Below are 144,179 nucleotides of genomic sequence, written 5' to 3'. Positions count from 1 at the left end.
CACTTCCATAATGCCTGAGGCTTTGTCGACTCTTGTTGCAGTTGGATCAAACCAATGACACTTGAATAAAGTTACCCTATTATTTATGCCTAAGTAAGTCAACTCCATTATTTCCTCTATAACACCGTAGTAATCATGTTCATTTTCACTGTAGCTGCTACCCTTGACACACACACCACTATTCATCATTGATTTGTTTATACCGTAGTCTTTTATATGAAATCGATTACTATTTACGATGTACTCGTTGTAACATTGCACAACTTTGGTTGGACCATTTTGTAAATCACATATTCCTTGATCTTTAACATCACCATGGCGGACCTATACACAAACATAAACAATGATTGTGATCACGACCTATTAAGTAACTTAGTATTGTTTACAAGTACACAATTTATGTGAGCGTCCTTACCAACTCTTTCAACCACCCCACAAACTTAGTTTCACATTCTTTTTTGTACTTCTGCATCAGTGAGATGTGAAACTTCTCTTCGCAACTCTATATCAAATCGTATGCAAACCACAAATACTTATATTACCGAACTATGTATGCACGTATAGCACATAAAAGGATTTAGAATTGTATTGCGTCTACATATACTTACTCGATGTATGGGTCAATCGCTGAGCAATTAAAAAGAATATAGATGTGTGTTGTGTCTTGCTCTCGATCTGTCAAGAGTCTTGATCGGCAACTACCAAATGCATGCCCAAGTGGTTGAAATATCGACAGTTTGTCAGCTACAGTTACTTATTCTCCATCATCGTTACGAGGCGGGCATGTATAACGTGTTGGAATGTGAGGTTCAAAGTACATAGATAAGAAATTTGAAATCTCTTCTAAAGTGTACGCCTCACAAATAGAGTCTTTTACTCTTGCTTTATTACGAACCTTTTTTTTTTAGGTCAAACATGCATCTGTTAAAAATATACATTTCAAATTTGAAATATCTCTCATTGAAGAGACAAATATAAGAAAGCATATACCTTTCAAATGGGTACATCCACTAATATTGCACAGGACCACCAACCCTTAGTTCATATGGCAAATGTATGATCAAATATTCCATAACATCAAAAAATGCTGGCGGAAAAATCTTTTCTAGCAGACAAACAGTAGTGATGACAGAGTCCTCGAGATTCTTTACATTAGATACTACAACTTCCGATGCACACAATGTTCTAAAAAATCTGCTCAACTCAGACAATACCCCCCATATAGGTTTGTCTAACATATCATGGAATGTTAGGGGTATCAATCGTTGCATAAAGATATGACAATCATGGCTCTTCAACCCATATAATTGTCTATCGTCAATCTTCACAGCACGAGCAATGTTAGAGACATATCCATCTAGAAATCTCAAATGCATCAACCATTGACATACCTGCTTTATTTGATTAGGTCCAAGCACGTACCTTGCCCTTGGTTTCAGTACTTTGCCATTATATTCTTTGAGTTCCAATTCTGGTCTTTTACATATTACTTTTAAATTCATACGAGCCTTCGGATTATCCTTTGTTTTCCCTTTAACATTCATTACTGTATTGAACACATTATCAAACACATTTTTCTCCACATGCATCACATCCAAATTATGTCGTATCAATAGGGTCGGCCAATATGGTAGTTCCCAAAAAATAGATTTTTTTGTCCAATTGTGATCCTTCCTAAATCCAAGGAAAGGCGTCAGACTACGGGCATCTGTTAATACATCTGGAAAGTATCGCAATCTTCTTAAAATCTCTATGCCAGACAATCTTGTGGCTAGACCTTCCATTTCAGTTGTGCCTGCTCGAAACACATTTCTTTATTATCGTAACAGATGGTCGCTGAGTAGAAATCGATGATGACACTCAAACCAACAAGGCTTCCTTCCATGTGTCAATCTAAAAGTTTTTGTATCCTCTATGCAGTATGGGCATGCCAACCTCCCATGTGTGCTCCAACCAGATAACATACCATATGCAGGAAAGTCACTGATTGTCTATAGAACAACGGCCTTCATATTGAAATTTTGTTTTTTGTGGGCATCATATGTGGTAACACAGTCATCCCACAGTACTTTTAGTTCATCACTCAATGACCTTAAATATACATCAAGATTTTGGCCAGGTGAGGTCGAACCAGGGATCAATAGAGACAAGAAAAGATTTGGATGCTTCATACACAAGCTTGGTGGAAGGTTGTATGGAGTTACAAATACTGGCCAGCATGAGTATGAAGTTGATCTACTCCCAAATAGATTAAATCCATCTGTACATAGACCGAGTCTAACATTTCTCACCTTCATTGTGAAGTTCTGATGAGTACGATCAAAGTGCTTCCAAGCTTCGGCATCAACATGATGCGTGATCTTGTCTTCATCATGTCGAACTTTATTTGCATGACATATCATGTGTTTAACTGCCCTTAAAGACATATATATATGTTGCAATCTAGGAGTGATAGGAAAGTAGCAGAGCGACTTGTATGCAACTTTTTCTGATCTCGTGCTATCATTGCCTCTTGTCTTTGGCTTAAACTGAGGATGCCCACATGACGGGCATGATATGTTGTTTTATTGATCCTTGAAATACAACATGCAGTGATTTAGACAAGCATCTATCTTTTTATACCTCATACCTAGAGCGTTAACCATAACTTTTGCACGATAGAAATTTTGTGACAATTTCTCATCTTTGGGCAACATACTCTTCACAATCATGCACAAACGGTCAAAACATGATTAACTCAAATTATACCCGGACTTCAAATTCATTAGTTGAAGAACTGCAAACAAGATAGTGTGACTCTTGCAACCGTTGCAAAGTGGTTCATCAGCATCTCTAAGTAAATCATAAAATCTACTAGCTGTATTGTTTGGTGATTCTTCATCTACTGCACTTCTTACATCACTAGAACTCATAGCAGAACTGAGTTCTGTTCCTGCAGCATCAAATATCAAATCCATATATGGATTATCGTGCACCACATTCACCCGTGCATCAAAATTATTTCTAAATTCTTCTCCATGAAACGTCCAATTCTGATAATCACTCACAAAACCCTTCTTGTATAGGTGATGTCTAACGCCATGAGGTTCTACAAATCGATTATTCTTACAAATCTTGCAGGGACAACTAATGCGACCTGTGGGATCCACTGTATTGACACTTGCAGTTGCAAATTCAATAAAACTTTCAACACCATCCATATATTCATGCGATAACTCATTGTTAACTACCCTACGGTACATTCATTCACGGTTTGCAGTCATTTTGTCGTATGATGTTACGAAATATATCCTAACCAGTTAAAAGAGAACTATCAGAATACTATGATAAAGAAAATATCAAATTTATCATGCAATATATGATGTCATACAATCACAAGAATTATGATGCATGCATTGATAACTTAATATTTTCATGTGCAAAACTATTCATAACACGATGCATTAATTTCAAACATACTATCATTATACAATTTCACATGGAAGTCATAATTAAATTGAAATTAACTACATGCAAGCATGGATATAATCACATCAAATATTGCAATACATGTAAATCATTCATATAAAAAAAATGTCAAACATGTACCTGCAACAAACACACTTCAATATCTCGCTAACTACTACCATGCCTAACATGAAATTTGTACTCCAAAAATAAGAACACTTCTATTCTCGTACATTAAAATCATGCTCAGCATGATCTCCAAACTTCAACAAAGCAGTCTTAGATATCAACAACTAAGTGAGTGTGTGAACAGTAAAGTGTTTCATCCAATAAATTAAATAACATGTGAAGTGCTTGCATCACTTACTCACCACGAGTATTTACCCGATTTGTATTATTTTTTTCAATTACTTACCACGGATGGCAGAGCACAAGCGGGATACGTTGAGAAATCTGCAAGAGATACTGTGTTAAAATGAAATCACACTGTGTTAAAATGAAGACACTCCAGAGGCAGTGATCGTCTCCCGAAGCGGCAGGCACAAGGTCATGACGTGGTTTAGGAACCCGACGAACATCGGGTTCTTGAACCACGACTCGTCGCCCCCTGCCAAAAAAAAATAGAGGCCAGAGGGGCGACCACCTGCCGCAAAAAAAAAAGAGGCAAGGTCGCCCCCCTCCCCCCTACCAGAGGATCATGGGGGCGACCCCCTGCCCGAATAAAAAAAATGAGGCAGGGGGCGACCTCCTGGCGGAAAAAACAAACGAGGCAGGGGTCGCCCCACTACAAAAAAAAAAGAGGCACGGGGGTGGCCCCTTGCACAAATAAAAAAATGAGGCAGGGGGCGACCCCCTGCCGCATTTTTTGTTTTTCGACAGGGGGTGTGCCCCCTGCCGCATTTTTTTGTTTTCCGGCAGGGGGCGCCCCCTGCCGAAAAAAATAATCGAGGCAAGGGGGCGACCCCCTCCCCTTTTTACAACGAGGCAAGGGGGTCGCCCCCCTGCCAGAAAACAGAAAATGCGGCAGGGGGTCGCCCCCTGCCTCGGTTATTTTTTTCGACAGGGGGGTGCCCCCCTGCCGGAAAACAAAACACGCGGCAGGGGGTCGCCCCCTGCCGAAAAACACAACACGTGGGAGGGGGTCGCCCCCCTGCCGGAAAATACAACACGCGACAGAGGGTCGGCCCCTCTGTCGAAAAATACTAACGAGGCAGGGGGCCGACCCTCTGCCGGAAAACAAAAAACGCGACAGGGGGGTCGCCCCCTGCCGGAAAACACAACACGTGACAGGGGGTCGCCCCCCTTGTCGAAAAACACAACACGCGACAGGGGTCGGCCCCCCATGTCGAAAAATACTAACGAGGCAGGGAGGGCGACCCTCTGCCAAAAAAACTAAAAGGGACATCTGCCCCTTTTATAAAAAAAATGTGTCTTTTATCGGAAAAACCTGGGAAACGTCGGTCGGGGGGCGGCGGACCGAGGGCAACGAGCAGGGCGGCAGGAGGGAGAGGGCAGCCGGCGGGAACAACGGAACAGAAAAGAGAAAGAGGGTTATGATTAGGGATTTACGCGACATTTAGCGACAGATTTTGCGACGGCCTAAATCCATCGCAAAGCCATCGTAAATTAATATAACTACGTAGCGACGAAACTATTCTGTCGCTAAATCCATCGCGAGATAGCGACGACACACTTTCCCTCGCCAAATCTGCCGCTAAAATACGTGGTTATTATGACCAAACATTTCATCGCTAAGACGTCGCTAATTGGCGACAGATTGTGCGACGGAAGCTATTCTGTCAATATTTTCATAAATATTATGGTTTTTAGCGACATATTTGTTTCTCTTGTTAATTCGTCGATAATTAGCGACAAAAAAATTCTGTCGCTAATATCCGTCGCTAATCCTTTATTTTCTTGTAGTGGTAGGTATTCTGGTTATCACACTCAATAGAATAATAAACGTCGGTGGTATTTTTTACAGATGCGAGGTTTTCCTTCGTGTACCCGAAGGAGTAATCAAGACAAAACAATTAAATTAACTTGCTCACTACTGGCTTATTGATGGAATAGTTATTGTATTTAGTTCATTGCTTAACTTCTTAACTACACTGATTATGATTTTAAGAGCATGCTAGTTACGTAATGTTATCACTCACTGCTTACATTTATTTATGCTGCAAATAATACTCTTTCTGCTTATAGTCATAATGCTTAATGTTAATTGCTGCAAAAGAATAATGTTCATAATTGCCTATGCATGCTAGATGTACTCATATTTTTTATTAGTTGTAAATATGCTTACCCATGATCACAGTTGTATTAAATTTCATGTAAATATTTTTAACTATTCCATCATGCTAGCTTTGCTTATGTTTTTCATAAAATGGTTAGTTATAGTTTTATCTAACCAGCTCGCAAGAGCTCTGACTCCATTTCATGAGGCACAGGTGATGATTGACAGGTGGTGCAATGGGGGTAGGTGTGTTGCGGGGATTGGACCCACACTTCTAAACTTTTGTGATTTTGGCATTCATTTTGGAAAAAATGTCCCAGTGTGAGAGATTTTTTGTAAAAACTGTAAATCATATTGTTTTCACTTTTGCAATAGAGATTTTACCTCTCATTTTGTAACAAAAATATCATATTGCATTTTGCTAAACTCTTGGTTTGTAACCCGCTCAAGATTTCCAACTTTTTTCCCTTTAGATTTTTTCGCTTTGCAGAACCTTGCAAAAAAATCCTAAAAATCCATGATTTCTAAGTTGGTATTTTGGGGCCTTACAATTCTGACTCTTAATACCTCAAGTGTCATCCATCTAGATGATGGATGGCACCCAAAAAACAAGTGGGGCCTATCCAACTGATAAGCATTCCATATGTAGTGTTTCAGATGTCATTTGTAGAGATGAAACGTAGACGAGCACACTATGATACGGATTACACAAACAAAAACCCGCAATAACACACAATTTTACATGGTTTGAATCTGAATAATCCTACGTCCACGGTACGCCTCACCACAATACTCACTCATTGAGTACAACGATTGTCATGAATAATGGCTCTTAAGATTAATGATTGTGAACAATTTCAATGGCTATCAACACACACAAACTATCAAAAATTTACTTTGGGTAAAAGGTTTAATGATCTCCAACACTGCTGCGAGTTTTTAAAAGATCATGTGATTATGAATAACTATAAAACAAAATTTTTAAAGAGATGCAATAACAAAGTCATTGTCGTATGCACGAGGAAGAACACTCATGTGATAGTTGATTGCTCCTTAAAGATCCATTGCACAAAAGTATGCAGAGCAAATTTCTTTTAAGTGAAGAGGTATGATAGCGAACATATATGTGGTGGATTACTAGATAACCTTGTAGTAGAGAAAGTGTCTTTCAAGTTGATTTCAAGTGTTATTTACAAACACATGCACGATAATTAAAAAATAACTCTAAGAAAAATCATAAATGACATCAGTCATGAGAAAGGTATAAAGGTTACTTACAAATAAGCATAGTATGAAAGGGAACACACTAAGGCTGCATTATATGGTTCATTTGAATAGTCCTTCAAGATGCTTATCACCTATTTAGATCATCTGATGAATGTTAATCAAGGATAGTTAGGGTATATTACGACCGAAGAGAAAGATCAATTTAAGTACATGTTCTTAGAAAGAGAGATAGGGGTTGTTGCATCGATTGTAAGGTTATACCGGGAGAAAGTGTAGCTACACAACATAGAGTCTTAATTTTAGATCTTAGAATTAGACAATACCGCAAAAGGGATAGACATATGATAGATCCTAGAATTAAGTGGTGGGCACTGAAAGAAGCTAAACAAGGAATGTTTGTAGAGCAGGTAGTTAAGGAAGTTGATTGGTGTCTCGAAGAGGATTCAGAATCTATGTGGAATAAGATAGCGGGTGGCATGAGAAAGGTGGCTAAGAAGGTATTGGGTGAGTCTAAAGGCGGTGCACCGCTAGGTAAGGATACATCGTGGTGGAACGAGGATGTCAAATTAGCTATTAAGGTTAAAAGAGAGTGTTATAGAAATCTAAGTAAAAATCATGATAATGAGAATTTGAAGAAGTATATGATAGCAAAGAAGGAAGCTAAAAAAGTAGTTCGGAACTCGAGGGATAAGCTATATAAGGAGGTTTATGACAAATTGGATACCAAAGAGGGTGAGAAGGATATTTATAGGCTTGCAAAGATGAGAGATAGAAAATCGAGGGATCTGGGTATGGTTAGATGTATCAAAGATGAAACGCAAAGGGTTTTAGTCAAAGATGAGGAGATAAAGGAGAGATGGAAAGATTATTTTGATAAGCTATTTAATGAAAGTCATGCTCAGGATCTTGGAGACTTTTCAATTCCTTTTCATGAGATGAATCGTGACTTCATGCGCAAGATTCAAAAGAAAGAAATTGCAGAGGCTTTGAAGAAAATGAAATCAAGAAAGGCAGTTGGCCCAGATGGTATACCTATCGAGGCTTGGAAATGCTTGGGAGAGAAAGGTTTAGAATGGTTGACAAATCTTTTTAACAAGATTTGGCGGACAAATAAGATGCCTAATAAGTGGAGGAAGAGTACTTTGGTGCCTCTATATAAGAATAAGGGTGATATACAAGATTGCACAAACTATCGTGGTATAAAACTCATGAGTCATACTATGAAACTTTGGGAGAGGGTGATTGAGTCTAGGTTGAGGAAGATTGTCATGATATCGGAGAATCAATTTTGTTTTATGCCTGGAAGATCAACTATGGAAGCTATACATCTTCTTAGACAACTTATTGAGAGAAATAGAGAGAGGAACAAAGATTTGCATATGGTTTTTATTGATTTGGAGAAGGCTTACGATAGAGTACCTAGGGACGTTCTCTGGTGGACAATGATGAAGAAAGGTGTTTCTCTCAAGTACATTAGTATAATTAAAGATATGTATGAAGGAGTAGTAACCAATGTCCGCACTTGTGGAGGGGTGACAACCAATTTTCCTATAACGGTTGGGTTACATCAAGGATCTGCTTTAAGCCCTTTCCTATTTGCTATAGTGATGGATGAGCTTACGAGATCAATTCAATAAAATGTGCCGTGGTGTATGTTGTTTGCTAATGATATTGTTTTGATTGATGAGTCTAGAGCTGGGGTTAATGCTAAGTTAGAATTATGGAGACAGACATTGGAAGCAAGAGGTTTTAAGTTGAGTAAGAGTAAGACAGAATACATGAAATGTCGTTTTAGTAAGCAACGAAGTAGTGATGGGAGTGTAGTGAAGCTTGGTGAGCACGAAATATCAGTGGATGATTCTTTCAAATATTTGGGATCTATCATTCAAAAGTATGGAAAAATTGATGGAGATGTAAATCATAGGATAAAGGTTGGGTGGATGAAATGGAAGAGTGCAACTGGAGTGTTGTGCGATCGTAGAATGCCATTGCGGTTGAAGGGAAAGTTTTATAGGACGACTATTAGGCCCGCTTTACTATATAGTACGGAATGTTGGGCTGCCAAGAGACATCATATTCAAAAAATGAGTGTAGCGGAGATGCGTACGCTGAGATGGATGTGTGGAAATACAATAAAAGATAAGATTCAGTACGAGGAGATACGTAAGAAGGTAGGCGTTGCACCCATTGAAAATAAGATGAGAGAGAATCGTTTACGGTGGTTTGGACATATTCGACGAAGGCCTAATGATGCTCCAATTAGAAGGATGGAGAAATAAGAAAATATATTAGTTAAAAGAGGTCGGGGTAGGCCTAGGAAGACATGGATGGAGGTGATAAGAAAGGATATGAATGCTTTGAACCTCACCGAAGACATGGCATTGGATAGAAATGAATGGAGGAGAAGGATTCATGTGGAAGACCCATAATGATTTTCTTTGTTGGTTCATATCGCCGACCCCAATTGTTTTGGGATGAAGGCGTAGTTGTTGTTGTTGTTATTGTTTGTTGTTCTTATCCTTTCAGTCAAGCATCGATAGGTTTTTGAAAGGATGTCCTCTAGTTCTTATAGTAGATCACATTCCTAAAAAAAATATACATGAGTATATTGTTGTCGACCCATAGTATTGATATTTATAGTGAGATATTTTTTGTAGCAATTACATTTGTTGATAAAGAATCCAAAGATTCGTCAACATGGTTTTTAGAGGTATTAAATCATGAATTCATACACTTCGATGAGTTTAGAGAGAGAGAGGAGTATTGATAGTTATCTCATATACGCATTCAGGTTTAAAGTGTGTTGTCTCCCATACATGTCATGTTGAATTTTAAATAAAACATTTGACGAAGAACTTTTCAAATAAGTTTGGTTCACCACTCAATACACTTTAGTGAAGTGCAGCTCGAGCAGTCACAAGTTAAAGAACAAAGCACACACACACATACAATTATATTGCCATTGACTAGCGAAAATATATGGTTGCTTAACATCTAATGTAGCGAACAACTTCAATTCATGGATTCTCACCATACACAATAAGCCCTTAATTTTACTTATTAAAAAGCTTTATTTCATGCTGATGAATATGTTTGAGGAAAATAAAAGATTCTGGGGTAACATATGATATTGTGGTGGCGAAGGTAAAAAAACTATAGAAACTTAAAAAAAGATACAACAAATGCGTGTGCAAGTAATGCATTGCCTCTAACAATGGCACAAAGCCCGCAACCAATTTCAGGGTTACTGTGTTGATCTTTAGAGGTGTTTGTGCTCTTGTAAAGAGTGGCAGGTTAGCGAGATTTCTTGCGAACATATGATATCATGCATTTTGTATAAGGGAAACCTACTAAAAGATTACTGCGACAAATTATTCACAGTTGAATCTTATTGAGCTGCATATATTCAATATCCATTTTTTCTGATAAAGATAATGTTTCATACATCGCTCCACCTACTCTTAGAGTTGTCTATCCGACAAAAGTGATTCACAAAACAGGGTAAACTAGGGTTAATAGACGAAGAATAGAACACAAGGATGTTGTGTCATACAAATGCAATGTATGTGGTGAGGTTGGCCACAATAGTCGGTACCATGAATAACAATATGTATAAATATATCTAGTGTTGTTTAATGAATTTCTTCTTTGTGTGTATATTAAGTGTTGTTTAATGAATTTCTTCTTTGTGTGTATATTCAATGTTGTTTAATGAATTGCTTCTTTGTGTATAGACAATGTTTTTCAATGAATTGCTTCTTTATGTGTATATCTAAGTAGTTCGAGATGTATAGTCATATATGTTCTTAAAAAAAAGGTGACTTAAGGGGTCTCTAGTTTCAAAGCGCAAGGAACAACTGGATATACATGAGGTATACACAATATCCTAAATCATATGTGTATATTTGATATTAATCGTATACAATTTATTTTGTTGTTAAGAAAATGTCAAAGAAAAAGTTATAGAAGAGAACACCTTAGAGCCGAAATAGTATGAGTTTGACAAAGAAACTCTCTTGACAAGTGACATAAGTGTTAGTTTTGCACATTAATTTATTTATTTTTTGTTATCTTTGTACATAATTTTGTTTGTTCTTTTGCTACTACATTGAATCTACTATTTAGCATCTAGCAAGATTCGTAGAAAGACTCCAACTGGTTCACAATGAGGATAAGAAAAAAGATAACTTGTCGAAGACCCTTTACCTTACATCGTATTTCTCTGAGTTATAAAAGTGATGTTTATATTGTTTTACTATCGATTAATAAAAACTAACTGGTAAACATTGTTTGTTCACAAAAAATGGTCGCAATTTGGGTTCGATTGTTACAAATATTGAACGATGCAGAGGATAGAGAAAATTCCTCAATAAGATAATGAGTAATTACTTTGCATTTGTATGTTAACTCATTTTGTACGTCTACATATTTTTCACTTGGTATTTTCTCATTTTACAAATATAATTGTGGTATATTTATCATACAATATATGCAATACTTAGGCATAAACTAGAGATTGAACTTCAAGAAGGTATGTATTTATATGTCAATTGTTCACTAGTTTGAGATGTTCGTTCTAGTTAGTTGTTTGCTAATAAATGATTATTTTCAACAAGATGTCACAGATATAAGAAATTGTATGATCAAATTCTACAATCAAACGAAGAAAAATGCTTTTAAGGGTGCAAAAGACAATGAAAATGCAGAGACATCAGTTAGAGAGATGCCAAAAAAGTCTCTCCAACTAACTGAGTTATGAACAATTATGCATCTTTGTAATAGATTGAGTTAAACTTACATTATAATTTGATCGATCAAGTTAAACTTTGTAATTGAATTGATCAAGTTAAATTTTGACTATAACTTTATAATGAAGCTCATGTATTGAATGTAACTTTATAATTATTATATTTAGTTCTATGTTAATCATATTGATTTATCTAGACATAGATTAACAGTTTGGCAAAACTGTCCAATTTTTTACTGATCAAGAAGAATTTCCTAAATATATTTAACCTGATTTCAGAATGTACATTGCTTGTGACTTATTCCAAAAGGTTCAAACAAAAGCAAGCTTGGATGGAAGTGAACAACATTTTGGCCAACATGAAACAACCTCTTTATTAAGCTTACTACTGTGACGTGTCGCACCAACTCCTGAAATCTTTTGTTGATCGCTACATGTGTGTGTGCGGGCCCCATCATTCGTTCTCATTAATCGTCCATGACTTGCCTTTTTCTTTTTTGAAAGGCAAGCTGGGGTTTGGCAGACCCCCACCTTTGATTATTCAAAGTACCACTGAATTTTGAACCTGCTACGTTCCACCACAAGGAGACTTGCACTGACAGCTCATACCAACCACGCGGAACCTCAGTTAGTGTTTTTTTCTTAGTATACCATTCCTACATAATTTGCTTGTTAAAATGCCGCACTCTTATGCTTTGTTTGCTCGTTTTGATGTTTTCAGTTCCGGTTGCAAACATATGTTTTAACGGTCGCAGTGAAATTTGGATCACTATTTTTTTTTTTTTGAAAGGCAAGCTGGGGTTAGGCAGACCCCTACCAGATGTCTCTTAAGCCCCATGTGGCAGAGGGATTCGAACCTGGGCCTTCAGCTTGGTCCAGGACCCCGCTTACCACATGGGATACCACCTCGGTGGTTGGATCACTATCTTGCTGAACATTGATTCTGAATTTTTCTCTGCATAGCATCTCAATATTGCTGTGATTCTTGCGGCATATTTTACTTTTTCAGGGAACATTCCCTTTGTTCTTCCTTTTTTAAGTCTCTTATTAAATCTTCCTGATAGATCAAACTTGACAGATGTAAGACGTATCTTTAATTTCGTAGCTGTCTTCTGATCTGCAAAAAAAAAAAACTGATTTTCTTCAGTCCAACTTTAATATTTATCAGCAGCAGCAGCAGCCTGTTTGAGAAAGGAAAGCCCTTTTCTTATAATGTGTTTTCTTGAAAATCGTGCCATCTTTCTTGAAAATTTCTGAAATCTAACATCACTCTTCTCCCTTGGTTTTCAATGGATTCTTCTTCTGGCCCTTAGGGAAACACAGATGATAATGAGTTTCATGGAGGCAAGGGCCCGAGAGAGAGAGAGAGAGTTCAGCGACAAATAACGGGCCTATATGTAAGAAACTCTAGCTGACACAAACTTACCTCTAACATATAGCGTAAAGAAATAAGTAAATAATTAAAAAAAGTAAAAGAATCAGTTGAGCTTTATTCCACAAACCCAAAACATTAAAATCCCATGAAGCTGGAAGCCAGTAATCCTGGCAACGCCAGGTACAACTCTTCAAGCCAAATCGACTAAGAAAACGTACATATGTATACTTAAAGTACAAGAGGAAAGACAGACAGTAGATGAACCAAAGAATACAATCAAGCAGAAACACAGCTAGCAACATTCTGTACATAGAAGAAGAATCCCTCCCCCATCTCACACTATATAGATATAACCCAGTCAGATCAAATCTATCCCCCTGAGTCACTGAACCAGAAACAGCTGCCTGATGGCAACCAGAGACTTGTGGCAATGTGGATGAATGTCACCGTCGCCACTCTCTCTCTGGAATAAGATAAACGAGGAAGAAATGAGATTGTTGATACAATTATACAAGTGCAACTATTGATTAGCAGGAGATAAAAATGATGTTTAACAAACCCACTGGATATTTTTTCAGTGAGATTGCAATATGGCGCACACTAGGATACTACAAACATGCATAACGATACAAAGATTGAATGTTTTGTGAGTTACAAGAATTACCTTGGGGTGAATGACCACTGCTTCCCTTTGCAGCAGGTTGTGCTTGTGACAAGGATCGATGAATACGCGGAGAATCCTGCTTTCCATTTCCAACCGGAAGAGAATGCCTCTTCTTAAGGTAATCATCCTTATCATGAACATCTGGGCTCAACTTAGGCGAGTGGCTTGCAAATGCTTTCGCCCTAGCAGATTCTGTGGCTTGCATATAGTTAGGGATGAAGTTGCTCCTCAGTTCGCGGTTGGCATGGTCAGACTTGGATGACCCAAATGAGTTTCGGTGTCTCCCACTTTTCGAGTCCTTATGCTCCACAGTGCTTCTTTCTGGTGAATCATGGTTCAGACTTGATGGTGATCCCTTGCTCGCAGAGGACGAGATTCGACTGCGGATTGCCTTGTTGCTGTCTGCCTTGATCTTCTGAGATACTGAAGATACCTGACTTGATGGTGTTCCATGGGACTCCAGAACAGTAGCGCGGCTAGTTGGTGATCCCTCCTGTGAAGAATCATAAGTCCGTTTACCTGCCCCAGCGTCCAATTCAATCTGCAAGTCCGGTTTAACATGTTTTGAAGAGTCCACATTTGTGGTAACCATGGTCGAATCTGCAGAACTCATGACACTGTCCTCGGGTTTATTTGGCAGACAGGGTACGGAGTTGGAAGTGGAGAGGGAGTCTGAGATTGGACAAGGGTTCTTGAATTCATCTTCAGCTGTTTCATGTTCTTCACAGTCTCCATTATTTACAGTTCTAACTTCGCGTTCCAATTCACTCCCTTCAGGCTCAAACCTATCGGGAGAATCAAGGGTTGAAGATATAGAAATTTCAGTGCCGCATTCTGAAGTCCCCATTTGAAACCTCTGACTTCCAGATGCCATGTCATTTGCTTGGCTAACCTCCATAATCCTGACATCTGAATTCGGTGGAGAAACAGAACCCAATCTAGACTCTCCTGGAATGCCACAACTGTTTGAAGCTGCGTTCATCCTACCCGAAGCCAGTGGCGAGCTCAGTTCTTCAAATTTAGACTGTACGGCTACAAATGCTGGATTGCAGGATTTCCTGGATACAAATGCAGATTTCTTGCCCTCAGTCTCTTGCTGTTCAGAGACTGTCCCATTCAAGGAACTCTGTAGGGTACTAACTTCTGTCTTGGATGAGCTGGGGATAGAATCAGCCACTGCATTATCTGAAACCAGCCCAGACTGACTAGATAGAGAATCCAGCGTAGCCTGAAGGGCATTTCTTATGGATGAAAAATCAGAAATTTTAGCTGCAAGTTGTGGTTGTTCCAGATTGACCCTTGTGTTGGTGCTCTCATTCGAGACCTGAACAGAATGGCAAGAATGAAAGTTGAAGCCATTTGCATCAATTGTAATCAGATCATCATCTCCCTCAATCTGTGATGCGGAAGAGTAAGCAGCATCTTCATCTGTCTTTTCATCCTTAGCCATCAAAGATTCCAGACCATGGCTTCTTGCAGTTTTATCACTGGTTTCTACTTCATTGCCTGCCAAATGAACCTTTTCAGCTGACTCCTGATGGTCCAACAAAAAATGTGCATTCCTTGAACGAGGATGTTCCTTTGCAGACAATGACATCCACCTCTCCAACCAACTCCAGCCCGAGCTTGGCTTTGTTGGATCACAGATTATGTGTATAGGTTTCATCTTCTCCGTTGATTCCAAAAGCTTTCAAAGAAGATGAGTTACCAATCAAATCTCAAAAATCCCACGGAAGAAAAAATCAGAGTTCAGGAAAGCATATATATCTCATTACCTGACGTGCAAACCCACTTCCCAACAATTTATCAGATGAAGTATATAGATTAGTAGGTTCCACATCAGGTTCTTGCGTTTCCTGAAACAAAAATAAATGTGATCAAAATCTTTCTGGGCTAAGAGAATAACCGTGTAAGCATTGGATAAAGGTAGTGTGCCCAATCCGCTAACAAATTAGGCATAGACAAGTAATTTAAACAACCATGGTAACACTTATTGATTTGCATCAATGTAGACATGGATGAAATGCCTCTAGCGTACAGTATATGCCTTACAATCGGTGTATACATTAATCCAGCACAAGAAGTAGGCATGAAAGACGATATATACTGCTGTAATCGTGCTACACCAGCCACACCCTAAGGAGCATACCTTGTAAAAGATGATTAATTTTCAGTGATAGATTTTGAATTTAGTTGGATATGCTAGGATTACCAGGTTGTTGGCTTTTCCGCTAGTTGTTTTGCGCATCTCATCTAATTTTTGCTGAATAGCTAAACCTTCCTCAGACAAACGCACACGTCGGGCGCGCACAAGTGCTTGCATCTTAACAATAGACTGAACACATCGCAGGGTCCCCACAGCTTGTCTGCGAACTAGATGCCCACGAACAGCTGCCTGCAGCTTAATAACATTCTTCAGCTTGGCTACTTCCCTTTGAGCCTGGAAGAGTGAATATGGCAAGCTTTCAATAATAAAATCCATGTCCAAAAGATAATAAAACGTTGCTAACACTATTATTAACACTCTAAACGGACCATACCAAGTATCCCCTGGCAGCAGACTGTATAACAATGACTACAGATTCTGGTGGGCTGCTGTAACTATTACTACCACTCTCAATGGAATCAAAAGAGTCTGCAGCTTTTGAACTCAAAGCAACTGGTGACAAGGGGAAGACATCATCAGCCTTCCGAGGTACAGCGAGCTTTCCTAAAACAGGCGGATGGGTCTGTTCTGCAAAATCATTAGCATTAGACTCTGGAGTCTCCTTGTTGCCATAAGAGGGTGGTAGTTCTGAGGGTACGGTATTACTCAGCACCCTATGTCTTGTAGATCTCTTCCTGAAACTCCAACCACGCTTATCCGAAGGAGTTCTCCTCTGTAATACAGAACAGCCCTTGTTCATATAAGCAGTCCTTGCAAATGCGAAAACCATTTGTCTCATGAAAAGAGAGAAAAAAAATTATAACCTTTTCAAAGTCAAACAAGAACTTGCAAGATAAAGCAAGACCACCACCAGTAAAGAAAGAGAAATTTCAGTTAGGTCCAGGTGTTACAGGTTTTATTTCTTTAAAACAAATGGCAAATAACAGTAACAGCAAAAATGAACAAGCACAACCCTTCATCGACTGTCATGTTGCATCCAGAAGAACGTATTCACAGCAGAGGGCCTCAGTTATTACTGCAGTAGCTGTTGTATTTTCTGCCAGGTCCTAAAGCATTTTTTTTCAGAAATTTCACATTTGACATAAAAAAAATGCAAGAGAGCAATCAAATCCAGAGGCAACATAAAGTGAGGAGAAGTGTGCAAATTGCAGCTAAAAAAGATGGAAGGATTTGATGCTGCTTAAGCATCTGACATCTTTCTGATTCTTTCGTCCTTGTTTGATCTTCTCTTATTAGAGAGGAGACACTTTAAAACAGATAATGGAGATTAAAGAAATGTCCAGGCATTGAACTTCATGGAGATACATCCCACTGTGTGATGATTGTCATATCTTCAATGTATTAATTTTCATCCTAATATAGTGAACTCTAGTTCACCACCACACAAACATAGTCTAAGCTTCAACAAAAGTTTTTGGTTAAGCGACTCGTACATTCCCATCTTTATTTGTTCTTTTTGTTTTTCCTCCTATGTAAAGGAAAAGTCTGATGATAACAAACAATGAAGAAAAGCATGCACAAGAAAGACCAATAAAGAAGAACAGAGAGCCTTCCACCACTATACCTCAGCAATAGAAAGTCATCTCCATAGGGGACTGATATGAGCTAGTATGTCTTATTAGACTAGAATTTATTGGGATCAAAGCAAATTCTCTAATAGAAGCATGCAATCCAAAGTGCTCAAATGCACAGAGCATAATTTAGAGCTTCTGGAAAAAAGGCCCTCATACATGAGTAACATGCACATCCATGTGCCCCAGTTCCATAGGATCACAAGAAAGAAAAGCTTCATTAATCACTCAATCGCTTAGTTAGCTATGTCACAGGAATAGGGTCCTGTGTAACATGTGGGCACACCCTCCACCCTGGCACCATTGGAACGAACCATCTGAAGATCAAGACCAAGTAGGCTCAAAAGCAACAGCATGGACAGGAAGAGCGGAAGCCATGGTTACAAAGAGAGATTGATACCCACTCTAGTTCGAGTTCAATGACCAATAATGGTGTCACTTTCTCCCACACCGGGTCGACTTTATTAATTCCATCCCAGAAGGGAGCTTGCGAATGACAGGTTCACTTACCATATCAAAACGCAATAGGAACTAGTCCAACCGGATTTCCATTTATTGACACTGGTAACTATAGACCCAAGTAGTAGCAATTCTATCTAGTCATTGACAAAAGGCTGAAAAGATGAAGGTTAATTGCTTGCTTTTCATCCGACGAAGAAAATCATTGTAGCTTTCTGGTAGTCGTAGTCTGATTCTTCCTTCTTTCTCAGGCTTCAACCCAAGGTTAGATTCCGAAAGAAAGGACACCTTAGGGTCATGTGATGATGCAAGTGTATAGTAGGAGTAGGAGTTGGGTGAAGTGGTAGCGAAGAAAAGGTGGTGAAGCAAGTGTGCAGTACAGAATATTATATTATTTTTAATCATTTGTAATAGTTTTAAAAATATTTTATGAATTAAAATATAGAAAGGCACTTTTAATCAATTAAAAAAAAAACATGTCAAAAATGTGCAAAGTTGTATCTCGTACTTGCGTTTGAGTCATAGTTCGTGTCCGTGTCTTTGTGACACAGGTAGTCAGGTTAAAAGAAAAGTCAAGCAAGACACACTCCACATCATAACTTATCAGTCCTTTCAGAATGACACAGAAGAAGACAAGCATCGTATAATAAAAAGCTGCCCATCCACCCACACATATGATAATCATAAGTTCACTGCTAACCATCACTATAATCCCTTAATAAATGGGAAACATCAAATCAAATGCTAATCCTTGGTTTAAATCAAACAATAAAAGTCTATACATAAACATGGGATTAATTTGTTGATGACTGATCTTAGTGTCAACTGTCAAATATGTTGAGAAGAATGCAACAAATTTTTCTAAAATAGTTTGGATTGGCGCACAATAGCAATCCTTCTCCTCCCCAAATTCTTCCTTACGCTTGTTTTCACCCCCTCTGCAACTACCAATTACATGGTTTATACTTATTGTTTGCAATTTCTTTGGTAAAATAAAATGAGATTTTTTTAATTATTCCTTGGGATATAAATTTTTTAAGAGCTACAATTGCTACTCAATGTTACTTGGATAGAGTTAGATTATTAAAAATAATAAGTTATTACATTGTTATGATTATCCATGAGAATTTGAAGAATTCACTATCATCTTGCTCTTTGGCAGAATAATCACCAACAAATGATTCTAAGGTTATGTATGCTTGTGGGGCAACCAATATAAATAACTTCTTTTTCTCTTTCTAACAGATTAAAAACAGAAGAAAACATGTTCATAGTTGTAACATATGCAACGATGCACTGGAATACTATTGAACCCTACCTCTACTCATAACCATCAAATAGCTGGATTGGTTATTGATTGTTTCATCTTAACAAATCACCAATTTGCAAAAGTGAAATGGCAGTATGACTTCCTAAGATGCATAATAAGCCGCAGCAATAAGTCCAACTAACACCACTAAAGTTCGAAACCAGGCACCCACAAATAATCCAGGAAAATACTGATTAATAGTAGGGGTGTCAACGGGTCGGGTTTGGTTCAGACCCAGGTGGAATTGGACCCAGACATGATTTGAGATACTGGTACCGGGTCCGGACCCAGGTCCAATCAGACCCACCATAAGAGAAACCATACCCAAATTCTATAAGGATTACATGAACCATACCCACTAAAATAATATTTTTTATCCTTTTTACATTGAAAAATTCTGGATCTTAGTCGGAACTCGGGTCTGGTATGAAATTTCACAAACATACCTGGCTCCATATATTAATCGGACCCTTCAGGTCCGACCTGGACTGTAATCGGACCTTCTTATTTATCATCAAACCCTGACCCTATTGGGTTTGCTAGGGTCAGGTCTGGGTCAAACCCAACCCATTGACACCCCTTAATTAATAGGGATATAAACAGTCAGAGTTGGTTTGAATCTAGGCATTACTGAATCCAACTTATCTGATCTAGCATAATCAGATTGGGAGTCGGACAGGCAAAAGGAAACTCCGAATCCCATTAGTCAATCAGATAAGATTATCCGTTGGATTAAGATTTGGACTCAAGCAAATCTGCACACTGAATCTGAATCCGATTACTAATGGATGATGTTTCTTTTACCAAATCCAACTAATTGAATTCGGATTTGGTCGGATATCTGACCTGAATACATCCTTAGCTATTAACCAACTGAAACACAAATAGAGACAATAAGAAATGTTTTAGCACCCTTATCATGATCACTCTGCATAACTGCAAACACTAACTTTAAACCTTCAAACCACATTAAGAAACATACACACACATACATAAACATATAAACAGTGTTGGGAGGATACCTTCACAAGAGTTAGGTTACGCAATTATCCAGAAAACTAGATAAGTTGGAGGATTCGCTCATGCTCCATGATATAATATCACAACCTACCCCACTTTCCTGGACAAGGACACCCTAAATGCCCCCTAAGCAAGCAACACTAACCATGAACCAGCAATGGATAAAAAAAACATCCACCCACATGACCCAGAACTAATTCAAAATAGGCTACACCAAATCTTAATTGATACAAAATTTGCACGTCAGCAATTATCATAAAGATTAGATGTGAGAATAGAGACATATGGAAACACATACCATGTCGTACTCATACAATAACTCAACCGATTCAGAGACAAAGAAAGCAAGAAGGGACCAAAAAAAAAGCTCTCCTTAACTTCCAACTAAATTACGAAACTTTTCCTTTTTTTGATGCCGATCTCATACTTTTCTGCTCAGGGGCATTTCCGTCATTCAAAAACCAACGGAATGTCGCTCAGTTCTCCAGATTTTCTCATGAGTCCAGAAATGGAGATTCCGATAACTCAAAATGTCGATTAATCTGGATTCAATTTTTCTCTCTTTTTTTTTGATAGGGTGTTCGGATGCACCCACCTATTCAGAAAATCGGGATAATTCAGGATATTTCCCGGTGCTCCATAATGCAATATCCTTACTTATCCCGCTTTTCTGGATAAGTAGGTTGATCCAGACACAAGTTAAGAAGAAGGCGAAGGAAAGTGAGGAGAATAAAAGTGAACAAGCAAAAAAAACACTGAATTCATCCACTTATCTACAGTACCGAGACAAGTTGGGAAAATATGGTGCCCTAGATTACAATATCCCAACTTATCTCAGTCGTCTGGATAAATGGGATGTTCCCAGCACCCCCTGAAATCCTGAAAATCGGGATAATTCAGGATATTGCACCGTGTTTCATAATGCAATATCCCAACTTATCCCACTTTTCCGCATAAGTGGGTGGATCCAAACACCACCTAAGAAGAGGTAAAAAAGGAGGAGGAGGGTGAAGAGAAGAAAACTGGAAAATAAAGGAACTAAAAAGAGTTGTTCAGATGCATCCATTTATCTACAAAGCCGAGAAAAGTTAGGATAACATATGGTGCTGTAGATTGCAATATCCAAACTTATCCGAGTTATCCGGATAAATGCTGTACGGTTACATCCCTTTAAAGAAACAAACAAACCAACACCGATTCACCCGAATCAAAGCAACAACGAACACAGCATCAAAACTAACCCAAACAAACACGCCCTCCAAACAAAAAGCGGGAAAAAAAAGAGAAAACAATCAACAAAGCAAGGGAGATCGAGAGAAGCAGAAAGAAGAGGAGAGAGAGGGAAAGACGAAAAGGAGACCTCCGCAGCGTCATCGATCTCATCGTTGTCTGTCGATTTCCTCCCGCAAGACACGATGTTCAAACACGACGAGCCACTCGATCTCCCCATCTCTCAATCTCTCTAAATCTCTCTCTCTATATATATTTTTTTCTTCCTTTTTGTCCTTGTTTTTGCAGAGAAACCCTAGCTCATTTAACAACTCTCTCTCTCTCTCTCTCTCTCTGACTCTCTGTGCTGCTGAGAAAAACGGAAGCTCGGAACTCGAGCTGCCGATTTACTCGAGCGAAATCCGTCATTTGGCGTCCTGCGCCGACCCGTCTTTCCCGTCCCCGCTCGGCTCTGCGGCTTCTTCGTCTTCGAAATGACGAAACTACCCCTAACATTGTCATGATTTACAAAAAGGGTCTTCTTTGAGAGGCATTGACCGCCGTGATCGTTGCGCCATGTAACATAAGCCAATCACATGGCAGCATTCTTAGTAGGGATGTCACTGGATCGGTAGAAAGCCAAGCCTCACCCCCCCCACTCGTCCCGTTTGGATCAGGAACGAAGGATATGAAATTGTGATAAAAACGGGGATGAAGGCGCTTTCTCTCGCTCCACTCCATCCCGTTTTTGATCTCCGTTAGTAAAATAACTAAAATATCTTTAAGAATGACAGTAAATCGGAGAGAAACTGAACTCCGCCCCACCTCGCCTTAGTTTGAACCGAAGATGGAGGACAGGAAACAGAGATAGAGATAGAGATCAAGGTTAAAATCAAAACCCATGCAGGGATGAAGGTAAGGATGAAATGCCAAATTTTGAGAGAGGGCGAGGGTGAAAACCTTGTCCCTTTTAAGAGTGAAACAAACGTGTCCTTAGTTAAATTTAAAAAACTGAATTTAACCAACATAAAGAAAAGTTCGTTGCCTTCTTAAAATCTTGCAAAGGTTTAGGGAATATTTGATTTATCCCAATAAACTAGTTGTATTTATTTTTCTTTTTCTTTTTTTGAAACCTTTCAATCATAATTAATATAACAAAATCAGGATAAAATTCAATTTGACGGAGAGCGTAGGGACATTTTGGTCATTTAACTGTTGCCCGTACCCCGAGGTAACAAAGCTGCCCTGTCACTTGTCAAGCTGACACACTCTAGGACTTTTGTGGGTTGCTGACGTTGCATCTTGACGTGACGTGTCGACGAGACATTAGATGGGCGGTACTGTTCCGTAACCTCCTGTGTCATCCGTTATCTGATTCCCCGTTTAGAAAACGAAACCCCTTTTCGTGGGTCCCACTCCCGGGTATGCCTGAAGCCCTCCTTCCCAATCCCGTGCTTTGCACGTGCTTGCGAATGTGGGTACAGTATAAGTTTTCAGTAGCGATGTAAACGGGTCAGATATAGTTATTACTGGGTCTGATAATTTCGGATCGGATCTGGAGCCGGATGGGGAAAAAGGTAATATCTAAATCTGAATCCAATTAGTCAACTGGACATATTTTATATGTAATCGGTTTGGATAAGCTGTCAGATTTGGATTCTGATGCAAAATCTGCATACTGAATCAGAATCTGATTATTAACCAGATCCTGTTTGGTTTGCCGGATTCGACATCTATCCTTTTCTGTCACTGATTAAGACGAGGTGGTTATGGTTCGGATCCGATCCAGTCATGCATCAGATATCCGACTGATTAGCAACATCAGTTTTGGTTAGAGCGTTTCAATGGACAGCGTCTCATTTCAATTGGATCCAAACTCGTTTTTCCTAGATCCATGCGTATAATTTTGTTGAGGATGTACCAAAAAATTAAGACAGTGTGGCTCCACTAGAGCCCTGCTCCTCCCCAGTACATGTTCTAAATAATGAAATCCGAACCCTAAGTGGATCCGAGAAAATAGATCCAATTAAGTTCAGATCTAGTTTTCTGATCAAAACACGTGGTTCAATCAGTATTATTCCACTTCAACGCAATAAACGCACATTGATGGCCTTTTTTGAGGCCAAGATCGACAAAAAAAAAAATAGAGAGAAGAAGAAGATAAAGTGAACCCATGCTGGTTTTCAGTGGTGCTAGATCAATGATTCTGCACCGTTCATTTAATGGATCTATCTTTTTGGATCCTAATCCAACACATTCAAACAGTAGTCTAGTTTTCGCATGCATGCGCGCACACACACACACCAGTAGATGTGGCATTGAAAAAAATGGAAGCCCAAACCCGGTCCATATAATTTAAAGAGTTTAATATTTGCCATTTTTACTTAAAATTACATATAAAATACTTAAGTAGGCCTTAAGGGCTATGCACACCTGGCTGGGTAGGTCACCGAAGGTTTTCAAGTTGAAGGAGGTTGAGAGTTCAATACTTGGGGCGTGCATCCCTTATCGCAACGCCTAAGCTAAATGAAAAACTATCCTTAGTGAGCATGGGAAAATACTCGTCGAGTTTTACACTGTGAACGCCAACTCCAGGTCATGATCAACGTGACACCTCTCAACATGTAACAGGACATCCAAATTAACCTTAAGAGCGCTTCGTGCTAAAAAAAAAAATCAAGGCCCCCAAGGGGGGTTGGCGTAGTGGGGTGGGTCTTGACTGATAGATGGGCAGTCAAAGTTCGATTCTCATGGGTGTCACCCTTCTGTGAAAGCCAGCGCGTAGCATAGGCTTTGGGATATAGGTCCTAACCTTGAAGTTTTACGCTGCCAGCATGATGAACGTAGGTATGGCAGGTTGAGCCAGTGCGGCCAGGTCTTTGTGCCGGGGGCAGTTTTTTCGGGTTAAAAAAATCAAGTAGGCTTAAGCCGGGTTGGATACTATAAAAAATTGTGGCTCAGTTTTGACTTGGATACTATTCGGGTGGGGTTCAAGTCGACACTTAGTATACACGCCTGAAAGTTCAGGTTGAGTCGGGTGAGATACCCAACACATATCCAACCCATTGACAGACCTACTAATAGGGTCAGCTAACCATATTTTTTCGATTTATTACATGGAGAAACCACCCCGATGGCCGGAGACCTAAACACATTGGCTCAGCCTTTTACAATAGCTGTCCAGGTAGTGTAAAACTCTGTGGGCTTACCCCCTCTCCCACAGGGAGTTGTCTTGCTTCAGCTTGCATAAGGGATTTGAACCTACCTAGCAGCATAGAACCCATCCCAGTAGGTCAAACCCCTTGGAGCTGACCCCGTTAACTCTTGAGGGAAGCCAAAAATGAAGCCTTGAAGAAACTTTTTTTTTTTTATAAATACCATGTGTTATGTACATAAGGCCCTGTTTGGGAGAAGGGTATCAGAAGAGTTGGGAAGGTGTCGAAAGACAGTTACTTGACATAGCAAGGTCTAAATGGATTTGAAGTAGGTTTGGAAGAGAAAACCAATTCTAAATACTAAAAATTTCAAATTTCAAATTTCAAATTTCAACTCCTCTAATAAAGAGGAGGTATTTATAACTTGAATTACAAGGATTACGGTGAGTTCCTAAATATGTGATGGTTTAAATTTTTTACCCCATTTTTTCAAAGTAAATCTTATATTCATCTATTTTATTTCATTATTAATTGCAATAATGATGTAATTAAAAGGATAACAACTAGGGGTGGGCAACGGGCCGACCCAATCCTCTAATGGACTAGGCCAACCAGGCAGTTGATCCAACTGACCCAGTCAATGTCCAGCCCATTGACCCAACCAACTCGATCAAAGCCCGGCCCATAAATTGATGGCTTGTGCCAACAACCCGGTGCAGGATAACCCATTGGGAAAACCTCGTCCCACAGTTATACCAGTGGACCTAATCCAGCTTATTATATTATTTATAATATATTTTATATATGTAATATATATGGGTTAAGCCGGGCCGCGACACTCACCTACAACCAAACATAATGAGGAATCAGGAGTTAAATGTGAATCCTTGAAAAGGTTATGCTTCCAAACAATAGACATGGAATCCACTTATTTAAAGCCCTGTTTGGAATCTAGGAACTGGGTTAGGAGTTAATGCATTTGGGATAAAAAACTGGTATTTACACCAAAGCATAGAATTGATAGTGGTACCACCTTTAAGAGGTGGGTAGCTGGGAAATCCAAAGATTTGGCAGCTGCCACTTCCTAAAATGTCACTTCCCATCACAACTACTAGTTTTTAAACAGGGCTTAAAATCCATTTTTTTTGAAGTCCAATTTTTTGTATTTAATCAGACTCCTTGCAAATCCCTCCAACACTGGTTCCCGAAAAAAGCCTAAAAGTTCTTGGCGAAATTGCCTCCACTTTTTAGAGACGACTTCAATATTTTCACTGTTTTTTTAACAAATGGTTGGATGAAATGATGGGGAATTGAGGACTGGATTTTATCTGCGGTCACCTTATCAACTATTCAAATTAAAGTTTGTCCCTTAACAAAAAATCAGGCACAGATCATGATATAAACTTGGAAAAACTGGATTATATAGAAAAATACCAGCCATAATTTTAAAATACCCTGAAAAAATGTGATAGTTTCGGTCATCATTTTAAACGGCTAAAATGTTGCATTATTTAAAAAAATGCAAATATTGTGATTTTATCACGATATTTGTGCATTTATCATTTTTTGTGACAAAGGGAAATCTTTTATATATATATATATATATATATATATATATATATATATATATATATATATATATATATATATATATATATATATATATATATATATATATATATATATATATATATATATATATATATATATATATATAGTGTGTGTGTGTGTGTGTGTGTGTGTGTGTCACCTTTTACATATTTTTGCTTATTTATTCATTCTTTAGATGAAAATGTAAGCAAAACAAAAATTTTGAATTTCTCACGAGGATTTTGCTGGCAGTTATTTTCCGGTTTTAAACCTTTCCCACTATATGCTGAGACATTTGTATGAAGTCCCCAGAATATTGCATTATCCCGGTTTATCTAGATTTGTCTGGATAAGTAGGCATGTCCAAAAAAGTGGTGGTCTTTTTTTTCGCATAATGGCATGGCATGTGTGGCTGAAGACTGGTAGGATGTGGGATAGGATATATGAACTGTCCACATCCATCTCCCAACATAGAAAATTAGATAATGGCCAATCCCAACCTGAATCCGTATCAGACCATTTTCAGCTCACATATCCATATATAATAACTGCACATTTTAAACATTATAATATGGATATGAATATGGATCAAACATGATTCATTATCAACCCGATCCATTCGCACCCTACTTCATTCTACAAGTTGTACAAAACCAGGGATGTATGCTATGCAAACAGAATTAAAGCAAAAGAAATTTTGAAGAGAAAAAAATTGTTGACTTTTTAAATAGCATCAGATTGATATGAGGACAAATATCACTGATTTTTTAAAAATATCCTGAAAACGCAATATTTTGTGTACCCATTTTAACGTTCGATATATTGCAACATTTTCAAATATATCTTGACATTTTCGTGATGTTTGCATTTTTAAAAGCAAAATATTGAAAAACAATTTTTTTGTATACATTTATTATATATTCGTGTTTCCTTTAGTGGCCTCTGAGGCATATAGGGATGTCCCTAGGATCCACATTCTGATCCGGGCATTTCTAACTTGGGTCCACGTCAAAACAGAAACATAGCTCATTCAGATTTGAGGGGATGGGATCTTACTTTTTTGTGGTTGGATCGGATCATCGTGATTAGATCCATATCTAAAGCCTGAATCTAGTATATGTTTGGCCTTCTTCCTATTTGCATGACTAATTTAATTGAGATCTTTTTTCATGTAAGTAGATAGCAGACAGTTCATACATTTCCATGTCTCAAAATGAATTAAAGTGGATTAGATGCCAAATTAGCCAGACACTATTCCCACTGTTTGATAACAAAACTATAAGCTAAAAAAGAAAACAAAGACATTTGCCATGGATCCCCATGAGTAAAGGCTCAATCATCACTAATCAATTCCAAAATGGACGGTTGAGATTTGGTGTCCGGATTTATTTTGCCAAAAAAAGTGTAAAGAAGGAAAATACGGCCCTACAGAAATGAACTGTTTGCTTGAAACGGACAAAACTGACTTAGGGCATGTTTGGATCCAATTATTGGATTTTGGAATTTCCTGACAGTAGGAAGAAGGTTACAAGTTCCAAACTGTGGCTAGTAAACTAAAAGGTTAGGTCATTCTAGAGAGCAGATCCTGTATTCAGACCTAGGGCTGATCTACGAGCCGAGCTTGGGCTGTTCGGGGTTGGCTCGTTAAGGGTACATTCCAGATCGAGCTTGGCTCATCACAAGCCGAGCCAAACCCGAGTTTGACGAGCCGATAGCTGGCTCATTTTCTTTAAAAAATCTTATTGTAAGTGTTTTTATGCTAGATAATATATAAAACATATGCAATAAATGTATAAAACACATATTGTATATAATATATGTATAATATTATGTATAAGTGTATTATATGTAAAACAACCCTATATGAGCCGAGCTTGCCATGTTCATACTCTGCTCGTTTACCTAAACGAGCTGGCTCATAGATTGGCGAGCTCAATTTCCTAGCTGAGTCGAGCTTCTCCCAAGCTGAGCTGAGCCGAGCTGAGCTGAGCCAAGCCAAATGGCGAGCTGCTCTGTCTTGTTTCCCAGCCCTACTCAGACCGGATACTTAGGACGGTGGTCAGCTCAGCCTGAGCCCACCATCCACCAAGACAGTGGAACCCAGGACACATGGCAGCACCAACTGGGTCGATTACTTTGCTAAGTACTCGGCACGATGACTGGATTTGCTCTCCTAATTCTAGATTTTGGTGGTTCTCAGAGGTGTGATTATGAGCTTAATCACATCAACTTAAGCATTAAAATGAAATTTTAAAGTGGGAGAGTGATTTTACCAAAATTAATTGTGATTTGTTGGCTAATGACAAGACATACCTTGTAACAATCATGCTTAAACTTTTAATGAACTAAAAAAAGTTTATAATTCTTAACCACTCTTTTTGTTCTTAATATTTATTACGGAAACCCTGTTTCAGGTGGTGGGGCTCAAGCGAGAATAATACCCTGCCGTATAGCTCACTCTCAAGAAGTTAAAACGACTCGGCCTACAGGTAGGGATGGTAAGCGAGCTGAAAATGAGCTGAGCTTGAAGTGTTCAAGCTTGGCTCATTCTTGTGGCGAGCCAAGCCGAGTTTGAGCTTATACTGTCTGGTTTATAGAAAAAATATATTATTTAAGAGCTGAAAGAAATAAGATTGCAAAAAAACAAATGTAACATATTTCTTACTATCTAACAAGCTTAATTATGAGAGTTGAGTTGAGTTGAGTACAGTACGTATTGTTCATATTCAGCTTGCCAAGCCTAGCTATTTTACGAGTTCGAACAAGCTCTTTAGGAAGCGAACATAAGCCGAGCCACCAACGGCTCGGCTTGTTTCTCGGCCCTCCTAACAGGGAGACCGCTGCCTCAGCCTTGCAGCAAGGGTCATCTGATTGTAGAATAGATCACAATGACAGTTGGGCTAGAATGCTGATAAATAAGTTCAATTGTATAACAGCTCAACAATGTGCCCCACCGTGCCAAATAAAGGGCAACAAAGAAGGCAAAGATGCCCTCACCTAAAAAAAATCAACAATTGGCCCACACATCTCATGGGGTCTTTCAAATTGGCCTCATTGAAATTCGGCATCTTTCTTCTTCTCTTTTTGTTTAATCTTTCGCCAACAATATACCAACCAAACAAGACCTAACCCTAGTGCCAAGCATTTGGTATCCCAATTAACCTTATCCCACTTACTGTTATTTTTATGCTGTAACCTCTTGGGAGTATACCTTCTAGATGTGGGATCCACCTCTGATCATGATCTCCCAACTTTTGCAACTAGTAAGAGCCATGAGTGCCCTTGTGGTGCTCTTTAAAAGCTGCTATATGTACTGAGACTCTTTTCTTCTTCCTTTAGTTCTTTTCTCTTTTCCTCTCTTTTGTTTTGATCCCCATTCATCTGATGCCTTGCTTTTGTACCAACCAACAACTTTATCATGATCTACTTCCACCGCACACAAGCAGTGAATCAACCAAGATGAATCCAAACTCAGTTAGACCCTTTCAAATTGATATGGACGCAGCTTAGTTTCACCATTATCTGACCAGAATTATATAACTGGATCCCACAGTTTTTGCATTACAATATTAAGTATGGCAATTAAGGGGGTTGGATCAGATCCAACTATTTGCTCATGGGATAAGTTCAATCGGATATGGTTCAGAGGCTCCTGATCCACCCCCATCCATTTGGTCTCTTTACAGCTTATTCACCAATTATGGCCCAAAGACTTTCACCTTCTCCATACAGTGGTTAATATTGCTTGCTACATTCTCAGAACTGCCACCTGCAACTATAAAAGCATACTTAATGAATTCATTATTAAAACTGTATCGCTATGTCATATATTATCACAGTAAATGTCCATAGAAAGTTTCACATCAACCCCAACTTCCATCACTAGGGGTTTTCGCGGAGTCATTCAATTTTTTACCACATGAAAAAACCAAAAGCTCTACAACTACAAAAACATACATAATGAATTCATTCTTAAAGCTGTATGCATCATGATTATCAATTGATCATATATAGTGCATGTCCATAAAAAGCTTTACATCAAATCCCTGCCTCCATCAGGAAGGGGTTTTCAGTAAGATATTATTCCTTACAACATGAAGAAACCAAAAGAACTGTAGTACATTGCTATCTATCCAAGGGATGAAAGACCAGAGATAGGCTCCCTTTGATGTCCCTTACTAGCCAAGACTGTCGGCTATACAATCACTAGTTAATATAATAATGCTTTTCTCTCATGCCTTTTCTTCATTTATTATTTAATATTTTGTTGCCCTATAGGCATAGGGAAACCACACCAATGCATCTGAAACTTGGTGTAGTTCACATGATATATGCACCATAGGTCAAGATGGGATACATTTACGCTTTCATATGAAGCAAGAGTGCACAATGAGGTTCATGAACTCTTTATGAACTTGGTCTATCACCTTTCAAATGATGCCAAGCTTGTGAAAGCATTGGGAATTTGTGAATATGTTCAATAAAATTTGGCCTTTTTTGCTTACATTTTATCGGGTCAAGCACAAGCATTAGCATTTTGTCACACACTCTTTTCCCAGTCACAGTTGTAGGACAAGGCAAACAATTGAAGGGTCATATGCTTATTTAAGATATTTTTATAAGGTTAATTCAGAGTTGTTAATTATTTTTTTACCTCATCTTTTACAAAATTAAGTTAGCATTTATCGTTAAGTAGGTGTTCTAATTATCATAATAAAAGTAATTTAGATAAGTTTTATTTCAAGCAGGACTTGAGAATAAAATACGCTTTCAAGTTATTCTGCAAGATGGAATTGAGTTACCAAGTCGATTTATTTTCCTCCTTATGGATTCAAAAACTCTCCAGTCTTTGTGAATTTAAGAACACTTCAAAAATAAGAAGATGCACTTCTTCTTCCTAAGCCACAAACGTAAGAATGACAGTTCAAAGCCTCATGTTTCTTTGGTTTAATGGCCAACAATAATGCACTTTGAGATATACATGTGGCTGTAATAGATTTCAGTAACTTTCAGTGTGGGCAATTATAACACAGAAGATGAGAAGATCATGAATATTTCAATATTAAAATTAGGTGCAGACATCAGGCTGGCCCGGCCGGACTCTGGCTCGCATGGGCCCCACAGGGTCAACCTGCAGACCCAAGCCACGGCTGAAAGCCTGACTGGATTGTTTTCTGGCTGGACTCAGTTTAGGTTGTTGGTCTAGACCATTCAAGCCCAACCAAGTAAGCTGAGCTCCATTGAGTTAGCAGTCTATCCAAGGCTGAAACCCAGCCCGTTTACTGGTCGAGCCCACCTGGGCCCATCGGTTGCCCTGCTTGAAGTCCACCTCTAATTACAATCATCAAAGGGCCTCACGATCAACCTGTTTGTAGGCATGCATCTACACCATTGCTTGAACTTCCAAATTTACTGTGACCATTAATTTCATGAAGAACTTAAGGAATTGAATGTTAGTGTTAAAGATGATACTAGTATTACTCAAGTGGAGGGGTCTGATTAGGACAAGTCAAACAACCTAATTAAAGAATTATTTAGGGTATTGTTTCAAGGTTGTTTTAAAATTTAACGAAGTTTTTTTGTTTAAATTTTTAGATAAACTAAGAATAAATTTTCATTTTCGTTTAAAAAAATTTAATAAATCTTCATTTAGGTTATTTTTCCACATGGTATCCTGTGTATAAAACGTTATAGCCCATGAACCTGGACATGTTTCATCATACTTTAATTTAATTATTTTTCTCAGCATACAATGATTGGATCTTTCTTCAACCCTTTCCCTATATCATGTACCATATAAAATTGGCATAGTTGGCAAAGCACAGAGAAACCCTCTGCTATATCGATTGTTATAATATATATATGTGGAAAACTCGAATATGTAAACCAGCAAAATATTTAAACTAGTATGAACCAAGATTTTCATAGGGTTTTTTGCAAATCTAACCCTGCAGATGCAAATCTAACCATGTGGATGTGCTCAGGGCGGTCAAAATAATAAGAATCAACCCTTTCATTGTACTTTTAAAAAAAAATAACAGTACATTCATTTTCCTAGGGTTGAAATACAGCAAACTGCTTGCTTTTGACTTTTCAATCCTCAGAAAATCCAACATATACATCAGAAAAACATGATCCAAGGATTAGTTTCTACAAATCTAAAACATGTAGATCACATCAGATGTGTGAAAAGAAAAAAACTTTGAATAGAGGGTTTGGAACACACGATGGCATCCAACATTTTCCCATTAGAACCTACATATTGCAATCAAACCGATCGAGTAGAGTCAAATGACACACGAATTGGATTTGTTGACCTGGGTAGATTGGTTCTTAATTAGGTTGTAGGTGGCTGAACTTTTTCATGGACTTAGTCAACTCATTTCAGATCAGGTCAAGCAAAGCATATTTTGTTCATGGCAAGACCTGAGGGTCATTTTGAGAAATACACTATGAAGTTAAAAATTCATGGAACGATTAGGAGAAAAAAAGAGGCCTCTGAAAAGATGAAGAAGAAGTTGTTTGGCGGTATTAACAAGCTGGCAATCCTTGGTTAGTACCATAATTGTGGCCACCACCAAGAAATGGGAGGTCAATAATGGCCATGGTACACAGTATGATGCCCACCTAAGGCTTTGGATGCCCTTCGGATATGTCCAACCTGCCCATGAATCTATCCTTAGAACATCTTATCAAGCAAAGAATATATCCCTAGAAGCAACCGACCCCTCAAGTATGTTTTCAAGGAGAAAAAATTTCACCTGATAAGTTGCCCAGCCATCACAAAATCTCGTTCACAGGATTTTCTTGGCAAGATAAAATCTGGAGAAATTTGAAGAATCTCTCTCTCTCTCTCTCTCTCTCTCTCTCTCTCTCTCTCTATATATATATATATATATATATATATATATATATATATATATATATATATATATATATATATATATATATATATATATATATATATATATATATATATTGGTACCTAGCAAATGGGTGGAAACCCCTTTTTGTTTTTTCCGCACATCAATACCATAGATGTGATCTACATGTTTTAATTAGTGGGAACTGGTGGCCTTTGGATCGCCGGATCTGACCTGTATACAGGTTTTTTCAGTAGTCCAAAAATCAATGACTATGAAGTTATCACATTTTTTTACTCATGAAAACATATTTTTTCATAGAAAAAACATATTCCAAGAGTCAATTCCTACTAAATCGAGTCCATGAGGTTAGATTGTGTCAAAAAAAAGTCGCATCATGAAATTCAAACTCGATTATAGCATATATATATAACTGCAGAGATACCATCACAAGATTTTAACTGCCTATTCTGATGCACCAAACCCCCACTCAGTTTATATGTGAAGTTTGTGTGAACAATGACCCAGTGTGCCACAAGGTGCGTGGCTAGGGATGTAACCGGTTCCGGTTTGGGTTGGATATCCGACCAACCCGAATCTGTTTCCTCGGGTTTGGTAAATCATTGCATCCGAATATAATAATCGGGTTGGGTTTCGGTATTAGGCCATCGGATTCAGTTTTGGATTTGGTTTAATAAGGAAACCCGATCAGAGGCTTGTATGTTTAAAAAGCCTGGTTAGTAGGGTAAAGCTATTTTTCAAAAATATCCCATTGGTAAATGTGTGAAGTCTTTAGATCCAAGTGGGATGAGGCCAGACTGTTTGACGGGTAGCCTAGGTTCCAATCCCATGGGCCCAAACTTGACAACTCCCTGGGATCGAGTTTTACACCGACGACAGGACAGCGACCCCAAGTACGGCAGGCTGAGCCAGTGCGACTAGGTTCCTGCCCCTGGGGTGGCTTCTCCGAGTAAAATATCACACAAAAAAATGTGTGAAGTCTGCAGTCATTTTTTTTTCCTTTATGGGTGTTATACCGATTTGTAATAACTGCAAAAACCCAAAACTATAAGGGGCCATGATAATTTGGCAAACAAAAAGCTGATGCTTGCATTTAACCAAATGCAAACAATTGGATTTGGGTTTTTTTTTTCCTCAAATCGGATGCGGGCTTGGTTTGAGTGTTTTAGCATTCGACTCCGAACTCGATTAATGATAATCCAATGAACCGGATTTGGCATAAGTTGCATCATAACCGAATCTGACCTGTTTACATCCCTATGTGTGGCCTTGGCTGCTCTTCCACTGGACCAACCATGGGACACATGACAAAGCCACCAACGATAATGTCATCTGACAGGTGCTGCTAGAAGGCTGACGTCCACTACAGATCCAAACATGGACCCAGGAAACTGGGGTCCAGCTCAGTAAAGGTGGGTCCTACCAATGTGTCCCCTATAGATGTATTGGCAGGCAAACCCACCTGCACTGGCACAAAGCATGGATTTTGCTAGTGCTTAAAAAGGGTAAAGCCCAGTGCTGTCTGTACTGCGAGCTACACCCATATTTTCATGCCGACAAACAGGGCACTTTTTTTTTTTCCTTTTTGATAACAGAAGAGAAACTGCCACATTCACCAAGTTCATTGGCGTAAAAACCTTAGGTGTCCCTTGCCTATCCTGAAGCACACTCAGCTTCGCCCTTGCAGCAAAAGATGTGCAACATGGGTTCCAAACTCGGGGAGTCACCCCTACCAGATGAACCCTTGTGGGCGGCGACAAACGGAGCACTTTAACACTGCACTAAGCATGGATTCGCTAGTCCATACAATAGCGCAATTGCGAGGCAAAATTTGAGAGCAGAAGATGATGAGGTGACATACATGATGGATCCTGCACCGTTTGTGGAGATTAAGCTATATCTTGTGATGAAAAACCCAATCCAACCATCACCCAGTATGTTAATAAATCGATTTTGATATAGATCCACCTTATGTGACGAGTTGACTGCAGGAACATAACACCTTGGCCAGTCCAGATGCAAAAGTTTCACATGTAAAATTGACCTGAACTAAGGGCCCATTTGTTAGTGAACACTCATCACCCATTAATAAAGTTTTCACCATGTCCTCGAAGAGAAGAAAGGCCTTTCATACGAAGGGTGCTTTTTACCGAATGATGGTGGAGAGGGAAAACACTTCCTGAGGTGGGGGAGGGGGTGTACTGAAGCATTTTATTAGGAAGAATGTCGTTTATTGAAAAAAAAAAAAAGAAGAAACAGGGGCAGCGTCACGCGTGAGGTGTTTGTTTCATGCAAGGTACAAAATTGTATATGAAAATGGGCCATTTTCCCACTGTTTCAGGTGAAACAAAAGAGTGCCAAAGGTTCACAATGAGAGTAGCTGCTGTTCGAGCTCATCTCATGCAATAGCATGTTGTATTTAAGCTGACAAGCTGAGCCAAACTTGATAAAATAAGCAAAGGACAAGCTTGATTGGCCAGACCCAATATTGAAACAACAAACCATAGGTAAGTCTGAACCGCAGTTATTTTTTCCTTCATTGGACCTAGTCCTTGCAGAATCAGATTTGGATCAAACCTTGACCCACATCAGATCTTGATGCTGGACCCGGACCAAATCCATTACATCCAACCTTCTATTAAAGTTGCAGACGCTGTAATATTAGGTTCCAAAAGTTAATTGGAACAATGACTGAATTCCTACAGTAAACTTCACACAATAAGTTCCAGGGTTCAGTTGGATTGTGAGGATCAAAATTATAGCGTGTTTACAGTCTCAACTGTCAGGTCCTCCATTGGAAGGTGAAACTCCCTGAACCAAGGCGAGCATATCATAGCACAAAAGAGCAAGCATAACATAAGCCAATTCAGATGTGATAATGGGAAAAAGGAAGAAATCAATTTGAAACACAATGGAATAAATAACATTAAACCTATTCCAATAAATGATTGAAGTGCACTTGATTCTTGATGCTGAAACTGACCCTAAATAAGAACATTGGCAAGGTGAGGGACAAAAAAAGGCTATTCCAGGGGGTTGAAATCACAACAAAAATTACTACACTGGGTTAATAAGGTCATCACTTTCTGGCTCTACCTCTCTTGGCAGCTTTGCCACGTCCACCACTTTGCCCTGAACTTTTCTTCTTCTCTTCTGAAGGCTTGGATGCAGCCTTAAGACGACCTCTAGTTGAGCTCTTGCGCCCTCGTTGTGACTTCTTTGTCTTACTGACTGAGCCATTCTCATCATCACTTCCATCACCATCTTTGCTCTCACCTTCAGAATCTGATTCATCCTTGGGCTTCTTCCTTTTCTTAGACTTTGCAGTAGTGTTAGCATCAGCTTTTTTCAAAGACTTTTTGGTCGGTGGCTCTTTGCTCTCAGGTACTTCACCTCCAGATGTAAACAAGATTGAAATTAAAAAACAGAACTAAGAGTTGATCGATCAATTTAATGCCCAGCAGGATGAAATGTTAGTGGATTTCTTTTCCAAACAGCAGTAAATTCTACAACAGGTCAAAACCGTCTAATGCAAATGTTTTACGTTCCTGCAGTCGAACTTGGCCCAGCAAGCCCATTTTTGATATTCCAAATGTGCTATTTTGGCTTGCCACCCTTGAACAGATTTGCGCATAAATTCTTTCCCAAATTTTCAAGACACTCAGTGATATTGCCCACATCAATAAAACTAAGTCCAGTTAAAACCAATATTACATGGTATGTTACCTTCATCGGGTATCTCGCCATCATAAACTTCCAGCTGAACATAGAAAAGGGAAGATGTATAAGTTCAGGCTCCAAGGATTACAAAATAATTGTTATAACAGAATCAGAAACTTCAAAGATGAAACGTTGGAAAGAATCAAATGCAAAAGCTCAACAGATTTGCAAAGCTATGTCAAACAGACACGGGTACAACAAAAACTTGCAACACGAATTTGACATGCAAGTTAAGAATTTTTTTTGAAAAGTAGAACATGAGGAGACATTTTTTTTGTAATTTTTTAATCAATGAAAAGCAGTTTTTTGATATGTTATTATCATAAAAATTTATTTTTTTGTTGAAATATTATTAAAATTATTAAAAAAACAAAATATTAAAATAATGTCCTTACATGGCTGGGTCATGTCAGCATGTCTGACTTTTGTTACGAGGGGTACACGGCCAAAATGGTGTCCATGTGACAGTTGCTATGTGAACTAGCTGAATTGCTACAAACCCAGTTTGTATATAATAAAAACCAATGTTGTAAGTATCGTACAATACGGTACGGTACGTATTGTTACTATGGGGAATAAAGATACGATACACACTTGTATCGCGATACGAGTGCGAATTGTATCTATATCGTATGTATTGTACGATACAACCCCATATTGTATGATACAGTACGATACAGGGTCAGCACTTAAAAAAATGTTTAATCGTAATTTTTCAGTTTTGGGTTTTAAAGACCTCTTGAGGGTTGACTCCTTCATTTGTTTAGAAGCTAATAGAGAGGTATCTACGTACCCTAGGACTCGTGAGAGCGATTAAATGGTTAATTTGTGCGCAAGGAAGAGGGCTTTTGTGTTTGGTTCAAGTAAGAGTATATTTTCACCATTTTTTCACTCAAGTGGGTTAAGGTAAAAAAAACTCTATTTTTTTCTTCTTATTGAGTTTTTTTGAAAAAAAATGACATTAAATTATCAGACATGGCAATGGAGCAATCAAGTAATGAGTGGAAAACGATTGAAAATCGAACGCAATTATTGTCATTGTTTTTTCGGGTATCTCTTGGTTGAAACATCATTTAGCTATGACACATCTCAATGTTATGGCCTGCATGTCAAAAAGTCTATTAGATGTCGTGAAATGTAAGTGTTAGCAATTACTCATCGGTTTGAGATAAAAAAACAAGAAAAATAGATGAGTGAGACAAAAATGAGGTATGAGCAACCCTGAGAGGACGAATATGAGCTCTCTGACATTCGTACTACTATGACTCCCAAACATTTAGTCAAGCAGGGCGAGTGTCACGGTTGAAAAATGGTTCTATGATGTCAGCAAATTCTTTTCATTTTCGGGTCATGGCAGATGTCATAACCAGTATCGTGCCTGGATATAAAATGTCACCATATCATGGTTTGAAAGGAAAAATTTTAGATTCTAATGTAAATGAAGTGAATGCATATTGTAATGAGATGAGGTAAGCATGGAGAGAAAATGGGTGTAGCAACATGGCAATAGGCGGATAGATAGAAAGTCAAAGACTTGATAAATTTTCTTGCTTATTGCCAAAAATATATATATATATATATATATATATATATATATATATATTTTTGAAGTCAATTGATCTGTTTGATACACCCAAGACAATAAATGCATTGCTCAGGGTATTTAATTAATTTTGTGAAAGAGGTTCAACCTCAAAATATTGTTCAATTCATTAATGATAATGCAACAAATTATAGGGCAGCAGATAAAGAATTGGCATAAAATTATAGGTCATTCTTTTGGGCACCATGTGTTAGCCATTGCATAGACCTTATACTTAAAGGCAACGTTATTAAAAATGTGCCTCAAGGCACAAAAAGCGTGTCTCGCCTCAAGGCGAGGGGCTTTATGCCTTGAGGCGCATGTGTAAAGCGCAAAAGCCTTGAGGTGTGCGCCTCATAGGCCTTGAGGCGCATGCCTCCAGGCGAGGTGCGCCTCAGGATGAAGCGTATACGCCTCGATGCATTTGGTCAAATGACCAAAAGTTAGGGCTTAAACAAAGCGCCCCCGACCCTAATTAAGTTCGGGGGCCCTTTATTTTTCTCTCATTTTTTTCTCACGCCTCTCTCTCTGGTTTTTTTTCTCACAGGAGTCTCTCTCTCTCGGATCTCACAACATTCTCTCTCTCAGGGTGGAGCCCAGAAACAGGTACGCTCTCTCTCGTCCCTGGTTTTTTCTCTCTCATTTTTTCTCACGCGGCCACCCTCATTTTTTCTCACGCGGCCACCCTCATTTTTTCTCACGCAGCCTCTCTCACTAGTTTTTTTCTCACACAAGAGCTGGATTCATCAGCCATCAGGTATGCCAAGTCTCTTTCTTCATTATTTTCCTTTGCCAATCTAATTTTCCTTTTATTTTTTTATTAGAATTAGTTAGTTGTGGTATTTTTTTCTCTTTATCTTGCTTTGTATACATCCTTTTACTTGGGGGTGGGGGTTCCTTTGATTGATTTAAATGAAAATTTCTTGCATCTCTCCTTAATATTTCTTCACGTAACACCAATGTATGATTCTCTTAGTCTTTTTTTTGGAATCAGGGTGACAGATTTTTTGCGTTGAAATTGGTTTGTTTGCTGCCTAATTGCCAATATTATCTTTTGTTTGCTTCTTTGGGTGGGGAGCAGAGTGGGTGAGTTGTTGCGAATGAGGGGTAAGGAAAATCCTTTTTTTCCTATGATAGGGTTTTTGTTTTAGTGAAGGTCGATTGGTAGGCAGAATGTTATCATCGAATGAGGCAACTTAACCCTTCACTTATCTATGATTTAGTTCCTGTAAGTAGTGGTGAGTCGTAATCTGCATCAGCTTCAGTCCTATATTATTAGAAGAATTGACGAGTTTTTTTTATCTATTTTGTTGCCACCATATTCATCTGATATTTTCACAATATTATAGCTTTATTAAGACAGAAGGTAATAAGTAGCAGTGCAGCCTTGCATTTTTTTTTTAAAAAAGAAAGAAACTTGTAATTAGACAAACCCTTACAGTTATACAATCATATTCCATTGGGATCGAACTTGCAACATTTCAACAGAAGGTGACTTGCCCTAACTATTTGATGCAGATCATTTTATATTTATTTTAGAGTTTTTACATCTTTGTATTAGGATATTGGATCTATCCAAATTAAAAAATAAGCTTAAGGTTTTATTTTTGTATAAATATTTGTTATACAGGGAGGGAGTTTGTTGATGAATAAAAATTATTATTTTTCTTAAATTTATGCACTATTTTTCTTGAGTTTTGATTGTTCGAGCTTTCATAGCATAATTTCGGTTATATAATTAGTTTTCATGTTATTTAATTAGTTTTTAAGTTATATATGTTGATTCTTATTGAATATTAATATATATTTTCTTATATGCATTTTTGCAGTTGAACAATGGGAAAAGATGGATGGGATCATGGAGTTAAAGTTTCAAATCTCACTAAAGATCTCAAACTTGTAGGACATGTAATTTGTATTTTCTGTCATAAAGACACTACAGGAGGCATCAGAGGCATCTATAGGTTAAAGCATCACTTAGTTGGCACAAAACATGGTGTAAGCATGTGCGAAGCGGTTCCACCTGATGTGAAAAGATTTTTTCAGAATTATCTAAGGGATCGGAAGGAAAAGAAACAAGAGGAAGAACAAAACAAATTAGAAATCGAGAGAAGTATTTATTTTGGATCATCAACAGGCGATAATGTTAACAAAGAAACCACTGGATCACGTAGTGATGAAAAAACAAGCACAGGTGGTCCCATGAACCTCTTTGTAAACAAAGAAACACGACAAACTATAATAAACACTGCTTTCAAAAGGGATGAACAAAAAAATGTATGTCGTGCCATTGGTAGATTTTTTTATTCAAATGCTCTATCATTTAATCTTTGCAACCGTCTATATTTTGATGCAATGGTAGAAGCTATTGCAAATTGTGGCTGAGGGTTCAAACTGTCTCTTATCACGAGATCAGAACATGAATTTTGAAGGACGAGATAAATTGTAATCATGAAATTTTAAAATAGTTCAAAAAAGAATGGCTAAAGGTTGGTTGCAACATTATGGCAGATGGTTGGACAGATGAAAAAGAAAAAAACTTAATTAATTTTCTTGTGAACAGCTCATCTGGGACAGTATTTTTGAATTCCGTTGACATCAACGACATAAAAAAAACTGGTGCAAATTTGTGTAAATTATTTAAAGAAGTTGTTAAAGACGGTGAAAGTAATGCGGTGCAATTCATTACAGATAATGCACCAAATTATGTGGCAACTGAGAATATGTTAACAGCAGTAAAACATATTTTTAGACACCATGTGTGGCCCATTGATTAGATCATGTGTTAGAAAATATTGGAAAGATATCAATTTTTAAAGATACAGTGAAAAAAGCAAAAAAATTTACAAGATATATCTATAGTTATGCATGGGTATTAAATTTTATGAGAAAGTTCACAAAGAAGAAAGAACTTCTATGTTCAACCGTCACTCGTTTTGCCACAACATATCTCACGCTTCATAATATTGGATGTTATAAGAAAGAGTTGAAGTCGATGTTCTTGTCTTCAAATTTTAGAACATCTAATTACTATAAGAAATCTGATGCTAAGAACATTTCTTATATTGTTCTTAATGATCATAAGTTTTGGGTTGTCAGATCATATGCAATTAAAGCTACACTGTCTCTCGTGAAAGTGATGTGATTAGTAAATGCAGATAAGCCTGTTATGTGATTTTTTTACGAGGCAATGGATAGAACAAAAGAAGAAATTGCTTCAAACCTTGATAAGGTTGAAAAAAATATAAACCTATTTGGGATATCATTGATAGACGATTGGACTTACAACTTCATGAGCCTTTGCATGCAGCTGCCTATTATTTAAATCCTCATTTTCATTATGTTGACAACTTCAACCCTTGTGGAGAAGTTATGAGTGGCTTTTATGATTGTGTTGAAAAATTGGTTTTTGATGCAAATATTTGGTTGAAAATTACCACACAAATCAATGCATTTAAAAAGGCAAAGGGGTTGTTTGGTAGAGAGGTAGTTATTACAACAAGAAAATTAAAAAGTCCGGGTAAGTTTGCAATTATGTTGTCATTTGTTAATATTTTTTTATGTTTTTGTAAATTATGGCATTCTTAATATTTTTATCAATTTTTTATTATTTTATTTAAATGCAGTTGATTGGTGGAGTTCATTTGGCACGAAAATCATGAGTTGATGAATTTTGCAATTCGAATTCTAAGTTTGACGTGCAGTGCATCGGGTTGTGAGAGGAATTAGAGTACTTTCTCATTGGTTTGTGACTTTGTATTTTATTTTTAAAATACATTTTTATAAGTGTAATTGTCTTATAATTGATTATCAATGATTTAAAATTATAGGTCCATACAAAACAGAGGAATAGACTTGAACAAGAGAAAATGAATGCATTGGTTTTTGTAATGTACAATATGAAATTACGAGAGAGAAATATGAAGAAGGCTATCAAAGACCTTATATGTCTAGATCATATAGACTCAGACGATGAGTAGACTCTGGAGAAGGAAGATCCAATGTTGACTAGTGATCTCAATTGGGTGAAGGATTCATAGTTGGATCTGAACTTCGACATAAATGCCATTGAGCATGTGCCTATTGAAAAAGTCACTTCACCTCATGATTCACAAAGTGGTTCTAGGCAAGACAGGTCTTTAAGAGATCGAGGTAAAGCTATATTTTTTATCTTGATATGAATATAAATGTATTTTTTTAATTATATAAAATAAGTATTTAATACATAATTTTTTATTGAAGAAAAAAGAAAATCAAAAGTGATCGAGGATGTGGAGGAAAAAAGTGCAAATGATGAAGAGTCAGAGAATGAAGATGAAAGAGAACCTATTTATATGGATTCCTCAGATGATGACATTGAAGACTTAGATATTAATGATGACGAGACAAAAGAAGAGCCTAGGCTCTAATTCATATCATAGAGCTATGGCCATTTATATGTTTTTGGGGTCTTTCAATCGCAATTGTGAATGTTGACACTCTCATTTTGAAGAGTTTTGAAAAAATATATTAGCATTTGGTTGTTAATGCTAACATGCATTTTCTAATTATAACATAACGTTATTAATGCTAATATGCATTTCGTTGTTAATGTTAATTTTTTATTGAATGAATGCTCATATTTTATTTCTTAGATCCTTACACAGATCAAGTTGTTGCATTAATGTTACTTTATAATTTTTTGAGTACTTATTTGAGATTTTTTATTTCTTGTTAATTGTTGCTTCATTAATAAAGCATTTTTTATTTATTTATAATTTTAGATATTTTTTATAGTTTTTTAAGTTTCAAAAAAATATTTAAGGCTTACGCTTTACACCTCACCTCAGATTTTGTTGGAGAGCCTCGCTACGCCTCAACGTTTTTCACAACATTGCTTGAAGGCATCGACAACACAGATGAGATAAAGCACACAATTGAATGTTGTAAAGAAGTTACTAAATTTATTTAGAATCAAGTATGGATTTTGAACTTGATGAGAAAGTACACTAGTACTACTGAGTTGATTCATAATGCAGTTACTAGATTTACTACGAATTTTTAAACAGTGCAAAGTCTAGTAAAGAATAAAACTGCACTAAAAAATATTTTAAGCAAAAGAGTGGAATGCATATCCCTATGCATAAAAAAGAAAGTCAAGAGAAATTGTAAATATTGTAGTCAAAAGTGAATTCTGGAATTCATGCATGAATTTCAAAATCACTATACCTTTGTTGAAGGTGCTTTGATTGGTTAACAGTGAAGATAGACAAGTTATAGGTTATTTCTATGAGACCATAGATAAGGCAAAAGAAGTCATTAGAGATAATTTGAATGGGAAGACAAAATTATATATCTATAAATGGAACATCATTCATCAACTTTTTCATGTTGCAACATATTATGTAAATTGTGGATTTAGATACAACTCTACATTTAAAATGGAAGGAAAAGTTAATAAGGGACTTTTGAATTAGATTGAAAGGTTAAACCATGATTATGGCATTCAAGATCATATTCATAAGGAAATGACAATGTATGATATGGAGAGACGGGCAGTAGTGTGAAACCATGTCACGATTCGTCCAGGTAATTTATTTGTTCTATTTCAATTTTAATTTTATATTGTTATTTAGTTATGATGTTTTGTATGATTGTATGATTATAGTTGTTATTGTCTTATTGATTTCTCATTTTGTTATTTTTATCGGACATGTAGTGGACCAAGTTTGGAAGTGATGTTTCAAACTTGAAAACTTGTCATTCACATTCTTAGCCAAACGTGTAGTGCAAGTGGATGCAAGAGAAATTAAAGCATCTTTAAGCAAATACATACAAAACGAAAAAATAGATTGAAGCACAAAAGCCTCAATGACCTCATCTACATTCACTATAACTTACAGTTGAAGCAAAGGTATATAAATTTCTTAGTTGTCATAGGCGGAGCCTAGACGGTGAGCCCCTAAAAAGGCTTAGGCGACCTAGGCAGTACCCAAAATAAAAAAATTAAAAAGAAACATAAAAAAACATAATAAGAAACATGTATACATCATAAAATCAATCAATAATAAGCAATACACAAATAGTATGTCGTTGAACACTGGAAAACAATTACATTACAAAACCTTAACATACCTTAGCATGATCAAACAAATTAAGAATAAATTAACTATTGAATAAACAAACCATACAACTAAAAAATGTGAATGAACAACACACAAAAAATAAAATCATGTATACAAAAGAATTAACAACAACAGACATAATACAAACAATAGACAAATAATGTCTTTTTCTTCTCAACAATAGACATAATACAAGCAATAGACATAATATTTCTTTTTATTCTTCTTAGTTTTCTCAACAATAAACATAATTCAAGCAATAGACAAATAACATCTCCTCTTTCATCTTCTTCTTTTTCTTCTTCTTCTCCTCGAAGAAGAAAACAAATGATGTCTTTAAAAAAAATCTTCAAAAAAAAAAAAACATAGGCGGCAATATACGTCCCCACTGCCCAAACTTGGTCGCCCAGGCGGTGCGGTGCGGCTGCGCCTAGGCACCACCTTTGACAACTAAGATAAATTTATAAAGTTTATTTATCATTTTCATGTATTTATTTAAAGTTTTTTTATATCATACAAAACTCAACTAATTTAATTTTTTCATGTATCTTTTTAGGCAACTAGAAAAGTTATCATCAAAGAGGCACAAAGAGCAATTTGATTCAATTGTTTGAAAATTTTTTTATGTATTGGATGTATGGGTTCAAGAAGCTGACATTCTGAATAAAGAGGACATTTAGTGGATAAATGTGGAACTAAGAACGTAGATGATAAAGAGCCCACATATATTGGAGATGATATGAATGTCAAATAAGGAGGAGAGGAAGAAAAAGATAATGATTGATGATATATTTTTAAAAACTTGGTTATTTTTTCATGTGTTATTTTTAAAAAACTTGGTTACGATGTCTTATGCAGCTCATATAGACATGAATGCTTCATATGTGATTTTATGGTTCTATTTTGTACAATTCATCATTGTTTCATGTGTAATGATTTTTTTTTAAATATTTGCTAATTTTTCCTGATTATGATTTTTTATGATACGATATGATACATATCTTATTTTGGATCCGACCAATATGAGTAACAATGTGATACTTACAACCTTGATAAAGACAATTAGCAGTCACACAATTACCAGAGTAAGAAAGGGGATGTGAAAACTTATGCATGAAGTGAGATGTGAGTGTTTAAGATATGGCTTAAAGTGTGCATGAAGCATGTAGCATTTATGAGCACAAGAGGTGTTAAATTGTAGTATTGTTTTGTAAATATATATGTTGATATGTATATACTTTTAATGTGTGTGTGTGTCTATATATATATATTAGGGGTATTTATGTAAATTTCTTATTTATTTTCTGTATCTCTTATTTCTTATTTGTAATAGGTAGTGCCCCTTAGGGGTACTTTAGTAATTAGGTTCTAGCCGTTGGAGCTAGCCCCAACTAGCCGTCCAACGAATAGTTGAGCTTTCTTCCCTAATTCTCTTGTATAAATATGTGGGTTAACCCACACACACTCATGCTTTGCTTAAGCATTTTATCAATAAACTTATTTATTTTTTATGCGTTCTTCCCCTAAGTGGCTTGTGTTCTTGTTTTGTATTGGCCCATAACAGGCTTGTTGTACTTGTGCACATATTTGCATTTATGTAAGCCCTTAGTGGCATATACTTGTGCACTCTTGTATTTCATTACAAGAAGTGAGTAAGAGGTAAAAAACAAACAAAGCCCATGGGTTTACTAAAAATGCATCTTTAATCTTTTTGCATGAAAATACCCATAAAATATCTCGGTTTTATAAGAAAAACATAAATTCTTACAAATAAATTACATTTAAAAAACATAAAAAGTGTGTATTTCCAACATCAATTATTTTATATTGGGTGGAGTGAACCTTATATTCTTTGAAAACGAGATTCTCACAAAGTTTTTGAAAGCATGAAAGAAGCGAGTGGTTTTACACTTCAAAGTGAGCTTGAAAAGCAAGATCCTACGATTTTTATATGCTTATGTAATTATGATCAAATTCATTATAAAATAAAGATGTAAGCTTTCTAAAACAACAGTTGAAGTGAGTGTTTGTCTGGTACAGGAAAGGAGCAGTTTCAGTAGAAAATTGAAAGGTGTATTCTGGTGGGTCCCACAGATCCAGTGCATGCCATAACAAAGATGGGAGCCCAGGACCAAAAAAGGGCATCACAGAAAATTCAATATGCATGCAGAGCACGGTAGAGGTTTGTGCAACTAAATGAATAAGACCACAAATATGATATGATTTACCTGGTCCAACCGATCTGCAACATTTTCTCTATCTACAACAATCAAAGAATGGCCCATACCGCAAGCAACACTGATGAAAAATAACAATCAGAACAAAATACAGCAGTAAAACAACAATTTATTGGCCCTGAAATGAGAAAATAAGAAAAGAACAATCAAGCCCTTACCTAATAACATGCACTCCATCAAGAATATCAACTTTTTTAGGATTTGCAGATGATCTGTAGACAAGAAGATCACATAAATAATCTCACAGAAAACAGAAATCTGACCAACACAACTATAAGAACTCTATGAGATCCAAGAAATAATAAAGAACCAAAATTTAGCTCTCCTGATGGCATACTTTTGCCCTGTTGGTCCATAGCCAAGCTCTCCATATTGAGCGTGCCCCCAACTTATACAAGAGTCATCAGCGCCACAAAAGTGGTGCAGGTTCCCAGAATCCATGCAGCGGATGTTCCAGCCACTGCAATGTAAACGAAAAATTCAGAAAGCAATCTCAGTGGATACCATGCACATCAAAGTAATATATGGTCACTGACTTTGTACCCACTAATTTGAATAAAATCAAAATGAATAAATGGAACTCAAAAGTAGAGTTAAGGCCAAAGAAAGACCTTTCTGTTAAAATGTAAAAATGTAATATATATATATAATATAATATATATATATAATAATATATTTTTTATATTTATTTTCTTCATTTCTTTTATTTTTATTTTTCGTCTAGTTCAATGAACTAGACTATTTATCTAGTCAAGATCACATTAGATCTTGACTAGAAATGTAGTCATTGCACTTAGTCCAACGGCTACAAATAGAGCCGTTGGACTAGGTCCAACGACTCTTTGAGAAGAGCTCTTCTCCCTTCTCTCTATTCTTGTATAAATAGGGGTGATCCCCTCTTCTTTGTATTCAATGCTTCTTAAGCATTTTGTGTATGAATAAATCATTATTTATTTTTCAAGTATTCTTCCATTTATACCCTTTCAAGGGTCGTCATGCTTGTAGTGTCTCCAATAGACACATGTTTGTGAGTTGTTCATGTATTTGTGGAAGACCAGCATTTCATTACATGGTATCAGAGCCGCAGAGACCTTTGATCTAGAAGTGCTTCCGCCTCGATTTTCATGCCTAAGGTGGTTCATCACCTTGTTCTTGGCTCAAGAAGATTTGTTTGAAGGACTTTGTGTTACAAAAATTTGTTTGTATCCTCTCTCTTACTCTCTTTTGTACTATTTTTCTTTCTCTTCTCCCATATATTCCTCTCTTACCTTTGTAAAAGATGGATGACAATGATAAGATCAACATCATACCCATGAATCTAAATGATACTAATTATGTAATGTGGGCTTTGATTATAAAGCACCACATTTGGGAAAAAGGATTATAGGGTATAGTGGATGGTTTCGATTCGGAACCTAAACTATCTCTTACCAAGAAAGAGGGTGATAAAGAGGTTCCTCTAACGGAAAAGAAGAAGAGCAATGCGTTAGCTATTTATGAAAAGAAATGGAAAGAGTGAAGGATAGGGCACAAAAAAATTGTCATGGCTAATTAATAGCGTAGACATTAAAAAATGTTCTACTCTTGTTAAGTTTGAGCATGCCGATAATGCTTGGAAATATCTTAAAAACATGTATTCCCTTAAAGATATTGCACATGTGTGAAATTTACAAGACAAAGTTCGAACAATGACTCAAAAAGATAAAATTATTCAAGAATATTACAATGAGTTGTCTGAGCATTGAGAAGAGTTAGCTCTTCTTTAGCTCAAATGGCATTGTGCCAAAGATATCGAGTTTCGCCAAAAGCAACTCGATATGGAACATTTTTATCAATTTGTGAATGGTCTAAGGCCGGAGTTTGAATCCACCAAATCGGCCATTTTACATCGTGGAAAAATTTCTTCTATTGTTGATACTATAAAAGAGCTCACTATGGAGGAAAATAAACTTAGAAAAAGTACTCTAAAAGTTGATGATGACTCAGTTCTAGTTGTGTCGAGACCGGAGAATCATACTCGCACTTACAAGCCGCCTCATTTTGAAAGGCAAAATGGTGACTTTGACAAAAGAAAAGTCATTTTCCATCATTGTCATGAACTCGGGCAGCATAGGCCTCAATACCCAAAGTTAAAAAGAAGAGAAAAAAAAAGAGTTGCATCTGTTGAATCTAAGTCAAAAGATTAAGATGCACTTGTATCTATGGCTCATTTGATGGAAATCCTTTAACCTCTTCTCAAAGGAATATCCTTCTCAACCGAAGCCTCAACTAGAGCGGCGGTTGCATCTTTCTCCGGTCCAAGTAACTTTTCTTGGCTTTTAGATTTTGGTGTTTTTTTTCACATGACCTCAAATGTCAATAGTCTATCCGAATGTCTTAAAAATAACTCAAATGTGTCAAAGGTTTTTACAGCCGATGGCACATCTCTTGAAATAAAAGGATTAAAATGTTTTGAAAATCTTCAAAAAAAAAAATTTTATTTCAGAATTTAGATATATCCCTAAACTAAATTCGAATCTCTTATCTGTCTCGCAAATATCTGACTATGGATGTAATATCTTCTTCTTTTTTTATGATTGTTAGGTATAGGATCGTCAGTCAAGGAAGCTGATTGGGGAAGACCATAGAGAAGGACTCTATTACATAGACTTTTTGGAATTGTCCAAGAATGCATTTTGTTATAATGTTCAGAAATTAGAATTAGATTTATGGGACAAAAGACTTGGCCATCCTCACATGTCTAAAATTCAATATTTTTCAAGTTTGAAAAAAAATTGTAATTCTGAAAATTTCTCTTGTAAAGACTGCATTCTTTGCAAAATAAAAAGATTACTATTTCTTAGAACTTTTGTTTCTTCACGACCACTTGAGTTAATACATTCGGATGTTTGGGGCCCCGCACCAGTTATTTCCAAAGATCGTTATACATATTATGTCACTTTTGTTGATGACTTTTCTAGACATACTTGGACTTATTTTCTTAAACATAAATCTAAAGTTTTTGCTAATTTTTAAATTTTTCAAAAATAGTTAAAAATAAGTGTAAATGATATTTTCATTTTTTGCACTGATTCAAGAAGAGAGTTTATGTCAAAAGAATTCAAAGACTACCTCAATTTACATGGCATTACGCATCAAGATCATGTTCACACACTCCACAACAGAATGGTCTAGCCGAACGTAAGCATCGACACATTATGAAAACTACTAGGACCTTGCTAATTGCAAATCAGGTTCCAAAGGGTTGTTGGGTTGAGGTGGTCCTGACTTCCACCTACCTCATCAATAGGATGTCATCTTCCTCATTATAGAATATAACTCCAATATAAAAACTTATTAATTTAGATCCAAATTATTCTAGATTAAGAGTCTTTGGATACAAATGTTTGGTGTTCACCAACAAAAATGACAAACTCTCTCCTCATGCAATCTCATGTGCCTTTTTAGGATATATTGATAATTAAAAAGGCTATTGGTGTTTCGACTCTTAAAATGAAAAATTATGTGTCAAGAAATGTATCTTTTTTGGAAAAAGAAAGCTTCTTTGAATTTAAAAAATCCAAGGATGTCACTGAATATTCTTTTTTAATTGATCTTACTTCAAAATCCAATTAATGTGATTTTGAATGTGACCTTGACAATGATCAAAGTCCTATTGTTGTTGAAATTGATGATGATAATGGAGAGCAAATCCATAGGGATGTTAGTCTACAATATTCAAGACGTAGAGAGCAAAATCTTTCATGTGCATTAGAAAATGCTCTGGTGTTCCACCCAAAAGGACGTCTAGAATTTCTAGACCTCCTGTAAATTTTGTGTCTTACGAATCTTTTTCACCCATATATAGGGAAGTCATTGCATTAATACAATCATATGTTGAACCATCATCCTATTCTCAAGCCAAAAATCATATAGAATGGATAGAAGCCATGAAAACAGAGTTTGATAAATTAGAAAAGGTCAATAACAGGACTATCCAAGATATCATCCTAGGCTAGGTTGTAGATGGGTATACAAAGTCAAAACCAAAAGTGACAACTGTTAAAGAAGACGTGATATGGTTCTGGATCTATGTCTAGTCCAGATCCATATATTATGTTTTATAATTCTAATTTGGACATGTGCACATATTTGTATTTTGTATTTTGTATTTATAATCAGGGACATTATCATCCATAGTATTTGTAAAATACCGTATATAAACACAATTTTTCTAGGTCATGATTATGACCTTTTCTGTGCAACAGCCTATTGTCTTCCTCTATCTATTTTTCTGCTGAAAGTTGATTGGCGTGGCTGGAAATACAAGTTTTGACATGGTATCAGAGCAGGTTGAATCGATCTACGCTCACTAAAGGTTGGCTTCATATTTCTTCTATTTTCTTTTGTCCACAGTCTTTATTCTCTTCTATGTTTTCATTGATAGTTATTCTCGTTATACCTGGATATACTTCATGAAACATAAATCTGAAGTATTTCAATTGTTCAAAACTTTTCATGCCTTTATCAAAACTCAATTTTCGTCAAATATTATGAATTTTTAGTGTGATGGGGGAGGTGAGTACACTCCAAATGATTTTATTGCCTTTCTTCAAAACAATGGTATAAGTCGCACACACCGCAACAGAATGGTGTGGCTGAACAGAAACATCGCCACATTGTTGAGAGTGCGATGAGTATGTTGCATGACAGTTATATTCCTATTGAGTTGTGGACAAAAGCTTTTCACCCTGTGGTTTATATTATAAATCGCATGCCGATGGTCATTCTAACAAATAAATCACCTTATTATACTCTTTTTGGATAGTACCCACATTATGATAGTTTATGAGTTTTTGGCGGTGTTTGTTATGTGCATATTGACATATCATTGAGAAGTAAGTTTCAAGATAAAACTTCTAAGTGCAGATTTGTGGGATATGCGGATGATTATAAGGGATATCATTGCTACGAGCCTCTATCCAAGCATGTTAAGATCTCCAGAAATGTGGTTTTTGTTGAGCAGAATTTTGAAGATGGGCATTCCTTACAAAATACGTTGTCATAGTGTTGAAGTTTATTCTCCATGGTAGAATGTTGAGTTGTTTGCTAACATCAACGAAGAGTGTTCATCAGATTGCAGTGTTGCTCCCATGCCTACTCTTGTAACAGATGAAACCTCTTGCACAACTCAAATCGAGATTGACAATTTGTTGCCCAAGGAGATTGAGAAGTTTTCAGAACCAGTCTATGTGAGAAGAGCAGCAAAAAATATTCCCACCATTACTGATGTCATTGTTGATAAACCTGAAAATCATTCTTCTATCAGGAGATCAGAAAGAATTCAACACCCAATTCAGAGATGGGTGAGTTATGATAATTTCACTCTGGATTTTTAGTTATTTCTATCACAGGTTGAAAAGTAAGATAAACCTACTACATTCGTTTAGGCAGTCAAGTCACACAAGTGAATAGAGGCAACGAATAAAGAAATAGAAGTGTTACATGAGTGTCAAACATGGGAAGTTGTCCCCATACCCAAGGATAAAAATATCGTAGGGTCTAAGTGGGTTTATAAGATCAAGTATAAACCTGATAGGAGCATTCAATGACACAAAGCAAGACTTGTTGCACATGGTTTCACTCAAGAATATGGCCAGGATTATGATGAGACATTTAGCCCTATGGTCAAGATGGGGACAATTTGTATCATATTATCTTTAGTCGTCCATCATAAATGGACATTGGGCTAGATGGATGTGAAGAATGCTTTCCTTCATGGGAACCTTAAAGAAGAAGTTTATATGGAGCAACCACCTAGATATGCAGAAGGAGATCCTAAGGCGTAGGTCTGCAAATTGAAGAGAGCTCTTTATGGTCTAAAATAAGCATCACGATCCTGGTTTGATAGTTTTTCTCTCAAAGTTCAAAATCTTGGTTTTTGGAGATGCACTCTTGATCACTCACTCTTTATCTTCAAGGATTCTTATTGATTTATGTACATGACATAATTATCACGAGCAACTCTTGCAGTCATATCCAGGAAGTCAAGGAATTCTTAAGTCGAAATTTTTAAATGAATGATCTTTGAGAACTGAGGTACTTCCTTGGAATAGAAGTTGATAGGAAAGACAATGTGTTGACCCTCACACAACATAAATATACCATTGACTTGTTAAGTAGAGCAGAAATTAAAAGATTGCAAGCCTTTAGCTACTCTCAGTGTTTTACAGTAGAAGTTGAGTTTCCATGATGGAGACTTATATGATTATCCCACCAGATACCGAAGTATAGTCGGAATGCTCCAGTACCTTACCTTCACTAGACCTGACATTGTCTATTCTGTAAATCAAGTATCTCAATTTATGCATGAACATTGAGCTGGGCACATGGATGCAGTTAAACGGATATTGAGATACTTAAAGGGCACGGTAGGAGATGGACTTGTTTACAAGAGGAATCTTATAGATAATGGAGCTCATAAAATCCTTATCTATACAGATGCGGACTGGGCAGGAGATCCAGATGAGAGAAGGTCAGTTTCAGGCTATTGTAAATTTCTTGGCAGCAACATTGTGTCTTGGAGTAGTAGAAAACAGAAGGTTGTTGCCAGATCTAGTATTGAGGTTGAATATCGTCAAATGACAGCTGTGATATCAGAAGCTACGTGGGATAGACATTTGCTAATAGAATCTATCTCAAGATCATTATTACTATGTGACAATCAAACTGCGATAAATATTTTTTTTAATCCCATTCATCATAGTCGCACTAAACATATTGAGATAGATCAACATTATGTCAGGCAAAAAGTTGAAGAGAGAAATTGAGCCATACTATGTTCGCACTGAAGATCAAGTGGCTGATATATTTACAAAGGGGATGACGGTGACCAAATATAATTTTTGGTCAATAAAGGCAAGTTGTCCATGATTCAAGATCATGCGCAACTTGAGGGAGGTAACCGTCATCCTCTATCTCTTTTTCTACTGAAAGTTGATTGACGTGGCTGGAAATAAAAGTTCTGACAGGAACCCTAGAAAGGTATAAAGCCCATCTAGTAGCAAAAGGATATGCTACTAGAGTATGACATTGATTATGAAGAAACATTCGCTCCTGTGGCCCATATGACCATTGTCATAACTTTAATAGCCTTGGCCTCCATTAGAAAATGACATATCTTTCAATTGGATGTCAAAAATGTTTTTCTTAATAAGAATCTCATTGAAGAAGTATATATGGAAGCCCCATCTGGTATTAGTATCCCTAAGGGTAAATCCCTTCGTCTAGAAAAAGCTTTTTATGGTCTTAAACAGGTTCCAAAAGTCTGGTATGACTGATTTAGTCATGTAATAACTAATATTGGTTTTCAACCTTGTTTAACTGACACTGCTTTGTTTATTAAGAAATCTAATGCAAACATCATTATTCTCCTTCTCTATGTGGATGATATGATCATCATCAAAGGCGACAAATAGAGAGTTGCAAATATCAAAACTCTTCTTAAAACTCACTTTGAAATGACTGACTTAGGTTTATTAAGATATTTTTTAGGCATTGAAGTTGCTTATTCCCCTCGTGGGTATTTGATATCTCAATCTAAATTTGATTTTGATAGTCTCCAGGTCCAGAATTACAGATGATAAGAAAGTGGACACTCCAGAAGTTGTCAACGTTAAAATAAAAATTAATGATGGAGAACTTGTTGATGACCCTACTCCTTATAGACATCTTATTGAAGCCCTTTCTTATCTTTTCATTACTAAGACAGATATAGCACATGTTATTCATGTTAGAAAATGACTTGAAAAACATTGGGTTCAATAATGAACCCATACCTATGCACGTGAAGTGCAAATATACCCATTAAAGGGAAACAACACAAGCACATAATGTGCTAACACATAAAACCCATAAAAAGGGAAAAATATGACATAAAGTCATAAGTTGCATATCATTGAAGAAATAATGGAGAAGGGGTAAAAACCCCGTTACAATGGAGCAAGAGCTCCCTCAAGGATTAAGAAATACAAAGGGGAGAGCCCCTATTTATAACAACAAAAAGGAGCCTTGGAGGGGCTCCACTCATAGACGTTGGAGCCCCTCCAACGGTCACAAATGTGACCGTTGGAAGGGGCCCAACGTCTATTTGAGTGGGCCCCCCAAGGTACCTTTTGGTACTTGAGAAAAAAGAAATAAAAAATAAAAGAAAAAGAAAAATAAAATAAATTACAATCACATTCATAAAGTGAATGTGCGTAAAACAGAGGAAAAGACTAAAATACCCCTACGGCTAAACAAAAGGAAAATATATATTTTATATATATATAAATAGGAGGATACATATACATATATACCATATATGTATATATATCATCTTTTATATATATAAAATATATCTAATTACAACAATGGATGGATACATTTTAACACCCCCCCTCAAGCTTTGCAGGGAAACGAAAAGATTGAAAAAAGGGCAAAACTCCACGAGGCTTCGGCAAGGATGCAATGAAACTTGAAATAGCCTTCCTCCAATTGTCTTCAAATGATGAACCCATTTCCCGAACCATCCAGGGTACTTCCCTTTGTCCTATCTCCAAGATCCTGAGAAAAGAAAACAACAAAGAACAAGTAAACAATATCTTTGCACTTACTCAAAAAGGAACATTCCTAACAAGGTGCAAAATTTATGCATAATATGATAGTTACTTTATTATGAAACGAAAAATTTAGAAAACCAAAGTTTCTAAATCATACATTATGTTAAAACAAAATGAGCGGAAGCAAATTATGCAAAAATGGCAAGAATGCATAATGCATTCATAAGATCCACCATTGGACAAATATAACCCCATAATGGGGAATAACAAAATGATCCACTAAGGGATACCACAAGAAGCCTACGAAGAGGCATAACATACATATGCTTTATTGAATGAGAGCCCAAAAAAGGACATAAAGAGCATATGCATATACGAATCATTATATGAATTAATACTCAAAGAACTAAAACATGCTTCAAACATGTAGTGAAGTTTCAAATAAGAGAAACGAAGTCTCCAAGCATACTTTAGGCAAAATAAACCCAAGAGTTCACAAGGTTTTTAAAAACATTTATGAAAGTCACACTTAATTGAAAAAAAATATTTTACATATAAGGGTGGCAAAAACCATAAGTACTTAATATATAGATTAAATGCTAAGAAATCAACTTGATATGCATATCAAAAAGATGATTTACTTGAAAAATACAAGTCATGAATGGAATTTTGCAAATTTCAATAATAGTTTATTCATTACAAACAACTTCCTCATTAGTCCTCCAAAAACCCATAAATCAAGTGTATAAGCTACTAGATCAAGAATATAAAGCCATTAAAGGCCAAAGACACACACAAAGGTGTGTAAACGAACCTCTTGTCTACATATAATAATACTTGAAATAAGTGCATCTACGACAAGAGCAAGAGAATACATGCCAACATGGACTAAAAAGTATCTCTTGTCTACGTAAAAATACACTTAAAACCAAGTATGTTCAGCTACTAGAACAAGAGTAATAAGCCAACCATGGGCTAAAACATAATACATCTCTTGTCTACATAAGATGACACTTGAAATGAGTGAAATAAGCCAACCATGGGCAAACATCTAAGCGACTAGAACAAGAACACAAACGCCAACATAGGCTAAAATCACACACCATGGTGTGAATCAACGTGCCTTGTCTACATATAATAACACTCAAGATAAGTGTGTTCAGCTACTAGACCAAGAGAGCAAAAGCCAACAAAGGGCTAAAAACACACGAAGGTGTAATAAAATTCTTGTCTACATATGATGACACTTAGATAATGGGCATAAAAGGAAAAAACTTTTGAGGCAATAAACTTGTAATGAAAATAAACCTCGAATGAAACAATATTCCTTTTAAAAAAGAATACTCATAATAGCATTTTGGAATAAATGCAAGTAAAACGTATCTTCAACAAGATACTACAACCGATAAAATAATATTCTTTAGAACAAATATGTGAACATACACACCAAGAACACTTGTGAAAAAACACAAGAACACATGTGCACAACGAGCACATCATACGGAATCACAAATGTGCAAATGCACTCATAAGATTCATAAACAAATAAAAGGTTGGGCTATAATCCCAAAACATCTTGATTTTAAATGTACCTTAAAACATTTAAGGTTTCAAATACCATATGTCCATCACATTTACATAGAAGCATCCATAATATCAATGGCACAAGAGAAAAAATGAGTGACACACTCATAATTAGAGATCAAATAACAAATCATTTTAGAGTCCCAAGGTGCCCATAACTCACCTCAACAACCATCTATAATATGGAAGGTGGACAATCTAAAAATGATACAACACGAGGTGCCCATAACTCACCTCGACAAACATCTTTAATATAATAATACTAAGGCCAAATAAATGATGCATTAAATAACATGTGATGGACAAACATAAATGCCACAAAAGGGCAATAAACACATAAGGAATCATTTTCCAAATAAAAGTTTTTACAAAGAGGACCGATTAACAAATTGAATCAAAGGTCCAATATAATCCATCAAAACAATTTTGCATAAACACGAATTATGCTTAATCTTCAAAAGAAGTCTTGTACACCAAAAAAGGCTTATTATGCAACATAACATGAAATATTAAGCAACATCATGTGTATGAACCGATTTGGAACAAACAAGCCTTAACTATGAAAGACATAAGGTGCAATTAAACGGTGAAGTTGGTGAAGTTCAAAAATAACAAACTTAGGCCAATATAGGCATTCATAAAGATGGTGAAGTTTGAAAAACTTATGAAATCTACTATTGCAACTTAAAAATGATAAACAATCATGAAATCTTCATAAAAGAGTATATACTCACAAGAAGATTATAAGGACCGAAAGGCTCCTTAAGGAGAGTTTGAACAAAAAACATATACAACTCCCAAAGAAGGAGAAAACTCCATTAAAGTGGAAGAAATCCCAACAAAATAGATTCATTAACAAAACCTTATGATAAGTAAGATTGTACTATGGCTTAAATAAAAAGTAAACATTTATTGAGGAAAAATTTAACACTCTTAAGTTTTATCAAAAAACATGACTTAATAGATTATTACCTACTCCTAATGAAATAAGTACACAATAAACATTAGTGAAGACCATAACTTTTGTAATGAAATATGCAGAAAAGCAAAAGAGTGCATTAAGCACTTACAACATTTACTAATGAACAAACAAAAGGGCAAACACCAAAACCCACAAGAGACAATCACAACATAAAAATATAAATGTCTCTTATTGAAAAGAGAGAGAACTCTCTAAATGTTGAAAACATCCTTAAGAGTGTAAAGATGGAAAGAAAATCACCATATTCCATAAGACCATTTTAAAACTTAATTCAACTGGTATTATAAAAAAACTTTCTTAATTAAATGTTGCTTATATAAAACGGACACATAATATGGAATTTTTCATATATGCCAAACATTTTTCAAAAAACTACATTTCACAAGCATTTTAATCTTAACATACCTTTCTTTAAAGACTAAACATTCATATAAAGGTATTTTCATAAACAAGGTTAGGTTTAAAATGTAAATTCAAAGTTCCAACGGTCATAAATTTTTACCGACCCATTAAAGCAAGTTTTGTGCAATCATATATCTAATTTTTCGCCAAACAAGTTATCATTTAAAGTTTTTCAAAGAAAAACATACAAAAACGATTCAATGGAGTAGCAAGTAACTCAAAAAAAACATAATGACAAAAAGCACACATAAAGAAAAGAACATATTACATTCTTCATACAATACTCAAAGAAATAGAATGCATACCGAATAACTATAAGAAAGACAATAGAGAGAAATGAATACTTCACCATTTTTCTTTAACAAATTCTTGAATACCACGCTTCCCGATGCACCAAAGAGCAACTCGATCTCAACCTTGCTCTGATACCATGTTAGAAAATGACTTGAAAAACATTGGGTTCAATAATGAACCCATACCTATGCACGTGAAGTGCAAATATACCCATTAAAGGGAAACAACACAAGCACATAATGTGCTAACACATAAAACCCATAAAAAGGGAAAAATATGACATAAAGTCATAAGTTGCATATCATTGAAGAAATAATGGAGAAGGGGTAAAAACCCCGTTACAATGGAGCAAGAGCTCCCTCAAGGATTAAGAAATACAAAGGGGAGAGCCCCTATTTATAACAACAAAAAGGAGCCTTGGAGGGGCTCCACTCATAGACGTTGGAGCCCCTCCAACGGTCACAAATGTGACCGTTGGAAGGGGCCCAACGTCTATTTGAGTGGGCCCCCCAAGGTACCTTTTGGTACTTGAGAAAAAAGAAATAAAAAATAAAAGAAAAAGAAAAATAAAATAAATTACAATCACATTCATAAAGTGAATGTGCGTAAAACAGAGGAAAAGACTAAAATACCCCTACGGCTAAACAAAAGGAAAATATATATTTTATATATATATAAATAGGAGGATACATATACATATATACCATATATGTATATATATCATCTTTTATATATATAAAATATATCTAATTACAACAATGGATGGATACATTTTAACAATTCACACTGCTAGTCAGTTTCAACATGCTCTCACCTCTATGCATATGAGAACAATTTTGCGTATTATTAGATATTTAAAGCTCTCTCTTTCATGATGACTCTTCTTGTCTGCTTCATTGCCTTTAAATTTAATTGCATATACTGATGTTGACTGGGGAAGTGATCCCAATAATAGGCACTCAACCACTCATTTTGTGTGTTGTTAGGTGAATCCTTGATTTTTTAGAGGTGCAAGAAGCAGCAAAAGGTCGCGCTTTCCTCTACCAAAGCTGAATACAAAGCCATGGCAACCACCACTATGGAAGTTGTTTGGCTCAGACGTTTTCTAGCAGAGCTGGGAGCTGAAGTGACGCAAGTTTCAAAAATGTGTTGTGACAACAAAAGTGTCATTTACATTGCAAGCAATCGGACGTTCCATGAGCGCACCAAACACATTGAGATAGACTGTCACTATGTCAGAAAGGAATACTTACATGGAACCATTGATCTCCCATATATGTTACATCAGAATAACAATTAGCAGACTTCTTCACAAAGCCTCTCGTTGCTCCCAGATTTCACTTCCTCTTGGACAAACTTTTGCTCATTGTACCGTAAGTTTGAGAGAGAGTATTAAAATGTAAAAATGTAATATATATATATATATATATATAATATAATAATATATATATTATTTATTTTCATTTTTCTTTATTTCTTTTATTTTTATTTTTCGTCTAGTTCATTTTGAACTAGACTATTTATCTAGTCAAGATCACATTAGATCTTGACTAGAAATGTAGTCGTTGGACCTAATCCAACGGCAGTCCAATGACTCTTTGAAAAGAACTTAAGAGCTCTTCTCCCCTCTCTATTCTTGTATAAATAGGGGTGATCCCCTCTTCTTTGTATTCAATGCTTCTTAAGCATTTTGTGTATGAATAAATCATTATTTATTTTTTAAGTGTTCTTCCATTTATACCCTTTCAAGGGTCATGCTTGTAGTGTCTCCAATAGACACATGTTTGTGAGTTGTTCGTGCATTTATGGAAGACCACCATTTCATTACACTTTCTTGTCAAGGAGAAAACCTCATGCATTCGACTAAGCATCATAAAGCTATGTAAAACCTCGTTCTTTCGGGTGCTAGTGCTTGGTGTTGTTACTTTCATAAATACTATAATGCTTATTGTGTAGCATACATTGTATATATCTATGAATACTTTGTACCTTTTGGTTGTTTTCTTTCTTATATTTTAATGGAGTTCTCCATTTGGCACACACAGAGTACAGACACACACAATTGTATATTTGTGTGTTTTACATGTAGATGTTTCTCCATTTCACACACACAATGCATAATATGTGTTTTACATGTAGATGTATGTGCAGCATACTACACAACACAACCCCACCCGCACACCCATCCAGGAAACAACAGTGCAGTACTGGCCATACCCATGTTCTAGCATGTATCTTCATCTGAACCCGTGTGGTCATAAACACTAAGCACCGACCAAAGAGAGACAAACAACCATCTGTGCAATTTTCCATTCGAATTGAGCATGAGAATTTGCCTAATTCTGACTATCATATTAAACTCCCAGAAGATTCCCCAAGAGGAAATGTCATTTAATTGTCCACATTGATAACCTGTAGGTATACCTAGGCATTCTCATTTACTTAAATCTGATTATAATTATAATCTTACTGTAGTTTCCAAAGATTGTGAACATTCTATTTAGTTGTCCTCTTCATTTGCGCATTTTTCATTATCACAAAAGAATTGCAAATATAAAGATTATGCAAATGTTCACCCAAATTCCTATGTATTACCCTTTTTTCCAGTTTCCAGAACCTCTCAGTGGATTCAAATCTGGCTTTTATATGGTTGTAGTGCCAGATCAGGCAAGAAAATGGTAAAAGAGGCAGTCTTGGTCAGCATGTTATCTTTAATTTGCGGGCAGGATTACCATGATTAAACATGTGCTGAACTTCATCCCTTCCTGTCTACTTTCAATTTTCGAACTTCCAAAAAAGTGGAGAAAAGGCCAAGACGTAGGCGTCATTTCTATAAAGGATTCAAATGAGGTACACAAGATGCATTGGGTGGAGTGTTTATAAAACAGAATTTGGGGGCATAGGTAGGGGTGTACAATGGGCTGGGAAACCGGCCCAATCCAAGTTGGGCTCGGGCCACCTTTTAATAGCCCATCCAGAATAAAGTCGGGCCGAGCCCAACCCGATAAATTATGGGTTCCAGCTTGGGCATTAGGGTGGGCTCGAGTCAGGCCCTTATACCCAAATCCAATATATGCATTAAAAAAAAGTTTCAAATCACATTCCTCTCAACAGACAGTTAACGGGTCAGACCACATCAGACCCAAAGCATGATCCCCATGTGAGGGCTCTCAAGGTATGAGACGGTGGAAGCTTCTGTAATGAAATATGCGGAAAAGCAAAGAGTGCACTAAGCACTTACAACATCCACTAATGAGCAAACAAAAAGGGCTAATACCCAAACCCACAAGAGACAACACAACATAAAAATATAAATGTCTCTTATTGAAAGAGAGAGAGCTCTCAAGAGTGAAGAATACAAGAGGGGTTCACCCCTATTTATACACAAGAGAGGGAGAGGGAGAATGGCCAAGAGGCCTTAAAAGGAGAGCCACCTAGGGGCTCCCCATGTAGTCGTTGGGAGCCCCCAACGGTCACAAATGTGACCGTTGGGAGCCCCATCGACTACATGGTGGGGCCCCTTTTGTGTGAGCAAAAAACATAAAAATAAAAAATATGTTTTACAAAAAATAAAAGGGAAAATAAAAGAGGAAAAACAAGTACCCCTATCGGGTACTTGTGAAATGACTAAAATACCCCTATCGGGTATTTTATATATATATATATATATGAATTACATGTATTTTAACACCCTCCCTCAAGCTTTACGGAGATATAACCGAAAGCTTGTTAAGGAGAAACAAAAACCGAGGAGCCGCAAGAGCCTTAGTGAAGAAGTCCGCCAATTGGTATTCTGATGTGACGTAAGGTAGTGCTATGGTTCCTCTTAGGTAGTCCATCTCAATATGCTTAGTACGCTCATGGAATGTGTGATTGCTTGCAATATAGATTGCGCTTTTGTTGTCGCAACACATCTTCGAAGGAGTAGAGATGACAATGCCCATATCACTGAGGAGGCTTCTTAGCCACACAAGTTCCATGGTTGTAGTGGCCATAGCACGATATTCTGTTTCTGTCGAGGACAAGGATACTTTGTGTTGCTTCTTGCATCTCCAAGAAATCATAGTCACCTAAGAAAACACAAAATCCGGTAGTTGAGACTCGGTCATTGGGATTTCCTCCCCAATCTGCATCAGTATACGCAATTAAATCAAGTGACGAGGCAGAGGAAAGAAAAACTCCCTTAGTTATTGTATTTTTTATGTATCTGACGATCCTTAAGATTGCACTCATGTGCACGGTTATAGGTGCATGTTGAAACTGACTGACAGAGTGGACGGCATGAGCAATGTCTGGCCGTGTGATAGATAAGTAGGTTAGAGACCCAACAAGTTGCCGGTAGGGAGTAGGATCCTCGAGAGGTGTTACATCTTCCAACCTTAATTTTGCATTGATGACTTCTGGGGTTTCTGTCTTCTTATCATCGGAGATACCAGATTTGGAACAGATGTCAGCAGCAAGTTTCATCTGAGAGAGAATGTACCCTCGAGGAGAGTACGCCACTTCAATTCCTAAAAAATATCTTAAGAAACCAAGGTCAGACATATCAAAATTTTCTTTCAAAACCTTTTTAATATCATTAATGCCTTGCTCATCACTTCCTGTGATGATCATATCATCAACATAAAGTAGTAAAATAACTACTGAAGACCCTGCACTTTTCACAAACAAAGCAGTGTCAGTATAACATGAACGAAAATTCAAACTTGTCATTACATTACTAAATCTATCATGCCAAGCCTTTGGGGCTTGTTTTAAACCATATAATGCCTTTTTAAGTTTGAGAATCTTGTTTTTACCAATACATACTCCTGGTGGGGGATCCATGTAAACTTCTTCATTTAATTCGCCATTTAAAAATGCATTCTTAACATCGAGTTGATAGATAGGCCATTTTTTCACTGACACAATAGCAATAAGAGTCCTAACACTAGTCATTCTAGCAACAGGTGCGAAGGTTTCTTCATAATCTATACCATATTCCTGAGCATATCCTTTAGCAACTAACCGTGCTTTATAACGTTCTAATGAACCATCACTCATCCTATTGATTTCTTTCCAGTGAGTAACGAAGTTATTTCCCAAGTTTTTGCTTTTTCAAGGGCACTAAGCTCTAAGTTCATGGCTTCAACCCATTGGGGAATATCTTTGGCCTCATTATAGTGTGAGGGTTCATGAAATGAATGCAACGCAATTAGACATGCTCTATATCTTGGAGTTAGGGACTCATCGGAAACAAACCTATTAGGAGGATTGGAGATCCGACTGGATCTCCTTAAAGAGGTTTCTTCTATGTTGGATCCTTGAGAGTATTTTTCTAAGGCGCTTATCTGAGTTTGTTGACCACGCCTAACATATGTTTGGATTGGTCTATTATCTATAACATTATCAAGAGGAATTTCCTCTAGGTCATTCAAAGACTCATTAGAGATTTCCTCTTCTTGAGGAGTCTCATCTTCTTGAGATAGAAGATCAAACAAAAAAGTATATTCACCTTCATCAATATCTTTAGTTTTCACAAAACCATTTTCATTTTCCAAAAATGTTATATCTTTGGATACATAGAGTTTGTTATTTTTCAAGTCAAAACATCTAAAACCCTTTTGATTTTCTCCATAACCCAAGAAAACGCATTCAATAGCTTTAGGAGATAATTTGTCCCGTTTATAAGTAAGGACAAAACATTTACATCCAAAAACTCTTAATCTATTGAAGTCGGGTGTTCTTTCAAATAGTTTTTCGTATGGAGATGTATTTTGTAAGGATGAAGATATCATTCTATTTATTAAGTAAGTTGAGGTTAAGGCCGCTTCGGCCCAAAAATTCTTTGGAATTTCTTTGGAAATAAGGAGTGTCCTAGTGGTTTCCATGATGTGTCTATGCTTTCTTTCGGCCAAGCCGTTTTGTTGAGGAGTCCTAGGACACGATCTTTGATGACAAATTCCATTTACTTCTAAATAGTTTTGAAATTCATTTGATAAATATTCTCCACCCGAATTGGATCTAAGAGTAGAGATATTACTTGAAAATTGATTTTTAACTATCATATGAAATTTTTTGAAAAAATCAAAGACTTCGAATTTTAAATTGAGAAAGTAGATCCATACATACCTAGTGTAGTCATCGATGAAAGTGACGTAATAGGAGTACCCTCCTTTAGACATGACGGGGGAAGGACCCCAAACATCCGAATGGACTAACTCAAAAGGCCTTTTGGAAACAAAGGTTCGGTTTGGAAAAGGAGTAGATTTCATTTTGCCAAAAATACAATTCTTGCAAAAAAAATGTTTCTCATTACAAAATTTCTTTCCAAATGAAAAGGAGTACATTTTTAAGAAACTTGGGTGTCCAAGTCTTTGATGCCAAATATCAATATTTTTATCTTGGACATGGTTACAAAAAGAGTTAGTGGGGAGTTTCAAGTTGCTCATGTAATAGAGATCTCCCCTCCTATGGCCTTGCCCAATCAGCTTCCCGGACCGGAGATCCTGTATTGATCAATCCTTAGTTGAGAAGGAGATTTTACATCCATGATCACATATTTGAGCAACAGAGAAGAGATTTAAATTAAGTTGAGGTACAACTCTCACGTTTGGCACAAAGAAATCTTTTGAAAAGTTTAAGGTTCCAAAACCTTTTACTTGTAAGGATGTACCATCGGCAGTTGAAACATAGGAGTTTTTATAATTATTACATAAATCGGAAAGCTCATTTTCAAGGGGGTCATATGAAAGGAAGCTCCAGAGTCAAGGATCCAAGACGACATACCTGGAGGAGAGGAGGAAGCTACGGCGGCACCCGAAGTTGATGGAATCTTGAGTAGAGTTTGTAGTGCTTCTGATAGTTGAGCAAGAGAAAAAGAGTCCTTTCCTTTGATTGCTTCCTCTTTCTTTTGAGTGGCTTCTTCAACGGAAGCAACCTTATTTTTTGGTGCTTCATTCAACTTAGGGCAATTAGGTCTTATATGACCCGGTTCTTGACAATGATGGCAAATGGCTTTTCTATAGTTGCCATTATAGTTATTTTGTCTTCCAAAATGTGGAGGTTTATAAGTTTTCATATGGTTGCCGGGTTTTGATACGGCCAAGACATCATCTCCTCCTTTAATCATGCCAAGACGGGTTTCTTCTTGGCATATTTCGGCTATGGCATCTTCCAAGGGAAGAGGCTTTGATCTATGTAGGAGGGAGGATCTAACTTGTTCATATTCGGGCCTAAGCCCATGTAAAAATTGGAAAAAGTGTTCTTTTTCCATTTGTTCTCTCCTTAACTCCACATCTATACTAGAAACCTATGTCACATGGGTGCGGGTGCGGGTGCGGGTGCGGGTGCGGGTGCGACATGGGTGCGGCGCAATTTTAAAAATTTTGGACACGGGGACTCGGCTATATATATATATATTTAAATATATATATATATATATATATATATATATATATATATATCCAGTGTGTGCATATGTCTATATAAATTTTGGACTCGGCTCGTGACTCTTCCAAGTTGTCTCAGATCCTGAACTAACTGAGTTAAAATAGTAGTATAACTGGGTTAGAACCAAACTAGGCTGAGTTTATCATTGACTCAGCCGAGTCTTAGCTACCATGGGAATAAAACATCATCAAGGTATTAATTAAAAGCATTAACTAAAAGCATGTTCTGGTAAATGCATTAAATATCTTTTGCTAAAATTCATAACATTAATTAAAAGCATTAAAAGCTTTTAATTTTTCAAAGCTAAAGAGAGAGAGAGAGAGAGAGATCTCGGTGGATGAGAAAGTGTTGCTACTCGTGGATGAGAATTTATTAGCTTTTATAAGAGAGAGAACTTGGTGGATGAAAAGTGTTGGTACTCGTGGATGAGAATTTATTAGCTTTTAAGATTGAGAGAGAGAATTAAATGATAATATTTAAGAATAATTTTTTTTCTGGGCCTAATGTTTAAGACTCATGCTATATATATATTTTTAAAAAATATATAAAAAGATCTTTTTTTTTATTTTTTGTACTAAAAATGGACATTTTTGGACTCGGTCAACGTTGACCGAGTCCAAAATTAAGACGGACTCGGCCTGGACTCGTTGACCGAGTCCGACTCGGCGTTGACCGAGTCCAGGCCGTGTCCGAGGCCGCACCCGTGTCCGCAACCGTGTCGGGGCGTGTCGACTCGGGTGCGGCACCTCCCTAGCCGAGTCCATGTGACATAGCTAGAAACCCATTTTGGTTCTAGTAAAGATAGCTCATCCCATAGAGGGCCAAGAGTGCTAAAGTAGTCCCTAACACTCATTTCTCCTTGCTTGATAGTCTGGATTTTTTCTTGAAGAAAGAATTGACGAGCAAGGTCTTTTTGGGTAAACATACCTTTCATGAAGAACCATGCTTCATTTGCCATCCGAAATTTGGCAATGTTGGCGCAAATCTTGAGCTCCACATTGTTCATGAACCAAGCAAGAATCTTGGTATGCTTACTTTCCCAATCTTCTATTTTAGATTGGTGATCTTCAATGGCCTTCATGCGGGCATCTCCTTCAAGAGCTTTTTCTTGATCACCTTTCATCTTAGTTAGTTGGAGTTGTGGTTCCGGAATGGTGCCCATAACGTATCCCCAAAGCTTTTTCCCTTTGAGGTTGTTTTCCATGGCGGCGGCCCACATCATGTAGTTGGAGCCATTGAGCTTGAAGGAGAGATCAATCCTTTGTTCTCCTTCCATAATAATCACTCACAAGAGGATAAAAGAAGAGAGATACAATACGAAAAAAATATAGCTACACAACTAGCTATATTAAGAAGAAGAGCATACACAAGGCTCTGATACCATGTAATGAAATATGCGGAAAAGCAAAGAGTGCACTAAGCACTTACAACATCCACTAATGAGCAAACAAAAAGGGCTAATACCCAAACCCACAATAGACAACACAACATAAAAATATAAATGCCTCTTATTGAAAGAGAGAGAGCTCTCAAGAGTGAAGAATACAAGAGGGGTTCACCCCTATTTATACACAAGAGAGGGAGAGGGAGAATGGCCAAGAGGCCTTAAAAGGAGAGCCACCTAGGGGCTCCCCATGTAGTCGTTGGGAGCCCCCAACAGTCACAAATGTGACCGTTGGGAGCCCCATCGACTACATGGTGGGGCCCCTTTTGTGTGAGCAAAAAATATAAAAATAAAAAATATGTTTTACAAAAAATAAAAGGGAAAATAAAACAAGAAAAACAGGTACCCCTATCGGGTACTTGTGAAATGACTAAAATACCCCTATCGGGTATTTTATATATATATATATATGAATTACATGTATTTTAACAGCTTCATCATCCTTTTATAGCACATTCTTCAATGCAGGACTATTCTACACAATGGTTCGCTTTTAATGCATGGGTTAAATTACAAATGCAAAGATTCTATTTATCGGTAGATTACAATCTATGTCACATGGGTGCGGGTGCGGGGATTCGGCACTTCCAAAAAACCCGGGTGTGGGGGTGTGGCAGGGGAAAAAATGTAAAATATATATATAAGGGGGGGGGGGGGGGGGGGCGCCCCTTGCGGGGGGTTATAGGGGGGCAGCGCCCCCCCCCAAGATTTTTTTTTAAAATTCCGCAGCCCATTTCATAGAACAAATTTTTTTTAAATCCAAAAAAATGAACCGAAATGACCCTGGGTGCGGTCAACGCACCCGGTGCCGCACCCGCATCGAGTCGCGTCGACGCGGGTGCGGCACCCTGCTAGCCGAATCCCTGTTACATAGATTATAATTAATACTATCTCTCCCTCTCTCATAAATGTTGTTGGCATTAATATTTTCCCTTTTGTGTGAAAAGTTGGAACACTTCAAAAACTTATTAGTCTCATATAGATGGGTAAAAACAAGAGAGGCTCTTCCCACATCTATAAAAGGATGGGCATCTCCCCCTCTTTACAGTTACGGAACTGGGGTTTCATTTTGGACCTGACCCACCTGACCAGCCCAATCTGGGCTCCAATCCAACGGGTATCGGACAAAATTCAATGCCCAAGTCAATAAGTCTCGGACTCAACCCGGACCCAACAATAGTTAGGTCGGGCTTTTAGTGGGTCATGCCTTTTGGGCTCTTATGGACCATAGGGCCCATGACCGCCTCTAGGCCTAGGTATAAGGAGATTGGGGACTCTGAACAAAGCATACCTAATAAAATGTTGTTCAAGAGTTTTCTTTAAAACAGATTAGTGGAATGACTTAATTAGAACCAAGTATGGTGTTGAAGATGTTTCATTCAGATGGGAATGGAACCTGGTGAGTAATGCTTATTCTAGAATGTGGAAGGACTAGTGCAGCGTACTACCACATTTTCAAAGAGAATATCCCTAATTTTTGGGTAATGGCAGGACAACCAATTTTTCGCTGGATCCTTGGACTAAGGAAGGAATAGTTAAATCTTCATTTCATAACCTTTTTTGTCTTGCAGTTCATAAGGATTGCTCACTGGCTCTTAGTAAGTAGCCACTGGGTGGATGCGATATCATATTTGATAAGAGCCTCTGGAGATCCAAGAATATATTACTTTAAACCAGGAGCTCGCCAACTGGAATTTAAACTCAATGGGAGATTCCATTCAAAGGAGATGCTCCAATAATGGTTCCTTCTCTATCAAATCCTGCTACTTCCCACTATTAGAGGTGATGAATGCAACATTCCTAAAGAAAGCAATTTGAGGGTTGCGTCCTAATCAAAGGGTACCCATTTTTGCATGGCTGTTAAGTCTGGACAGAATACCAACACAATAATATAAACCATTGAGGAATTCAGCTGGCTAGTTATTGCTGCATGCATGAAGCAAGTGAAGAATAATCATGGCATCTATTTTGGAACTGTCAGTTCTCTGAATTGTTAAAGCTTTTATGGCCCGATTAGAATTTTGAAGAGTGGGAGACAAGAACTTGTTTTCGGATTGTGGCAGACTGGTGCAAAGAAACAGACATGTTTAAGGGGGGAGAAGAAAGATATCTATGTGATTCAGTGTAAAATTCAAACCCAGTTACAGCCCTATGCAAGAGAAAAATGGACTGTGTTGGATGTATATGGATACGACATAGTCAACCAGGTCATTTGATAGAATAAATATCTTATATGAAAGACACCCTAATCTGATTTATTTTTATCTTATCCTTTTCTTCTTGTAATTCTGTTTAATGGGAACATCTCATCACCTTTCTCTTAATGAAAGATTTTTCTTTCTCAAAAAGAAAAAAAAAGAACTTGATTTAGAAATTTTAAGAATTGGAACTTGGGAGAAATTTAAAATATCAAAGGCAAGTATGTGCACATAGGAGAGAGAGAGAGAGAGATGCGACCAACTCTACATGGAGCATCTATGCATGGGGCTTGGTTGGGCGAGGCTTGATGCCCAACCCTACCTGGGCCATTCAATTAGATTCTACCTTATAACCCAAAATAAAATTTAAAAAAAAATTAAGACAAGAAAACATGCCTAGACAACAAAGTGCAATGAGAAATAATCAAGAGGAACAAAAAGAAATTTTGAGCAAATCAATCTAAAGAAATTCACAAGATGTATGAAACACAGATACTGAATGACAAGAAGAGTCCTAAAAATAACCTCAAGTCCATAAGAGGTTTAGGATACATCCACTCATCACCCGTCGTCTTCAGCTTACCCCACATGTACAACTGCCCTCCACCTGAAAATTTATGTTTATGATCAAATATCAGAATTAAATGAAAAAGAAATGCACACATAATTACATATTGCTGGAAGAACAGGTTTCACAAAATTTTCCTAGATATTATAAATTTTTATAGGATAATGGATACAGATTTTTTCCTTTGATATTACAAAATGCTATTTCATGCCTGATGCTTCAACATGTGCAGTTATTTTCAGTTGGAAAAGTTGATTCTTACGTTAATATAAGGTCAAGTATTAGCCGAGTATCATGTTAAGATTAATTTATTTTGGGCCATCATATTACAACTGAATAAAATAAGTACACAAACAACAAAAGAATGCAATTAAGTAGAACCAACTAATGAAACATAGTATCGACAAAATCGCATCTTACACTTACAGATTCAAGTAATGAAAAAAGAGCAGTATAAAAACATACCAGCAGTACATGCAGAATTAGCTGAACCAGCTGAAACAATAGCAGTAAGAGGAAGCACATTTTGCCTTTGAAAGGTTTCAACAAGGCGAGGAACCCATTCATCCTTCTGCTCCCTATGTCCCAGCCTGTAAATGAAGCATGTCAAACTGTCGCAATAATCAAAAGTAGATGGAAGAAGGAAATATGCAATAAGACAGTGACTAGAGATATTCAAGGGCAGAATCTATATTTTACATGATGCGGTCAATTGATTATGCATGCACAGTAGAGAGATTAATAGCAGCTGTTAATACCCTACCTTCCATATCCACCAAATCCCCACCTGAAACAGGAATAACATAACATTACATCAGAGTGAATTGGTGCTTGATCATGTAAAAAGTATCAATAGTCATACTTCCAAAACATGTTAGCATGATGGCCTGAAGAATTGCATCAATGTAAATAAAAGCTTTGAAGCACCTATTGAACACAGTATACATTTATTTATTAAAGACAAGTGACTAGGAAAGATGACCTCTAGTTTGGCCCAAACAACATAATTTGGAACAAGAATGGCAAAGACCAAAAGATATCCCAGCAGTAATACAACAAAACACATTCAACATTTGCAATCAAACTGCTTGCAAGTCAGACATAATAGGACATCATTGCCTTCTAGAAATCAATATTAACACTAATGGCCCAAATAAGTAGGGAAAAATTCAATGCAATTATTATTGCACCATAAAGAAAGATATGGCAACAGATACGTACGTGTAAACATGGCCATTTGAAGTGACTGCAACTGTGTATATACCAAGTACCATCATGACAAGAGTCAGTAATGAGAACCTTGCTCAATACAGATAACAAACAAGATATTTTGAAACATTTAATTAAAACTACAAAACTGATGCATCGCAAATATATAAACATGTAATAACCAAATATCATTGGAGCTAAGTAGTCACCTGTATGATTTGTACCACAAGCAACTTTAACAATTGTCATCTCAGTAAGTGAAGCTATAGCTCGTGGACGAGGCTGAGGTTCATAAGCAAGTTTTACTGAAGCATCCTTCACATTATACTGCAAAGAAGGGCATGTTGCTCTGTGGTGTTCAGACAAGACATAGCAAGATCACAAGGGAAGTTCAATGAATGAAAATAAACATGTTTTACATACCTCATTATCAGTGCCATGCCCAAGTTGGCCGTACTGAGGAAGACCTGCAGTTCTGCAAATAAAGAAAATTGCTGCAAATTTTAAAAAATAGCAATTTTATAATTTAGCAGGAGCTTTTCAGGAGAAGATTAACATTAATTGGTTGATCAAGATAATATTTGTATCCTTTAACAGGAACACAAGATGGTGAAGATCAGCAAACCGTACAGTATGGTTGATCCTTGAAGCGAAGAAAGCCATACAGTAAAATCACCCCCACAAACAGCATTTGTTGCTTGAGAAATAAGGCACCGAACTGGAGATGTCTCAATTTCTAAAAAAAAATAAGACAGGATTATCACCTTTGCAATAGAAAACATGAATCAATTAATAGCAAAATGATTGGTGAATTCTCATATACAAAACAATCAGCAGACAATATCTAAAGAACCACAGTGATCAAAGGCATGGCATAAGTGCCTTCCTATTATTCATTTTCCTAAAAGGATAAAATATTGGATTTCCAATTAAAGGTTGCAAATTTCTTTTTTTTTCAGACTAAAAACTTCAAGCTGAAACATATGTATTATAGAAACATATGTATTACAGAAACATGGGAGGATGCTCTACTATATGGCATCTACACAATGTAAAACCTACATCACTCCACGCATCGACATGCTAAATGTCAAACATTTCTGACACCTTCAGGAAGCATCAAGAAACCTCAAAAGAAAAATAAACAGGATGAAGATTCAGAGAGCTATCAAGCTAAAACATTCAACTAATGTTTCAACTTATCAGAATTATATTCTGAAAAGACCAGAAACGCAAGAATAGAATCCTGAATTCAAGCACAGAGAATACGGTAAATGGCGAAAAAAGAGTTACCTGATGCAATTATAGAATCACTTCTCAACTTCTGTTTTCCAAGACCGCATATGATCCCAGGTTCGGATTAGACAATCACCAACCCAAGGATCAGAACTTGAAGTAGATTAGGTTAGAAATGGAAAAATCAATGAAAAGAATATTTTGATTCAGTCTAACTCCGCCTGTGTATAACTGTTTAGTTATACACTGCCGGTCCCAAGCCCGGATAAAGGAAGAGGGTTGCGGTAGGCCTGTGACAGCCAGCATAAAAACTTAGTCATACCCTATGAAAATGAACCAATATGAGAATTTCGTTGGGGCGTTCCCTACTGAGCGATGCGTTGTACTCTCTAGGCCCGGAGGCAGTGATAAATGGGCAAGGGTTGCTAGGTCGTCGCCCAGAAGCGACGCGTCACACCGGCACCCGGGTGTGGTGTCAAATAGGCAAGGGTTCCCTCACTTTGTTGGACGGGTGGGGGTAAAGAAGTTAGTCCAAGACCATAAAATTAGGTTAGCCACTTGGAACATAGGGTCTTTAACTGGTAAGTTGGTAGAGTTAGTAGATGTTATGTGTAGGAGAAAGATTGATATTTTATGTCTACAAGAGACCAAATGGGTAGGTGAGAAAGCAAAAGTGATAGAACCTCGGGGATATAAGATTTGGTATACAGGAATAAGAATGGAGTAGGGATTGTTATGAGTCGTCAGTTTATAGATAATGTAGTTGAGGTCCGTAGGAAAGGTGATAGAATTTTACTTATTAAATTAGTATTAGGTACGGATATTATTAATATTATTAGTGTTTATGCACCTCAAGTAGGTTTAGATGATTCCATTAAGCATCAATTTTGGGAAGATTTAGATGGAGTAGTACAAGAGATATCTTATGGAGAAAAGCTTTTCATCGGCGGTGACCTTAATGGACATGTAGGCATTAGTAGGGATGGATTTGGGAGTATCCATGGAGGCTATGGTATAGGAGAAAGAAATGAAAGTGGAGAAAGGATTTTAGATTTTTGTTTGTCCTATGATATGATCTTAGCAAACACTTGGTTTAGGAAGAGGGAGTCTCACCTAGTAACATTTAAAAGTGGGGTTAATACGAGTCAGATAGATTTTTTCCTACTTAGAAAGAGAGATAGGGGTTGTTGCATCGATTGTAAGGTTATACCGGGAGAAAGTGTAGCTACACAACATAGAGTCTTAATTTTAGATCTTAGAATTAGACAATGCCGCACAAGGGATAGACATAGAATAGATCCTAGAATTAAGTGGTGGGCACTGAAAGGAGCTAAACAAGGAATGTTTGTAGAGCAGGTAGTTAAGGAAGTTGATTGGTGTCTCGAGGAGGATTCAGAATCAATGTGGAATAAGATAGCGGGTGGCATGAGAAAAGTGGTTAAGGAGGTATTGGGTGAGTCTAAAGGTGGTGCACCACTAGGTAAGGATACATCATGGTGGAACGAGGATGTCAAATTAGCTATTAAGGTTAAAAGAGAGTGTTATAGAAATCTAAGTAAGAGTCGTGATAATGAGAATTTGGAGAAGTATATGATAGCAAAGAAGGAAGCTAAAAAAGTAGTTCGAAACGCGAGGGCTAAGGTATATAAGGAGGTTTATGACAAGTTGGATACCAAAGAAGGCGAGAAGGATATTTATAGGCTTGCAAAGATGAGAGATAGGAAATCGAGAGATTTGGGTATGGTTAGATGTATCAAAGATGAAACGCAAAGGGTTTTAGTCAAAGATGAGGAGATTAAGGAGAGATGGAAAGATTATTTTGATAAGTTTTTTAATGATAGTCATACTCAAGATCTTGGAGACTTCTCCATTCCTTTTCATGAGATAAATCGTGACTTCATGCGCAAGATTCAAAAGAAAGAAATTGCAGAGGCTTTGAAGAAAATGAAATCAAGAAGGGCAGTTGGCCCAGATGGTATACCTATCGAGGCTTGGAAATGCTTGGGAGCGAAAGGTTTAGAATGGTTGACAATTCTTTTTAACTTGATTTGGCGAACAAATAAGATGCCTAATGAGTGGAGGAAGAGTACTTTGGTGCCTTTATATAAGAATAAGGGTGATATACAAGATTGCACAAACTATCGTGGTATAAAACTCATGAGTCATACTATGAAACTTTGGGAGAGGGTGATTGAGTCTAGGTTGAGGAAGGTTGTCATGATATCGGAGAATCAATTTGGTTTTATGTCTGGAAGATCAACTATGGAAGCTATACAACTTCTTAGACAACTTATTGAAAGATATAGAGAGAGGAACATAGATTTGCATATGGTTTTTATTGATTTAGAGAAGGCATACGATAGAGTACCTAGGGACGTTCTCTGGTGGACAATGATGAAGAAAGGTGTTTCTCTCAAGTACATTAGTATAATTAAAGATATGTATGAAGGAGTAGTAACCAATGTCCGCACTTGTGGAGGGGTGACAACCAATTTTCCGATAACGGTTGGGTTACATCAAGGATCTGCTTTAAGCCCTTTTCTATTTGCGATAGTGATGGATGAGCTTACGAGATCAATTCAAGAAAATGTACCGTGGTGTATGTTGTTTGCTGATGATATTGTTTTGATTGATGAGTCTAGAGCTAGGGTTAATGCTAAGTTAGAATTATGGAGACAGACATTGGAAGCTGTTAAAATGTAAAACTGTACATATATGTATATATAATAATATTATATTATTATATATATATATATATAAATACATTTTTAATTTCTTTCTTTTCTGTATTTTTTTTCCTTTATTTTTATTTTTTGTCTTTATGTCATCTGGTTCAGTTTGAACTAGAATGACTGTTGCTAGTCAAGTCCTGTCCAGACTTGACTAGCAATAGAGCTGTTGGACTGACACATTCCAACAGCTCTAAATAGAGCTGTTGGACTGTGCCCAACAGCTCTATTGAGTCCTCTTTCAGCTGTGTATATAAAGGGGTGCAGCCCCTCTTGTATTTCACTCCAATGCTTCTTAAGCAATTGGTTTTTCATATCAATAAAGAATACATTTTTATTTTTATTTTGTTTCCAGTTATACCCTTTTTAAGGGTTATGCTTTAGTGTCATTCTTGACACTTGCTCTTGTTAATCAAAGCTCGTGTTTCGAAGATCCCCATTTCATTTCATGGTATCAGAGCTGCGGAAGTACTAAATCTTGAGGAAAAGCTGCCTCGGTTTCCGTGCCCGTTTGCAAAAGTGTTCGCCACTTGAAGAGAAGTGTTTTATCACTTCATTGGAGAAGATTTCATATCTTGTTGTATTGTTTTTTTTTTCTTTCTCATTTTCCTTCTTGTTTCTCTTCTATCCCTATTCTTTCTCTCCTTGTAATCGATGGATGACAATGATAAAGTCACCATCATGCCTATGAAACTAAGCGATACGAACTATGTAACATGGGCTTCAATCATGAAGCACCATATATGGGGAAAAGGCTTATGGGGGATTGTGGATGGTTCCGATTCGGAACCTAAGCTATCTCTTACTAAAAAGGAGGGAGATAAAGACGTCCCTCTATCGGAAGAAGAGAAAATCAAGGCTATTGCCTCATACGAGAAGAAATGGAAAGAATGGAGAATATCTCATGCGAAGATAATGTCATGGCTTATCAATAGCGTTGACATTAAAAAATGCTCAAGTCTTGCCAAATTTGATCATGCCGATAAGGCATGGGAATACCTTAAGAATATGTATTCCCTTAAAGATATTACACACGTGTGCAACCTCCAAGAAAAAGTTCGAATGATGACACAAGGAGACAAAACTATTCGTGAATATTACAATGGGTTGTCCGAACTTTGGGAAGAACTTTCCCTTTTAGAACCAAAGTGGCATTGTGCCGAAGACATCGAGCTTCGTCAGAAACAACTCGATGTTGAACATTTTTACCAGTTTATCACTGGATTAAGGCCGGAATTTGAAACCACTAAATCGGCCCTACTTCACCGGGGAAAAATTCCTTCTATTGTTGAAACTATTGAAGAGTTAACAATGGAAGAAAATCGTCTCCGGAAAGGTTCTTTAAAAATTGAAGATGATTCCGTTTTAGCTGTGTCTAGACCAGGGAATCATGTTCGATCATATAGGCCTCCTCACTTTAACCGACAAAATGGTGACTATGATAAGAAGAAAGTTATTTGTCATCACTGTCATGAACCGGGACACTACAGGCCACAATGTCCCAAACTTAAGGAGCTGAGAGAAAAAAGAGCTGCAATTGCTGGATCGGAGCCTAAAGATCAGGATGCACCAGTTTCCCTGGCCCAACTAATGGAGATCCTTCAGCCTCTCATCAAAGGTGCCTCTTCCTCATCTGAAGCTTCAACCGGCGCAGCAGCCTCATCTTTTTCTGATTTAGGTAAAATTTCTTGGCTTCTTGACTCTGGTGCATCTTTTCATATGACCCCAAATAATCAAAGTCTATCCAAATGTGTTAAAAATAAAACAAGTGTGTCAAAGGTCTTTACTGCTGATGGGACTTCTCTTGAAATAGAAGGAATAGGAGATTTTGAAAAAATTTATAAAACAAAAATTTTTTTTATTCCAGAAATTAGACATGTTCCCAAATTAAATTTAAATCTTTTATCTGTATCTCAAATTTCTGATTATGGGTGTAATATTTCTTTTTCTTCTCATGGTTGTTGGGTACAGGATCGCCAGTCAGGCAAGCTGATTGGGGAAGGCCATAGAGAAGGAGGACTCTATTACATGGATTTTTTGGAAATGCCGAAGAAAGCTTTTTGTTATAATATTCAAAAAATAGAGTTGGAACTGTGGCATAAGAGACTTGGTCACCCACATATAGCCAAAATCCAACATTTTCCAAATCTAGGGAAATTTTGTAACTCTGAATCATTTGATTGTAAAGATTGTATTTTCGGCAAAATGAAAAGATTACCATTTCAGAACAGAACCTTTTTCTCTTCAAGACCACTTGAATTAATACACTCGGATGTTTGGGGTCCTGCACCAGTAATTTCTAAAGGAGGATTTGTTTACTATGTTATTTTTGTCGATGATTTCTCCCGACATACGTGGATGTACTTTCTCAAACATAAGTCTGAAGTATTTTCATACTTTCAAACTTTTCATAATATGGTTAAAAACAAATTTCAAAATGATATTACTATTTTTCGCACAGATTCAGGGGGAGAGTTTTTATCCACAGATTTTCAAAATTATCTTAAATTGCATGGCATCACACATCAAAGATCTTGTCCTTATACACCTCAACAAAATGGACTGGCAGAACGAAAACATCGTCATATTATAGAAACCACTAGAACTTTATTAATAGCAAATCAAGTCCCTAAAGACTTTTGGGCAGAAGCTGCCTTAACTGCCACCTATCTCATTAATAGGATGCCATCTTCTTCGTTACAAAATATCACTCCCATTGAAAAACTTATGAACATTTCTCCAGACTACTCTAGATTAAGAATATTTGGGTGCAAATGTTTCATATTTACTGACAAAAATGATAAACTTTCCCCTCGTGCGATTCCCTGTGCCTTTTTAGGATATGCTGAAAACCAGAAAGGTTATAGATGTTTTGACTTCAAAAATAATAAACTATATGTGTCTAGAAATATTTCCTTTCTTGAAAAGGAGAGCTTCTTTGATTTTAGAAAATTAAAAGACGTCACTGAGTACTCCTTTTTGCTAGATCTAACATCAACATCTGATGAATATGACCTTGATTGTAACTTTGATGATGATCCAAGAATTATTGATCTTAATGTTGAAAATGAAGTTCATAGAGATACTAGTATTCAATATTCCAGGCGACAAGAGTCTAATACTCCATGTGCACTTGAGAAATATTCTAACATTCCAACTAGACAATCATCCCGAATCTCGAGGCCTCCAGAAAAGTTTGTATCATACGAGTCTTTCTCACCCACATATAGGGCAGTTATTGCATTAATTCACTCATATGAAGAACCATCCACATATTTTCAAGCAAAAAATGATATCAAATGGATAGAAGCCATGAAAGTTGAATTAGATGCACTTGAAAAGGCTTCTACATGGAATATTCAAGATCTTCCTCCAGGGAAGAAAACTATAGGATGTCGATGGGTTTATAAAATTAAAACCAAGAGTGATGGTACTCTTGAAAGATATAAAGCCCGTTTAGTAGCCAAAGGTTATGCCCAAGAATATGGGATTTATTATGAAGAAACCTTTGCTCCGGTGGCTCGTATGACTACTGTCCGAACCTTAATTGCCTTAGCTTCTATCAAAAAATGGTCTATTTTTCAAATGGATGTCAAAAATGTTTTTTAAATGGAAAGCTAGTTGAAGAAGTATATATGGAACCCCCTCCTGGTCTAAGTATTCCTAAGGGTAAAGTCCTTCGCTTAGAAAAAGCTCTTTATGGACTTAAACAAGCACCAAAAGCTTGGTATGATAGGTTTAGTCGTGTTATGATTGATATTGGTTTTCAATTCTGTTTAACTGACACTGCTTTGTTTATTAAGAATTCTGATGCAGGGATCATTGTGCTTCTTCTCTATGTGGATGATATGATCATCACCGGAAGCGATAAACAGGGAGTTGAAACAATCAAAACACTTCTTAAATCTCATTTTGAAATGACTGATTTGGGCTTGTTGAGATATTTTTTAGGCATTGAAGTTGCTTATTCTCCTAGAGGATATTTATTATCTCAGACTAAATTTGCTTTTGATATTGTTTTCAGGTCTGGTATTACTGATGATAAGAAAGTTGACACTCCAGAAGTTGTTAATGTTAAAATGAAGATTGAAGATGGAGAACTTCTTGCAGACCCTACTCCTTACAGACAGCTTGTAGGGGCACTTTCCTATCTATCCATTACCAGACCAGATATAGCACATGTTGTTCATACAGCAAGTCAATTTCAACATGCTCCTACTTCTGTTCATATGGGAGCAGTCATGCGTATTATCAGATACATCAAGTCCTCTCTTTCACGAGGACTTTTCTTATCTTCCTCCTCTTCTCTTGATTTAATTGCATATACTGATGCTGATTGGGGAGGTGATCCCAATAACAGACACTCAACCACTGGCTTTTGTGTCTTTTTAGGGGAATCATTAATCTCGTGGAGGTGTAAAAAGCAGCAGAAGGTATCTCTCTCATCCACCGAAGCTGAATACAGAGCCATGGCAACCACGACCATGGAAGTAGTTTGGCTCCGACGACTGCTTGCTGACATGGGAGTTGAAGCAACAAAGGCTTCACAAATGTGTTGTGACAACAAAAGTGCGATCTACATTGCCAGTAACAGAACATTCCACGAACGCACCAAACACATCGAAATGGATTGTCACTACGTCAGAGAGGAATATCTACACGGGATAATTGATCTGCCATATGTCACTTCAGAATATCAGTTAGCAGACCTCTTTACAAAGCCTCTCGCTGCTCCCCGATTTCACTTTCTCTTAGACAAACTTTCGCTCATTGTACCGTAAGTTTGAGGGGGAGTGTTAAAATGTAAAACTGTACATATATGTATATATAATAATATTATATTATTATATATATATAAATACATTTTTAATTTCTTTCTTTTCTGTATTTTTTTTCCGTTATTTTTATTTTTTGTCTTTATGTCATCTAGTTCAGTTTGAACTAGAATGACTGTTGCTAGTCAAGTCCTGTCCAGACTTGACTAGCAATAGAGCTGTTGGACTGACACATTCCAACAGCTCTAAATAGAGCTGTTGGACCAGAGTTACCGGAAGCGCCTAGCTAAAAGGGGAAGCGCGCTTCGGAAGCGCGAAACGTCGCGCTTCCGAAGCGTGGGGGGAAGCGTCCCCCTTTTTTGGGAAGCGCGTTTCCCTTTAATGGGGGACGCATTTCCCTTTAATGGGGGACGCGCTTCCCTTTAATGGGAAGCGCGCTTCCCATCACGCTTCCCCCACGCTTCCCCCTCGCTTCCCCCTCGCTTCCCCTATTTTTTTCAATTTTTTTGTATTTTTTATTTTTTATTTTTATTTTTTTCGCTTCCCCCTCGCTTCCGAGACGCTTCCTAGGTCGCTTCCGAGACGCTTCCCGAATCGCTCCTAAGTGGTCCCACGCTTCCCCGCTTCCTAAAATTTTGAAAGTGCCTCGCTTCCCGCTCCCGCTTCCCGTATCGCTTCCCGCTCCCGCTTCCTCAACTGGCAACCATATGTTGGACTGTGCCCAACAGCTCTATTGAGTCCTCTTTCAGCTGTGTATATAAAGGGGTGCAGCCCCTCTTGTATTTCACTCCAATGCTTCTTAAGCAATTGGTTTTTCATATCAATAAAGAATACATTTTTATTTTTATTTTGTTTCCAGTTATACCCTTTTTAAGGTTATGCTTTAGTGTCATTCTTGACACTTGCTCTTGTTAATCAAAGCTCGTGTTTCGAAGATCCCCATTTCATTTCAGCTAGAGGTTTTAAGTTGAGTAAAAGTAAGACTGAATATATGGAATGTCGGTTTAGTAAGCAACGAAGTAGTGATGGGAGTGTAGTGAAGCTTGGTGAGCAAGAAATACCGATGAATGATTATTTCAAATATTTGGGATCCATCATTCAAAAGTATGGAGAAATTGATGGAGATGTAAATCATAGGATAAAGGTTGGGTGGATGAAATGGAAAAGTGCAACTGGAGTGTTGTGCGATCGTAGAATGCCATTGCGGTTGAAGGGAAAGTTTTATAGGACGACTATTAGGCCCGCTTTACTATATGGTACGGAATGTTGAGCTGCCAAGAGACATCATATTCAAAAAATGAGTGTAGCTGAGATGCGGATGCTTAGATGGATGTGTGGAAATACAATAAAAGATAAGATTCGGAACGAGGAGATACGTAAGAAGGTAGGTGTTGCACCCATTGAAAATAAGATGCGAGAGAATCGTTTACGGTGGTTTGGACATATTCGGCGAAGGCCTAATGATGCTCCAGTTAGAAGGTTGGAGAAATGGGAAAATATATTAGTTAAAAGAGGTCGGGGTAGGCCTAGGAAGACTTGGATGGAGATGATAAGAAAGGATATGAATGCTTTGAACCTCACCGAGGACATGGCATTGGATAGAAATGATTGGAGGAAAAGGATTCATGTGGAAGACCCAAAATGAATTTCTTTTTTGGTTCATATCGCTGACCCCAATTGTTTTGGGATGAAGGCGTAGTTGTTGTTGTTGTTGTTGTAGATTGATACTTAGTCTGAATCCAAATGGACCCACTTCAATATAACCTCAGTCAGATTATGATTGAATATGATCTGAAATAAATCAAAACCACTGACAGGTAGCATATTTTACATATTTTGATTATATTGTTATTCTTTGGTAACGTAGAACCTAGGACAGGGATTTCAAGAAGCAATGGTCCAGGAGTCTTCCACTTGTGTCAGGCCTTGGCCTCCCCTTAATTTCTGGAACACAACAAAAAGGTTAGAACTCTTGGAACTTTATCTTTTGCCATTATCCTGATCAGATTTGTTGCTATAACCAAGCCACTTCTTCTTTTTAGTAGTATTTGTTAAAAATGTATTCTTCAATCATTGTAATCATATATATATTTTATATATATAAAGGATGATAGATATACATATATGGTATATATGTATATGTATCTTCCTAATTATATATATAAAATATATATTTCTCTATTCTTAGCCGTAGGGGTAGTTTAGTCATTTCACTTATTTTTACACATATTCCATTTGGAATATGATTTTTATTTTTATTTTTATTTTTATTTTTTATTTTTAATTTTTAATTTTTAATTTTTATTTTATTATTCTTGTGGTTTGCGCCACCTAAGGAGGCTCCCCAAAAGAGTCATTGGAGGCTCCCAACAACTCCTTTGGGAGCCCCCTATGTGGCTCCTCTAAGGTGTTATAAGTAGGGGTCTTCCCCTTGTATTTTGATTATTCTTGAGGGAGTTTTAGCTTCATTGTAAAAGGGTTTTTACCCTATTATTCATAATAAAGAGATATTCTTTTAGCTTTTTGGCTTAACCCCTTTGTGAGTTTATGGGTTTCGCACTTTATGTGCTTTTGGTTGCCCCTTAGCGGGTTTGTGTATTTGCACCTTAAGTGTGCATTCATGGGTTCATTATCGAACCCTTTGTTTTCTAACATGGTATTCGGGTTGTCTTTTGGTGCATCGGAAAGCGTGTTGCTCAAGAAATGGTGAAGTGTTCATTGTTCTTCTCTTTTTTTAAGTTATTCGGTATGTATGCATTATGAAACTATTTTTCTTACATATATTTTGCACATTTAGTGTTTATGATACTTGAACCTTTCTTTTCACATATCACATTTCACTTGTTCGCATGTTTTAAAATATCTCCTTTTAAATTTGTAAACTTGTTTGTTTTCTAAATATATGATTGCTCAAAAATGGGTCGTATATCATATCTTTAAATTTGATGTCAATCATACTTGAACTTGTATGGCTTTAGGAGTTTTCTATTATGTTGACTTCAAGTATTAAAAGCTTGAAGCTCATATTTTCCATGTCTTCGTGCATCTGTATCCGTGCCTTTGTGCACTTGTGAGAGTTCTCATTGTGCCCTTGTGCACACTTCTTAGCATTGTATTTATACACGAATATTTTTTAGAGATTTTTGCATAAATGAAAATACATGGTTGTGATAAAAAACTTTTGTATGTGTAAGAAGTTCTTAAAGAAAGTTTGGATGAGATTGAAATTTTTAGTATATAAAGGATTGTGATAATTCACATACTTCTCTACGCATTCACCAATTACCCATCACATATAATAGTAATTTATGTTTTTCAAAATTGTCTTCAATTATGTGAGATTGATGATTTTTTTACATAATTGTTTCATGATTGACCTATAAGTTAACTTCTAAAATTATATATGTTTTCTTGCTAAATTAATGATCTTTGTTTAAAGCTCTTGACTCTCATATGATACCTAATTTGTTTTGAGGTTCTCTCTTGTTTATGGGTTTTAGTGCATTTTTTGTGAAAAATTGATATAATTCTTGTATGAGAATTTCTCACATCTAAATCTTTGTTGTTCACTTTTTTATGAATCCTAAGTGGTTCTTGTTAATGATAACTATTTGTGAGAATTCCACGATTCTTGTGAAAAGAAGGATTGTAAAGGTCTTTCAATGTTTTTGGTTTATTTAAGGAATTTTGAAAAAAAATTGTGATAAATATGTTGTATGAACCATTGTGTTCATTAAGAAAGATCTTTTAAAAGAACTTCTCACACTATATAGAATCTTAATATGCATAGTGTTTCTATTGCGTCTTTTGGTATAAAAGATTTCATTAGTTTGGATTTGCTTCTAATGATGCAACTTTATAAACTTGTTTGTTTGTATTTTTCACATAAGGTTTCAAAACCTCTTGATTGTATCTCTTCTTTTAAAAGATGCCTACGTTGGCCGTAATATGGTCTCCTTTGTCTTAAATTGCACTTGTTAAGCATATAATTGCATAATTAAGGCTTGAGAGTCTCAAGCATTCCTTCTTTTTTATGAAATACATGCCTTAGTGCATGTTTGCTATTTTTACGCCTTTGTGTGTATTTGTTCAAATGTTGTGTGAGTGCCTTCGTGCACATCTTCTGTAAAGCTTTTGTGCTTGTATGTGTATTGTCTCTTCGTAGACATTTTTACATTGCGAAGCTTTTGTGCACATTTTTTTTGTGAAAGTGTTTTAGAGTCTTTTATATTTTAGTGCCTTTCTCAAGGCTTGTGAGTGTATTGTTCCTTAATGGACTTGGATATTGACTCTTTTGTTTGATCATTATAAGACATTGTAAGTGCTTATAGCACTTTGTATATTTTCGCATATCTCATCACAATCAAAGAATATTAAAAAAAATTGTGTGGGATTTAATCCTAATTTTATAAATTTTTCAAGTATTTTTTAATATCCTTTCTTTGGGTATTGTGTTAAAGCTCTCTTTGTGAACCGTTATGGTTCTTGTGATTCCTTTGTTAAAAACTTGGTTTTTTTCTCTTGATTATCTCAAGATGATTTCTTTATATGTCATTGTGTTTTTTAAAGAGTATTTTTGCCTTTTATGACACTTATTTTGTCCATCACAAGTTGTTATATGATGCATCAATCTTTTTTGGCCTTGTTATTGTTATATTAGAGATGTTTGTCGAGGTGAGTTATGGGCACCTCGTGTTATGTCATTTTAGATTGTCAACTTGTAGTTTGACTCTAAAATGACTTGTTTTGAGATTTCTAATTATGAGTGTGTCACTCATTTGTTTTTTGGCCGTTGATTTTATGGATGATTTTAATTATGTATACTTGTGATGGATGTCTAAAGTTTGAAACCTTAGTGTTTTAAGGTATATTGAGAAATTGATGTTCTTTAATTGTATTTCCATTACAAGCTTTCTTACTTCAAGTTTTTTTTTCTCCTTTTTATGTCTCTTATCTAAGTGTCATCATATGTAGACAAGACATATTGTTCACACCTTTGTGTGTGTTATTAGCCATTTGTTGGCTTTTTTCTCTTGATCTATTAGCTGAACACACTTGTCTTGAGTGTCATTATATGTAGACAAGGTACGTTGATTCACATCATTGTGTGTGATTTTAGTTCATGTTGGCATTTGTGTCCTTGTTCTAGTCGCTAAGGTGTGTGCCTATGGTTGGCTTCTTTCACTCATTTCAAGTGTTATTTTATGTAGACAAGAGATGTATTATCACACCTTTGTGTGTGTTTTAGCCCATGGTTGGCATGGTACTCTTGTTCTAGTAGTTAAACATGCTTGATTTTGAGTGTTATTTTATGTAGACAAAAGATGTTTTTAGTCCATGTTGGCGTTTATTCTCTTGTTATAGTCGCTCATACACTCATTTCAAGTATTACTACATGTAGACAAGATGTGTTTATACACACCTTTGTGTGTGTCTTTGGCCTTTAGTGGCATTATGTTCTTGTTCTTATTCTAGTAGCTTATACACTTGATTTGTGGGTTTTTTGAGGTCTAATAAGGTGATTGCTTGTAGTGGATAAACTATTGTTGAGATTTACAAAATTTCATATTTATAGAAATTTGAAATTTGGTTTTAATATGAGATTTTCTAACTCATGTTCATTTTATAGCACAATTGCTATGTGCACATGTTTAAATCAAAGAATATGTTTTGATTGTTTTGTCTCATAAGTGGACTTAAAACTTTTGAACTCTTGTGTTTTATACACTCTCTTTTATCATATGCTCTTGAGCATTTCCTTTGTGAAATCGCCTTCAAGAGAATTGCTCAAATCAATAAACACTTATTTTCCTATCTTGTAAGCTCAAGTAATATTACTTGATTAAAGCATTATTGGTGCATGTTCATTAATGACTCTTAAGTGTTGATTCAATATGCATATGCTCATAATGACTTTTTAAGCTCTCACTTGATTAAGATTCATATATTTTCTTACGTGTTGGCTCTTTGAAGGCTCTTTATGTTGTCTCTTCATGAATTATCTCAATGTTACTCATAATGGTTTTTTGTTTGTTCATTATTGAATCGTGTGAATGCATTAAGCATTCTTATTATAAATTTCCGCATACACTTTAAAATTTTCTCATTATTTTTTTATGTATATCATTTTGAAAATTGGTCTTTTAAAATTATTTTGCATGCATAAGTAATTATCTTGTCCTGACGAATCATGTGCTTTAAATAAAATAATTATGCTTTTATATCTTTTTGCACCATTGTTTCTTGGATGAATCATCTGATATGGTTTTGATTGATTCATCTTGTTTGGAATATTCCACTTGATTAAAGTGCAAAGATATCTTTTATTTGAACATTTTCTTGGTTTGTTCCAAGAGATCTTGAAGATGAGATGAAAAGAAGTACCTTAGATAGATCATAAAAGGTGCTCACCATTAAAGACAATTGGAGACAGACATTTGCAAAATTCAATGGCTGAAGACTCTTGGAGCCTTGAGATTCTTCCTCTTGTATTCTTCAATCTTTTCGCTCCCCCATGCAAAGTTTGAGGGGGGTGTTAAATTGTATTCTTCAATCATTGTAATCATATATATATTTTATATATATAAAGGATGATACATATACATATATGGTATATATGTATATGTATCTTCCTAATTATATAAATAAAATATATATTTCTCTATTCTTAGCCGTAAGAGTAGTTTAGTCATTTCACTTATTTTTACGCATATTCCATTTGGAATATGATTGTAATTTTTCTTTTATTTTTTTTATTTTATTCTTCTTGTGGTTTGAGACACCTAGGGAGGCTCCCCAAAAGAGTCGTTGGAGGCTCCGAACGACTCCTTTGGGAGCCCCCGATGTGGCTCCTCTAGGTGTTATAAATAGGGGTCTTCCCCTTGTATTTTGATTATTCTTAAGGGAGCTTTAGCTCCATTGTAAAAGGGTTTTTACCCTATTATTCATAATAAAGAGATTCTTTTAGCCTTTTGGCTTAACCCCTTCGTGAGCTTATGGGTTTCGCACTTTATGTGTTTTTGGTTGCCCCTTAGCGGGTTTGTGTATTTGCACCTTAAGTGTGCATTTATGAGTTCATTATCGAACCCTTTGTTTTCTAACAGTATTGCATTGACCAAATGAACTCTTTTGTTGTGGGTTTTGGGGCTCGTGCCTGTAATGAAATGGTGGTCTTCAACAAATGCACAAATAACTCACAAACAAGTGCCTATTGGAGACACTACAAGCATGACCCTTGAAAGGGTATAAAAGGAAGAACACTTGAAAAATAAATAATACTTTATTCGTGAACAAAATGCTTAAGAAGCATGGTTATTTACATTGAAGGGGTTCACCCCTATATATACAAAAAAGTGGGAGAGAGAAGAGAGCTCATTTTGAGCTCTTCAAAAGAGACGTTGGATTCCAACGTCTCTTAACATAGCTGTTGGACTACAGTCCAACAGCATTTATTATTATAGCTGCTGGACAATAGTCCAACAACATTTATTATAGTTGTTGGACTACAGTCCAACAGCTATTTGCACAATCAAGTTCCAACAGGAACTTGACCGGATCAAATATCTAGTTTCTATTGAACTAGATGCTAAAAAAGAAAATAAAGAAAAATAGAAAAAGAAAATAATAAAAGAAAATATAATAATATTAAATAATATATATATTACAGTTTACATTTTAACACTCCCCTTCAAACTTACGGTACAATGAGCGAAAGTTTTTCTAAGAAGAAGTGAAATCTGGGAGCAGCGAGAGGCTTGGTGAAGAAGTCTGCTAATTGATATTCTGATGTAACATATGGCAGATCAATGGTTCCATGTAAGTATTCCTCTCTGACATAGTGACAGTCCATCTCAATGTGTTTAGTGCGCTCATGGAATGTCCGGTTGCTTGCAATGTAGATCGCACTTTTGTTGTCACAGCACATCTTTGAAGCTTGCGTTGCTTTAGCTCCCATATCCGCTAGCAATCGTCTGAGCCAAACAACCTCCATAGTGGTGGTTGTCATGGCTCTGTATTCAGCTTCGGTGGAGGAAAGAGAGACTTTCTGCTACTTCTTGCACCTCCACGAAATTAAGGTTTCACCTAGGAACACACAAAAACCAGTAATTGAGTGTCTATTATTGGAATCACCTCCCCAGTCAGCATCAGTATATGCAATTAAATTTAATGAAGATGAAGCAGACAAGAAAAGTCCTCGTGAAAGAGAGGATTTTAAGTATCTAATAATACGCAAAATCGCTCCCATGTGCACGGAAGTGGGAGCATGATGAAACTGACTGACTGTATGAACCGCATGAGTTATATCTGGCCTAGTAATGGAAAGATAAGAAAGAGCTCCAACAAGCTGTCTATAAGGAGTAGGATCATCAAGAAGTTCTCCATCATCAATTTTCATTTTAACATTGACAACTTCTGGAGTGTCTACTTTCTTATCATCTATAATTCCAGACCTGGAAATGATATCAAGAGCAAATTTAGATTGAGATATCAAATACCCCCGAGGGGAATAAGCAACTTCAATGCCTAAAAAATATCTTATTAAACCTAAGTCAGTCATTTCAAAGTGAGTTTTAAGAAGAGATTTGATATTTGCAACTCCATGTTTGTCGCCTCCGGTAATGATCATATCGTCCACATAGAGAAGAAGAATAATGATGCCTGCATCAGATTTCTTAACAAACAAAGCAGTGTCAGTTAAACAAGGTTGAAAACCAATATCAAGCATAACATGACTAAATCGGTCATACCAGGCTTTTGGAGCCTGTTTAAGACCATAAAGAGCTTTTTCTAGACGAAGAGTTTTACCCTTAGGGATACTAATACCAGGTGGGGCTTCCATGTATACTTCTTCAACGAGATTCCCATTCAGGAAAGCATTTTTGACATCTAATTGAAAGATAGGCCATGTTCTAATGGAGGCCAAGGCTATTAAAGTTCTAACAGTGGTCATACGGGCCACAGGAGCAAATGTTTCTTCATAATCGATGTCATACTCTTGAGCATATCCTTTTGCTACTAAACGGGCCTTATATCTTTCCAGGGTCCCATCACTTTTGGTTTTGACTTTGTATACCCACCTACAACCTATAGGTTTCTTACCCGGAGGAATATCTTGTATCGTCCAAGTATTGGCCTTTTCTAGTGCATCCAATTCTATTTTCATGGCTTCTATCCATTCTATATGATTTTTTGCTTGAGAATAGGATGATGGTTCAACATATGATTGTATTAATGTAATGGCGGCCCTATACGTGGGTGAAAAAGATTCATAAGACATAAATTTTTCTGGAGGTTTAGAGATTCTAGACGTTCTTCTAGGTGAGACTTCAGAGTATTTTTGTAATGCACATGGAAGATTTTGCTCTTTACGTCTTGAATATTGTAGACTAACATCCCTATGGATTTGCTCTTCATTATCATTATTTTCAACAACAATAGGACTTTGATCATTGTCAAGGTCACATCCAACATCACATTCATTGGATTTTGAAGTTGGATCAATTAAAAACGAGTATTCAGTGACATCATTGGATTTTTCAAATTCAAAGAAGCTTTCTTTTTCCAAAAAAGATACATTTCTTGACACATATAATTTGTCATTTTGAAAATCGAGACACCTGTAGCCTTTTTTATTATCAGCATATCCTAAAAAGGCACATGGGATTGCACGAGGAGAGAGTTTGTCATTTCTGTTGGTGAAAACAAAGCATTTGCATCCAAAGACTCTTAATATAGAATAATCTAGAGTTAAATTAACAAGCTTTTCTATTGGAGTTGTATTCTTTAATGAGGAAGATGGCATCCTATTAATGAGGTAGGTGGCAGTTAGGACCGCTTCAGCCCAAAAACTTTTTTGAACTTGATTTGCAATTAGCAATGTCCTAGTAGTTTCCACAATGTGTCGATGTTTGCGTTCGGCTAGGCCATTCTGTTGTGGAGTGTGTGGACATGATCTTTGATGAGTAATACCATGTAAATTGAGAGTCTTTAAATTCGTTGGACATAAATTCTCCCCCTGAATCAGTGCGAAAAACAAAAATATCATTTTGAAACTTATTTTTAACCATTTTATGAAATATTTGGAAGTTAGCAAAGACATCAGATTTATGTTTAAGAAAATAAATTCAAGTATGTCTAGAAAAGTCATCAACAAAAATGACATAATATGTATAACCACCTTTGGAAATAACTGGTGCGGGGCCCCAAACATCCGAATGTATTAACTCAAGTGGTCGTGAGGAAACAAAAGTTCTACTAAGAAATGGTAACATTTTCATTTTGCCAAGAATGCAGTCTTTACAAGAAAAATTTTCAGAATTACAACATTTTTTCAAACTTGGAAAATATTGAATTTTAGACATATGAGGATGGCCAAGCCTTTTGTGCCATAAATCCAATTCTAATTTCTGAATATTATAACAAAATGCATTCTTGGGTAATTCCAAAAAGTCCATGTAATAAAGTTCTCCTTCTCTATGGCCTTCCCCAATCAGCTTTCCTGACTGGCGATCCTGTACCCAACAACCATGAGAAGAGAAGGAGATATTACATCCATAATCAGATATTTGCGAGACAGATAAGAGATTCAAATTAAGTTTAGGGATACATCTAACTTCTGGGATAAAAAATCTTTTGGATTTTTGAAGATTTTCAAAACATCCTATTCCTTTTACTTCGAGAGATGTGTCATCGGCTTTAAAAACCTTTGACACACTTGAGTTATTTTTAAGACATTCGGATAGACTATTAACATTTGGGGTCATATGAAAAGAAGCACCAGAATCTAAAAGCCAAGGAAAGTTACCTGGACCGGAGAAAGATGCAACTGTCGCTCCAATTGAGGCTTCGGTTGAGGAGGATACCCCTTTGAGAAGAGGTTGAAGGATTTTCATCAGTTGAGCCATAGACACAGGTGCATCTTGATCTTTTGACTCAGATTCGATAGATGCAACTCTTTTTTCTTCTCTTCTTTTTAACTTTGGACATTGAGGCCTATAGTGCCCCGGTTCATGACAATGATGACAAATAACTTTTCTTTTATCAAAGTCGTCGTTTTGCCTTCCAAAATGAGGCGACTTGTAAGTACGAGTATGATTCCCCGGTCTAGATACGGCTAAAACGGAGTCATCATCAACTTTTGGAGTACTTTTTCTAAGTATATTTTCCTCCATAGTGAGTTCTTCTATAGTATCAACAATAGAAGGAATTTTTCCATGATGTAAAAGGGCCGATTTGGTGGATTCAAACTCCGGCCTTAGACCATTCACAAATTAATAGAAATGTTCCATATCGAGTTGCTTTTGGCGAAGCTCGATGTCTTCGGCACAATGCCATTTGGGCTCAAGAAGAGCCAACTCTTCCCAAAGTTCGGACAACTCATTATAATATTCTCGAATAGTTTTATCTTTTTGAGTCATTGTCCGAACTTTATCTTGTAAATTGCATACATGTGCAATATCTTTAAGGGAATACATGTTTTTGAGGTATTCCGAAACCTTATCGGCATGCTCAAACTTAGCTAGACTAGAGCATTTTTTAATTTCTATGTTATTGATGAGCCATGACATAATTTTTGCATGCCCTATCCTCCATTCTTTCCATTTCTTTTCATAAGTGGCTAACGCCTTACTCTTCTCTTCTTCCGTTAGAGGAACCTCTTTATCACCCTCTTTCTTGGTAAGAGATAGTTTAGGTTCCAAATCGGAACCATCCACTATACCCCATAAACCTTTTCCCCAAATGTGGTGTTTCATAATCGAAGCCCACATTACATAGTTAGTATCATTTAGCTTCATAGGAATGATGGTGATCTTATCATTGTCATCCATCTTTTACAAGGGTAAGAGAGGAATAAATAGGAGAGAAAGAGAAAAATAAAAAGAAAAGAAAAAGAGTAGACAAAGGAATAAGAGAGGATACAAAACCAAAAATTTTTGTAGCATAAGTTCGCCTTTCTTCAAACAAATCTTCTTGAGCCAAGAACAAGGTGATGAAACACCTTTTGTAAATGTGGCACGAAAATCGAGGCGAAAGCACTTCAAGATCTAAGGGTTTCGTAGCTCTGATACTATGTAATAAAATGGTGGTCTTCAACAAATGCACAAATAACTCACAAACAAGTGTCTATTGGAGACACTACAAGCATGACCCTTGAAAGGGTATAAAAGGAAGAACACTTGAAAAATAAATGATACTTTATTCGTGAACAAAATGCTTAAGAAGCATGGTTATTTACATTGAAGGGGTTCACCCCTATATATACAAAAAAGTGGGAGAGAGAGGAGAGCTCATTTTGAGCTCTCCAAAAGAGACGTTGGATTCCAACGTCTCTTAATATAGCTGTTGGACTACAGTCCAACAGCATTTATTATTATAGCGGTTGGACTACAGTCCAACAGCTATTTGCACAGTCAAGTTACAACAGGAACTTAACTGGATCAAATATCTAGTTTCTATTGAACTAGATGCTAAAAAAGAAAATAAAGAAAAATAGAAAAAGAAAATAATAAAAGAAAATATAATAATATTAAATAATATATATATATATATTACAGTTTACATTTTAACAGTGCCCGGGATCACGATTCAAGTTAGGTCAAATCCGATATCGATACAACTAGGGAACATACACAAGACCAATATAACCAGCAAAAAAGTAAACCATGCACAAGAACAAGGATTTTATGTGGTTTGGCGATGTTCCTTCATCCACGAGGAGAGTATCGAGAGCCTTTATTATATTATTCAATCACTGGTACAAGAGATAATAAGAAAATCCACAAACGAGAACCGCACATATCCTTCAGTTCTCCAAGAGGATCAATGTGTGCAGTCAAGGCCTTCTTTCTAAATCACCAAGAAGAAGTCACACCTTCTATCTTAACTCTTCTCAAACCCCAAGCGAAGCTCAAACACTAGAGAGCACAACCACCCTTTATCTTTCTCTCTCAATCACACAAGACCAAGAGATACCTCATGTTCCCCAAGAGAGACTCTCTTTCTCTCTCAACACCCAAAAGAGAGCATATGCACTATTCCTCCAAAGACTCTTATCTCCTCCAAGAGAGAACCTTCCTCTCTCTCTTCATTTAATGCTCACTCCTTTCCAAAAGAGAATCCCTATCTTTCCTTCTACTTTTCCTTAACACCTAAGGAATTCTTGTATTTTCTCTTTCCAACTCATTGCCATAGGTTACCAAAGACCATCTCAAGAAGGAGATTTCATATGTGGAAACTCGGTTTCACTCTAAATGCCCGTTCAAGCCACACATAACATCTTTGTCTATAGCAAGTTATTTCAGAAAGGATCTGATCGTGGACAAAGATCTATTGCAAGTGTGTGGAGTAGATAAAAACTTGACAGAGTAACAAGACCCCATCAGTTCTATCCACTCCATTCCACCAGGTATTGATCATATGTATTTAAACATTTCCATTATGTCCTTATTTGTAGAGTTCATATCCATACATAGTTCAAGCTGTCAAGCATAAGCCTCACCTGGTCTCATGCTATGACTAAATAATTTAGTCCTAAGATATGCATGTCATGTTGTCCACTCCAAGCATTCCCATTCTGATCAACTACCTACTGTTCAAGTGACTAGCATTGGGACAGAGATGCAATGAAAAGTGAGTTTCCAACAGAATATCTGAGCACTCCTATCCAGGGTTTAGTAGCAAGCTGATGTATACTATAGAAATTTTAGGTATGTGCCTTATCTCTCATGCAATTTTAATTGGCACAGTTAACACTCCATATACCATTCCTTCTCCAAAGAATAGCTGTCACAGTTGTGTTTAGTAACTTTCTCCATTTAAGGCTATCTGCACTAAGGTTGACTCGATGGATCAGGATTTGATGGCATAAAGTTTCATAATGGTATTTCCCTCAGTGATTGACACATGCAGAATTCATAACATAGCATTAAGAATAAAGAAGGTAAAAGAATCAATGACAGATTGTGACTTTCCAAGCATTAGGGTCGGTACAAAAGGACAAATTGTTAAAGAGAAACAATGAGCAATATCACTATATATTTCCCATTCAAAATAAAATAGTAAACATAATTAGGGAAACAAGATGAGCAACATTCAAGATTTTACTTACCATTTTTTATGGACCCTGAGCCTAATTGTCCATGCTTATTCCAACCAAAAGAAAATGATTCTCCATTTTCAGTAACCACCACTGTATGGTTTCTCCCAGCCCCAGCTTTAACAATTTTATATCTGCATCAATAACAATGACATAAATTGACCTTCCAAAAAAACTGCAGAAAAAATAAAAACTTGATTTTCAAAAAGGATTAGTTTCATATAAATGAAATATGGAATCATTTAACTTGACCTAGACTAAAAGTGCTGCAAATATATTTGGTATTTTTAGCAAACATTTATGAGCTAAAAAATTATTATTCTTGTTCTATGGCTGCATGCTTGTACACTTATGCACCACTATATCGTTATTCCCTCAAGGACTCATACATGCTTATAGGAATTATGTTTACTAGCAAACAGTGAAGCAGCTCTGGGAACATGGAGCTAAGGGTATGTTTGGTTGCTGATACAAACCTCACCTAGGGTCAGCATTGAGAGAGGAAGGCATGTAACTATGGGAATGAATGGCATCCATAAATGTAAATAAAAGGGGTCCATAATGGGTCTTTGTGACTATATTGGATTTGGATATGGATAGTAATAGCTTGGGTCCATTGACTACAGTTTCTTGTAAGACTCTAAAGGCTATATAAGCGATGAGCATCTTGTAATTCACTCATCCATCTAATAAGAACTTTTTTCTTGATCCCTTTTGGAAATTGGCCCTAGTGATAAGGATTTGGAGGCCATCTCCCTCCTATGATTGGGAGAAAATCGATACACATACCGGAGTGACACCTCGGCTCGTACCAACTGGTATCAAAGCAGCACCAATCCATAGGTACGAGCGAGATGGATTCATTGTTAATTGAGATTCAAGATGTGTTGATAGAAATTGTGCGCAAAATGGATGAGTGGTGGCATGAATCGAATGAATGGAAACGCAGATGGGACGAGTTAAAGGCACGTGCAGATCTTGATTGGATCTTTTTTTGTGCAGATCTCACATCATTTTTCATTGATCCGAGCAAGGAATGTGCAGATCCTGATTGAGTGTTGATTGACATAAATCATGTTGAGTTTTTCACTGATCCAAGTGAGGGATTTAATGCTTCTAGTGTAGCACTCAACATGCATGATGAAATGCCTCATCGCTTCCCACTCAAAACAGATCAGTTTCAGAACGATTTGGGTTGCCCACACAAACTGCTTTTTCATGTGCCAAGATCATCGTCAAGGGCAATTGGTATGATGCCTCTGAAGCATAGAGTGCCTCAAACCAATTAATCACCTTAGTTCTATGAACAAGAGCGATTGACATTCAGATGGAGTGAAATTGTTTGGACGCCAAGTGTAGTCAGGGCACAGGGACAAGACAAAAGGGCAGTGTTTGATCCTCGAGTGGAGATGTTGGAGTTCAATCCAGGTGGAAGGATGTCAAAGCATGGTGGTGCACACGAAATATTTGAGGAAATTCTTCAACTAGAAATTCTATGCCAGGCTGCCTTGATTACTAATTACACAACACGTGTATTTATTATCAAGGATAAGTTTGAGTTGGTGCACTCTAAGGGCACGTTCAGAAGCAAAAAAAATCTCATAGGAAAAGAAAATTTTTCCTATGAAAAGTTTTAATATCATAATTTTTCTAAATGAAAATTGTTTGCTTGTTTGTGTAGTATGAGAAAAATAAAATGGAAAAAAAATTTCCTCTCCTTCAATGCCCTCCTCGCCGACTGCTTCGAGTAGGGGCGATTGCCAAGGTGTCGAAGCTCTTCCTCCGCATCCCCTCTCGTTACCCCAAGATTTCGCCGGACAAGGCCTCCTACGACATCTTCGCAAAAGCCCTCGACGAGATGGGCTCGCTAGGGTTCTCAATCACCTTGAGTGTTAAAATGTATTCTTCAATCATTGTAATTATATATTTTATATATATAAAGGATGATACATATACATATATGGTATATATGTATATGTATCTTCCTAATTATATATATAAAATATATATTTCTCTATTATTAGCCATATGGGTAGTTTAGTCATTTCACTTATTTTTATGCATATTCCATTTAGAATATGATTGTAATTTATTTTTTATTTTTCCTTTTTTATTTTTGTGGTTAGCGCCACCTAGGGAGGCTCCCCAAAAGAGTCGTTGGGGGCTCCCAACGACTCCTTTGGGAGCCCCCTATGTGGTTCCTCCTTTGTATTATAAATAGGGGTCTCCCCTTTGTAATTCGATATTCTTGAGGGAGCTTTAGCTCCATTGTAAAAGGGTTTTTACCCTATTTTTCATAATAAAGAGATATTCTTTTAGCCTTTTGGCTTAACCCCTTTGTGGGTTTAGCACTTTATGTGCTTTTGGTTGCCCCTTAGTGGGTTTGTGTATTTGCACCTTTAGTGTGCACTTTATGTGCTTTTGGTTGCCCCTTAGTGGGTTTGTGTATTTGCACCTTTAGTGTGCATTTATGGGTTCATTATCGAACCATTTGTTTTCTAACATTGAGAGGGGGCTAGAGGAGGCCCTTAATCAACCAGAGCAGAGGAGAAAAACTATGGCGCACATCTCAGTTGCCCCCTTCATCCTAAAGACACACGAGATGGTGAGCGACTCTCTTACCGACGCCCTTGTCTCATGAGGCCCTGCCAACAACAGTATAAGAGATTGAAGTGTTGTGCAGATTGTGCTTCTTTTCTTCCTGATTTGAATAGAACTCAACAACCATGCTGATAAAACTCAAAAAAAGCCTGTACTGTTTTAGACTCTTAACAAATGCATGCTCTTGGTAAAATAAGAGATAGGGGTGTTGTGCTTTTTCCACTCAAGGCTTCAGGAAGGTCGATCCGGATAGGTGGGAGTTTGCAAACGAGTACTTGTGTGGGCAGAGGCACCTACTGAAGAACATCATGAGGAGGAACCACCATAGCATAGGTGGGGCCATGGCAGAGATGGAGCTCACCGGGCAGATGGAGAGGTTGAATCATGAGAAAAATGCCACAGTGGTGGACTTGGCAGAGCTGCAATAGAGCCAGGAGGCCATGGATGAGGAGGTGGAAGTGATGAATAAGAGCTTCCAGGTCACAAAGAAGCGGCATAGTGGTGGGTAGGTGGGTGGGTGAGAGGAAGATGAAGATGAGAGAGAGAAAGCCCCAAATGCAATTTTCCTTTGTTAGGAAACATTCTTTCTCCCTCCTCCCTGGAGGAATGTTTCCTATCAAAAAAGTGTACTTTTTAGAAAAAGTCTCTCGCTTGGAAGGGTCAGAAAAACCATACAGTTTTCCCATCGTGTATCACTTTTCTTATATGTTTCTCACTTCCAAACATGCCCTAAGCATCATAATTTGCACTTTTTTGGCTCTAGTGGGTTTGATTCTAAAATGTTCTTGTCCAATTCCAACAAGGGGGTTTACAACAAGTGTGGCATGTATTCGGGATTCATGAGGAAGGCTACTAGTTGCTGGACACTTAGACAAGGTAATGGCATCGTGTTTGAATTTGCATCAAATTCAGGGGAATTTGACCACAAGCAGCATGGTTGGTCTAGAAGAATCACTCAAGGGCAACTTGGTGAACCACTACGAGAAGCTCAAATCATTGCCATCACACTGGAAGAGTGCCCTTACCATCTCAAATCCATAGAGGTCTGACCGTTCAGCTGGATGTTAACTGCAAGGACGGAATCCAAATGGCATGGGGGACAGTAGAAAGGATACAGAGGTGGAGTTGCAATTTCAAACATTGGAATTGTGGAGAAACCCTCATCCCTTTCTTATTCAATTAAGAAGGGTGATGAAAAATGGTATTTTCAGTACTTCATCAATTATGAACAAGAGCTGGTCAGTTGGGGTCGTGGTGGACCTTGAGTATGCACAAGCTAGGGAGATTGTGGATGCCCACAGATTCAACAAAATTCCCAGACAAAAGGTGGAGTCAAAGAGTGAACAGGTTTCAAACATTTCCAATGTGATTGACAAAATGTCTTAGTATAGAAGATTTGGGTGGTGGTTGGAAAATGGTGGTTCATGTTGTGGAAAATAGGCGCAGCCTTGCAGTCGATTATGATGAAGAAAGGTCTGTTGTGATGGACCAAAGTTGCATGGAATTATTAATTGGAACTCCCTTCAACATGCAGTTTTTTCAAGAAACGAGACACATGGGTCTGTGCATGAATTTTGATTTTGGGGATTATGCTTGTCAAGTGTTTGATGAATTACTTCACAGGCATGCAGTTGTTATCCTAGTAAAAAGAAAAGATATAAATATAGATATGTTGGACCAAATGTCTCAGGTAGCTATTGACAGATTTAACAGAATGTGGGCTAGGCATTTGATTAGAAAAACAAAGGCAGACCTGACTGTGCAGTGGAACTCAATTTTTCCAAAGAAAATGTTGATCTTGCTAAGAAGAATGTCTGAATGTGTGATGTTGAGATGTCCACACGTGAAAAACATCTGTGCACATCCTGGAAAAAAAAGCATATCAATGGGTTTCATTGCTCTTCCTTGGCAGCATATCATTAGCTCATCAGAATTTCTTCAGAGTAGCAGAATTCATATTCCTATGGCTGCAATGGTGACCATCATAGTGATCATAGCATTCTTAATCAAATTTGTCAGTTGGAAATTACAGCTAAATCAATTGCAGCTGCTTGATAGATTTACCAAATTGCAAAGACATTATGTCACCCCTATGAAAAAGAACATGAACAAGGTGACAGAAGAGTTCTGTTCAATGCTAGTTACTTGGGCAGGAGATCATGTTGTTCCCTGGTAAACACCAGTTGTTGCTGATGAAGCCAACCAAATGTACGCCTTGGGTTTCTCACACAGTAATGCTAAACTACTGCAGTTAAGTATTGGTAGCAGGGAATATGAGGGTTACAGCTATGTTATCATATTGCTGAAATTGTTGTCCAAAAGCATCAAATGGTCATATTCTAAGGAAAGACATCTGGTTGAGTTATACAAATGTGAGCAGAAGTATTCACATAGAAACAGAACCGGTTACCAAGAACAAAAAGCTTGAAATGAAATGTCATCGTAATCCTAGAGAGGCGACAAACATTATTGGATGGTTGCTCTTTGAATTGGCAGGCTCTGCTTGGTTCGTGTGTAGGGTGCCAATTTAGCCTCAGTGATCTGGTGAGAACAAACTATGGCCTTTGTATCAGCAAGTTCCTGCTAAGAGACAGTCACTGTTGCATGCATAAGGAATATGCTGATAAGGTGATTATTAGAGCAATAAAATTTGGGGACACTCTTAGGTTTGTTAATCCACATTTACAAGGGAAATGGGTGCACAACTTTACAAACAGAATTGGGTTTGAAAAAGAAAATACAGTTGGCATTGCTACTCTATTTATGAATGACAAAATTAGGGATGTAGATCCAGCCGACAGAATCCTTGACTTGGTGACAGGGAAATACAGAGATTCCCAGACCGCAAAGATGTAAGAATATGATTTCAGTGGTTGGAGACAAGAAACTAAATCACTGTTCAAAGCAGTGCAATTAGAGCCACATGGCATAATGCTAGTTTTCTTGATACCTGTCGGTAGCCATGCAGAGTGGGTTGAAGAGTGTCATATGGCTTTCAAACTGTTTTTTTTTCCAGCAACCATTGTTGCCATCTTTCCAACCACATTGTAACATAAGAATTTTTTGCAGCAGCAGGCACAGTAAGGTAACAAGTGCGCAAATGAGGATTGTGAAGCCAAGATATTCATGTGTTTTGGCGATTCTTGCCTTGGGACAAGGCGCAATTGAAGGGGTGGAGAATGATACAAACCTCATCTAGGGTCAGCATCGAAAGAGGAAGGCATGCAGCTATTGGAATGAGTGGGATCCATATATGTAAATAAAAGGGATCCATAATTGGCCTTTGGATCTATATTGGGTTTGGATCATAGTCACAGATATCGCCGATATTTTGAAAATATCGTGATATTAACGCGATACAATGGCAAAATGATATTAAAGGTAAAATATCATGATATTTTCAAAATATCAAGAATTTATATATATCGAGATAATAACGGGACAATATCAAATATTTTCTGTTTTTTTTACATTTTAAATATGTTTTTCTTCTTTCTTTTACATTTTTTACTTATTTTTTTTATTATTTATGTAATTTTCCTAAACATGATATTTTCTAACTTTTTTTGTTATTTTTTATATTTTTTAAGCCCCTATATTTTCCCGAGATTTATCACCAAACCTATATTATCGCAAGAAATAGCACGCCGAGATATAGCTGATACCGATATTTGTGGCACGTCGACGCGGGTGCGGCACCCTCCTAGCCGAATCCCTGTGACATAGCTGATACCGATATTTGTGGCTATGGTTTGGATATGGATAGCAATAGCTTCGGTCCATTGACCAGATTTTATTGTAAGACTCAAAAGGTTATATAATATAAGTCACGAGTCTCTTGTAATTCACTCATCCATCTAATAAGAAATTATCTCTTCTTGATCCCTTTTGGGAATTGGCCCTAGTGATAGGGATTTGGAGGCCCTCTCCCTCCCATGATTGGGAGAAAATCGATAGGCATACGGAAGTGGCACCTGGACTCATATCAGTTGCATTCAAATGTGATTTGGAATCTCATGCAAATGAGATTCATTCTCTCATTTACAAAGTGAACCAAACATGTGATGTGGAATCTCATGCAAATGAGAGAATGAATCTCATTTGCAGAGAAAACCAAACATGTGATTTGGAATCTCATGCAAATGAGAAACTTTGAAGCATAGTCACCTGTATCGTTAAAGGTAATTTTTCAGCGAGGGTATTTCTCGGAGAGATTTTCATAAGTTGATAAATCTCGAGAATATCTCGGCAATATATAAAAATTAAATAACAATTTTAAAAAATAAATAAAAATACTGAAAATAGAAAAATGAAGGAAAACTAGAATAAAGACCTTAAAATAGAAGATAAATTGATAAATGAGTAACTAAGTTAGCTTTTAAAACCCTTAAAACATGTTTTTACTTTTATTTTCTATTTTACCCTTTAAAACATTTTAAAGTTTTGAATAATCCCCAAAATGCCCTTTTTCAGAAACAGCCCCTCAAGGCATTCGATTTGGGGGTTTTCACATATCCCACCCAAATCTCACCAAATACTCAAGATTTTTTGCAAATCATTCTGTTTTTATTAATAGAAATTAATAGTATTTTTTTGGTTTTTAAAATCCCCCATTTTCATATTTTTGAAAACAAGATCTTTTGGGAAAAAACACGAAATGTGCAAAACACATCAATTTGACTTGGTTTTTGAACCAAATTAAACCAAATTTTGAGGCCAAGTTCATTTTTTTTTAAATTATAGTGATTTTTCCAAAATTTTATCTATAATAAATTTGGGGTTTTTTAAAAAATCAGAATCTGAAAATCATGCAGTTTCTGTAACGATATATCTCACGATAATATCGCAATATTATCGTGAAATATATGAATTGCCGGTATATTGAATATATCGCGATATATTCCCGTTAACAATGTTTGGCTTGAAATTGCTAATATTTTCAATATATCGGGGTGATATCAGTGACTATAATTTGAAGTGAATCTCATGTGATTCCAAATCACATGATGGATTATGTGATTTGTAATCATGACCTCAAATCACATATGATTCCATCTCATGTGATTTAATCACATGAAATGCAGCCAAACATACCCTAAATTGCTTCACTACTTGGAACCATGAATTTCTACACATCCTCTGCCCCACCTGCTGCACTTGAAATCATTTTAATAGTTCAGTAAATTGAGATCTTTTTTCAAACTATATAAGATCTTATATCATTTTTTACGAAAATGGAGTTCTTCGTATCAAAACCACCCGTTGATGCTTTTAGTTTTGCAACCTAAGAGTTCCAAGGAAATCTTCGTGAACTTTTACCAAAAAATATATATATGAAGCAAGTTCCAGGGACACATGCCCATATGGCTTAAAATATTGCATGTGAATCAGAATTTTACATATTGATGACATATATTAAAAGAAATCAATTTTGGCAATTAGTGATAACAAAACGACAAAAAGATTTGCTGTCCCATAGTTAACCACTTCCTGGAATATGAAATTAAAATTCATAAAAAAGATCTAGTTAACGTATACTAGATTTATTTTGGTGACTAGAAACTGAAAAGTCTCAGCTTAGTAAATTGTTGGCCCATATTTATCAAGTTCGGCAATACATCCAGGCCCACAGGCATTGACCTGCTAGGCAGGGTAATCAGGTTTGGTTGGCAAAGACCCCTTTTTTTCCTTTTTTTTATTGGGACAGAACCGAAACAAATAATCTTTTTAAAATTAAAGCAAAATTGTGTTTTTTCTTGAACTTTTGAACCAAGTACCAGCCAGCCCATCAAGCTATCAAGCTGGCCCAAACATAGACTAGTAAACGTTTGTCAATAGGCCAGGTTCAGGCCCAACACTTATCAGGTGTCAGCCAAAAGTCTTTGTCCAAAACCAAACCAAGCACTAGTTTGGCCCAGGTGGCCCAACAGGCTACCTAGCATCCATCCCCAACTAGATCTGATTAACTAAAACAACTTTAAGCACATGGTTTTACTATCTCAAAATATTATCATCATATTAGCTAAAAACTGGCAATGTCTAAATTAGGCTTCAATCAAACCATTTCCCTGATTTTAGGCATTGGTTCTTGCATGTTTCTAGCAAACAAGTCCTTCGCACTCACCAAATTATGTGATGATGACACAAAAACAATAAATATGAATAACATATACATGTTATCTTGTGGCTTGAAGTTAGGGATGAGCATTGGCACAGGCAGCCCATGCTCATATAGGCCAGACTTGGGCTACTGTTTGAGCTCTAGCTCTGTCTGAACCAGGCTTAGGCCCTGCTCATGTACTGTCAATGGGCTAGTCAGATGTGCCTACGAAAAGGACTTGGCCTAAGCAGCCTTGACCCAAACCACTGTCCACCCATTGAATTGGATCAGGCAGCCCATGGACCACGGACCATCTGGCCCATTTGGGCCGCACTTAGGGCAAGATTGTAAGCCATTGTCCAACTTGGCCCACTGTCAAAAATACAGGTCAGGCAGGCCCAAGGTTGCCAGACTAGGAAGCGGAAGCGAGAAGTGATGCATTTTAAAATGTACAGGAAGCAGGAAGCGAGGAATAAAAAAAGTAATATAAGAATTGAATGAGAATCGAAATGAAACACAAATAAAAACTAAAATAAAAGTGACTATTCTTAAATTTCATGACTTTTTAGTGTAAAAATTAAATTTTTAACAAAATCTAAAAATGATGACCTGCAAATTTAGAGAAAGCACATGGAAGTGAGTTAAAAGCGTTAGAGGAAACACATAAAAAACATGAAAAGTAGAGTGAGATAACATATAAGAAGAATGAATGAAGCGTGTGGAAAGCATAGGAGAAGCGTGGGAGAATCGAGATTCTCATCAAGTTTTGGAAGCGAGGAGTATCGGGCTTCCGAAGCGAGCTTCCCACCTATTTAAGAAGCTTCCGGTAACTTTGGGCAGGCCTCTTGAGGTAACTTTGGGCAGGCCTCTGGACAACCCTACTTGAAGTTCCAACAAGTACTGAGCTATGTTTTAACTTTGACATGGCATATGAAGTTTTCCAAGTTGCTGGAAATCTTTGAAGCACAAAACAATTATGGTTTTAGACGCATGCCCTTATTCAAGTAGTCATACAAAACAAGTAAAATCGAGTTCATCCTCAACCAATGTCATAAAGAATCAGCTGGCATGTAACTGAAGAGACAGAAAACTAACCCCTTATCCACCTTATACTCAGTTCACAAGCCTTCATCCCAGAGAACATGAGTTGAAAGTTACACTGCATGTCTCTCTCAAGTTGACAATAATTCGAACAAATATAAAACTAAAAAGCATCATCATAACAAGCATTGACAGTAGATGGTACTTATATCAGATGTAAGTCCACATAAGAAAAGTGCAAATAACTTACTTAGAAAGGTCAGATACGACAGTCGGCCTATCACGATGCAAAATGTCACCATGCCCCAATTGTCCCTTCTGCAAAGCAAAACCTGTGAGGATTCCAAAGAAACCAAAAGATGCCATGTGATCTTGAATATACCTCATTTCGACCCCATGTGTAGCAACGTCCATTTACATCCAAAGCCACACAGTGACACGAAGCTGAAAACAAAATCAAAAGGAAAGAGGAAAAAGAAAAAAAGAAAACAATGAGACCATTTATGTCCACTAATCTACAAATAGAGGGCTTTTATATGTTGCAACATGTCAAAATCAATAGTCCTCAAAAAAAGAAAATTGTTTGGTCCTCACCCTAAGTCCACTGAGGTTGGTGACATGACCCATTTTAGGCCAATCTCTCTATTAGGCAGCACGTAAAAAATTGTTGCAAAAAACTTAGCCACTAGGCTAAATGTGTGATTCATGATACTACCCCGTTTTAAATGTGACTTTATTGAAGGCTGGAGAATACACAATGAAGTGAGATGACTAATGAGTCAGTTCACACAAACAATATCTACTAAAAAGTCAATGTTCATGCTTAAGGTACGCTTGAAGAGCTTTTGATTAAATTAAATGGGTGTTCCTGTTTGAATGCCCAAGGAATGTGTTTTAGTGCCAAAGGGATGACATGGATCAAGGAGCTTGTTACTACAACTTCAACCTCAATCAGATTTAGGAACAAGGATGATGCTCTGTTTGATGTGTCTAGGGGGTTAAGGCAAGGATGCCCCCTCTCACTGATCCTTTTCTACCAATATTGTCAGAATCAGTCTGCATCAGCCGATTCAGACCAAATCGGCACTTAGCAGATTCAAAAACGGCTGATTAGGTTGTCATTTCAACACAAATTTTAAAATATTTTTAAAGGATTAGAATAATTGTTTAATATTTTTTATTGTTTAATAACATGTGTCATCTTATGGTAAAAAGTTGTCAGTTAACGATCAATTCAATTCAAGGGCTTCCCTAGGAAAATGATTCACCAAGTGAATGGATTTTAACAACATTGTTTTCAACAATGCATGTAAAGGCTCAATGGTGACAATCTATGTATGAGAAAATGGATTTGTGTCACACGTGGACATGAAGTCCGACACATTTTGGCACGCAACACATCCAAAAGCGTGTTGGACTTGGTCAACCGGTTTTCAACGAGTCGCAACCCATTTTCATCCAAGATTTACTTTGAAAAAAAATGAAAGTTTTATTTTGAAGGGGAGTCTCGATCCTGAGTACCCCCACCCTCATTCTTCCCCCCACCCTCATTCTTCCCCCAACCCCCTCAATGCCAAACCCTTCTCACTTCTTCATCTCCTTCCAGCTTCCACTATTGATGGCAAGGGTCTCTCTAGGCTGCGATAGCTTCCACTATTGTGAACTCTCTCTCTCTCTCTCTCTCTCTCTCTCTCTCTCTCTCTCTCTCTCTCTCTCTCTCTCTCTCTCTCTCTCTCTCTCTCTCTCTCTCTCTCTCTCTCTCTGTGTGTGTGTTTGTCTAAGGCCCTAAACTCTAAAACTATGGTTGTGAGCGTTGGATGTTTGCATTATACATGGGTCATTAGCATCTAGGGTTTTTATTAATAGGTTTTTGGACATTTCAAAAAAAAATCAGTAATGTTAATGGGGGTTTTAGGCATTCCAAAATTTCTCTATTGATGGTACACGAGAGATCTATAGTTAACGAATTCGTATTTGATTTTGGGGCTTTTGATTCTATGCTAAAATGGTTTTTCTGGGGATTCTTGATTTTTTTATTCGATTACAATGTTTACTTGCTTATGCTTAATGATTAAGCTTAATTTTTGTCTTACAATGTTATTTTTGTTAGTGACTATGCTTAATGAGTTTTGTGATGCTCGTTGATTCTCTTGTTTTGATCTCTATAGATGCCTGTGATTTAGTTGTTGTGAAGTGTGAATTGTAATAGTGTAATTATGTGTTCTGTGAAGTCACTGACCTCTGTTTGTAAGTATGAGCAGCAAAGTAAAATCATAAGTGGGTTCAAGTTCTAGTGGTACCGATAGTGGTAGTGTTAACAGAGTTAGATCAGCTGAAGCAAACTCGACAAAACCACTTTGGAAGCATGTTTCAAAGTTGGATTTTCCCACACCCCCAAATAGAAGAAGGGCTGGGGGAATTAGACCACGAGTTTGCAACTTTTGTGGGACTCAATACACTGGAACCTATTATAGGGTCAAAGGACACTTGCGCAAAATTGAAGGGACTGGAACTTCTGGATGCAAGAATGTAGATTTCAATATGTAGAAGCTTTTGAAGAAAATGCAAGATGATTATAACAGCGCGAAGAAGGATCAGACTTTGGTAAATGTTCCATCCCTGCTTAATGATGAGACAAACAAAAAAAGGGAAATCAAAAATTGTGGAAAGAATGTTTAAAGTTACTGCAATAGATGAAATTAATAGGAAGATTAGGAGGTTCTTCTTTTCAGCATCATTACCAATTAATTTGGCATGTAATCCTTATTGGAAGGAATTGATGACTTCATTGGCAAATAGCAATGTACAAGGATATGTTTGACCAAGTTCTAAGAAACTTTGAACAACAATTTTGAAGGAAGAAAAACAATATGTTGAAAAGTTATTACAATATAAAAAAGTTCTCAAGGGATGAAAATGAGGTTTCTATTGTTTATGACAGGTGGACAAACAATCAAGGGTGTCATTTGATCAATTTTAGTGTAGTATCAATCAAAGGACATTTTTTTCTTAAAGTCATTGATACATCTAAGGAGTTCAAGAATGCTACATATATGAAGAAACTTATATGCTATGTCACATGGGTGCGGGTGCGGGTGCGGGTGCGGGTGCGACACGGGTGCGGCACAATTTTAAAATTTTTGGACACGGGGACTCGGCAAAATATATATATATATATATTATTTTATTTTTAAATGCCACAGCACAGTCTGTGTGACTGTGCACTGGGCACACTGCACAGACTGTGCACTGTGCACACTGCACAGACTGTGCACTGTGCACACTGCACAGACTGTGCACAGTCTGTGACTGTGCACAGTCACAGTCTGTGACTGCAGCACTGTGCCTCTTTTTATATATATATTTTTAAATAAAAAATATAAAAAAATGGTTTTTTAGGGACATTTTTGGACTCGGTCAAAGTTGACCGGGTCCAAAATGTGGACGGGCTCGGCCTGGACTCGTTGACCGAGTCCGACTCGGCGTTGACGGAGTCCGAAGCCGCACCCGAGTCCGCACCCGTGTCGGGGCGTGTCGACTCGGGTGCAGCACCTCCTTAGCCGAGTCCGTGTGACATAGCTTATATGTTGATGCAATAAAAGAAGTTGGGCCAGACAGAGTTGTAGTACAAATAGTTATTGATAACGCCATGGTCTGTAAATCTGTCATTTTGTTGTCAGAAGATGAGTTTCCTGATATATATTTGACACCATGCATGGCACATAAATTAAATTTGGCCATAGAAAACACATGCAATCCACCAAGTCAAGAGAAAAATGCAAGAGCTAATGAGTTATGTGCTTGGATTGAAGATTTAGAAAAGGATGCTCGTTTGATAAGAAATTTTGTGGTAAATCACCATCAGGCATACTCACTATATAACAAGTATGCCAATTCGAGGTTGCTAAAAATAGGAGAGACTAGATTTGCTACCTTGATATTGATGATCAAACGCATTAAGCAAGTTAGAGATCCACTAAGATGGTTGCTGATGTTGACTGGAATTTTTTATTGATTGAAGGATGAAGAGAAGGCTAATATGATAAAAAGGTGTATTATTGATGATTTGTGGTGGGAAAACGTTGGCTACTTTTTGAAATTTATGGGACATGGAAGATGCCAAAGGTGGTTAACACAGATGCACCAATGTTACATAGGGTACATGAGATGTGGGAAAATATGATTGAAGATGCTAAAATGGCAATTTTTAAGCATGAAAGGAAAGACCCTTTAATGAATTCAACAGAATTATTTAATTATGTAGAGCCCATCTTGGTTGATAGATGGAACAAGATCACTACACCATTGCATTGCATTGCATTATGCATTAGGAATTAATTGAACCCAAAGTGTTATGGATAGAGTTGGTTATTTGGTAGAGCTGGTCATGTTGTTGCACAAAGTGTCAACACAAAGATCAATGCATTTCAATCGAGTTTATCAAGATCCCGAGGCATTCCATAAAATTCAAGAATAATATGCAAAGTTTGTCACTGGAGATGGGTTTGTAACTTTGTTGGAAGTGTAGAAGCAACATTGACTAGAGAAGAAGCTGAACCTATGACATGGTGTATGTCTACCCCTTCTTCAGCATCTCGCATTTTGATTTTTCACTCAACTTGTTACTTCATCGTCTTGCGAGAGAAACAAGCTTTCAAGTAGTCATGCAAAGGATCTAGTATATGTGCATAGCAAACTTCGGTTGCTTTCACGAGGAGGTGAAATTTATAGGTAATAAATGTTACCCATTATCCATTGTTTAAGTGGTTCAACTGTTTTAATTTCATTAATAATACTTGTTAGTTTGTTGCAGTGAAGGACCATCAAAATTTTGGTATGTGAATGCAGAATACTTTGATTTGGATGGAGAGCATGAGTTGCATGTCAGCATATTGGAAACCAAGTAACAATATAGACTGCATTTTATGGACTTGTGATAAATCAGGTATATTTTCAACTGCCTCCTTTTATCATTCTTTATTGGAGATGGGAGTAGAGTCATTTCCAAAAGATACCATTCTGAATGTTGGTCCTTTGCCTATAGCCAAAGTTTTCTCCTAGTTGGTATCTATGGACAAGGTCAGCGCCTAATCCAGAAGAGTAGAAAATGGATGCATCTGATTGGGAATGGTGGCTTCTATCAGATTGGCGGTTCATGTGGCTGCAGTGGAATTAAAGAATTTTAAGAAGCAAATTGTCAAAATTGTTTTCGTCTGTGCTAGCAGGAAATGACCAAACTCAGACATTTCATGGATTGATAATACTCAGTGTTGTGAAAAGCGTCAAGGCGTAGTGAGGCGCTCCACCAAAATCTGAGGCGAGGCGTAAGCCTCGAGGCGAAAAGCGTAAGCCTCAAAGTTTTTTTTTTAAAAAAAAACTTAAAAACTATAAAAAATATCTAAAATTATAAATAAATAAAAAATTCTTTATTGATGAAGCAACAACCAACAAGAAATAAAAAATCTCAAATAAATACTGAAAAAATATGAGATTAACATGTAAAAATAACATTAACGCAACAACTTGATTTATGTAAGTATCTAAGAAATAAAACATGAGCATTCATTAAATAAAAAATTAACATTAACAACAAAATGCATATTAGCATTAACAATATCATGTCATAATTAGAAAATGCATTTTAACATTAACAACCAAATGTTAATATATATATAAGGTTGTGACTGCATGTAATTGCATGACTTGATTTTGCCACTAAAAGGGTTTAGCGTCACATTCTAGAAGAGATTATTGCTCCTACGAAATTGAATACATTGAACAAGTTGACAGTGTGATATTAAGTTTCTGTGAAACGAAGCAACTAATCTCAATGACTTCATTAACGTGGTTGCTTTGAGTGTCTATTAGACTGCAAATTGGTGATTGCTTTAATACTAGATTGAGCTCTTTAGAGTACTTCTTTGAAATGCTTTTCTAGGTGACTCCTGGTCACCCACTTTATTAATGATATATTTCTAATCGTTTAGAGAAAAAAAAGAAAGCATTTTATGTTTGTATGTTATTAGACATTCAAGTATAAATTTTGTCATCTCAAACCTTCTTTGAACCCCCAATGGCTTTTAGTGGATCATGAATAATCAGGTACTTAGCAAGACATCTTCCCTTTTGCATTCACACATACAGATACCTCTACAAGAACAAAACACACAGCCCAAATAGAAGGCGCCCCTACTAAAACGATGCATTCGCTCAACATCGCCTCAATGCCTCAAACAAATAAGCAGAGAAAACCAACCTATTGCAAGGAAACACTTGCCAGAAAAGGCTGAGAACAAAGTCACCAGAAATATTTACATATTCAAAATTAACTTAAAACAACCATGCGGTACAAACTCCTGGAAAAACTTATAAAGAAAATATGTTTTTTTAGGTGTTTGGTTTCACCAACTCATCCAGAAAAAAGCGGGACAATCATGGAACCCGCATTTTACAAATCCCAGAAAACACACAACGAAATCATAATGCAGTTTACCAACTTATCCCAAGGCTGCTTCAGAACGCCCCATCAAACAAAACCATTACGAAACCAATCAAAAAAGAACGAGACGAAGACGGGGAGAGCGAACTCACTGCAACCAGAGGCAACGAAGCAGATGTCGACGCCGAGCAATGGCCGGAGCCTCGTTGGAGAGACAAGGTTCCCGGCGGAGCCGTCCTTCTTCCGGCCCATCGCCTCCCAATTGGTACCGCCGCAGAAGAGAAGTTCCCCGCCTTTCGCAGCCCCCTCCGCCTCCCCGCCCTTCAGTTCCTCTGCCGTCATTCCCGACCAAATTACTGTCCCTTCGTCGCCGGAAAACACCCTCGCAGCGGCCGACCGACGGAATCCGGCGAACCTTAACCCTTGACCTAATTTTGCTCGCGTTGTAAATAAACGGAAAACCTTCGCCCTTTTCTATTTACACTGGCAAAGGTTAGTCCCGGGAATTCAAAAATTAGAAAGAAAAAAAAAGGTAATTTTCAGAAGCCCACCAATCTTTTAAGTTTATTGATAAGCACGACATAGTATTCAAATTTTTCATATAAGCCCAAACTATTTCCCACTTTAGGAACATAACTTCATTTTCATACGACTCTTGGTTCAATATTATAAAGTTAATATTAACCTTGCATCAAAACACTTGCACTGTTTTTTTTTATTTTGCTTGATTGCTTGATATAATTTTTTCTGCTACCTTAAAGCAAAACAAACTTTTGTTGTGGTTGGGCATTAAAGATCCCTTGGTAATTGGCTCAGTTTAATTGAAAAAAAAAATTGCAAAATAACTATTTCTTATGGGAGAAAGATTTTTAGAATAAAATGTTCAGCTTATGAAAAATATTTAGTCTCATATTGATCATTGTTGAAAAACTCCATAAGTTTAAAATGAAGAGAGTTGCTTTAAATGGGGCAAAGCTCTAAATAAACATTAGATCTTGATTTTGATTTGATTTGGATTGGATTAGGTTTAATTATAGCTTATCTTTTTTACAACTTTGTACATCGTGAAGAGGATTGTTGCTTGACCAAGACAGTCCAACTTCTTCTTTATATACAAACTTCCTTTGGGATTTGCAAACTTCCTCATTATTTGTATTTTTCCTTTGCGGCCGTTCTTTTTTTTGTATAATCTTTCTTTTACTTGCAACTTTCTTTTTATTTTTGGTTAGCATTAACGTGTCAATAGGTTGAGACGGTCTATGTGTCATCCCAAGAGTTTGACTCAAAAAAAATTGAATTCTTTTTTTTATATATAACACAGCGGACTTGTCACGTCAAATTCGTTGAGCAAGTCACAGGGTAAAACAGAGAAAACTTTTGTTATATTAGATACCACCATTAAATGAAGGGTCAAATCTTATTATAATTTATAAATAAAATATGAAAGTGTTCAGAGTAAGCAGGATCATAATTAATGAATCTCATGGCTCCGCCCACGACGATGTCTCAATATGCTCTGTGTACCTTATTCATTTCCTACGAAAATAAGAGAATTAAAAGCGTCAGACTACAACCAGTCTAAGTAACATTTTATAACAATGTGAGTACATAGTGTCGTGTATGCAGGTAGTATGTAATATCTACAAAAATGAATGTTTATATTTGCATATATTACACCAACTTCATAATAGTAACATTTATCATCTCAAATATCCAACTGTACCAAAGTAATGAGGTAAATAACTAGATAAGGTTTATATATTTTTTTCTTATTAACTCGCACTGTGGGGTATACACAGACTAAGCATCATAACAGACCGAGATCACTCACGGGGTTCGTTAAAGTTTTAATTTGTAGCCCGAGTGACTGGTCGTACGAATACCCAATGAGGATGGTTCGCGATCGAGAGAATATTCTCTAATGACAATAGGTAAAAATTTAGATGCATCTTGAAAAACTTATGCAAAAAACTTGGGCATAATACCTATAACACATTGGTAGTCCTGGCTCTCCTAACTCTGAGGACTGGAAACCGAGTGAGACGCCTCGCTCTCACAAATATAAGAATGTCCCTGCGGAGTTTGTATAATCTACCTCTTTATGTAGACCACGAGCCCGATAACATACATCGTCTTTCAGGTGTATCCAGAACCCCCAAAAAAATCGTATACCATATTTCAGTATACCCAGAAATTCTGAAGTAGAGTGTTTCTTTCATAGATTGGTGTATTATTCTATTTGACATTCTGGTACCTCATAGAGTCACCAAACTTCCATCCCGCACTCGGGTGGTGAAAATTATAAGTGGGTCCGTTAAGGTGCGAGTAAGCACTCAAACAACCATCCACCAATCACAGACTCACATTCGCCTAACACTCTTATCTTTTTTTTTTTTGTCAACTCACTTAGCAACTTGTATGCACATGCCACGTGCTTATGAATTTTTTTTCCAGTTTGGTTTCATGGCCTCCTTCAGTCCATCACCAAACTGAACCTGAATGGGTATGAATTCATTCAATGAATCTGAAAGTTACTATCATACTTGTTTGTCATTATCATATATATATATATATTTATTTATTTATTTTGTTATGGTACATCAGCAAAGTGGTGTACCCTGCTGGCCACCCGAGATCGATGCGTCAGTTGAAATACCATGTGGGATGCACCACTGTGGTGCAGCCACAACTACCACTGCCCATCACATTAGGACAGCAATACCAGGCTGCCGATCATTTGCAGCAGGCCAGGAATAGTGCACTCGCAGGGTGGCATACCCAGCTGGTCACCCGGGCACTAGAAGGCGAGCTGGGTCCGCTAACCCCAGCCTGTTGTAGTGCAGCAACTACTGCCCACTGACCAGCACAAGATCACTGATCCCCTGTGGTTGTCAGGGCAGCAGCGGCCTGCGGTATCTTAAGGACCGCCGGCTGGAGTTGGCAGACCGAGCCAGTTGTGTTTTTTTTTTACAACCATTAGCTCGAATGACAATTATTAAACAGTGAATGAAATAACTAAGTGTCTCCCTTTTTTTATAACAAATCCGAAATTAAAATTACCAATAATACATTGACTAACTTTTTGGTAACAGTCTATCAATCACAACTTACGATAACACACGTATTGAAGTTCTCTTTGTTGTTTATTTTTGGCATACCTACACACGTGAATGATAAAAATTACCATATGCTAGAAACACGGATGATAACCCTTTACCCATTTGCATTGAAACGTAAATAGATAATAAAATTTCCAATGTGTCGTGATAACAATATATAACCAAAGTTGAACCATGTGTGATATCATTTATATATTTTTTTTAACAAACCACGATAATCAAGGACTAAACGATAAGATATAAGTTAATTAAATTATGGAAATTGGATACTAACCACCATACCCGAATTAAAAATTTTGACAGTTTGGAAAATCGAAAGTTGGCAATAATACTTAATCTAATCTTGATGACCAATCCGGAAATCGCAACTGACGATGAATCCAAAGACTTCGTTTTTTTTATGACAGACTACTACACGGACTTTATCCTTGATAACCATCTGAAACTCAAAATTTATATAGTCCAAAGATTCAAACATTTTTTTTGAACAGTATAACGATAATACATAACTAAAATTTATGACAGTAAGGAAATTTAAAAATAAACGTTATATATATATATATATATTTTTCTTTATTTTTATTTATTTTTTTGAAGACGATCTGGAAATAAAACCAATGACAATCCAGAGATTTTATTTTGATAGCAGTCTGAAATAAAAGTGACGATAATCCACAGGTTACATTTTGATAACAGTCCGAAAAAAGAAATATCAACACTAACGATAATATACAATTTAACTAGTGCTATCAATCTAGAAATAAAAAAAACTGGGTGATGATACATGATTTACATTTGACATCCTTCTGGAAATCAAACTAAAAGAAAATTTCTACAACATTTAAAACCCAACACTCGTTAACTGGTGCAAACCAGAATATATATATATATATAGAGAGAGAGAGAGAGACTTGTTACAGCAAACTTAGATTTGGTTATAGTTTATGAGTTAAAATCAAAACATACTAGCCGGTTATGATGTGTTACTGCAGATTTATACTTAGTTCTGATTTTTCAGAAAAAAAAAAATCAGACATGCCAATCAGTTCCCACGTAATACTACAGATTTAAATTCCTGAATGTATCGACCAAACAATACACGGCAACCAAAAGTGGCAAATAAAAATTTGTGTTTTTGTATGCCATGTTTCTAGTCCAGCATATATGTAATGTCATACATATATCAACCATCCATGACTACGTGTACCACACGATTCTAAGCAACCATACAGGTATGGGATGCACCTGCCTCTTCCGAAGAATCAAATCTCTGAATATTTTTGTACGGTTTGGTTGGCTTGGCGTCAGCATCCTTCCTCTTATCTAGCAACTCTGGTTTGGTTCATAATAGGGTGAAGAAGAAAAAGAAAGTATAATAGAATAGAGGAAGAAGGAAATAAGAGAGGGAGAAGAGAATTGAAAGATGCATGAGATGAGAGAGTGGGATATTCACAAACAAAAAAAAATCGTGGATGCCCTTTCACCAGCTCAAGATTTCTCTTCTTTTAAGGAGGTTTGAGTCAAGGCTAAGGTTTTTCGACTTTTGAAACCGTTCACCTTGTAACAAATTTTTTTTTTAGCTTATCATTTTGACAAAGCTATTAAAATGGTAATACCATTTTTTCCCTCTCCATTCACACTCATTTTCTTTTCTTTATTTGATTCCTAGTCTATTTTTTTCTCATATTTTTGCCCTTTTTCCAATTATGCTCTCAAGCCCACTAAAATCATGGATACGAGAGAGAAGGTAGTTAACTTCAAGATTTTTTTTTCTTTTTACTTTAATCCTATCTTGAAGAATCGTGTGATATGTATCAAAACTTCTCTCTCCTTCAGAAAAAAAAAAAACTTTCAAATAATACAAACTCTACTTTTTTTTTTGTTTGAAAAGGAGTCAAAAGCAACAATTTGTGTGCACGGGGGGATTTAAACGTGTCTTTTCCCAAAGAGGCAACAAACCTCTCCACTGCACTATGTTTTGTTTCATTACAAATAGAGTCTTCTTTATTTTACTTATACGCGTGTAAGTTTTAGGCGCTTTTGTCAAAAAGCATATCACATTTTTTTATTAACCAGTGCGCATGGGTGTGGTGGATTTAAACTTGCCTTCAAACCCTAAGAGGCAACAAACCTCTCCACAACACCACTTTATTTTTTTATTACAAATTTGCCTATTTTAATTTAAATATACTCTTATTCGATTTTTCCCCAACGAGACTCAAGTTTTCAGTTTTTTGAGTTCCCGAATATTACACATCTATGGAATCCGTTAATTAGTTTTCAGATCTCAATTGGGTTATACAATATTTGGATTCTAGTAAGATCCAAATCAAATTTTAATTGGGTTTCAGATCCATCTAGGATCTGAATCCATTTGTTGTACCCGAATCCAAATCCTGGATCCATATGATCCTCTTTGGTTCTAAAATCCATTTGGATCAAATCCATTCAATTATCATAGTTATTTTGGAGGAATTTCACTTTTATTTCTTTCAACAATTTTAAAAAAAAATCCAGGTTTTGCAGTCTATGCACGTCGCACTTTTGTCTGGTTGATGGTCGCCCTTGGTGGCAAGTAACCTTGCACCTGTTATGCTTCGTATGCATTATATGGTCCAAAATTGGTCAAATTTTATGATAAAACAAAGGTTTCTGCAAATTTTCTTTGCCTTCATTTTTCTTGCGGTTTTTCTTCCTTCTCCTTCTCTCTCATTGTAAAGTTGTTCAAGGTACCTGTGTCATGTTGACTAGCTTACCCAGTGTCAAGGGTGGTTGATATTGCACAAGAGTTGAAGCTTGATTGTATATTATAAGCAAAGAACAACCCTACTTCACTTGGGCTCAAAATTGGTGAGACAACTGACGCTTTTAAGAAAGCACTTTGTTGTGTGCCTTCAAGCATTGGACGTCCCACGATCAACACAGAAAGTCCCAAATCTCCAACAAGATTGTCAAAAGCAAAGCAATGCTTTTATTCGCTAATCGGTTTCATAGTTTAAGAGAAGGTTGGAAAATGAAATGAGTTGACCATGACTTGAATTATGTTCGGCTTGTAAAGAACTCGTTCAAACTTGTGAAATAAGTTTGGCAAACCAAACGGGACCAACTGGCATTTGACTTGGCTCTTCTCATATAGGCTTTTTAACTAGTAATAAATATATTTTACATCTTAGAGTATGGATGGTAGACTATAGATGGATGGAGTTTTTGGCTAGCAAGCAAATAGAGTCGAAATGTGAGCTCCTAATGCTTACAACTTTTACATTGTGTACTTAATGAGTCAACTTAAACTTGGATCAGTAGGTTTAGAGTTCAAGGTTTATTAATTTTGATTAAGAAATGTTTTTTAGTAGATGTGTCAATTCAAAATCAGCTCGTTTGATTTAGGCTAACCATGAGCTCAACGTCTGTTTAGTTCGCCACAAAAACAAACTGAACTTGAGCACCCTCTGTTGGGTTCATTTATCACACACAAAATTTTTTTACTAAGTATTTTTTTTAAACCTTGGTGACATACTTTTAGCTTTTTTTAAAAAACATAAAAGTCATATAACATTTTTTCTATCCCATTTCAATCAAACAAGGATCACTAATGGGAATGAGTTTGAGCATTTAGTAAAAATATATCATATTTCATTCATTCATAAAATATATGAGTTTTTACATCACAACCCCAAAATCCCAAAAGGTTCTCCATAAAGAACTCCTATAGTCCATTCATCAAGATCCACGAGCCTCTAGTGTTTATTGCATTATATTCTCCCTTTACTTTAGTGCCTAAAATTTTTAATGATGAATAATTTAAAAGAGTTGACTCACATACCAAATAATACACACACATATATAAGAAACTCAATAGGAGTTGTCATTACAAATCCTAGGAGTCAACCCTTTAAAACATACATAACATCAATAGACCCAAAAAGGAGTCGACCCTTATAAACAAACATAACATCAATAGACCAAAAAATGAGTCGATCCTTATAAACAAGCATAGTATCAATAGACACAAAAAGGAGTCGACCCTTTAAAAATAGAACATTAACTACACAAGATGAGTCGACGCTCTAAACATAAGGGTCGACTCTCAAAACAAAAAGTCATAACTATATTCAAAATGAGTTGACTCTCCAAACATAGGAGTTAACCCTTAATTGTAATAGAACCTCAATTCAAAACAAACATGGGTCGACATTCTCAACTCAGAAGTTGACCCTTAGTGTTGAAGGTACAAACTCACTAACTCATGTCATGCCTATTTTTATATGCATGAATATTTTATTAAATCTTTTATTTAATTTATGTTGTTTTATATATAATGCTTAACATACACCTTTTTTGTTATGATCATACTTTATATCCAATAAACACCACTCCTTTAGCCACTGTGGGCATCTTTAGCCTGTTCAAGGGTGTTCATTCAACCATTTTCTTATCTCTTTTAACCTTTGAAAAATAGTGAGACACTTGCACCAGAATTTAGGACCCTTCTTCAAGGCCTCCCTCTTCGAAACCCAAAATATAATAATTTCATCTCTTTCTAAAGTCAACATAGTGCACTACTAGGCATACTGTAGTAGCTCTTTGTCTCGAGTATCAGAGTCTAGTGTCCCCTAATCCTTGTGGCTTGGGGTAATCCATAATTAACCAACTAACATTACATGTTTTTCCAGAAAGTTGATGGTAATGCTTCTTCACATTTGACAAGCTCGCTCTAGCAACATACTTTGGTGAGCACAAATCAATCCTTTAGTGCAACATATTTTTAATTATTTTTCTATGCATAACATCGTACCCTCTTGGTATCTCAGGTCAATACCCATACAAGTCATATTCAACTAACATCATTTTTATGTCATGCATTCAGTCACGTATTGCACATTATTGCAATGCAAGAACTAAAATCTCGTACTCACATAAGTACTATAACACATATTGCAATATTTGCAAATACGAACACAAGCAAAGTTGTGCTTGTGCAAATCACAATGCCACACTTATAATATTGATAAAATAATACTTTTTTACTAGAAATACTAAAAAGAAAAACATGCACAAACATATACATCATTTACCCATGCATTTAAACACACTCTGAGTTCTCGGGGTGATTTAACCCAAACCCGAACTCAAAATACCAAGAAAACCCATATGAGAAACTCAGAAGTCGACTGTTTTTCAGAAAAGGTTGACTCTTAGCATTCAAGGGTCGACTCTCTCAACACAAGGGCTGACCCTCGATTAGCTTTATATAAAGAACAACAAACGGGTCAACTTTTTTAACATGAGGATTGACTCGTGTGCTATAAAACCGAAAGCTTGAAATAACAAGGGATGACTTTTGCCACGCAGGGGTCGACTTCTGGGTTTGGAGAGTTCAAAACAATCCAAAAATTTCAGAAAAAAAAAACAATGGTTCAAGTATGGGTTAATGCCTATATTTCACTCTTTTGCACATAGAATCAAAACTACACTACGAAACCATAACAAACACATGTTAAACATATTTCAAGTCATATATTAAGCAAAAACATGAAGTTTCTTATAAATCTCTTAATTTTAACATGATTCTTCAAAAAACACATGCATACAAAACATCAACATGTTGCTTACTTCATAGAAATTACAGAAGTAGGGCAATATACCTTTCAGGAGTGTGCAAGAACACCAAAAATACAATCCAAAAATTGATTAAGATAAGCCCAAATACCCCAAAACTCCTCAAGGTATAAAAACTCCTCCAAAATAGTAGGTTCAACTAGTTCAACCCCACTTCCTTGCAATAAACTTAGCAAGGGATTAAGAGGAGGAGGAGAATTAAGGTGAGTGAGAGGGAGTAAAGGCCAATGTATTTGCAGTTTGGTAGTAAATACAAAAATGACGAAGAGGGATGATGAGTTATGCTTAAAGAGTTCCTTAGTTGACTCTATTAAAACCCGTATTTAAACCCCACTAAAAATCATTTTCATTTTTTCAAAAGAAGGGTTAATGTGGCAAATAAAGAGAGAAAGGGTAACGTCACTTGGCTTCACTTTTACACCTGTCATCCCTTTGAAAATATAGATTTTTTCTTAACAAAAATTCTATCTCTTATATGTCTTTTGTCTGCCAAATTTGCCCTTTTTAGCAAATTTAATAACAAGACTGTCATTTCCTATAAAACCAATGTCTTTTTCAAAAATTCCTTTTTTAATTCTAATAACAAAAATTCCCCAAACTTTAGTCAAGAATATCAGGCATGTCCTTTTTCCCAAAAAGCCCATCATTTTTTTAAATGATGATTATAACCCTAATTCCAAACCGGGACGATCCAAACCTAAATTTGACTAGTTTGAGATCCAAAACCATATAAACACGTAGCTATTAGCAAAAAGATATTCATTTTATGAAAATGCACACTTTAACTAGATTTTATTATTTAAAAAGACTGAAAAGTCAAGATGTTACATCATTTGGCTTATTTTTGGCCTTAAAAAAGTCAAAATAAAGATGAACAAAAAATGTTAAATAAAAAATAGATGTGTCTATAAGGTTAAATTGGCCATTATATATATATATATATATATATATATATATATATATATATAGTGATGTGTAGCAGCGTAATCCATAGGTTTGCAAATGAAAAAAGGATGTTGTTGCGTGTCCATCACAAGTGTGATGGACACTCAATATTTTTTAAATAAAAAATGTCAAAAATGGCCAAAATCACACAAAACCCTGTTTAGCGGCAGTTCTAGAGCTTCATTAAAATAATTTGCAAAATATCAAGAGTGTCCCCTGTGTGGCATTAGCGTTTCTAAAGGACCTAGCGAAACTGGGACATTTAAAACAACCAATTCAAAAATTCACAAAAATAACATATTTTGAGTTTTTTTGTTGTTTTTGTGTGCTTGGCGTCCATCACACATGCGATGGACAACCAACGAGTTTCCATTCATAGTTGTGCACCTAAAGATTGCACAGTTATATATATATATATATATATATATATATATATATATATATATATATATATTGTTGAGAATAAGAGGTTTTATGGTTAAGTTTTCCTAAACTAGAGGTTATTTGAATTTTTATTTTAATGAGGGACGCATGTGTAATTTCTCTTTTTGGCCTCTCTCTATTTAACATAGAGATTAGCCCTAATCATAATTAACAAGTTCTCTTGTTGTGCAGTCGTCTCTCTCTCTCTACCTAGGGTTTCGTGCATCTTATCGGTCCTTCAACATGGTATCAGAGCCTTCGAACTTGGGAATATGATTTCGGGGTGTTGCGCCAGACACTCTCTACCTAAGTCGCTGTTCAAGGGTGCTGGTGCTAGCATCCTGCATGTTGTAGTTGGTGCTAGGGTGCTTGTTGGTTACGACAAGCTACAACTGATCGTCTTTGGTAAGAAGTACAGATCTGGTGGCGGTGGCTAATGGGTGTTCTTGGTATGACCCATTTCACAGATACTGATGAAATACAAGAGCTCCTTGGACTGCTTCTCGACTATCTTGAACAATGAGGGTGCTAAGTCGTTGTTCAAGGGTGTCAAAAAATGGTCGTTGATCTGCATATTGTGGTGTAGACCCAAATAGGAAATCAGGTCTGATCGTAAGTGCTTGTGTCGTTTGTGGGTGTCAGTTGCTGATCTGTGTGTCGTGGTGAAGATCAAACACAGTTGTCGATCTACATGTTATGGTGCAGTCCCAAACAGGAAATCAGGTCTGATTGTAATTTTCTATGTCGTTTGTGGGTGTCGAAAAAAAAAAGGCAGTTGTTGATCTGTGTGTCGTGGTGAAGATCAAACACAATTGTTGATCTACATATTGTGGTGTAGTCCCAAACAGAAAATCAGGTCTGATTGTAATTTTTTGTGTCGTTTGTGGGTGCCGAAAAAAAAAAGGAGAAAGAATCAGATCTGACTAAGTTCATATCCGATTATTTAGTGGATCGTGGGAGTAGACTTGAACAATGCTATTGCTGTTGTACATTCTTGGGAACGTGTGAAGGCAGAGCTCGTGAAAGTTGATCGCGTGAAGGTGATTTCTGGATTTCTTTTTGGACAGATCGTCTGTAAAAGATCAGATCTACAAGTCGTGATGAATCCATTGGTTCCTGATCTGGTGAGTGGTATGGATGTTGCGCAGACGTCGTGAAGCAGAGTAACAATTTTTTTTGTGTGTGTGGACCTGCATAGTGTGGAGTTTTTTTTTGGTGGAGACAAATTAGTGTCATCAATCTAAGTACCTATTCGTTTTTAACCCATTCTTTTCCTTATGGCTTAAGTGGTTAAATCAGATGTGCATTGCTCCAATGATTATATTACTCTTAGTTGAGCTGAATATAACAAGCTTCTTGTTTTATGCTCATCCTCTTTGAAGTCTTCTGTTGCTAAGGTTGCGTGTTTGGCATGTGATGGCCTATCTGGCCAAGGTGGTAAGTGGATCATTGATTATGGAGCATCCAGACACTTGTGCAAAAATTTGAGTAACTTTTTAAGTTTAAATCCTGTAACTGATCAAAAAGGGGTAGTCCTTGCTGATGGCAATTCTTCCCCAATTGTAGAGCAGAAAACATGTCTATTTCCCCTACCCTTCAACTGACAAATGTTCTTCATGCTCCTTCTTTTCCACATAATCTATTATCTGTCAGTAGAATGACAAAAGAGCTGAATTGTAGGGTAATTCTTGATCCTATGGGTTGCACTTTTCAAGACTTGCTTACGGGGAAGAGGATCAGTGGCGGCTATGAGGAAGGTGGTGTGTATTATCTACATCAACCAGTGGGTTCTGTCTATTTTGCTGTTACGTCTTCCTCGAGTCCTTTGTTATGGTATCATCGTCTGGGTCATCTTTCAGTGCCAAAACTTCATCGAGTCATTCCTCATATACCTCCCTCAGTTTATTTTCAATACGAAACATGTCAAGTGGGAAAACATTGTCGAAGCACTTTTCCCTCTAGTCAAAGTCCATCGAGTCAAAGATTGTTTGACCTTCTTCATGTCAATGTATGGGGTCCTAGTAAGATTCCTAGTAGGTCTCAGTGTCGTTATTATTTGGTCATTGTTGATGACTTCTCAAGGTTATTATGGGTGTTCTTGTTAAAAGATCGGTCTCAAGTCCCTGTCATTCTTAAATCTTTGATTGTTGAAATAAAAACTCAATTTGACGTGTGTGTTAGAATTGTTCGCACTGATAATGCTCTTGAGTTCAAATCCAACGACTTGCTTCAATTCTATTCTGATAAAGGGATTCAACCTCAATTTACATGTCCTCATACATCCCAACAAAATGGTGTGGCTGAGAGAAAACATAGACAAATTCTCGGTGGCTAATGATTCAATCCAATATGCCGACATCATACTGGGGAGATGCAGTTTTGACGGCTGGTTTTCTTATAAACCACATGCCTTCAAGGTCTGTATTTGAATAGATCCAAATCCAAATTCTCCATCCTGAGGTTCCTCTTTTTTCTACCCCCCCTAATGTTTTGGATATGTGTGCTTTGTGCATAAGCTGGGTCCTGAACGAGATAAACTTGCTTCACAGTCTATTAAATGTGTTTTCCTCGGGTATCCTAAGAATAAAAAAGGATATCGTTGCTATGACCCTATATCCCCTAAAGAGTATGTCAGTGTGGATGTTACCTTCTTTGAGTGTACTCCATATTTCACGAGTACTACTCCAAGGTTACAGGAGAGTCAGGGCGATGTCTTTCCTCTGCCAATTCCCCCTTTTCCTTTAGAGTCGTTCACTCCACAGCCTGTGGCTCCATCTTCTGGGGAGTCTCGATACAGAAACCCTCCTATAGTGTATACTCAGAGGTTACCACCTACCTCTATGCCCCCATTATCTCCTTCTCCTGAGGCAAGTATCTCTGAGCATACTGAAGTTTCTACTCTTGATGAGGATCTTCCTATTGCTCTGCAAAAAGGGAAAAGACAGTGCACCCTTCATCCAATTTCTCACTTTGTTTCTAAAGTTAATCTTGGGGCATCTATGAATAATTTTATCTCGGCTTTGTCTGCCTCCTCTGTTCCGCTTCATCACAGTCAAGCTCTATTCAACCCCAAATGGATGCAGGCTATGCAGGATGAGATGGATGCCCTATGCTCTAGGGGCACTTGGGACTTGGTTGATCCTCCAACTGATGCAGATATTGTTGGCTGCAAATGGGTATATACCATTAAATATAACTCAGATGGGTTAATTGAACGATACAAAGCCCGGTTGGTTGCAAAAGGCTATACTCAGACTTATGGTGTTGACTTTTTTGAAACTTTTTCCCCAGTCGTCCGTCTTGGCACTATTTGTCTCGTTCTTTCTGTTGCAGTGCACTATGGATGGCCCTTGTCTCAGTTGGATGTCAAGAATGCCTTTTTGTATGGAGATTTACATGAAACAGTCTATATGCAACAACCCCCAGGCTTTGAGGTTCAGGGGGAGTGTCAGAAGGTGTGCAAGTTGAAGAAAGCTATTTATGGCCTGAAGCAGAGTCCTCGGGCATGGTTTCAAAAATTATTTAAGGTAATGTCGGATTTTGGATTTGTTAGGTCAGCCTCAGACCACTCCTTGTTTATCAAGAAAACTAGTTCTGGAATTGTGGTTATGGTGGTATATGTCGATGACATCATATTAAGAGGAAGCAGGGCCCAAGATATTTCCACAATAAAGGATCATCTTCAGAAACACTTTGTTACTGAAGATCTTGGTTCCCTTCGATATTTTTTGGGTATTGAGGCTGCAAGAAACAAAGAGGGCTTAGTTTTGTCACAAAGAAAGTGTATGATGGATCTATTAAAAGAGACTGGAATGCTAGGAGCGAAGCCAGCTAACATTCCTATGGATCCCAAAACTCATATGTTCGATGAGAAATCTGAATATGTGGATAGTACCAGTTTTAGATCCTTGGTGGGTAAGTTGTTATATGTGACCGTTACTAGACTTGACATTTCATTAGCCGTGAGTAAAATTAGTCAATTCATGGATAAACCCACCAAAACTCACTGGGATGCAGCTATGATGGTTCTGAGGTACTTAAAGTCATCTCCTAGTAAAGGACTGTTGTTTAAACAAAATCCATCCTTGGACATTGTTGCTTACACTGACGTAGATTATGCGGGGTCTATCGAAGATAGAAAATCAACAACTGGATTATGTGTTTTTATGGGAGGAAATCTTGTTACCTAGAGGAGTAAGAAACAAACTGTTGTAGCCAGGTCGAGTGCTGAATTAGAATACAGAGCTATGGCTCAGACCACAGCTGAGATCATGTGGGTAAAATCAGTTTTGACCGAACTTCAGGTGAAAGTATCCCTACCTATGGTGATGGTGTGTGACAATAGGGCTGCTACATATATTGCCAACAACCCAGTTTTTCATGAAAGGACTAAACATATTGAAGTTGACTGTCACTATGTACGTGACTTGATTCAGGCTGGTTATATTTGCACAGATCATGTATCTTCCGAAGATCAAGTTGCTGATGTCTTTACCAAGGCCCTTGCGAGACTTAGTTTCTCCCATTGTTGTGACAAGCTGAGCATGATCGATATCTATGCTCCAGCTTGAGGGGGAGTGTTGAAAATAAGAGGTTTTATGGTTAAGTTTTCCTAAACTAGAGTTTATTTGAAATTTTATTTTAATGAGGGACGTATGTGTAATTTCTCTTTTTGGCCTCTCTCTATTTAACATAGAGATTAGCCCTAATCATAATTAACAAGTTCTCTTATTGTGCAACCTACTCTCTCTCTCTCTCTCTCTACCTAGGGTTCTGTGCATCTCATCGATCCTACAATATATATATATACATATATATATATATATATATATATATATATATATATATATATATATATATATATACAACAACAACTACGCCTTCATCCCAAAACAATTGGGGTCGGCGATATGAACCAACAAAGAAAATCATTATGGGTCTTCCACATGAATCCTTCTCCTCCATTCATTTCTATCCAATGTCATGTCCTCGGTGAGGTTCAAAGCATTCATATCCTTTCTTATCACCTTCATCCATGTCTTCCTAGGCCTACCCCGACCTCTTTTAACTAATATATTTTCTCATTTCTCCATCCTTCTAACTGGAGCATCATTAGGCCTTCGTCGAATATGTCCAAACCACCGTAAACGATTCTCTCTCATCTTATTTTCAATGGGTGCAACGCCTACCTTCTTACGTATCTCCTCGTTCCGAATCTTATCTTTTATTGTATTTCCACACATCCATCTCAGCATACGCATCTCAGCTACACTCATTTTTTGAATATGATGTCTCTTGGCAGCCCAACATTCTGTACTATATAGTAAAGCGGGCCTAATAGTCGTCCTATAAAACTTTCCCTTCAACCGCAATGGCATTCTACGATCGCACAACACTTCAGTTGCACTTTTTCATTTCATCCACCCAACCTTTATCCTATGATTTACCTCTCCATCAATTTTTTCATACTTTTGAATGTTACATCCCAAATATTTGAAACAATCATCCACCAATATTTCTTGCTCACCAAGCTTCACTACACTCCCACACTACTTCGTTGCTTACTAAACCGACATTCCATATATTTTGTCTTACTCTTACTCAACTTAAAACCTCTTGCTTCCAATGTTTGTCTCCATAATTCTATTTTAGCATTAACCCCAGCTCTAGACTCATCAATCAAAACAATATCATCAGCAAACAACGTACACCATGGCGCATTTTCTTGAATTGATCTCGTAAGCCCATCCATCACTATAGCAAATAGAAAAGGGTTTAAAGCAGATCCTTGATGTAACCCAACCGTTATAGGAAAATTGGTTGTCACCCCTCCACAAGTGCGGACATTGGTTACTACTCCTTCATACATATCTTTAATTATACTAATGTACTTGAGAGAAACACCTTTCTTCATCATTGTCCACCAGAGAACGTCCCTAGGTACTCTATCGTATGCCTTCTCCAAATCAATAAAAACCATATGCAAATCTTTCTTCCTCTCTCTATATCTCTCAATAAGTTGTCTAAGAAGATGTATAGCTTCCATAGTTGATCTTCCAGACATAAAACCAAATTGATTCTCCGATATCATGACAACCTTTTTCAACTTAGACTCAATCACCCTCTCTCAAAGTTTCATAGTATGACTCATGAGTTTTATACCACGATAGTTTGTGCAATCTTGTATATCACCCTTATTCTTATATAGAGGCACCAAAGTACTCTTCCTCCACTCATTAGGCATCTTATTTGTCCGCCAAATTTTGCTAAAAAGATTTTTCAACCATTATAAACTTTTCTCTCCCAAGCATTTCCAAGCCTCGATAGATATACCATCTGGGCCAACTGCCCCTTTTTATTTCATTTTCTTCAAAGCATTTGCAATTTCTTTCTTTTGAATCTTGCGCATGAAGTCACGATTCATCTTATGAAAATGAATAGAAAAGTCTTCAAGATCCTGAGCATGACTTCCATTAAATAACTTATCAAAATAATCTTTCCATCTCTCCTTAATCTCCTCATCTTTGACTAAAACCCTTTGTGTTTCATCTTTGATACATCTAATCATACCCAGATCCCTCGATTTCCTATCTCTCATCTTTGCAAGCCTATAATATATATATATATATATATATAGGGTGAATAAAATATGTTTACATGTATGAATCAAGATTTTTATAGTTTTTATTTTTATTTTTTTTAATACTTAATTGTACGATTATAATTTAAACACTTGGTTTTATAGTAATAGACTCTTGGAGTGTTTTACAAAAAAACCTATAAAATTTTGGATTCATATCAACAAATATATTTAGTTGGCAAACATATTTCAGTTTTAATATATATATATATATATATATATATAGAGAGAGAGAGAGAGAGAGAGAGAGAGATGAACTCAGGCTAAAAGTTTGAGGGTTCGTGAGAAAATTGAGAAATTTTCGGTACTAAATTAAATATGGCAAAACTACGAGACCACCTTTTACTTTCCGCTTTTATTTCTCTGCTTTGGGGCGAGCGAAAAGCCCTGTTGTTCACGCGGTTCGGACGTTGGAAAATTAAGTTTAGGTTATTTAACCTAAATACCACTGTTACTAAGGTTGTATCACGGGTTTTCTGTGGGCCATTAAGTGCTGGGGGATTTTCTTAAGGTAAGAGTCCTCACAGGGTAGTTCTGTCGTCGTTTTTCGTGAGGTGTGACTTCGTGGGACGTGGGCCGTTGGATGGATGTGGATGATTTCTAATCGACGGTAGTACATTGATGCACGTACGCCTGGCACGTTATTAGAATCAGGCTGCCGTACAGTAGCGCGGGTTGTACAATGACAACGGTAATGATTCGCACCTGGTGGGCCCACAGGCCCGTCCTTGTTTGACCATGACTTACGATGCAAACGGTTCGGATTTCAGATCATAAAATACATTGGAGAGTTGGATCAGATCAGATCTGGAACAGCCAAAATTTGCAAAAAGCCATTCAGTAATCTGGACCGTTTGCAACCCTAAACTGGACTGGCCATGAGATGGACTGCTAGGAGGCCATTGGTTGCGCGGACAGCAGCGTCCGCAAGTTGCTGCTGTCTACACCTCACGCGCCAGAAGCAAACAACAGACGCTGCAGGGCGCTGGAACGTAGCGTCCCGCATGTCTAGCAAGTCACCTTTTACATGTCCCATGGTGTTCCACCCTTCGTCCCAGAGCATTGGTGTTCGAGATACTTGAAACAGCTGAGACAAAAACTTGGCTTGTGCATGATATCTTTGCGCCTGGCCAACAGTGCCCTGTTTAAACTGTTATACACAGCCCTGTCTGCACAATCAAACAGGTCCTCAAGAGTCAAATATGTCCATCAACAAGGGCAGGCAATTAGTGGTGTCAATGGGTCGGGTTTGGTTTGGACCCAGGTAAAATCAGACTTGTCTCCGATTTTCGGGTATGGTATTGGGTCTGGACCCAGGTCTAATTGAACCCACCATAAGAGAAACCGTACCCGAACCAGATAAGAACTACATAAACCATACCCGGTAAAACCATATTTTTTACCATTTTTACATTGAAAATTTGTGGGTCTTAATCAGAACTCAGTTTGGGTCCCGGTATGGTATAAAATTTCACAAATTATATCTGGGTCCATGTATTAATCGAACCTTCAGGTCTGGATCTAGGTCTTCTTATTTATCACTATACTCGGACCCTATAGGGTTTGGTTTGGGTTGGGTCTGGGTAAACCTGACCCATTGGCACCCCTACAGTTAATTGGTCGGGTTTAACCTGATCAAACCTGATACACTCAGGCAATGTTGGGTCCAGGCTCACTAAAATATGTCCAATTACCTAATCAGGTTGGACCTACAAAATCCAGGTATTAGTTGGGCATGGCTATGGTTTTGAAAGTCCAAACCCAAAACCAATTTCGACTCAAAAAGTTTCATGTAAAATATTACAGAATAGGGTTTTCATTGAACCAGTTCTCACCATCCAAACCAAATCAGACCTGGTCCTGCTTAAGTCTGGTTTGATTTGATCCAAACTCAAATTCTGTACCAAAACCTCAAATTACAAGATTTGGTAAGCTTCTCGCATAGGGCTGTTCTTTTTTTTTTTTCGAAAGAGAAAGCTGGAGTTAGGCAGACCCCTACCAGTTATACAACCATACCATTAGGATTCTAACTTACAACGTCCCAACACAAGGTGACATGCATTAACTGCTCCTGCTCATAGGGCTGTTATTGAAAAACAAAACTCTGCTCCAAGTCAATTTGTTTGTTGGTTCGAGCCTACTTCCAAGCTTTGTTAGTTCAACGAGCTAAAAGACTGTTCCCAGCTTAAGCTCATTAAAGCTCAATAATGCTCATTTATTATTTAATGCATTCATCACAAAATAAAATTATTGACTTTTAACCTATGTCACAGGGACACTTCATTTTGGCTGCATGTTGCTTAAGTGGGCATGCTGATTCGAGCACAAATTCTTACCGTCAATATTTTAATAATTTTCATATTTTTGATGTTTTCATTACAATTGCATTTTAAATGTTTGAATATCAAAAAACAGCATTTATTGATTTAAAATTTTAAAGATCCATGTCCTTGTGTTCTATTTTTGGAAAAAAAAATTAAACTTGCAAGTATAACCTCCGTTGCATCTCCTCATGTTCTCGTGTCTCTGTGACATTACTTTTAAGCAAATGGTGTCATGTCTCCCCCGTCTGATTTTTCGTGATAACATTTCTGATTTATACACAGTTGCACACACACATGAGCAATGTTGTCAGTATCCGTATCGGCCCTGAATCGTTTGGCCAACTATTCAAGTGAATCGGCTGATACTGATTCTCAAGTGAATCGTTTTGAATCTGGCAAAAAAATATTTTATGTCAATCATAACGTGACACGTGTTAAAACTATTAAAATATTACAAAAATAGTAAAATAATACTTTTGAGTATTTTTTATATTTATTTAAAAATAGCAGATTCAGGTTAGTATCATATCAATTTTCTGCCAACACGATACTATGAGCCGATACGACAACATTGCACATAAGCCTCAAGCTCAAGCCTGGTTCAAGCTACACTAAGGCTTTGTTCGGGAGTCATTGTTGGGAGGGGAGTATGGCTGATAAATGAACCGAGCAGCTAGTGACTCGGCTTGTAAGGAGCTTGTTCGTGATCGGTTCGTATAGTTGGCGAGCTCAATCACGAGCAGAGTCGAGCCCAAACAAAAGGTGTTCAGCTCAGCTCGTTAGTGCTAGTATAGATAAATATATATATATATATATATATATATATATATATATATATATATATATATATGAATAATATATATTTGGTGTAATATATAAAAAAAAGAATGCATAAAATATAAAAAAAAGAAGAAGGATGAATGAAAAATATATACATAAAATCTGGATTATTAAGTGTAATTTATAAAAATATATATATATTTTCAAGTATATTATATAAAACTGTATATACTATGTATAAATAACGTAGCATGTTTTTACACGAGCCAGCTCATGTTCTGCTGATCTCATTCAGGGACGAGCCGAGCTCAAGCTCAGCTCAGCTCAGCTAAACATAAACACGAGCCGAACCACGAGCTCGATCCGCTAGTAAATGAGTCAAGCCCGAACAGGTCATGTTCAGTTTGTTCGTTTACCAGCCAGCTCTAGAGGGGAGATGAGGATTTCCAGAATCCCTACCAATCTTTTATGTTTGGTGTCATGGTTTTGGATTGCAAGGGGAGATGACTAGGGTTTTGGCATGCCAAATCCCTTTCATCTCCCCTTGCATCAACATCCATGCAAGGATGTTGTGAAATCTTCCCCTATTTCTCCCCTACTCATCACCCTTCCCATCTCCCTCTCAACACCAGCTCCAAACAGAGACTAAGCCAAGCTTCAGCTCAACTCGGTCCGTGTGCAGCAGTCATAACTATCTGCTCCAAAACGATAGTCATGTCTCATGACTAGGATTGGTGATGGACCCGGTTGGGTTTGTATACCCGATGATCCATATCGAATGGAAACAGGTCGTGATCTCCGGGTCCAATCAACCTGACCTGACCCGACCCAAAGGACTGCTCATCATCGCGTTCACCTCTAACGGCTTCCACGGCGACACCCAGACCACATGTTGTTCCTTCCATGTCAGGAATATTTCGGCTGAATCTTCGTCAGAAACCATCGACCATCCCTCTCTGTACACTGAAGGCCATGGGCGAGAATGAGGTGGAGCTGAGCCGCCTTGCCCACCGAGCCATGCCCTTCCCTCCGCTCCGCTGACTGGCCGGCCGGGCAGGCGACAACGTCGACGATCGCCCTGCTAGCTGCCTGCTCGAGCGCGAGCCGCTCGTTGCTCGTCTTCAGTAGGCTACCGTCCAACGAGTCACAGGGATAGAGTGTGTCGGGCGAGGGAGGCGCGCCCGTCGAGAAAACTTCATTCCTCTGGTCCCTGTTACTTTTGTAACGGGGGGAGGGGGAGGGTGGAACGAAAATAACATAGGTTAATGGACGCGAGAACGCCGTCTGTTGCATCCAATGTTTGTTAAAAAACGTGTTCTTCACGTCTTTTTTGTCCTGTGAGAAGCACGGGATGAGCTATCAAACTCATCCCATCCAAGTCCAGCCACCGGAGTGCGACAAGCGTCTCTTCAACCGAGTTGGATAAAATCCAAACCTCTGCACAAGTAAATCGAAAATTGATTGTGGTGAAAGGCCAATATAGTCCGAATACAGCAAGGGCTGTTCCCAACAAATTGTGGATCCGTAAGTAGATCCAATTACATGTTTGTTGAAAATTCAAATTCCCGAGAATATTTGTCCCAGTCAAAAGACTTGGTACCAAGAAATGGACTCAGAATTTTGATGGGAAATCTCCGTAGTGAGTCTTGCATGAATTGATGTATGTATAAATTCATGGATCAGGGTGTACCTGCAGCCACGTATTTGAAGAGTTTCATGCAAGCACTAGGTTTGCATCACCCCTTATAGCTTGTGCTTTTGGAGTCCCCTTGGCACATGCAATCAGCATATTAAGCACGTCATACATTATATTATTTGATTAATCATTTTTTTAAATGGGTCGGTCTCGGGTTGGATCTAAGTATTATTGAGTCTGAATTAATCGGGTAAGGACTAGTTGGGTTTGGTTTTGGCTTTAGATAAAATTAGGTAAAAACAATTTCGGACTTAACTAGCTTAAAACCCGATACATACAGGACAAGTTGAAATGACTAATTCTAAGCAACAGCTACTTAAATTCAAGAGAGGCATTTAACTAAACCAGAACTTTTTAACCTAAATGGTTGAACTAAACTCCTTAACCTAACTGGTTGAACTAAACTCGTTTAGCACAACGAATGCAGCAATGCTAAGTTATGGCTTAAAAGAAGAACATCATCTAACTAACAATTTATGAATTAATTAACTACCCATTAAGTTAGTAAGATATCTACCACTTATAATCGGTCTACTAATATAAAAACTGACTATGAAATACTTGACGACTTGCTGCAAATACGTTCAATTGCTACAGGAAACCATGAACTAAGGATAAAAAAAACAAAAAACAAAAAACAAAAAACAAAAGAAACGTTGAATAAGCAATTAGCTAAAAGAATTATTAATCTAATAGTGACCACCAAAGTAATTCATTGTTGACGTGAAATACAGAAACAAATGCTAACTCACGTTGACTTATCTAAAACAAAAACTACTAATCAAGATGCCTTACTAATTAATGCTAAGTCATTGAACTAAAGCAAATTTATCTAAAACAGCCCTAAGCTATAACAATCATCTAACTAATATCATAAACGACTTTTCAAAAAAAAAGAAGAAAAGAAGAAAAGAAGAAAAGAAGAAAAAATATAGTGCTGAATTTTGTCTACGGGCCAAGGAGCACCGACCGACATTTCTCCCGCTGAGTTGCAACGTGATACAATTCACGCTGGACCAGTTTCACACATAAACAAATATAACGTTAATGGTAAAAAAAATATTATATGCTGAGTAACACCATGAATCAATGAACATGTAAGCGTATGAACTCTGATCAGCCTAAAAATAGATATGTTGCGTTACATTTTCTAAACGTCAAACGAAAAAATGAATATTTCAAACCAAAACCTACGACTATTGAAAAAAATCAGAAACTCTAGCTACTCTAATATGCAATCAATTTTAGGTATAAAATATATGCTGAGTATCATGCATTGAACAAAATAAACTGATTATACCATATGCCAATGCGATGCAATGCAATGATCCTAAACTATGGAGAAAGGAGAGAAAGAAATGCCATGTCACGGATTGCCTTAGACGGACTAGTTGAGAGGAGAAAGTGGTTGATCTGAACTGCATACACGCTTTCTCGATGAAGAAGGTAAGAAAAGTCGATGAAGACAGGGTTTAGAGGATTGATGAAATAAAGAATAAAAAGATGAAGAAGAAGAAATAGAAGGAGAAAAAAAATCGGCCAAGAATGAAGAAGAAGAAGGGAGAAAGAAAGATTGAGGAAAGAGGCAAGGGAGGCAAGAGGGCCGCTGGAAAAAACAATTTCTTCAGCTCTCTTAATCCTATTTATAAGCCTAATTAGGTTAAAATCTAAAATTTCTAAAAAGGTCTGACAATTTTTTACTAATTTTTACAAGGGTCCTTTAAAAATGTATTTTTTAAAAGATTTTTTTTATAAAACTAATTAAAAATAATTAAGTAAGTCCTAATCTAACTAAATTATAAATTAGAAAAAAATTAACTGATAAAAAAACCGAAAAATGCAGGATTGAATCAAAAAATGTGATTTTTCTGAAAATTCAGTTTCGAAGCAGATTCTCGAAAACAACAATAAAGATGGGGTTTTAATGCAATTTTATCATGGATCATGCATAAATAAAGATGAATAAAATGTGGATATGTGTGCATGATCAGATACCCCCATACTTATCATTTGCTAGTCCTCGAGCAAACTGAAGCAAAAACAAAAATGTTAAACTAATCAAAACAAAAACCTAACTCACTTTCGTAGGAATTATGGTTGCATTTAGCATATGCAACAAGCTCTTTCGACCCCTTTCAACCCCTGGGTTACCCCAACTGATGAGTAAGGTTTCGTGAGAGTTTGCAGTGATGCTACCCACAAACATCTCTGTCATGTATGCATAAAAATACTCAACATCACAAGCAGTAGGCAATTAAAGATTTCATTTTCGCAAATATTTCATGTCATTGCATAATCAAAACATAATTAGAGTCTTTTACATGCCACCACAAAATACAATATTTCTTTCACTTTTCTAAATATTATAATTATTTATGCTTTATTCTTGAAAAGTCAAATAAACATATGTTATTATTTACTAATCCTCACTCCTATGTTTTCTGCACAGGTTTTCTCAATCTTGCTTCTAAGCAGTGAACTTTTCTCTTTTATACTCTTTTCTTTTTCTTGATTTTCAATTTTTTTCACATTTTTTCTTTCTTTCTTTTTGTTGAACACTATATCAAATTTTCAGTTTCGTGACTCATGTAGCGAGCTTTAGGTCAGTGACTTCCAAGCCAAACGACCTTAGGGTACCAGATACAAAGTACCCCTCAGACTTAATTGCTCGAGTCACTAGACCTTCCATTTTCATAGTTTTACGTATAGCTTACTTCTTGTCATGTACAATGTCAACATTTATTAGGCTCTCTATAAAGTCTATGTAACGGGCTTTCGGGCTGGTGGCTCCCAAACCAGATGACTTTAGGGCACCAGGTGTAAACACCCCCCAGGTTGTACTTACTCGAACGAAATAGGCCATAGATATTAACTTAGACAAAAAAGTGACTTTGTTCATTATTCTTTTCGACAGGAAACTCAAACACTTCAACTTGTATCTGAGGCCAACTACTAGGGAATACGAAGATATCAAACAACTAAACGTATGCGGTTTCACTTTTTGAACTCTTATTTTCATAATTGTGTTTATTTGCTTAGTTTTTCAAAAATAAAATAAAATGGTACATATTCATACTTGTGATTCAAAATAAGCTCTAACATGCATCTATCATCATTTCTTTAAAATCTATATAAACAATCACATTTTTCTAGATCTGTGTCAGAAAAAAAAATTTATGGGGCTTAAAAATTCTCTAACAATATTAGATTTTGCAAAGCAGTCATATAAGTTCAAACTCATTTCTTAAAAGCCTAAATTTTATGAGTTGACGTATAAAAAGTGCAAGTATATAGACAGAAACATCAAGTTGTGCAGCTACATCTTCCCCCATGCTTGAATGACACTGTCCCCAGTGGCACTCCCCCATGCTTGTATGAAACTAAGCGAATGCACATGAGAATAAAATAAATGGGAGAAAGAGTAGAAGTCACCTAGAAGTCTCCTGATATGACATATGAATGGCTCTATAGAAGGTCCATCTGTCTAAATTTTGCAACTCATAAAAATATACACATATGTAATGCATACATGCTCTGACATCAAACTCATGAAACAAGAAAACTACTTAAAACTAGAAAAATTACTAAGACTACCAATGGTACATCATACATATGGGTTGCCTCTTATAGAACGTAAAGTTTTACGTCCTCAGACAGACAGATCTCTAGTGACCCTTCATCGTGCATGAGATCAATGAACGTGAAGTCATGCTCAATCAAGGGTTCTAAGGAAAATAGTGTCATATGTGACACTTCGCACTATGTTTCCTCCAACTCTACCCCTATGCACCCTATGATGACTTTCTAGACTGGAAGAACGAAGTTTAGTCTCCCTATGAAGACTATTCTTAAATGATGGAGAGCCAAGAATCGAACATCTATCAATATAAACAATGTCAGGCAAGGGGGATTTGATGTAATCCTGCTTGAATATATCAAACATTTCATGCGTACATGCCCCCTGCTTGCCAAAATCATGCGGTTTGGCCAAGGCCTAAAGAAAAAGGACTGCAGAAATATACAAAGAAGGCAAAGGTTGTAGGCCCTGCCCATTCTCCTTGGGCCTCGAGGAGGAGATCGACTGGTTAGTGGATATGACAGTGGGCTCTTTAGTCGATTCTTAAGTAGGGTGAAATGCCTTTCCACTCTGAAGGAACATAACAGAGTTGACCTGCTGATGGTGGGACTCTGTGGGATAGAGGTTATGATACATGGGTTCCTTACCCTTCGGATTGACGACAGACTGACTCGGGAGGCTTCCCACGCTTTGCTTGTACAAGGTCTCAGTCAATTGTCACATATGCATCTCTAGCTTCGCTATTGACTGTGTGTGAGAATAGAGGGTGACCTTAATGTCAGAAAATGCCTCTAACAACTTTCCCTGAAAAGATGAGCTTGATGTGGTCTCTTGAGGAGACGACAAGCTAAGCGCAGAGTGGACCGGTGAAAATGTGGGACACAAGTAACCTTGTAAGAGGTTATCCTGTCTGTGTTGTGTCTGAGGAGGCATGTGGGGTGACTCTTGTGAATTTCTTCACGCAAAGTTGAGATGATTTTGCCATCCCGGATTATAGGTGGGTGCATAAGGATCGTGCATTAGTATGACAAAACCTTGGGCAACATTCACTTGGTCCTGAACGAATTCAGGATAGAGTGGTATTGTCGGACACTTAGAAACAAAGTGTGCAGAGTTGACGCATAACTCACACACTTTTTCTACTGAATTTATCGAAGCTGGGTTGGCTAGTAATTGATCAACTTTTTTAGTCAAGTGGTCCACTTTGATTTGCAAATCATGCTCGGACCCAACTTCGTAAATCTCTCCCTTCTTAGGACCACTAGGAAAAGATGTGGTCCTATCAGTACGCAAAGACAAGGCATGGTGCATGATATTTTTGCTCAATGTCTCGAATAGGGCTCATGCCTCATCCTCGCTCTTGAGCATGAACATGCCCCCACACGAATTGTCAACTATTTGCTTGTCCTTCTTGGTTAGGCCATCATAAAAGTACTGCATCAGTTGCCAACGGGGCACCTGATAGTGAGGGCAATTTCAGAGAAGATCTTTCATCCTCTCTCAGGTCTCGTGAAACTGTTCTCCTTCAATCTGAAAGAAACTAGTAATGACTTTCTGATATTGGTTCATCTTACCAATTGAGAAATAGTTCTTGAGAAACTATCTTCGCATGTGTTTTCAAGTGGTAATCTGAACCGTATCGAGAGCCTTCATCAAGTGCTTGGCTTTGTCCTTGAGAGAGAACGAAAACAACGTCAACCTCAATGCGTCATCCCCAAAATTGTTGATCCGCACAGTAGAGCAGATCTCGAAGAATTCATCGAGATAACGGTAGGGGTCTTTGTTGCTCAGGCCATAAAAAGATGGAAGCATTTGGATTATGCTGGCCTTTATCTTAAATTGCGATGCTCCTACATCGGGTCTAGTGATGCAGGAGGCTAGAGTATAAGTATTGGGAGTGAAGTACTCCTTAAAAGGATGAGTCAACTGTTGATCTTGGGTCATAAGGCCAAATCGACGAACTCTCCTGATAAGGGACTTGGGGTCCTCAACTAACTCAACAAGCTCGAGGTCAAGCGACCATCGCCCGTGCATGCACCATAGGGTAGACCGATGCAACAACCATCCTAAGACACTGGTTTTCTGCCTACCTAACATGCAAAGTGGTCACACCACAGTAAACCACAAAACATGTAAAATAAAAATAACACTAACAAGCAGTAAATAAACAAACACCACACACTTGCACTCAACATATATTTTGCCAAAAGCAAACTATGAGCATTACCAATCGCGCACAGTCACCTCTAAGAGTATCCTAATAGGTGGGTCGTGCAAGAAAGGTAAACAAGCATCTAGTGTGCAAGCACGTAGTTTTAAACCTAAATACGAAAAGAAAACTAAACAATCCTAAATATGAAACAGAAATTAAACTAAACAACCTAAACAATAAACAAAAAACAAACTAGCAACCTACAAAACGTGAACACAAACTGACAATAAAGTGAATACTTGTATTAATCGTCGTTCCCCGGCAACGACACCAAAATTTGGTGTGAGTTTTATGAAAACCCCTTTTAAACATTATTTTTAATGAAAATCAAGTGAAAGTCAGACATCAAAAATATAAAAACTGGCTCGCACTAGTGGTGGAGACCGAGTCGATATCAGGAAACGGAAAATACTTGTATTCAAATGCTCAACTACACTACTCTTTATTGCCAAAAAGAAAAAAGAATTAATTAAATAAAAGAATATTAAAAGAGTACTGCCCTATGCCAAGGGCTTAAATGAAAAAAATAAATGGTCTTAAACAACCCAATTGAATTAAATGAATGAAATAATTAAAATCCTAAACTAAAAGAAAGAGAAAAATGGTCTTCAGTCCTGAGGTCTTCTTGTCTCCTTTATGTCCCTTTTAGGTTGAATAGTTTTGTATGATTTGATTAAGAGCCCTCTGAGGGCACTTCTAAGGGCTTGAGGGGACCTCAGTGGGTATTTTGAGGGCATGAAAAGGGCTTCAGCGCAGGTATGATCGCTTCCCTGCAAAAATCAAAACAAAACCAGCAACAACGAAAAAAAACTAAACTAGTTCCATACTTAAAAATCAACAAAAACACGATCTAAACTAACTAGCCAAGTAACAAACTCACTACAAGACGAAAGAGCATAACACAATAACAAATTATGAAACAAATTCAATGACAGTTATGAACCTATTAACTGAACTTATAACAAAATAACAAGTTGAAACTACTAATTCTAAGCAACAACTACTTACTTAAATTCAAGAGAGGCATTTAACTAAACCAGAAGTTTTTAACCTAACTAGTTGAACTAAATTCGTTTAGCACAAAGAATGCAGCAATGCTAAGTTATGGCTTAAAAGAAGAACATCATCTAAGTAACAATTTATGAATTAATTAACTACCCATTAAGTTAGTAAGATATCTACCACCGGTCTACTAATATAAAAACTGACTATGAAATACTTGACGACTTGCTGCAAATATGTTCAATTGCCACAGGAAACCATGAACTAAGGATAAAAAACAAAAAACAAAAAACAAAAAACAAAAAACAAAAGAAACGTTGAATAAGCAATTAGCTAAAAGAATTATTAATCTAATAGTGAACACCAAAGTAATTCATTGTTGACGTGAAATAAAGAAACAAATGCTAACTCACGTTGACTTATCTAAAACAAAAACTACTAATCAAGATGCCTTACTAATTAATGCTAAATCATTAAACTGAAGCAAATTTATCTAAAACAGCCCTAAGGTATAACAATCATCTAACTAATATCATAAACAACTTTTCAAAAAAAAAAGAAAAAAGAAGAAAAGAAGAAAAGAAGAAAAGAAGAAAAAACATAGTGCTGAATTTTGTCTACGGGCCAAGGAGCACCGACCGACATTTCTCCCGCTGAGTTGCAACGTGATACAGTTCACGCTGGATCAGTTTCACGCATAAACAAAGATAACGTTAATGGTAAAAAAAATATTATATGCTGAATGAATCAATGAACATGTAAGTGTATGAAGTCTGATCAGCCTAAAAATAGATATGCTGCGTTACGTTTTCTAAACGTCAAACGCAAAAATGAATATCTCAAACCAAAACCTATGACTATTGAAAAAAATCAAAACTCTAACTACTTTAATATGCAATCAATTTTAGGTATAAAATATATGCAGAGTATGATGCATATGAACAAAATAACACTGATTATACTATATGCCAAGATGATATGCAAAAATCCAATGCGATGCAATGCAATGATCCTAAACTATGGAGAAAGGGGAGAAAGAAATGCCTTGTCACGGATCGCCTCAGACGGACTAGTTGAGAGGAGAAAGTGGTTGATCTGAGCTGCATACACGCTTTCCCGACGAAGAAGGTAAGAAAAGTCGATGAAGACGGGGTTTAGAGGATCGATGAAATAAAGAATAAGAAGATGAAGGAGAAGAAATAGAAGGAGAAAATAAATCAGTCAAGAATGAAGAAGAAGAAGGGAGAAAGGAAGATGGAGGCAAGAGGCAAGGGAGGCAAGAGGGCTGCTGAAAAAAAAACAATTTCTCCAGCCCTCTTAATCCTATTTATAAGCCTAATTATGTTAAAATCTAAAATTTCTAAAAAGGTTGGATAATTTTTCACTAATTTCTACAAGGGTCTTCTTTAGAAACGTGTTTTTCAAAAAGATTTTTTTCCTAAAACTAATTAACAATAATTAACTAAGTCCTAATCTAACTAAATTATAAATTAGAAAAATTTTAACTATTAAAAATACCAAAAAATGCATGGTTGAATAAAAAAATACGATTTTTTCAAAAATTCAATTTCGAAGCAGATTCTCGAAAACAACAATAAAGATGGGTTTTTAATATGATTTTAATATGGATCATGCATAAATAAAGATGAATAAAATGTGAATATGTATGCATGATCAGCTACCAAACCCAATTAATTGGACTCAGATTCAGGTTAAATATCCAGTTACATCTGAACCCACTGACAACCTTCGGTCAAGTGCCACACTATTATGGAAGCGATAGGTTATAATTTCCCATCATAAGGACCAAAGCTACATTCTTCAAATGTGTGTGGTACCCAATGATGTAGATTTCATATTGTTCCCTGTTAAGCATAGCTATCTTTGGATATGCACCTGAAGTTGCCTTGTTGAGAAGACCTACCATCACGGTGAAGTTGCCTTGTTGAGAAGACCTACCATCACGGTAGGTAGTTTCTGGATCTTTCCTTATCTAGTAGCATTCAATTACTCTGATAAGGCAGGCATAGATTTGGTTGTTGGGTTGCCTCCTTTATCACATTTTAGAGAAGGAAACCTGTTTTTGAACTCTTGTATATATATGATGCGGGTGTCTTATTGTAGGTGTGTGAGTACCTCTTAATAAGATGAGTTCCTTTTCCTCGTGGATGTAGGTTGTATATGACAAACCACGTATATCTTTGTCGTGTAGTGTTTCTTTATAGTTTTTATGTTCTTTATGGTATGCAGGTTGTGAAAAAACTCAAGACATTTTTCTTTCATGACAGACAAATCACCACAAAAAGAAGATGGCTCAACCATTGAGCAGCATGTTAGCATGCATGATAATGTGAATCCTGCACTCAGAATCACTACCGAACCTCTCACTGGGTTCAACTTTTTGACATGGGCTAAATCGGCTAAACTCTTCTTGAGTGAAAAGCCGAAACTTGGCCAAGTCACCGGAAGCGAGCCAAGACCACCTGCAGGAGATCCAAAGTTAGAAGAATGGGAGTCAAATGACCATACGATCATGTCATGGCTTTTGAACTCGATGGACAAGAAGATTGCTCGAGGGTTTCTCTTTTTTAAGATAGCCAAAGACATTTGGGAGGGTGCTCATGAACTCTACGGCCAACAATTCAATATTGCTCGAAGATATCAACTCGTTCAACAAATCAATGGCTTGAAAAAAGGAGACAAGATCTTCAGTGAATACATTGTCCAACTTAGAACTCTATGGGACAAGTGGGAGTCATATACCCTCTTGATCGCCGATGCTGCTACACTTAAAAAATGGAGAGGACACGATAAGATCTTCCAAATGTTGGCTGGTCTGGGACTCGAATATGAACAACTCCGGAGCCAGGTACTTATGACACCCGATCTCCCTAAACTTAATGCCATTTCCTCCATTTTTATGCGTGAAGAATGTAGGAGACAAGTTATGAACACCTCAAGTAAACCAGAGGAATTACTTGAGTCTCAAGCAGCTATGTTGACCAAGCAAAAGGACTATAGTTCCATATCTGACCATAAGTTGAAGGAAAAGAAAAAATTATATTTCACATATTGTAAGAAGGAAAACCATACTCGTGAGAGGTGCTAGAAATTAAATAAAAAATCCAATGAGGGTAAACACAAAGCTGCTCAAGCCTTTCATGAAGAGCAAGGTGAGACTCCAGTAATGATGGAAAAGCTTACTCAACTATTGCAAAATTTTACTATGCAAAATTCAGCAACATTGGCTACAACTTGCGAGAATACTGACGAGACAAGTAACTTTGGTTTCTTCTCTCAATTTGCTGAAAATAATAGTTGGGTTATTGATTAGGGGCATCGAATAATATGGCCGATTCTAGAGAGTCTATAGTTAATGTAAAAAATTACTCGAATATCAAACATGTTACTATAGCTAATGGTGGCAAGATTAGTGTTGCAGGGAAATGAGATGTTCATTTTTTTGCAAAGAAAAATTTCATTGATGCTATGTTTATGCCAGAATTAGCTTCAAATCTTTTGTCAGTAAGCAAGATAACCAAGGCTTATAAATGAGATGTAATTTTTTTGCCCTCAAAGGTTGTGTTTCAGGATCGGATCACTGGGGAGACGATTGGTGAAGGTTCAGAGTTTAGCAGACTTTACTACCAATCAGATAAGGCGTTGGCAGCCAATTCAAATAAAACTGATGATGAAGTATGGCATTGCAGGCTGGGACACCCTTCCAACTTTGTGTAAAAAAAATTAAAGCCGAATTTGAACTTTGAATGCATCTATTGTGAAATATGTCGGTATACCAAACTTACTAGGCCTCCTTTTTATTCCTCAGAGCGCACGTCTGAAAGTATGTTTGACTTAGTTCATTCTGCCGTCTAGGGTCCAACCCCTATTGAATCGTATAACGACTTCAAATATTATTTGTCGTTTGTTGACGCCTATTCTAAAGTTGGCTGGATATATTTCTTAAAAACAAAGGATGAAGTCTTTTCCAAATTTGAATTTTTTTATAACAAGATTGTCACTCAGTCTGGAGTCAAGATTAAAACTCTTCGCACTAACAATGGAACCGAGTATTAAAATCAACAATTCATAAATTTTGTGAATCAAAATGGGATTGACCATCAGACCTCTTGCAGTGAGACTCCTCAACAAAATGGGGTCTCTGAGAGAAGAAATCATCATCTTCTAGAGGTTGCCCGTGCTCTGATTTTTCAAAGTCAAGTTCCTGAGCATTTTTGGAATGAAGCTCTTTCTACTATCAATTACATTATAAATCATCTTTTTAGACGTGCCCATAAAAATAAGGCTCCTATCGAAATCCTAAAGGGAAGAAAGCACTCCATCGAGCATTTTAGAAAATTCGGTTGTGTGGTCTATGTTTGGAGGTGATGCAACATCTTCGAGGAGGAAACACATCAATGACCCACCGAAAATCGGTGTGGCTTGTTTTCTTTATTCTTCAATGAACTTTCAATAACAAATGGGAAGATCAACGAACAATAATTGAAAAAAAACAAAAGACAATACTGTAAAGGGAAAAACAATAGGCAATAACCAAAAAGAATAAAAAGTTGCTGGATTCTCAATCTTTTGTGTTCTGCATAAAACCCTAGGAGAGGGTTTTATAAAGTCGGCTGAGGATCCTGTGTCTCGGGTCCAGTCATGGACCCGAGACGGGATCCGGGCCATCTTTCAGCTGGATCTGGGTCATCCGGGTCGGCGTGCCTCGTGCTCATCTGGAGTAGGTACGTAGGGGCACCACGTCCCCGCATCTCCCGCATCTCGGTACTATGTGCTGAATCAGATCCTCTACTTGGGTCTGATCCTCAATCCCTTCATGTGAATCTGGTCCGCTGCCTAGGTCAGGCTGTATGGACCTGGATCCATCCTGCTCTGCATCATTCTCCCCTGGTTGGAAAGGAGTCGGCTCTGACGACTTGTTGTCTCCACAGTAAGCATATAGTCAGACACGTTGAAAATAGGCGAAATATGCCAATCGTAGGGCAGCTCAAGGAGGTAGGCATTCAGACCCAGTCGTTGAAGAACCTTAAAAGGACCATACTTCTTAGGACTCAGCTTGCTATAGGTACATATAGGGAAACGCTAGGGACGCAAGTAGACCCAAACTAACTGACCGACCTTGAATTGGACATCACGACGACATTGATCTGCGGAAGATTTATAGGCTTTGTAGCTTTCAACAAGTTTGGCTCGGACCTGTTTGTGGACATCACGCATATATTCGACCACATCAAATGCGTATGGGGATAGATCTGGAAGACCGGACACAGGGGCTAGGTTAACGACATGGGTGGGTGACTGACCATAGACCACTTGGAACATAGATTTGCCTGTAGACCGGTTGATGGAGCTGTTATATGCGAACTCGGCTTGAGGCAATACAAGGTCCTAAGTTTTGACATTTTCCCCCA

At 37.0% G+C, this 144,179-nt stretch overlaps 2 protein-coding genes across 3 annotated transcripts; both read right to left on the bottom strand.

Annotated features, from left to right (window-relative positions):
- Positions 1 to 13,117: 13,117 nt before the first annotated feature.
- LOC149818091 (protein IQ-DOMAIN 32-like) lies at positions 13,118 to 21,803 on the bottom strand. Its single transcript, XM_089985945.1, has 6 exons — positions 21,583 to 21,803; positions 16,237 to 16,575; positions 15,909 to 16,136; positions 15,472 to 15,552; positions 13,697 to 15,383; positions 13,118 to 13,495 (listed from the first exon to the last, which is right to left on the bottom strand). Exons 1-6 carry the CDS (start codon positions 21,670 to 21,672, stop codon positions 13,476 to 13,478), a joined length of 2,445 nt encoding a protein of 814 aa, XP_089842071.1. The 5' UTR covers positions 21,673 to 21,803; the 3' UTR covers positions 13,118 to 13,475.
- Positions 21,804 to 35,922: 14,119 nt separating this feature from the next.
- Positions 35,923 to 110,858, bottom strand: LOC149818090 (uncharacterized). Of its 2 annotated transcripts, none has more exons than XM_089985610.1 (16): positions 110,563 to 110,858; positions 104,354 to 104,415; positions 104,222 to 104,289; positions 94,242 to 94,363; positions 72,025 to 72,130; positions 71,818 to 71,869; positions 71,604 to 71,721; positions 71,407 to 71,437; positions 70,949 to 70,972; positions 70,651 to 70,775; positions 70,143 to 70,224; positions 47,041 to 47,163; positions 46,862 to 46,915; positions 46,695 to 46,764; positions 36,787 to 36,820; positions 35,923 to 36,453 (listed from the first exon to the last, which is right to left on the bottom strand). In XM_089985610.1, the coding sequence occupies exons 1-16, from the start codon at positions 110,750 to 110,752 to the stop codon at positions 36,140 to 36,142; spliced, it is 1,575 nt and encodes a 524-aa protein (XP_089841736.1). In that variant the 5' UTR covers positions 110,753 to 110,858; the 3' UTR covers positions 35,923 to 36,139. The 2 variants fall into 2 exon arrangements, with proteins under 2 accessions (XP_089841736.1, XP_089841737.1); XM_089985611.1 differs by having other exon boundaries at positions 35,923 to 36,447.
- Positions 110,859 to 144,179: the final 33,321 nt, after the last annotated feature.

The sequence above is a fragment of the Nuphar pumila genome, chromosome 13 (genome assembly GCF_984573655.1).
Source record: "Nuphar pumila chromosome 13, dmNupPumi1.hap1.1, whole genome shotgun sequence".
Lineage (NCBI taxonomy): Eukaryota > Viridiplantae > Streptophyta > Magnoliopsida > Nymphaeales > Nymphaeaceae > Nuphar > Nuphar pumila.
This window is presented reverse-complemented; position numbering and strand designations above follow the sequence as displayed.

Bases quoted from the DNA above. Each gene is read 5' to 3' on its own strand.
- LOC149818090 (XM_089985610.1), bottom strand. From the start codon at position 110,752: ATGACGGCAGAGGAACTGAAGGGCGGGGAGGCGGAGGGGGCTGCGAAA. The intron at 71,438-71,603 runs GTGACTACTTAG...GTATATACACAG, and splicing joins TTGTGGTACAAATCATACAG to TTGCAGTCACTTCAAATGGC. The intron at 46,765-46,861 runs GTAAGGGCTTGA...ATTTTTCATCAG, and splicing joins GATGGAGTGCATGTTATTAG to TGTTGCTTGCGGTATGGGCC.
- LOC149818091 (XM_089985945.1), bottom strand. From the start codon at position 21,672: ATGGGGAGATCGAGTGGCTCGTCGTGTTTGAACATCGTGTCTTGCGGG. The intron at 16,137-16,236 runs GTATGGTCCGTT...TCACTCTTCCAG, and splicing joins CTGCTGCCAGGGGATACTTG to GCTCAAAGGGAAGTAGCCAA. The intron at 15,384-15,471 runs GTAATGAGATAT...CTTCTTTGAAAG, and splicing joins GAAGTGGGTTTGCACGTCAG to CTTTTGGAATCAACGGAGAA.